This window comes from Pinus tabuliformis, chromosome 7, assembly GCF_031772625.1.
Source record: "Pinus tabuliformis cultivar Carrire ecotype Pingquan chromosome 7, CPIR1, whole genome shotgun sequence".
NCBI lineage: Eukaryota > Viridiplantae > Streptophyta > Pinopsida > Pinales > Pinaceae > Pinus > Pinus tabuliformis.
This window is the reverse complement of record NC_142293.1, coordinates 1,292,866,443-1,293,010,621: the sequence shown is the minus strand read 5'-3', so window position 1 is coordinate 1,293,010,621 and position 144,179 is coordinate 1,292,866,443.

Sequence of the window (144,179 nt, the reverse complement as noted above, 5' to 3'; positions counted from 1 at the left end):
ATAACCAAATACACACATGCATATACCATGCATGCCAAAACTAGCAAGGAAATTATACATGGAACTCAGTACTTGCAATGTAATCCATTGTAGCCACTTGGTCCAACTCTTCCTTTCTTGATCCTTTCTTTATTTTCCCTTCTTTTCCTTCATTTTCCTTCCCTTTTCCAATGTTAGAGTGTTCCAAGAATGCTCTATGTGTGCAAGAGTATGAGAGAGAGAGATCCCAAAACTAACTGAGAAAAGGTTCTGCTGAAAAATGTTGTGAACTAGTCCTCATAAGCCTTTTCATTAATGAGGACTCTATTTTCTCCAATTTTCATTATTTTATTAAATTTCATATTCATATACAACATGTTACCTTTCACCTTCCTTTTCGCCCAATTTCCTTTATTTTCATAAATAAAATGTCAATAAATTCCTCTTTTCCTTTTCAAAGCCTTTTCCATTTCCTTTGCCAATTTCCTTAGCCATAATAAACCAAATGAACACCCCTCTAGAATGTTTTTACCAACAGTCAACTTCAAATCTCTATCCTATGACCTGGGTCTTATTTTTCCTTTATTAACTTTATTACATGTATTTTTAACTAGGGTTGTTATAGAACACTCCCCTTTGGGGGAACACCATCCTCAGTGTTTAGTGACACCTATAACCTGCAAGACCACTAAAAAAACAAAACATACTACCCATGGAGCTTTATAACTTAGATTGATGCAATATTTACAATGAACCATCTCCTGAAAAGTAAACCAGCATAACCAACATGACAACATTACAACCATACCACTTATTAGAGCTTTATAACAAAGCTCAATGCAATATTTACATCAAACATATGCATATACACACATAACCATAACACAACACCAAAACATCTACCAAAAGACATCCACTCAACCAGTGAAGAGAGAAGGATACATAGCCTGCATTTGATCAACGATCTCCCATGTAGCTTCATCAAGGCCAAAGTTCTTCCAATGCACTTTAACTTGCTCGATTTTGGAGTATGAGTTGTTTTCATTGCAAAATCCACAGAGGTTACAGATGGAATTATCCTTATGGATCCACATGCAATATAGAAAAATAAATCACATGATCAACATCTTTTGCATATACTTTAAGCAATGAAACATGGAAAACATCACTGAATTTCACTATCGGAGTTAGTCGAAGTTAGAGGGCCACTTATCCAATCCTCTCAGGGATCTCAAAATTCCCATAATATTTAGGTAAAAAAATCGCACATGACACGATCCTCAAGGGGATTGTTTTGGGCTTGATAGGCAAGTACATCTTTTCCCCAACCTGAAAATCCTTAAATACCCTGCGATATTTGCATAGCTCTTCTACTTGTCCTATGCCACCTTTAAATTCTTCTTTATAACTTGCATTTCATGTTCCATCTCTCCCAACATGTCTGATCCTATCAACACCTTGTTCACTACATCACTTTAACTTATGGGAGTATTACAACTCCGCCCATAAAGTGTCTCAAACAAACTCATCCTCAGTGACTCATAATAACCATTATTGTAAGAAAACTTAACTAGTGGAAGATACTCTTTCCACTTCCACTGTTGATGCATAACATACATTCTAAAAATGTCATCTAAAATCACGTTGACCCTCTCTATCTGTCCATTTTCTAGCAAATGATGAGTTTTTTTGAAGGCCAACTTTGTACCCAAACCTGCAAACAACTCTTTCCATAAACTATAAGTGAACTTAGCATATTTCGCTGACATAAAATTTGTTGGAGTGCCGTGAAACATCATTATCATCGTGATGATGACCTATGCTACGTCACTGGCTAAATGAGTAGACTTTACTGGAATGAAGTGAGCTACCTTAGTAAAGATGTCCAATACAACCATGATAGAATCCTCTTTTCTAGATGTCCTTGGAAAGGCGATGTTGAAATCCATAGAAATGACGTCCCATTTCCACTCTAGAATCAAAATCAGTTGTAGTAACCCACTTAGATGCTTACACTCTGCCTTTACCTATTGACAATGCAAACATCTAACGACAAAATATTCCACCTCTTTCTTCAGATTTAGCCAATAGTAGAACTTCTTCGCTATTGTCAATGTCTTCCAATATACCAGGTGTTATAGGCTATTTTGTCACATTTGGTCAATAGGCCTTTAAATGGGATAAATTCATATCCTTCACAATATTGTCATCATCCCTACTCAAATCCCTATGCATGACTCTGCTAAATTCCTTAGTTTCTGCTCATAATTGCTTAGTTCCTCATCTTTTAAGTCCCAACACACCCTGGCCCTTTAGGGACCAAAGTTGACTACTAGTTTGACTCTCTCTAGAGCAGTGCTAATCACTATTAGGTTGCTCAGTCATGGGGTTGCAATGATTCTAAAAATTTGGGAAAAATAAAAAGAATCTCAAAGCTTCTTCTTCCAAAAGCTTCCTACGGTTGTTTCAACCATTTACCTTGGATGAAAATTCAAATCATATTTGATTCCACCTTGTATAAATCGCCATCCTATCCCTTGAGCTCATCCTCCCATCACTTTTTTATCTCAATCCTATATTGGTAAATGGATAAGAATTCATGAACTACCTCTCACATCTATATATTTAGAGTCATCCATGAGCAAGGGATTGGATTTTGGAGATTGATTCTACCCTCATGCTATTTCTTTGAGAGTCATTATTCCATGCATTAGGGTGACATAAAGGAATGCTTTGTGGAAAGTAAAGGACAAGTAAACTTAGGGAGCTCTTCTATAACATGGAATCGCCTGGCCGAGGCCGGTGCCACCCCAGTGGCCCGACCCACCGCCTGACTGGTGGCAGGGCGATTCAGAGGTCGGCGCCACCCTGGCGGCCCGCCTCGGCCGCCGCACCCCAGTGGCCCGCCCCCCCCGAGGAGGGTGGTCAGGGGGTGAAGGGTAGGGGGAGAGGTGGGGGGGGTAGGTAGGGTGGTGAGGGGGTGGGGTGGGGGGAGGTGAGGGGTGTTTAGGGTGTTGAGGTGAGGGGGGTGAGGTGAGGGGGGGGATAGTGGGTGGATAGGGGGTGGAGGGTAGGGGGAGAGGTGAGGGAGGGCAGGTAGGCTAGTGAGGGTGTGGGGTCAGGTGAGGTGAGGTGAGGGGGAGGGTAGGGGGAGTGGGGAGGGGGAGCGGGGAGGGTGGTGAGGTGAGAGGGGGCGGGTAGGGTAGTGAGGGGGGATGAAGGGGGGCTGGGTAGGGGGAGAGGTGAGGGGGGGCCGGGTAGGAAGGGTAGGGGAGGGTGGTGAGGCGTGAGGGGGAAGGGAGTGGGTTAGGGGGATAGGGTGTGCATGAAGAGGGTGAGGTTTTCAGGAAGGGGGGAATGTGATAGGGGGCGAGTCGGGTTGTGCCACACAGCCCGCCAGCTCGCCCACCCATCACGGGGGTTGGGCGATTCTGAGAATCACCCAACCCCCACAATAGACAAGCGAGCCGTCGAGTCGCCCCAACAGCCCCTACCGCCCTCACACCCCACCCGCTCGGCCGACCTCCCTGCCTACCCTGCAACACCATAGCGGCCCACCCACGACTATTGGGCGATTGAGTTTGATCGGGCGCACCATTCTTACGATGGACGTGATTGTTATTTTGGCTCAGAAAAATTATTAATTTAAAAAAAAATCTTCTTCATTAAAGTAATTTAATATGAAAATTTTTAAGGAAAAAATTTAACTTACCTTTCAATTGCAAGAATTCTTCATTGAATATGTTGTTGGTAGCAATGTAGTTGCTCCACAAATTCACGAGTCTTTCAATGAACTTCAGAAAATGTGGATGTGATGTGAGTAATAGTGATAATGAAATTTAATATATAAGCGAAATTACGGAGATTTTTTATCGTACGGTTAATGTGGGAAAATTTGTTTTAAAATTATATAAAGCGAATATTGTAGAGCGTTTTTACAACAGGTTGAATGTTGGATTAATTTATTTTAGAATATATTATAAAAAAAAATCGATTGTTTACTAAATATTATATACTTTAACTATTAAAATAATTAATGTAGAGGTTGTAGCTTACAGTTTTAATTTTAACGATTTATTTCATAAAAAAATTTAGTCTACATTTTCAATAAATTGTGGAATAAAATAATGAAAGTAAATAAATCCAACAAACTTTTTGGAGGGAAATATTTTCACGAAAATTTTGGAAGGAAATATTTTCGCGAAACTTTTTGGAGGGAAAATTTCATTCTTTAAGCTATATAATATCTTTAGGAGACTCTCCATTTGTATCATTCAACATCTTCTATTTTAAAGGGATGGATTTCTCTGATAGTGAATTTTCGATTTATACATCATCAACATCTTCATCGTGTAACAACTCTATTCATATTGATGAATATAGCAGGAATTCTTCCACTATGAATAGAAAGTCAATTCTTCCACTTAGTCCTAATTCTAAGGACTATGAGAGCAGCACCCATGAAAGAAGGGATGGAGAATTTCAAATAAATAAAGAGTCACAGATTCCACTTAGTCCTAATTCTAAGGACTATGAAAGCATCATTGAGGAAGAGGATGATGGTGAAGTTCAAAATAAAGGAGTGTCATGATGTCCACTTAGTCCCAATTCTGACGACTATGATAGCAGCAGTTTTGAAGAGCATGATGGTGAAGTTTGTTAGAGTCGGTCTGGTCAGTCCTCCATTAGAGATCAAAACTCTTTATGCATTTCATTTTTAGGTGTCCTACTCCATTCACTCAGTTGCATTCCACTAGGGGCATGCCATGATCTGACAGAGAAGGTCATGCTAGTCATCTCCCCTCATGTCTGGCTCTTGTTGGCTTATGTCTTTGTGTCAAATAATAAAAAAAGTCCATAACAATCAAGGTCTGGTCCTTTAATGGGAAAAATTCATTTTTTGTCATTAGGTCTAGCGATTGATCAATTTCATCTTTAAATATGTCCAGTAAAGCCATGCAGTCGAGAGTGATGTTCTTGCAAAGTAATGATCCACAGATTTTCATCATCATATTGATAAACTTCGACTTTTCTTCAAAACTCTATTTTGAATAAAAGTAAAATAGTGCTATTGGTGACAAAATTTTCAAAAGGGGTCTACAGTTGATTTCTTCAGGTGCAGTAATGGTTTCCATGGCCAAATGCTCTGTCATGCAATCCCCGCAAAAAGTGTCGAAAATTTCATCGTTTGAGCCCAAAATTCAGAGAAAAAGTGAAAATCAGTGTTATATTAAAATCAGTGAAAAAGGTGTCAAACAAGACATTAGAAAGTCGGTTTTTTAAAAAAGAAAATTTAAAACATGACCTCCAAGGTTATATACACAAATTCCATCATGAATCCAAGTCATTGTGCAAACAAGTGCTTGGGAGAACATTTCAAACTGTTTGAGTGAGAAATCGCGTGATTTGGAGCAGTTTGAGGAGGTTTCAGGGTGCGCGGTGCACACAGGCAGGGGCGCGCCGCACATAGAGCCGGCCTGTAGTGTTAAATTACAACTAGCACGTCACACACCTGGAGCGCGACGCACTGGGCTTTGCGCGTGGCACACAGAGACAAAGCGCCCAGAAATTGCCAAACTCACCCAAATTTTTTGTGAAGACACTCTAATTGCAATACGCTACCTAAACTCACTTGTGAATCAAATTTCTTAGAGATATGATGGTTTCATGCCCGTGGGCCGTGATTGAATGCAAAAATTTCTCAAAGGAACCACAAAAAGATACCATGAAATCATCTTGCTAGGGTTTTATAACAGTGTTATTGCTGCCAAGCTATTTTCCCTTCCCTAACCCTGTTCCTTATTTCCCTATTGCATTGTTCCTACTATCACTAACCTAACACTACCAAACTCATATTCCCTTACCCCTCCTCCCATTACTCAATACAAACCCTAAAACCCTACCTTGCCAAAAAACCCAAACCCTACCCTATCAAAAATACCCAAACCCCCTACATGTCCCTAAACAAAATTCTCCCTATAACCCCTGTTCCCATTATATTATTCCCCTCCTAATATTCCCTTGTTTCATTGTCCCCTTGGTGGCAGATTATAAACACAACCTAGCTTTCACCATCATCAAAAGGGCAGCCTAAATTCAGTTTATAAACAACAGTCATGGCATCTGAGGTTTCATCAGAGTATGAGGTGGAGACCCATAGTGATACAGCTTTAGGAGAACAGGCCCCTAGGAGACATCACAGGAGTTGCAAACATGTTAGAGATGAGCCAAACACCCTCACTGAGTTGCAGGCGTGCCCTCCTGCTATGTCATGTTTCCAGCACCTAGCATGTTTTGAATTTTTTCAAAGGGTGGCAAATGTCCGAGTTCATTGTGAGTTGGCCCGTCTTTTTTCACTTCACCTACATGGAGGTCAGTCTATCTTGGTTGGGGTCACTTTCACATTGACAACCGAAGCCATATCAGTGGCAATAGGCATACAAAATGTTGGAGAACAGTGGCATAAGAAGAAGAAGGTGGAGAGGCATTATTATGAGCCTTCCATTAAGGCCAGTTGTCTAAGTCAGCTCACGAGAGTTTTCCCATTCATATTTTTGAGAGATGAGTATGCTCCGCTCATGAAATTGATCATGAAGTACTTCAGTTGTGAGGGGAGGTTTTCTAGTCTTTATGCCTATCACATTAGGTTGCTCATGCACTTTACCACGGTGCAGATGATGAATCTCCCATTTTTCACTTGCGAGAACATAGAGAGGATGAAAAATTTCATGCAACATAAGACCCCTTAGCAGCAGCTCAATAGTGTTTATCACTTTGCTCTTATCTGGATTCTGGTGGATCATCAGTTGGGATTGCAGGGTATTTATTGGAAGGACTTCATCTCTCGTGACTTTTTCAACACTCCATAGGTAGTATCAGAGGCAGAGCATGAGATAGGTGGTCCTTCACATCAATATGAGTACCACGAGACTGCTATTATGCCAGTATTCATCACCTATCAGAGAGGCAGTAGACATTTGTTTGCAGCGGCAAAGCGAGTGTTATCTCCACCCGGGGTGGAAGGGGCCTCGCTTACGACATAAACATCATAGGAGCAGGGCAAGGGTAAGTAGCCAGTTCATGAGCAAGGGCCATCAGGTGAACGAGAGACCGAATTAGTTCTCCTCCATGATGATGAGACATATACAAAACCAACAAATGTAGAGCTTACAGAGATCATCAAGGAGCAGCAATCAGAGATTGAGGCCTTATCCCTGGACTTGGAGAGGGCCAAGTGGAACATGAAGTACCTGGAGCAGAGAAACAAATAGCTAGAGGATCGGCAGTTGATTATGGAGCTGCAAAACATTCGTGACCATTGCCAAGCTACTCAAAGGAGCAACTCACATCATTAGAGCAAGAAATCAATGAGGATCGGGAGGCCCAACTCAAGAGATTGAACATGCACTTGGAGAGGCTGCTAGACAAGGCTGATCAGGATCTTGCCTTGTTGAGACACATGGCTCATCATTACAGGACACAAAGCATGAGCGCCAAGGCCTGAATAAAGATTTTGAAGGAAAACTTGAGGAAAGCAACGAGAAAGAAAAAAGAGGAAAAAGAGCAAGATCGGCTTTGAATATTGGCTGAGGCTTCATTGGCCCATCATAGCACCCCATAGAGAACCTCCAGCCCAAATTTCAAGAAATTTGGGGAATTTTTGGTCACATGACAAATTTTTGGGCAAAAGAGAGGGTTTTTCTCCCTGTGGCGCGACACTAAAAATCTAGAGCTCCAAATGAGGAATGGTTTGCATTTTTGGATTCAGCATAGAAAATCACGACTACTGGTGCCCAGACAAGAAATTTGGGCAAGATCTGAGTCTCCGGGAGGTCAAAAACACCCAAAAAATGGCCTCTCTGCCCCTTTTTTGACACACAAGAAGCAGTCTTCGGAGAATGAAGATTTGGAGGGGAAAGTGAGCACCAAATTCAGAAATTCCAGTTGGGTTAGAAATTATATAGGACATGCTTTCCAAAAAGACCACTTGGGAACATTTTTGACACTTGCAAGTGCCCCAAAATAGGACTCAAAGTAGCGCGGCGTACAGAGAAAATGGCGCAGGGCACAGAGGAAAAATTGCCAAATTTGCTTCCGTTTCGCGAAATTTCGATTCGCGACTTCTCAAAGTGGGCCCACTCATCTACACTTTTGTTTTTTGGCACCAAAGGTGGCATTTAAAACATTTTATTTTCAGATGGACTTCTATCCAAGTGGCGAAGGAAGGAAAATGGTCACCTAAGCCAAATGTCATGTTTGTAGCGCTGCACCTGTAGCTGATGGTTGGCTCTTCATCTCCATTTTGTAATGTTTCAACTAACTCCCCAACCCTTGGGCATTCTATCTCTTCATGGAACATTCTATATATTGTATGTAAGCTATTTGCAATGGGTTGGTTAGTTGGTAACTTCTGGGAGACTGTGGGAAAGAAATTATGTTTCTTCACTGTGTATTTTTTACAGAGAATTAATGAAAGGTAGTGGGTTTGTTTCATGAGCTTCTTGTGGTTGTGAGTGTAGCAAATGTGTCTCTTATGTTTTCGTATGTATTTCGCTATGTTTCATAATTCAATTCATGTTCATTTCCAGTGAAATTTTCTGAGTGAGATTAAGTAGAATTCAATTTTATTTCTCTTCCTATGGGAAAATTTCATGTTCAATGTTCTTCTTTTGTTGAAAACAATTCATGTTCCTATGACCTTTTCACACTCCTTAGCAATCTCTCTGTTCCACATTATTCCAAACTAAATTGCTACACTTTCTGCCTGCCTTTCCTCACGAAGTAATCTGTGCCTCTGTATTTAATTCTATGTTCACTGCTAATCGTTGGTCCCATACCATCCCAGAAGCTTAGTCATTCATAAAAATCATTTCTTGTATCCATATTCACTTACTAGCCTAAGATCAATATTTCATTGTAAGTCATCTCAGACCATTTTTTTCTTATCTATTCACTGCGCGTGACTCGGAGAGAGCCCTCTCCTGTTTTGGTAGGGCTAGCTACCAGACTGAGCGTGGTTTGTGGTTACCCTGAATTTTTCCTTCCTTCAGCCTAGGGTAGATTTAGATGCTAACAAAGTTCAGAAGAATGGAGTGTCATAGTGTCCACTTAGTCCTAATTATGAGGACTATGAGAGCAACAATTTTGAAGAGCATGATGGTGAATTTCAAAATAATGGAGTGTCACGGTGTCCACTTAGTCCTAATTCTAAGGACTATGAGAGTAGCAGTGATGAAGAGCATGATAATGAATTTCAAAAGAATGGAGTGTCAAAGTGTCCACTTAGTCCTAATTATAAGGACTATGAGAGCAGTTGTGATGAAGAGCATGATGATGAGTTTCAAAAGTATGGAGTGTCACGGTGTCTAGTTAGTCCTAATTCTAAAGACTATGAGAGCAACAGTGATGAAGAGCGGGATGAATTTCAAAAGATTGGATTGTCACGGTGTCCACTTAGTGCTAATTCTAAGGACTATGAGAGCAACATTCATGAAGAGTGTGATGATGAATTTCAAAAGAATGGAGTGTCACAGTGTCCTCTTAGTCCTAATTCTAAGGACTATGAGATCAGCAATGATCAAGGACAAGATGATGCACTTAGTCCTAATTCTAATGAGTATAAAGGTAGCAGTGACAAAGGACATGATGTAGCATCTTCAATAAGTAAACAATCACATTTTCGACGTAGTCCTAATTATATGGACTATGAGAGTAGCACTGACAATGCACATGAGGAAGAATATCCATTAAACATCGAGTCAAATTTTCCATTCAGTCCGAATTCTAAGGACTGTGATAGTAGCACTCAAGAAGGGGAAGATTAAGAATATCCTCCAAGTCAATATTTGAAAAGCAGAGCTAATCATAGTGTGGATAACATTCCACTTAATGATGATGAAAATCCTTATACAAATGATGGTCCAATGATGGAGATGTTGCCAAGAAATATCGTATCGAGGAGTAGGAGCAGACCTTTTCGGAACAATGCAAGATGTTCTAGTTATAGAAGGGGTGGAGAAAAATATCTGACGAGAAGAAGTTCTATCAGCGCTCTCATTTCAAGTGAATCTTGCCAAAAAAATTGCTTGAAACATATGGATTTCAAATTTGCATTAGAAACAAGGAAGAGATATTTGTCAATAAATAAAAGCATGCAATCTACATTGTTAGGTTATGATTATCATATTAGGACTTTATTTATTTGTAGAAAATCTTTCAAAATGTTTCATTCGACTGGGAATTTTTGTCTCTCGAGAATTCAAGAAAATTTGGAAAAGGATCCCACATTTTATTCAAAAGTACGTCATAAAAGACAGTTTCGGCCATTATCAAATACTGCAATTTCATGGATGAAAGATTTCTTTTCAAAGCATGGAGAGTGTATGCCAAATAGAGAGACAATACGTATTCCAGATAACTTTTCAAGACGAGAAATCTACAATTTGCACAAAGAATATGCAGAAGCTACTGAGGGACATGGTAGGTTTATTACATATCAATATTTTGTGAAAGTATGGAAGAAAGAATTCAACAATGTCTGTATTCCTAAGAAGACAAGGATGGGGATTTGCAGTACATGTGCTTCTCTTAAATAAAAAAGGGACAAATTTGAAGGGTCAGAAAGAGGTAAGCATTCATAACTTTAACTTTTAAAAGTGTAAGTCATCAACTGTAAAAACATATTTCTTAATGATTTTTTTTTATGTTGTGTAGATTTAATTGTCAAAGAACTTCAATCCAAATAAATATTTGGGTTTGATAATTGATGGTATGAACCAGAAGAAAACGCTTTTACCACATTTTGTTCGCACACCTAAAAATTTACAGGAGGAAAATTTTATTCAGTTTCAGTTGGTTGGTTGTATGGTCTTCAATGGGAAAATATTGCCAAGGGTGTACTTCATAGCTATAAATATTCATAATGATGAAAATCTGACCATAACCATAATTCATGATGTGATTTCTCATTGGTATGGTAATCTTCCTGAAGTTCTGTATCTACAATTGGACAACACTTGCTGTGAAAACAAAAATCAGGTTGTTTTTGGATATCTAAACATGCTTGTTGAATTGAGAATTTTTCAAAAGGTAAAGGTTGTTTTCCTTCTTGTTGGGCACACTTATGACCATATTAATTAGATGTTCAGTCGTTTTTCAGTCATATTGAGGAGGAAGCAAGTTGGGAGCTTGCCATCACTAATTGAATGTCTTAAGAAATCATACATGCTAGAGCCTACTTTTGAAGTGTTGGAAGAAATTGTTGACATGCGAAGGTTTATTCTGGGATCATAAGGTGAGGGGAAATGCATTGAACAACTTAATGAAATTATCTTCAAACTTCAATTTCCTATCAAAAAAATTGATGGGAAAACACTAATATGGGGCAAGAAGTATTCAACTACTGTATAATGGGCACCATCATCAGGTTTGCAATTTTTGAAGTTCATTTCCAATATTTGCATCAAAAATATTGTTATTACAATCAGTTGGTGAAGTTCAGAATGCACGCAGACAAAATAGAGATATAAATTATTCTGATTGCCTAGAAGAAATTAAAAAATGTATTAGATATACATATGAGTACTTTGACATCGCTGATTCAGTTTGGTGGGAGTCATTTTTCAATAATCGAAGTGATATAATTTCAACAACAACAAATGAAGATATACCTTTAAAAAATCCATTTATTTGTGCACAAAATGTGTTGAATGAACATGAAGAAATAAACATTGTTGAACAAAAACAAGCTCAAGGTATTATTAATTCTTCACACGCAGAGTAAAGAGAGATGTATATTGGTTCCAGAAGGTCTCATGCACAACGTGAAGCCATGGAAGACCTTTACAGGGGTACAGTACAAGATATTAAGGAGGGTTTCATGATTTCAGTGCTAGCAGATGGAGATCCCAATGGATATCCATTTTGGGTTGCTAAGGTTATAAAGGTCTTTATAGAAAATGAGTATGTTACAAGTGTTGAAGTACATTGGTATGCCACAAATACACACCCATTCAATGGTGTGTATAAGCCAGAGATGGTAGTTGACACAAGAAATGGTGGAAAGAGAAAAAGAAAGAGTACAAACATAAATCGCCGCCGCACAGACATATTAAAATTGTAGGATGTTGAAATACTTGTTTATGACTTCAATTTAACAAAGAGAGCAACACTTCACTTCAAGCTGATAGAGATTCTGAAAAGGTTGTTACCAGAAGGAACAATGTTGAGATGAGAGTCTACTGAAACCAGTCGTAGATCTAGAAGAGCTTTGCAACCTAAAATGTTGGGCATGCATGTGGACTCAGATGAGGCACTAGTTGATGAAAGAGAAGAGTATGGAACATCTTCGTCAGCATCCAGTCCGTCATCTGACAATGTGAATTCTGATGGTGTGCAAGAAAATATGAGTGATTTTGAATAATTGTTTAAGACAGTTTATATAACTGATGTATGCATCGTATCTTGAAATAAAGTTGATGATTTCCATATGGTGTTAAATGAGAAGTTGTGAGGCATTTTTATGTTGTTGGATTATATGTCTTAATTATGGTAATTTTTATTGTTTAAAATATCTACAATGCAATATTAAATTGGAGATACAATGTATGTTTTATTCAATATACAAATAATGACTTTTGAATTCATTTAGTGATGTAATTTGTTCATAATGTCATGGTTTTTTAATTTTATAGTTGAAAAGATTTCAATTTCTTTTCTATCTAGCATGTTATGGTTGAAAACATGTTGAATTTATACTTAGGAAAGAAAAATGATATTCTACCAAAAACATTAATGTGTTTTTTTCTTCATAAACAACTTTGTTTGGCACATAAAAATTTGGTTTTACTATAATTTTTTAAAAAGTTTGAAAATTGACGCTAAAAAAAAAAAATCATTGTTCCACTATTATCATTTTCATTTTGAAGCTATATTTTGCATGAAAATTTCGTAGTAAATTTAGTAGTTACTGCCATTTTTAAAACATGTTCAAAATTGACCCCTAAAAAAAAAATTCATCGTTCCAGTATACACACTTTTCATTTTTAGCATTGTTTTTGATGTTTTTTCGGGGATTTTTGGCCAGAGTTCCCATTTTGAGTTTATAGTTCCCGTTTCAAAGTTTACATAGTTCAATGCACCCTCAACAAGTCTAGCTCCTCTTAAGTTACCAAAGTCTATTCCTTCATTCACTTTATGTGATGTTGTTGGTCATGCCACCAATAATTATCCTAAACTCCCTCATGTCAAGAATGTGGTCTCTGATACCTTCCCTGATTATAACATTCTCAAGGTTCATTCCAGCTTACTAGAGAGCCAAGAAGAATTGATAATTATGCATAGATGACCCGTATCCTTTCTCTGATAATTATGAACATCATTCTCATAATTGTTCCTGTCTCGAATATTTTCGTGATACACTTCAAGTGCTTTGTGAATTATAGGCTTCTCATACTGAGTCCACCTCGCCTCTACCTGTGGATTCTCATCCCACTCATACTCCAGAGCACGAGGTATCTAAAAACCCCATTGCAATCCCTCCCCCTTGTTAGTATCATTGAGTTCTTCCCATCACTAATGATCAAATATGATTTTACCACATTTTCTTAGGTGTATCATAGTCAAATTTTATCATGTCACTAGGTTTTCAAAATAAAATTTGGTCACAGGTTAGTGTGTTTAGGGTTATTTCTACTCTCTCAAGAATTTCACATGCTGCTCACTTTCATCACTCAGCTAAGTGTAACATCATTGAGAGACTATCATCATCATGTCAGTCATCACCATCATGATTTCATTCAGTTCAATGTCTCGATTAGGTCATTAGGGATTCAAGGTGACTAAAATTATCAATTCATGCATAAAATCCGGCAAAGGAGTAGTGGTAATAAGCAAGTTTCTTCAGTAAATTTTGATTTCAATTGTAATTTCATGTTTTTATATGTAATAAGTATTTCAAAATCCCAGAAGGGAATTATAAAAAGAAAGAGACCAGAACCTACTAAACGAGTGTTTGAGTATTGAAGATAGAATTTCTATGGAAATCAATGAAGACAGGGAATATTGGCTAGGCAAAGTCAATGGCCATCTAGAGAAGCTTCTTGACAAGGCTAACATGGACAATAAAATGTTGAGGCACATAGCCCACCACTATCAAAGAAGGAATAAAATTGCACAAATCAAAATCAAGAAATTGAAAACGAGACTGAAAGAGATCTAAGACAGGCAAAGTGTTAGAAAATTATATATTACGGAGCAATGGAACACATAAAATATTGCAGAAATATAAATACAGAAAATGCACAAAAAAAGAGAGACACAGATATACGTGGTTCACCCAGTTTGGGCTACGTCCACCCCGAACAGCCAGTCCTTCCTTTCTATTATCCAGCAAAATGAAGAGACACAACCTATAGCAAATCCGCTGTAATATCCTCTGTTTTCTCTCACAGTCTCACCTCTCTGTTTCACACTCACATAATACACATCTATTTCACAGCCTCAAATACAATACCCTCATACAAAGAGAGGGGTTTCCTTCTAGGAAAAAAAAACCCTAAACTAAACATAAGTTCTACCGTCAGATCATCCGCCTAATGAACGGCCCAGATTGACTAGAAATTACTATACTTTTACAAGGCAACTTTACATTAGTTTTTAGCTTTGGGGGCGCTACCCTCGAGCCCCCGCCGGGGGACCGCTGGCCCCTGGACCCCCCAGCCGGGGGGGATCGTCCCCCCTGGACGCCCGCGGGGGGGACAAGTGCCCCCCGCGTGGAGGGGTGTACAAGACTTCCTCGGGTATACATCCGACTGAAACAAAGACCTTTGAACAATCATGCTCCACACACAACACAAAGGAAGTCAAGAAAAGTGGAAAAAGAATGCAATTGGTGGCTAAAACATCAAAGGATGTTTAGCCTATCATCCATAGCAGCCAAGGAGAAAATTTTTGAAAATTTTGGAGCAATTTGAAATTTTTATGAAATTTTTCAACAAATGGCACCTAGAAGCACCGTGCAGAGGCACGACCCTTTTCCTTGGTCAACCAAATGAAGTTTTTCATACATGGACGGGTGCATAATGATGAGTAAATTCCAAATATAAGGTTATTTTTGCATGAAATCTTCCTATTTTGATTAGAAACTCAAAAAACCTCACCGTTTTCATGCCTCTGCCACTAAATCTATACTAGTGCAGCACTTCTGAGTAAGGTTGGAAAAATCAAGTTTTGGAGGCCTTCCCATGGGTATTTTTGTGAGCTGGATTGCTCATTGGAAAGTAGAAACGTGGGGATACTTGACAAAACTTTCATAATTCAGAATGGACTCCTAAAAGTCTACCAAAATCAGCTCTCAATAGGTGCGACCCTTTTGCTAGCTGGTGCTACCATTCTGGGCTTGGTGCGACCCTTCTCAAGACACAATGGGAGAATGAGTTTTTGGAGGCCTTATTCATTCAAAACCCATTAGGAGAAGATGATTATGTAATTAAATTAGTCATAACCAACTTATCTTGGCTATATTAAATAGGAGAAATATTCTTACATAGAAGTTTGGGAATGAATAATATGAAAATGAGATTGAAAAGAGAATAGAACACTACTGCTACTATTGAAGTCATTTATAATGGAGACTTACATTAACCAGAAATGAAAAGTAGTTAAGGATGAAGAACCAACCAAACTTCTTAGTTGTACATTTGGATTGAACCATACTTTAAGCAATAAGAGTGTACATAACTATCTATAAGATGATGTATGGAATCTCAATCACCACCTATTAAAATAGTTACCAAATATTACATATTTAAATAGGAAGTTATTCCAATTTTTGGTAAATAAAGAGTTTGAATGTATAACATAACATGAAAAGGTGATACAGCACCAACCTTAGCGATAGAATAAGATAGTGAAATGTACATTCATGCAACCCTTTCTCTCTAGAACACGGTTCTCTCAACAGTAAGGATAGGATGTATAGTTGAACAATTGTTGGCTCCTAAAATTATAACTACTCTAAACAAAGCCCTAACAGTGATAAAGAGATCTTTGATATGCAGTAACATATTTCTTAGTATTAGAGAAGAGTGTATATCATACATATGATACAAAATGAGAGCATCAAACTTTTTGTTGAATTTTCTATCCAAACAACATAATGTTTTGGAAACCAATCTCTCTTACCAAGTCAAAGTTCAAGTATATACTATTTTGTGCTAACCTTCTACAAGATCCTTCTAAAAAGCAAAGCAAAAACAAGTGTGACGAATCATCTAACAACATTATAACCAAGACTCCATGAGTAATTCCACCATTTCTTCCATAAATAGGATGTGAACTATCTGAAGAATGAATCCAAGTATTGGTTAGAAAAGTATATATCCCTTACCCTCAAAGATGGAGCATTGAGTTCTTTAACGAAGGCTTTATTCCACCTTTATTTCCAAGGAAAATGATGAAATGTTAGACTGTGAGTTTCCAGTGGATATCTTTGTATTTTGTAAACTTGTTGTGCTAGCTATTATAAGTGGAAGGATTCTATTGCAAAGTTTTGATAACTTCAATGCTTACATTGGAGGGAATATTTTTTTTAATTCTTTTAAAAGTATATCAACAAATGATGTTCAATGGAAATAGAGATAACTTCCAACATCCATGTATCTGGGTTGTATTTTTCTTTGATCTTTGGTATTCTTGGAATAGCCCACAGTTTGTGATGGTTAAAGTAAGAAAATTAACTCACATTTAGACATTGAATTAACAATATTGTGTTCAAATCATTCATTTTCTAACTAAAAGACTCTACTAAGTGATTACCTCAAACTATTCAATAATCTTGTGAGAATTCTAGCCCAACATCCTTAAATAAGTGACTTACTCCTCATTTCATCGAGAATAGTTGAACCCAAATTTATGGTAAGTTAGAAATCAACACCACTCATAAATAAACAATATAAATTAACATATAATATATACATTAGTTTAACTCATCAAAACATTCAAATATGTTTATGTTGGGATGATGATACATATAATTGTACTCTTAGTGTCTATTATATTACAAGTAGTTTGCATAAAATTTGTAGTTACTCTGGCATCCAAACTAGAAGTGGGCTCATCCATGAAAATTATAGGAGTTCTGGCAAGCTCAACACCTATTTTCAGCTTTTTCCTGTAATGCTATATGGGCATACTAGTACATCTCTCAAATTATCTGATTCCACAGGTTCCATGACCTCATCAACAAAATCTTACAAATTGGAATCTTTTGCAAGTGAGTAACATCAAAATTTTGCACTGTGTCTATAAAAAACTTGATTAGTTTTGAAGACTTACAACTTTGGTTCTTTGTCAATGTCCTTCAACAGGTAGAGAAATGATGAATATAAAATGATTCATGGATAATAACGTTGGACAATATATGTCATTTTGCTCACAAAATCTAGAACTGCAAGAAAAGGTTTCTCAGACATTATGAGAAAGGATAAGTTGTATGGATATGAATCCATATGACAGTTGTGTAGAACCCAACAAAAAGAATGGCAAGGAATGATTGCGTAGTAACCATAGTGGTGGAATTTTCACAAATTTTGGTGGTGGAATTTTCACAAATTTTGGTGGAAATAATTGCAGTGACATAGAACCCTATTGAATGAATGATCATTTCATTATATTCCAATGTGAAGATTGTAATCAGATATTAAAAATATGAACCAATCAAATACTCAAAAACTTGTTTTTTAATAAGATTGAAAATGTTTTTTAAAATTAAACATTAATCAAAGCTCAACTAATCATAGTCAAAAATAAAAAAAAATAGTGCCACAGTAATAAGCATCATGATAGAATTACTCAACCACTCATAGTCAAAAATAAAAAAATAGTGCCGCAGTAATAAGCATCATGATAGAATTACTCAACCAGTCATAGTCAAAAATAAAGAAATAGTGCCACAGTAATAAGCATCATAATAGAATTACTCAACAAGTCATAGTCATAAATAAAAAAATAATGACGCAGTAATAAACATCATGATAGAATTACTCAACCAGTCATAGTCAAAAATAAAAAAATAGTGCCACAGTAATAAGCATCATGATAGAATTACTAGATAGATCTTAGTATCCAGCAGCTGAAATAATCGTGATTTGATTCCATATCAATGATAGGTAGGGACTTGAATAAAAAGTTCTTGCAAAATGCACCGCTAATATCATCTTCAGGAGCTCATTCTTTTCCATCAATGTTTGTTAACGTTTCTTTCTACATTGCAAAGATGAGGAAACTAGACTATTTGATTCATAGTGAAATAATCAGTGTCCGGCAGAGGCATTCTTCATTATCATTTACCAATATTTTTTTACTAAATATGAAGATTCTTAATAGTAATAATTATTATTAATAATAATTAAATATAAAATAATTAATATATAAGTTAAATTTAAATGTGTTTATAAAAAACATTTAACAATATTTTAATAATGGAAATTGAACTCCATTTCATTATAGATATTCTTAAATTGTAAATAGATTTTGTTACAATATGATGACTTAACAATATTTTTAATAATAATAATAATAATAATAATAATAATAATATATAAAAATAATTAATATATAAGTTAAATTTAAATGTGTTTATAAAAAACATGTAACAATATTCTTAATAATGAATTCAACCCCATTTCATTATAGATATTCCTAATTTGTAAATAGATTTTGTTACAATATCATGACTTAACAATGTCAAATGCCCCAAACACTGTAATTCATTTTATTACACTTCTTCATATGACTATTTTTTTTAATTAATGAATTTAAATAAATAGGCAAAAACAACATAACTAATTTAAAATAAATGTCAACCTTTTATTTGTATATACTACTAAAAATATTCTAGAATATGCTATAAACATTAAATCCGTACTATGCACTTAATAATTATTGATATAAATTAAAATTAAGTAAGTCCAATACCAAAATAGACATTCCGGTAAAATTACTCTCATTTATAAATGTAAAGGAAAAGAATAATATCAATGTAAATAAATCTAAGTTAATAATATGCATTGATAATATCATTAAGTTTTTTTACGAGATGTATTAAATTATCATTATTTATAAGCATATAGTAAAAGAATAATGTTAATGTAAAATTTGATAATATAAAATTTGACATTTTTCTAGAGAAAATTTCAAGGATGAAAATTTATTTTAAAGTTTATAAATTTTGGCCAATCTCACTAGTATCTAGTATGAAAACTATAAAATGTTTGCTGATATATTTATAGAAATATCCAAATTTCTAATTATTTTATAGTTAGAATCCATATCATTTTGGCAATTTGTAGGGTAAAATTGGCAAATTTTCTTTTGGAAAAATCATGGCAAATTAATCCACCTGGAAAAATCATGGAAAATTAACCCACTTGGAAAATTAGAAGAATTTTCATACTAGTATACACAAATCAATGGTTGAGATTTATTTTCAAAGTAGTTATGCTCTTCTTACCCTTTTAATTCAATTGATTAATTTAAAAAGCTTCATATGAACTAATATTATATTGGTCCATAATGTTGTAACAAAGCCAAGTCAAAGATTAAGACTTTCCATGGTAAAGTGAGATTAAATAAACATGGTTAAAAATCTTGTTCCATACTTTTGTAAATGTATATATATGTTTAATTTATATATTATTTTTTTTATAATTATTATTAATTTAAATTTAAATTAATTTTTTTATATTTGTATATATGTTTAATTTTTATACTAATTATTTTTATAATTATTATTAATTTTTTTTTAGCAATATAAGATGTATGTTGAAGTTTTTTTATACTTATTATGGATTGATGCCTATTGAAGTATTTGGAATAAAGAGGCTTCACAACACAAACTTGTAATTTAATAATTCCAACAAATCCTTGATTGACTGAAAGATTATCCAATAATATAAATATTCAATTTTATTGACAAAGCCTAAGGCAATTGCATGGAAACTGATCATGTAACTTGAATTACATGGAAGCTCATCATGTCACTTGTAAGAATTGAACATGTGTGGAAAGGGTCCCAATCATTCTTCCCAACGAAATCAAATTTCTCAAAATGAGAACCTCTTTTTGAGTGCAAAACTTGAGGACAAGTTCGCTCCTCAAGAGATTTTGATTGCTCCAGGTGCTTGGTAGATTGGAAGTTCACATATATCCATACTAGTTCTAAAAAATAATACTATTTATATCACATATAAATTTCACTTCTCTATATCTAATTTTTTTTTTTTAATTTTAAATTTTAGTATTACCGTAATAATACATATTATTACATATTAATGTGGGAAGTGAGATATTTTGTTTATGTACTACATTTTACACAGTGAAATGTTTTTTTATCATTAATATATTTTAAAATACATGCTAATATTATTTAACTATGTATATTGAAAATTTTCATTTATGTCTCCATTGAAATTTTTTATTATTAATAATAATGATTTAAATCCAATTTTTTTTTTTTTTTTATAGGTGCTTCACCACTAGGTGGCCCGCCAGAAAAGCATGGCCTAACCCCAAGGGTGTTCAAGGAGATTTGACATGGCTAGCTCCCAACTCGAGAGGTACTTAGCAACCGGTTTGAGCTTCCAAAACATTAATTTTATTTCAAAGTTCAAATGATTTAGATATCTCCCTTTTATTCAGAATGTGATTGAACCTTTTTATTTTGAATTACTCTTTTTACATTAAATTATTTCTTTTCTTTATATATTGAAATATTTTATTACAATCAACATTATATATATTTAATATTATATCGTTTTTATAAATATAAAATTAATATTAATATAAATTGAATGGCATTGATATTTAAATAATTTATATAAATGTTTTATTGAAATAATTTTTAAAAATTACAACAATGGTAACTTTTTAATATTGAAAAGAAAAAATATAAAATTAATATTAATATAAATTGAATGGAATTGATATTTAAATAATTTATATAAATTTTTTATTGAAATAATTTTAAAAAATTACAACAATGGTAACTTTTTAATATTGAAAAGAAAAAATATAAGATTTTTATTTTTATTTTTAATTGCTTTATTTTTATATAAATATGTTATAAAATTATATTTCTTGGAAATATTTATTTTGTTTGAAAATAAGAACTAGTAATATCAATTGGCTTAGTAAACAAAGTAAACTAACAAAACATATATGTCCATTATTAATTTGTATTATAGTAATCTTCATATTATTATTTATAAAACATTTTATGTTTACTTTAAAAAGGTGACCACATAAATCACACTTCGGCCTTATAATTGAACAATTATATAATAAGGACATTTTCACTTAAATAAATGTTACATGATGAAATGTGATTATAAAATATTAAAAATTACTAATCAAATAATCAATGTGAAACCTTTCTTATATATATAAACAATATTTTTGATATATATTTTTTTCAACCTATAAAAAATAATAATAAGTAAAATATGTTAAATTAATTATCTACATTGCGTTATTTTATTTTGTTTAAATTGTTTATAAAAATGAGTTAGAGTATCTTTATGAAGATTAATTAATATCGGTGTCAGTTTCCATACATGGAAATCTTAATTTGATTGTCCTCAAATTTTCTTTTGAAGAGGTGGCGGATTCCTGGTTATAACAATCCCAGTCAGCAATCATAAGTAAAGTACCAAAATCAGCACGTTAACGTAATCAAGTAACGCAATTACCATAAACTAAATTAGAACAACATGTGGACGAAACCAGGCCTGGAATTTAGAATACCATAAACTAAATTAGAAAAACATGTAGCGAAGGCATTGGTAGCAAAATGAGAATAGCTTGTAGCGTGCTTCCGAAAATCGGTAACTAGCCTCTTCCTACGCTTCATCGCTGGACTACAGTAACTAGCCGCACGGTAACTAGCCTCTTCCTACGCTTCATCGCTGGACTACAGTGGAAAGCCTGTCCTCAACCTTGGATAACCACACAGCGTCACTTGCCTTGGAATCGTCACTCTCAAACTCGGAATTTCTTGCGTTTATATGCTGTTTCCATATAAAGAATTGAGGAAAGTTACATTCAGTGATACGTGGAGTGTGATGGTGTCCACTTTGTCCTAATTCTAAGGACTATGAGAGCAACAGTGCGATGATGAATTTCAAAATAATGGAGTGTCACGGTGTCCACTTACTCCTAATTCTAAGGACTATGAGAGCAGCAGTGATGAAGAGCATGATAATGAATTTCAAAAGAATGGAGTGTCAAAGTGTCCAGTTATTCCTAATTATAAGGACTATGAGAGGAGTAGTGATGAAGAGCATGATGATGAATTTCAAAAGTATGGAGTGTCATAGTGTCGAGTTAGTCCTAATTCTAAGGACTATGAGAGCAGTAGTGATGAAGAGGGGGATGAATTTCAAAAGATTGGAGTGCGATGGTGTCCACTTAGTCCTAATTCTAAGGACTATGAGAGCAACAGTCATGAAGAGTGTGATGATGAATTTCAAAAGAATGGAGTGTCACAGTGTCCTCTTAGTCCTAATTCTAAGGACTATGAGAGCAGCAATGACGAAGGACAGGATGATGCACTTAGTCGTAATTCTCATGAGTATAAAGGTAGCAGTGACAAAGGACAGGATGTAGCATCTTCAATAAGTAAACAGTCACATTTTCGACATAGTCCTAATTCTATGGACTATGAAAGTAGCATTGACAATGCACATGAAGAAGAATATCCATTAAACATCGAATCAAATTTTCCATTCAGTCTGAATTCTAAGGACTATGAGAGTAGCACTCAAGAAGGGGAAGATGAAGAATATCCTCCAAGTCAATATTTGAAAAGCAGAGTTAATCATAGTGTGGATAACATTCCACTTAAAGATGATGAAAATCCTTATACAAAATGATAATCCAATGATGGATATCTTGCTAAGAAATATTGTATCGAGGAGTAGGAGCAGACCTTTTCGTATCAATGCAAGTTGTTCTAGTTATACAAGGGGTAGAGCAAAATATCTGACGAGAAGAAGTTCTATCAGCGCTCTCATTTCAAGTGAATGTTGCCAAAAAAATTGCTTGAAACATATGGATTTCAAATTTGCATTAGAAAGAAGGAAGAGATATTTGTCAATGAATAAAAGCATGCAAAATTCATATTTAGTTGGGTGCATGCAATATACATTGTTAGGTTATGATTATCATATTAGGACTTTATTTATTTGTAGAAAAGCTTTCAAAATGTTTCATTCGATTGCGAATTTTTGTCTCTCGAGAATTCAAGAAAATTTGGAAAAGGATACCACATTTTATTCAAAAGTACATCATAAAAGACAGTTTGGGCCATTATCAAATACTGCAATGTCATGGATGAAAGATTTCTTTTCAAAGCATGGAGAGTGTATGCCAAATAGAGAGACAATACATATTCCAGATAATTTTTCAAAATGAGAAATCTACAATTTATACAAAGAATATGCAGAAGCTACTGAGGGACATGGCAAGTTTATTACATATCAATATTTTGTGAAAGTATGGAAGAAATAATTCAACAATGTCTGTATTCCTAAGAAGACAAGGATGGAGATTTGCAGTGCATGTGCTTCTGTTAAATAAAAAACGGACAAATTTGAAGGGTCAAAAAGAGGTAAGCATTCATAACTTTAAATTTTAAAATTGTAAGTCATCAACTATAAAAACATATTTCTTAATGAATTTTTTTTATGTTGTGTAGATTTAATTGTCAAAGAACTTCAGGAGCATCGCGAACAACAAACGAACGAAAGGAAGAAGTTGTACAAGCATCGAAATAAGTGTTATGATAATTCAAATAAATATTTGGGTTTGATAATTGATGGTATGGACCAGAAGAACACTTTTACCACATTTTGTTTGCACACCCAAAAATTTACAGGAGGAAAATTTTATTCAGTTTCACTTGGTCGGTTGTATAGTCTTCAATGGGAAAATGTTGCCAAGGGTGTACTTCATAGCTCCAAATATTCATAATGATGAAAATCTGACCATAACCATAATTCATGATGTGATTTCTCATTGGTCTAGTAATATTTCTGAAGTTCTGTATCTACAATTGGACAACACTTACCGTGAAAGCAAAAATCAGGTTGTTTTTGGATATCTAAACATACTTGTTGAATTGAGAATTTTTCGAAAGGTAAAAGTTGGTTTCCTTCTTGTTGGGCACACTCATGACCATATTGATCAAATGTTCAGTCGTTTTTCAGTGATATTGAGAAGGAAGCAAGTTGGAAGCTTGACATCACTAATTGAATGTCTTAAGAAATCGTACATGCTAGAGCTTACTTTTGATCTGTTGGAAGAAACTGTTGACATGCGAAGGTTTATTCTGGGATCCTATGGTGAGGGGAAATGCATTGAACAACTTAATGACATTAGCTTCCAACATCAATTTCGTATAAAAAAAATTGATGGGAAAACACTAATATGGTGCAAGAAGTATTCAACTACTGCAGAATGGGCACCATCATCAGGTTTGAAAATTTTGAAGTTCATTCTAGATCATCCAATATTTGCATCAAAAATATTGTTATTACAATCAGTTGGTGAAGTTCAGAATGCACGCAGACAAAATAGAGATATAAATTATTCTGATTGCCTAGAATAAATTAAAAAATGTACTAGATATACATATGAGTACTTTGACATTGCTGATTCAGTTTGGTGGGAGTCATTTTTCAATAATCAAAGTGATATCATTTCAACAACAACAAATGAAGATATACCTTTGAAAAATCCATTTATTTGGACATAAAATGTGTTGAATGAACATGAGGAAATAAAGATTGTTGAACAACAACAAGATCAAGGTATTAATTCTTCATAGTCAGAGGAAAGAGAGATGTATATTGGTTCCAGAAGACCTTGTACACAACGTGAAGCCATGGAAGACCTTTATAGGGGTTCAGTACAGGATATTAAGGAGGGTTGCATGATTGCAGTGCTAGCAGATGGAGATCCCAATGGCTATCCATTCTGGGTTGCTAAGGGTATAAAGGTCTTTATAGAAAATGAGGATGTTACAAGTGTTGAAGTACATTGGTATGCCACAAATACACATCTATTCAATGGTGTGTATAAGCAAGAGATGGTAGTTGACAAAAAAAATGGTGGAAAGAGAAAAAGAAAGGGTACAAATATAAATCGTCGCCGCATAGACATATTAAAATTAGAGGATGTTGACATACTTGTTTATGATTTCAATTTAACAAAGAGAGGAACTCTTCACTTCAAGACGATAGAGATTCTGAAAAGGTTGTTACGAGAAGGAACAGTGTTGAGATGGGAGTCTGTTGAAACCAATCGTAGATCTAGAAAAATTTTGCAACCTAAAATGTTAGGCATGCATGTGGACTCAGATGAGACACTAGTTGATGAAAGAGAATATGGAACGTCTTCTTCAGCATCCAGTCACTCATCTGAAGATGTGAATTCTGATGGTGTGCAAGAAAATATGAGTGATTTTGAATAATTGTTTAAGACAGTTTATATAACTAATGTATGCATCGTATCTCGAAATAAAATCGATGATTTCCATATGGTGTTAAATGAGAAGTCGTGAGGCATTTTTATGTTGTTGGATTATATGTCTTAATTATGTTAATTTTTATTGTTTAAAATATCTACAATGCAATATTAAATTAGAGATAGAATGTATATTTTATTCAATATACAAATAATGACTTTTGAATTCATTTAGTGATGTGATTTGTTCATAATGTCATGGTTTTTTAATTTTATAGTTGAAAACATTTCAATTTCTTTTGTTTCTAGCATGTTATGGTTGAAAACATGTTGAATTTATACTTAGGAAAGAAAATTGATATTCTACGAAAAACATTAATGTGTTTTTTTCCTCATAAACAACTTTGTTTGGCACATAAAAATTTGGTTTTTCTAGCATTTTTTAAAATGTTTGAAAATTGACCCTAAAAAAAATAAATCATTTTTCCAGTATCATCGATTTCGTTTTGAAGCTATATTTTGCACAAAAATTTCGTAGTTACTGCCATTTTTAAAACATCTTCAAAATTGACCCCTAAAAAATAAAATCATGATTCCAGTATACACACTTTTCATTTTTAGCACTGATTTTGATGTTTTTTCGGGGTTTTTTTGGCCAGAGTTCCTGTTCTGAGTTTATAGTTCCCATTTCAAAGTTTACATAGCTCAATGCACCCTCAACAAATCTAGCTCCTCCTAAGTTGCCAAAGTCTATTCCTCCATTCACTTTATGTGATGTTGTTGGTCATGCCACCAATAATTATCCTAAACTCCCTCATGTCAAGAATGTGGTCTTTGACACCTTCCCTGATTATAACATTCTCGAGGTCCATTCCACCTTACTAGAGAGCCAAGAAGAATTGATAATTATGCACAGATCACCCCTATCCTTTCTGTGATAATTATGAACATCATTCTCATAATTGTTCCCATCTCGAATATTTTCGTGATACACTTGAAGTGCTTTGTGAACTATAGGCTTCTCGTACTGAGTCCACCTCGCCTCTACCTGTGGATTCTCATCCCACTCGTACACCAAAGCACGAGGTCTCTAAAAACCCTATTGCAATCCCTCCCCCTTGTTAGTTTCATTTAGTTCTTCCCGTCACTAATGATCAAATATGCTTTTACCATGTTTTCTTAGGGGTCTCAAAGCCAAATTTTATCATGTCACTAGGTTTTCAAAATAAAATTTGGTCACAGGTTCGTGTGTTTAGGGTTATTTCTACTCTCTCAAGAATTTCACACGCTGCTCACTTTCATCACTCAATTAAGTGTAACATCATTAAGGGACTATCATCATCATTTCAGTCATCACCATCATGATTTCATTCAGTTCAGTGTCTCTATTAGGTCATTAGGGATTCAAGGTCACTAAAATTATCAATTCATGCATAAAATCCGGCAAAGGAGGAGTGGTAATAAGCAAGTTTCGTCAATAAATTTTGATTTCAAATATAATTTTATGTTTTTATATGTAACAAGTATTTCAAAATCCCAAAAGGGAAATTACAAAAAGAAAGAGACCAGAACCTACTGAACGAGTATTTGAGTATTGAAGATAGAATTTCTATGGAAATCAATGAAGATATGGAATATTGGCTAAGGAAAAGTCAATGGCCATCTAGAGAAGCTTCTTGAAAAGCCTAACATGGACAATCAAATGTTGAGGCACATGGACCACCACTATCAAAGAAGGAATAAAATTGCACAAATTGGACCTTTTTGCTAGTTGGTGCTACTATTCTAGGCTTGGTGCGACCCTTCTCGAGACACATTGGGAGAATGAGTTTTTGGAGGCCTTCCCATGGGTAATTTTAAAAAATTCGAGATGTTATGGAAACTAGACAGACAATTATAGTTTACCGTTCTTTCATATTTCACTGTTGACTTCAGAAAGACACCTAAACATGGCCTCAAACTCGGCGCTACACTTTTGCAATTTTTTGAGATTTTAATTAAAATTTTCAATGTGTAATTTTTTAGAGTTTCTAGTTTGAATTTTGTAAAAGTCAAAAGGTGAAAGTGGATGAATGTAAATGTTCAAATGTAAATGTAAATGGGTTAATATATGGGTAAATAGGTGTCTTATCCTCCATTTAATTCTTTGGATAAATATCTTGTGATAGTCAGGTAAAAGGGGAAATGGTTGAGAAACCTCCCTTCTAAGGTAATGCATATTTCAAGTGAGTGTGGCCCCACGCCCATCTTCAAAACGATTTTCGGCCTCCCTTTTCCTGAGTCTTAGCCCCAAATTTCATGGGTCCCATAGTAAACAAAATTATCAAATTTGTGGTAATAAACTCAAGGAAAAATTATGCTAGGAAGGGGCATTACAAAATATGATACGCCAACTAAACTGTTGGCAGAGTGTGGGTTCATGGTGAAAGCATTTCATTTGGTGGCTATGGCTGTAGCATGAAAGTTCTCCTTGAGCATTTTTATATATCTAATTTTTATAGTATTAAAATTTGTAATAATTTAACAATTAATGAAGAATAAAAATAATTATCATTAATTCCTACTAGTGAATTTTAACTTTATTTAAAAAAAAATACCCAAAAAGAAGTTTGTAATTGGTCCATAAAAAATGTACTTTCACTTCTAGACGATGCCTCCAAAACCTTGTGTTCGAAAAAAATTAAACTCTTAACTAATCAGAAGAACTCTTAACAACAAGTTTGACAACTTTAGAAAAAAAATATATATTAAACTAGTTTAACAACTTTAAAAAAAATATATATATTAAAATCTTATTCAAGTAAAATAATATTGGAAATCAAATCAATTCCCATTATAATCATGACTAAAAAAAATCCGTTATCTAAAACCACATAGTACCATATAACTTGTTAACGTGTTGCATAGAAAATATATTCATTATTTTTATTTCAGAAGTCTAACTATATACATTATTTTTAATTGCTACAAATATATTAAAATAAGCCGTATACCCGTCTTATTCAAAAATATATCAAAAATGGCATCGAGTGTCAAGATAGGTCTAAATTGAACGTTATGGTCATTCTGAGATTTGATTTATGTTTAAATAAAATGTATAAATAACAGGGTCCACCAGCTTTATTGTTGGGCAGCAGTTTTCTTCCTGTAATGTTCTTCAGGGTTGTTTTACATGCTATGGCGATGTATTTTGCTTGATGGTTTAGTTACATGTTCGCCATTATGAGGTTTTTATTATATTATAAAGGTTTTATTATTTTGAAGTATTAATGTTTTATATTTTGGGAAAGTTTTTATCTAGATTTTAATTGGAGAAGTTAGCATAAACAATGTAAATGGAAATGCTCTCATAAGTTTCAATGCAGAGGTCATCATAATTTTTTTAAGCAATTTTTCAATTGTTTCCACTTTCAACTTAATTAATCTATAAAAACTATTATGGACTTTCTCCTAAATCATGGCCTCTAATTTAGCTCTATTTTTTTGTTGAGGAACTTTCTAATTTTCATTTCTACTAGCCTAAGGCATTCACCTTTATTCACATTGATCCTAAGTACATATATTTTATGTTTTTTTTTACATTTTCATTTACTTACACTAACAAACCCCTCCCTTCAAATCTAATTGCCTTAAATCAAATCAAGATCTATAATTTGATAGTTATCAATACTACAATCCAAATACCACATAATATATAGACACCACTAAGTACTAAATAAATTAAAATGATCTTTCTCCTTACCAATGACCATCCCATCTAAGAAAAAGAAAATATGTCTCTCCCCACTTGACAATGTCCAACATTATGGAAGCCCATCCTATAGAAAGAAAAAAAAAAAGGTAACAGAAGAAACAAAAACTTCCCACATATCTCATGAATTCTGGTTTAACTCAACTTTTCACATTGTTTGCATATATTTTTAAACACCATGCCCATGCAATCTCATAATTCACCTAGGATATCAATTATTTCTCAAGCATGGTGAAGAAATGCGCACAAGATAAAAGTGATGAGTGATAATGTAATTTACTACTCCTTCTCCCTCTGCAATCATTCTTTCTATTAATTACCACCTAGCAGGCGTCCATTCACCCAATCGGTATCACCCTAAATCACTCTATCTTCGAAATTCACCCTATCACTTTAAATAGGAAAAAAAATGTATTCAAATAATTATTTTTCCATTTAAATTTTATAATTTTAGATTAAAAAGTTTAAAATATTAATATTAAAATATTTATTTTTTATATGTAAATTGTATAGATGTTTTATACATGTTTCTTATTTTGTAGGGTTTATTTTCTTATGTATAAGAAAATAATTTAACAAGGTATAAGAATTAATTGATTTATTGCATAGTTATTTAATTGTTTTTTTGCATAATATTTTCTTGGTAATCACATATTCATTTTCGAATAATAAAACAAAATAAATAGCTTCGTACAATGAGATAAGTTCCATGCAATGGGCTATAATCTTTGCACAATGAGATAAATTCCCCTCAATAGGAAATAGGCTATAATCTCTCCACAATGAGCTAAGTTTCCCACAATAGGCTAAGTTTCCCGCACAAAAGTTATTAGTTGTTTTCTTGGTAATGATGTATTTGTTTTTCAATAATAAAAGTAATGACCTATTCTTTTTCCAATAATAAAATAAAATAATAGCTTTGCGCAATGAGCTAAGTTCCACACAATAGGCTATAAGCTCTGCACAATGAACTAAGTTCTTCACAATCAGATAATACTTCGCATAATGACCTAGGTTCCGCACAATAGGGAGTATAAGCTTCGTAGAATGTTGTAAGTTCCACACAATAGGCCATGTTTCTGGCTTCCGTAAAATAGGCTAAATATCTTGAATAGAAGTTATTAGTTGTTTTCTCAGTAATGATGTATTCAGTTTCCAATAATAAAATAATATAAATAGCTTCGCACAATTATTGATTATATTTCAATTGTAAATAATTAGGCATATGTGCAAAAGAGTCAATGAGTTGTATTGTGAAGAGAAAGATGTGTTTCTGGATATCTTTCTCTGTACAACTAGTCGTTTTCTCGTATAAACGTTACTAAATCCTTATTGGAGAGTGTTTATCACACTTTCATTTTCTCATTACTTTTTCCTTTGTTTTCTTGTATATACGTTATTAAATACTTATTCAAGAATGTAATCCTTATTCGAGAGTGTTTTTCACACTTTCATTTTCTTATTCTTTTTGCCTTCGTTTTCTTGTATATACGTTATTAAATCCTATTCAAGAATGTTTTTCTCACTTGCATTTTCTCGTTATTGTCATTTCCTCACAACTTCTTTCACACAATTAGTAACCATTTTCTCTCGTGTCCAATATTATGATTTGTTTTAGTTAAAATAAATTAAAGTGAAATTATTTATTGTTAAAGGATAACAATGAGGAGAATATGCACTTGTCCTCATAATGAGCCTTACAAAACAAGTTCATGAGGTAAGAAACTATAAAATGCGAATCAGAAATTGACAAAGGTTAATCGTTAATGCAAGATTCACATTTGATTTTAATCATATCTAGTAGTATAACATATACTATAATCTATAGCATATTATGCTACATCATCTACCATTAGTCAACACAGGTGGATTAGTGAATCAACACTGTGAATAGAAGAGGATAACTCTACCATGGATCTTGTGCTTTAGCTATTTGTGTAATGCCTTGGTGTGGCATCAAATACAAACATAACATATTAGCATACATTTATCAATTTGTATATGAGCTTCTTAGTGATGCACAAAAAAAATGATCTTGCAACATCTTATTTTGGATCTGCAAAGCCTTGTCCACACAACTAGTAATCTTGTTGTTTAAGTTCTCAATCTTCCATTATATGAACTTCTACATTCAACCAACTGAATTAAAACCAATATCAAAACACATTATAATTAAAAGGATCGTCTGCATTTTCCTGATCTCGCACAATTCCCGCACATGAATTTTTTCTCTACATAACCTCCACACATGAATAACAATCCCCACACAACTCCTTCCCTATATAATAATTAAAAACCCCATCGTGCAGAAGAAGATTTCAAGCTTTCATTGTATAATTATTATTGTCTCTATTTCTATTTAATTGATTTTGTTTGCATAAATATTTGCAGCCTATGTTGGCATTAAAGGTTTTTTATTGAAATGGATACTTCATGCTTATATTATTGATAATAGTTTAATTGTAAATCATTATTCATATGAGCAGAAGTGAGGATGAGTTGTATTGTGTGGAGGAAACTTTCAATGTGTAGATCGCCTCACTTAGCACAAAAGGCTTATTATTTTTAATAATTTAATCACTATTAAATAAGACATATTTTCTCAATAGCATTGTCTATCCTTAGATTTTTTTTAATTGATTATATCTGATAAGGCAGATCAATGCTACATGGCCTAAGAAAATTAGAACATTGGAACAATAACCTATGGACCACCCCACTCAATGGAAGCTAACAATATGAATCATTCTTCAAAGATACGTAGCTCTAAAATAAAAATCCATACGCAACTGCTCTGCCACACAAACTTTGTAATCCGCGAAGTAAAATATATGTACAACGAAACATGATAATATTCTTCGTTCTCCTGCACATACCCCGTCCTCTGTAAACATTCATACAATATGATATCTTGAAATTTGTAAGAGTATCTCTGCAAAATTACTTCTATAGTCTGTCGTCACCCCCCCCCCCTCTTATCTTATTAATAATATTTTAATTTATATGGAAGCACAAAGAAATTTCATTATGCGGAGGAAGTGTTCAATGTACAATAAATACTGTGTATTTGTTTGTGTATACAAATAATTAAGTGGGATCCACATTTTGCCCACATTTTTGTCTCAACGCATGGATAGAGTATACTAGAACAAGTAGCTTATTTAGTAAACCGTTGACATATACAAAGTTATTGCCAATATTTTGATTGTAAATATTTTGAATATTTGTTTCTTCAAACTTTTGTACGGGCGGATATTTGCACATTGTACTAACTAATAATATTATTGATCATATTTTAGTTATAACTACTTCTATTTAAGAGTATGTACAAAAATAGAATTAATGTTCAATGTGGGTGGGATTGTGAATGCAAATTTTGTCCACATTTATGTGTCAGAATATGTTTGTTCCACTCTTCTTGTTCATCATAATGATGTCTCCAAAGCTTCATCTGCACATGATATATCTTTATGCTTATGTTGGGATCTTTAAATATGTTTCAAATAAGGAATTTGCCTTCAAGTTCATAAGAAGGTTATTGTGTGGAGGAAGATTTAAATGTGCAGAATGATGCACTTCGCACTAAAGGTTTCTATTACTAATATTTTAGTATTAAACAATATATATTTGGTGTTCGGAATAAGACCGAGGAAACTCTTGAAATTATACGATATTGTTGCTAACATTTCAGCAATAAATGATTCATATCCCCATGTATCTACAACTAATTAAACGAGGTTCACATGTCCTCACACTTCACACTATTAGAACAACAATGAAAACCACACTCTATGAAACCCTTTAATAGTCATTAACATTCGATTTTACACACACTACTGATAATAACATTAAAAAGATAATAAATATAATGATGAGATATGATACAACATAGTCCTTACCTCTACCGCTTATTAATTGATTCTCTTGACACAAATATTTCCACACAGTGAGAATTTGTTCTCTACACATACTTCCTTTGAATAGCCACCTATACACATATTTCTCCACACGTGCTTGCTCTGCACAACAGAATATAACATTGGAAACTTGCATGTAAAATAAACCTCGAAAATAATTCCGGAAAGGAGAAGCGCCTAGTTGGCATGTCACAGTTTGTTATTATATTGCTAGATTTTATTGTTTAGTAGAACAAGGCATAACATAATGCAAAATTTTGTTTTAGCGTGCATGTGGTTTTTTTTAGGAAGTTAAATTTAGTTTTTCATTTGAAAATAAGGATTTATATAAATGTCATGCCTCGACTAGGAGATTTTAACGGTTACTCCATCAATTAACATGTCTCCGTCAATTAACATGTAAGTGCTTCATGTCATTCAAGTTTCATTGTGCATAGGTTTACATTATTTGAAGGTGCATAATTCTCTTATCCCATGCTTGCTCTGCCAAATGATGGTTGTATAGCTTCCTTCGAACACGCTATATATGGATGCGCATGTGAAGTTCTCGCTAATATTTTTAAGTGTAAATAATGCTTATTTTTTAATATTTTTTTGTTTAGGCTCTTATGGAAGCTCTTTGTGTGGATTTGTACATTTTCCACTAACCACTAATATTATAGCTAATATTTCAGTTAAAAATAATGCATATCAACACTCAATTTAGTAAAAGGTAGGTCATCAAGTAATTTTAGAACAAAAAAGACACCTTCATATATCTTTGAGCGCATAAACATGATACAGAACATTTTTGTTACTAGTATTATTTCTAATACTTTAGTTATATATAATTCATATCAGTAGTCAATTGAGTAAAAGTTATGCAAAATGCATAAAAAACTATGTACAAAACCACATTTCATTAAACAAAAGCTTTGTTTGTATGGAGGATGTTCATTGTACATAGAAATATTTTTTATATGGAAATCCGCACCTCGCACTAAAATCTTTTATTGCTAATACTATTGGTAATATTCTAAATTTGAAAATTCAATTTTCGCATCATTGGATGCATTCACAATTCACGTTTAAATGATTTAATCAAATCTTAACTCAAATGAATTGCAATTAACAATGATGTTAATTTTTATTTTGATCAGTAACGCAATATGAGATATAAAACAAAGTATCAAAGAATATGGTTGAATACAAATAAAATATCTATCATAAAATTGATATAGTCAAGTGATTTTGAATTCAAAATATTTCTTGCAGTTCAATTTGTAAATAGCAACTAGTTCACAAAATGTTTAGATTCAAGAGATAGGCATTAAAACCAAATTTTCTCAACAATATTAGAACTTATTTAATTTAATTTATATCTATGATTTTTTTGTTTATAGTTTTTTTTTAAGTACGATATTCCTTATGTAAAGCTTTAACTGTGCGGAAGCAAGTTGTTGTGTTGAGTGAAACTTTTCATTGTAGTATTCTATTATTAAGAGATATATGTCTAGAATGTCAAAACATTGCCAAATGTTAAATTTCGTTTAAAGAAACAAAACAACACTAAATGTAATAGGAAAGTTGAAAGCATATTTTTGGAAATTTATAGAAAGCACTATGTCAGAATTAAATGTGAACGAGTGTGGCCATAACTCATATTTATACTAGATAATATTCAAAACATTCTCTTCAAAGACAAAATTTCTATGTAGAATCATAATTGTCGAAAGAAAATTGTAAAGTAAATGGATTTGTCGTAGCAGAAATTGGTTTTATGTTTCCATGAACAATATCTACAGCTATAGGAAAATAATTTGTAAGATGTATTATGAGTCAACAGCTCATTGAAGAAATATGGTGATCATTGTTTTAATGTAGTCCTCATCTAGGGAAACTATGACTTCCATCTTCACGTTTTTGGTGAAAATCTATTTTTCAATTTCTCTAGTTTCTTCCTACATGCTGACAACCAACTTAGTATTCTACTTATTGAAGATGGAAAAGGTAATTAGCCAGGTGCCAGTTTTTTTTATTTAAATATAATGATGTTATTAGACTCTGCTACCATTTTCTATTTTTTCTCCTAAAATTGAGATCATACTTAGAATCATGCAGCATGCCCAGGCCCTTTAAGCCTTTTATAATGTTCATTTCCTTTAAATATGCATCATATCTCGTTTTGGATATATCACTATAATTATATTTGAAATTCTCAAGTGTAGTGACCCTTCCCGCCCATTGAGCTTCCAACTGCTTCACTTGTTCAACATTTGGTAACTGTTGGGTTTGCGTTTCAAAATCAGAGAGTATTGCTAGCCTATGCTTAAAATTATTTAATTCATTGTCAACGAATTGCCTATTTTCTGTAATGTTACTAATAAATTAGTCCATAAATTTCGTTATTTTCTCTTGGAAATGAATTAAATCAAGAACTTCTTGCTAGGCATCTTCAATAATTTCTAATCTTTCACTTATATTCTCAAGGATATATGTGTCCACTACATTACACATATTCATAGCCTTGTGGAATGTTTGTGGTGTTGCAACAACATGACTTGATGATGAGGGTGATCGTATTTCCAGTGGAGTCATTAACTGAGGAGTTGGATTTTCAATGTCTTTTTGTTCTTTTAATTTCTTTTTCAACATATGACTTTCTCCGAGAACATTGGTAACACTTTGAGTAATTACATCATTGGTAAAATGTTGCAATACCATGAGCCCCATCGTATCAATATCAGACAGATCAATATCCACATGTTCTTGAATAATAACCTCTTCATTTTCAAGATTTACCTTTTCAACTCCCAATTTTTTACTCGTCTTGTCATACTTTGCATTTTTCAATCTGATGGGATGTTCATTGAAAATAATTTCCTCTTCTAAAATTTGCTCCATTATCTTTTTATTTTCCACTAAAAAAATAACAATCTAGTTAGGTTGTTCACTACTATCAACTTTTTATGTCTATAGCCTATTCAATGCTTTCTCTATTGATGACACTTTTGGAGTTTAGTGTTTGAATTATAGTTGTTTTTTCTGGAAATAATTTGTGAAAATTATCTTGCTCCTGTTGATTACTCGCTCACTTACCAATAACCAATTTTCTAGAACCAAGTTTTTTTTTTGCTTGAGTCATGGACAACATTGGGTGTGGAAGGGAAAATTGTTGTGCAATATTTTGCATTTTTTGTTTTTGTTTTGTCTCAACAATTATTTGGGTGTCCATTGTCGATATTTAATACTTGGTTTCCTACAAATTTAATAAACCATGTGTTGCGTAAACATATTTTCTTATAGATTATGACATGCAAAAAATGCACTGTTTCTTTCTTCACATGCAATATAAGTTATTAGGGAAAAGAAAGTGCACATACCACAGGAGAAAGAGAAAGCAATAGTGAGTTGATAAGATGAAAAGAGAAAATGTAAACCCCTAAATTATTTATAAACAAATGATAGAGTTCCTATGTTCGTAAAATGCATAATGAGAAAATACAAATCCCCAAAACAATTATGCACAAAAAGAAATGTTTTATAGAGAGAATTGTGAAATAACTTGGGCAATTGAGAAAATGAATTGTTGAATACTGCTAAATCCGTTGAGAACTGATACCAAGAAAATATTTGCTAAAGAAAATGTTGATGTCTTTGTTCCTTCTCATTGTTGGATTCGAATATCACTTCGTTGATTGTACAATTGCAAATAGCTTGATTCATTTAACTGCTACTTATATTCGTTTCCAATATCGCGTAAATTTACAATTTTCTTATGCAATGGAACTTGACAATTGTTGCTATTTTTCATGTGTCAACTACCAAATATGACACCTAATAAATAGCAATTGAAAATATAAAATCCAATATTTATGGGAAACAATAGAAATAAATATCGATATTGCAAAACCATCTCCTCCACTAACTACATATATTTTTGTTGATTTAATATCATCGAAATACATGTCATACAAACATAAATTGCAATACATTATAAGACCATTGTGTACGAATACTACATTCTAAAAGGTTTTCTAATGCATTTTTTGGCTTCAGTTTCCCACAATCTGTCAAGGATTTCTTGATACTCATAAATGTTGTCAAAATGACTAGATGCATATATGCAAAAATAATAGAAAAAAGTCATGAAAATTGTGAAAATTAGATTTGGAACTGCCAACGGTAATTGTTAATAGATAAATGAATATCATGTGTAGACATGTTTCGCTATTTCTATATCATATTAAATTAGTTATTGAGCTACCCCCATTGGTAAATCGTTGAGGATTTGTTTTATTTTGATACTAACAAAGCTAATTGTCTACTGAGGCCACAAATTTTCCCAAAAAATTAGTTTTTGTAGGATTTGGCAAAAATCCTAACAGAATTTCCACAATCTTCTGAGTGATTTTTTCATCTCTAACAAGGGTTTTCTCTTACTAAAACCATTAATCATGATTAATAGTATGATTCGAGAAGTCATCACCGTGATTCTTCCCTAGTCGTTACCAGATTTAGATCTGATTTATTGACACATTTGACACTTTGAATAAATAGCGACTGAAATTTTCAAAGTAAATGTTAGTGGTAGATGGTGAAATAAATCTCGAAATTCAAACATTATATCTCGAATTTGGAAAATTATTTACTTTCTTAATTTGCTAATGATTTTTTATTTACGAGTCAATACATAAATATCATGTTCAAGCACAATGCAAATCAATCACTCAGAAAATGCCAAAAGCTTTTACATTTAATCTAGTAATAAAGTCCTTTAATTAATTGTTTTATTGACAGTAAAGCATGTTGCTAAACATTGACATATAGCTTCCTTTGCATAATCAATATATTTCTTATTTGGTTAAAATTATCGATAAAGCTTTGGGAACAACCAAAGAACATTCTTTTGTTTCTGAATATGCACAACCATTTTAGGATAGCTACTCTATGGATATAGTCAAGCTCAGTGCACTTCTCCAATTTATACTAGAAAATTATTTTCTTCTTTCAAGTAATGGTAGCATGTTGGGTGCATGAAGCATGAAAGAGTTTTGAAATTTGTGTTACCCTTCTTCACAAGCTTTCTATTTTGTTGAGATTTTATTATACTTGAAGAATGCTAATATTTCCTTTATCAATATTCATTCAAGACGGTTCGACATGTTTCTTAACGAGTTGGTTCAAAATCCGACTCTATCTACAATATTAAATGGAAAAATGATTGGATTCACAACTCTTGTTTTCTTATGATGGATCTTGCAGCACAAGAGAGGAAGAAAGGGCAGTATGTTTCCTCGAATGCCATATCCTTAGCCAATAATTGGGAATATTGATTAATTGAGTCTACCTCCTCAGCGTGCTCTCAAAAATTACGTGGACAATTATGGCCCCATCATGTTTCTATTCCTAGGTTCTTTTTGGGCTATAGTCCCTTCATCTTCTGAGATGACTAAGAGCTTTTATAAAACACATGATTTGGTGTTTTCCAATCGGCTACTAGCAATAGCTAGAAAGTACTTATCGTACAATTCAAGGGTGTCATATTGACTCCGTATGGAGTTTATTGGAAACACATGAAAAAAATGTGCCTAATAGAATTGTTGAGTGCCAAAAGAGTTGACTCCTTCAAGGGAGTGTGAGAGGAAGAAGTATTAGTCATGATCCACTCCATTTGGGAGGAGATTCAGAGTGGGCAATTGACGTGAATGTCAGCAAGGCTTTCTTTACACTCACCACCAACATAATTTGGTGAATAATGGCGAGGAAGAAATTTTCTAATGATGATCTGTGTAGAAATGGAAAAGGATTTAGAGATTTGTTGTTAGAAGTGGAAGATGCAGTTGGAGCTTTTAACATTGGAGAATTTATTCGTTATTTGGATTGGATTTTTTTTCAAGGTATGAATTGATGCATGAAGGAGGCCAAAAAAATATTCAATGCATTCGTTGAGAAAGTGATAGACAACCATTGCATGAACACAACCTCGGATGACCAGGTGGAGGGTACAAAAGTAGGAAATAATAGTGAAGGCTTCATTGACATCCTTCTTCAAATTCAAAGTGATAACAGAGATGCAAAAATCATAACGAAAACCATCAAGAAATTTATTTTTGTAAGTCTTTGGGGTCTCATTCCCTCTTTCATTTTTCCAATTCCTAAGATTCAATCAATCCACATAATTTCCTTTTACTGATATGAAAATGAATTGAATTTGTATGAATTTTTCAGGATATGTTCACCATCAGAACTAAGTCAATGGCCACTATGTTAGAATGGGCAATGAGTGAGTTTCTTAGACATCCGCATGTAATGAAGAGATTGCAGGAAGAAATCGAATCAGTCATTGGAAAACAATGCAAAGTGAACTATTTTGATGTGACAAGCTTGAAGTACCTTCACAATGTGGTGAGAGAAATGCTACGATTATACCCAGTAGGGATGTCATCAGTTCCTCATGAATCTATCGAAGTTGTGACAAGATATGACATACCAAAGAAAATAATGCATGATCCAAGTTGAGTGATGCATGAAGAGATAAGGTGAGCTAAGAGCGGTCCAGATTTAGAGTGTGACTTAACTTAGTTAAGTGTGAGTTGGGTAGAGTTGAATTTATATTTGGAGAAGTCCAAATTTAGTGTGTGTGCATGTTAAGTTATTGTGGGCAATTTGCTAATAAAAAAAGTTTAACATCAAGTTTTGTGTGATAAATAAAAGAGTCACAACGTGCATGTATTTTTTGTGTCTTTCCTCCTCTTCCTTTCCATCGAATGGCTCGAACTTTGACCTCGAGTTGGGGTTCTCCTCCCGACCAGCCTTAGTTCAAGCGAAATACCTTGTGGTGGTAGCCTATTGTCATTTTAATTGTGTATGTTTATATCATAAACGAGATAGAGATAAAAGATTTGGATTAAATAAAAGAATATGGAAGAGGTGTCCCATCGTTTGGGGAAGGTAGATTTAAGCATAGGTGTGTTGACTTAGAGGTGATGGTACAAGAGGTTTTCACTTAAATCAAATTCATGTAGTGGAAGAAGGATCTTGGGAAAAATAAGCAGGCCACAGGAGGGGCTTTCGTCACTCTCATTTGTAAATGAACATATCTATTCCTACATGGTTTAAACATTAAATATTTTCCTAAGAGTGTTGGGAATTTGATTAATAAGAGTTTTTATTCATATCTACTTAAACATCAAATATTTACCTAAGAGCATTAGAAATTTGATTAATAAGAGTGCTTGATTTATGCTTATAAGTGTTTAATGAATTGCCTCATACGGTTAGGGCTTTGGATCTTAAGGGAGTTTTCTTTGCATTAAAAAAACCATTTTTCAGCTACTTTTCAACTTTTACAATATTTAACTATTTTATAAAGAGTTGGGATTTTATCATATTACTAATTTGTATAGTGCATTTATTTATCTATCTTTTTGTTTCATTTTTCACGTAATCTAAATTATTTAGAATTTCAAACCTTCTTTAAAAAATGACATTCAACACTCCTTCAAACTCATTTAAATTCTAAATATAAATGAAACACTTAATTGAATATTTTCTATTCCTATAAATTATAAACATCCTCTTGAAAAAATTGCATACAACACCCCTTCAAACTAGTCTATTACACTTAGTTGTAAATATCCTCAACGCCCCCTTCATACTAGTCTACAAAATTCTACTTATAAACAAAACACTTAGTTGTAAATATCTTCATAAAAACAAATTATATTAAAGACCATGAAAAAAAGCCAAACACATCACTTCTTTTAAATTCTAACAACCCATGACTTCAAATTTATATAAAATTGTAACTTGCACATTTATAACGGTGGTAAAAACAATGCATATGACGCATTGACTCAAATGGTACTATATTTTTAAAATTGTGTAATTAAAATCCAAATGTGTTATATAATTTCGAAAGGATTCAATTTTTATAGCTAGTGAGTAAAACCTCATTTGGAAATAATGGATTCCACAATTTCACCAGATATGGCTCTTATTGACTCTAAAAGTTAATAGATCTGATTTGCAATTTCCATCTCATCAAGCTGGGGAATTTTTGGTACGCCGACTTGATACAACTAGATTTCAAAAAAATTCAAAAATATTGTAGCTCTTATTGACTATTTACAATAATAGATCTCATTTGTAATTAGCTCAAGCTCCAGTTTAATCTAAAACTTGTCAATTTACACCAACAATCTGCATTAGTAGTCCAAACAATTTTTTTTAAAGATTAATTATGAGATCATATTCAAAGAAAGGAGGTGTGAAGCTTATGGCTTGACCTAGTTGGTTCTTGTGCGTTGGTAAGGATGACCATGGACTCTTTGAAAAAATCCAAACGAAATCGTCATAGAAACAGTGCATTGCGAATGGATGCTTTAGTGATGACGTCACCTAACACAGACAAATGACCTGCAAGGAAGTTTTGATGAGGAACCGTGGATATCATATACCAAAGAAATCAATGTTAACGGTGAATGTGTGGGTGATAGGGAGGGACCCTATTGCTTGGGCGATGGAAATTTAGCAACTAGATTTCGTGATTGTCTGCCAACTTCATTGTTGGCTAGCATCAATTTTTTTTCTTTTATTAATGGTGTGTTGTGGAAATGTTTGTGTTGGCTGGTTATGTTAAACATTATGGTCATTCTGAGATTTTCATTATGTTTAAATAAATTGTATAAATTACAAGGTTCACCAACTTTACTGTTGGGCAGTAGTTTTCTTCCTGTGATGTTCTTCAGGGTTATTTTACATGTTACGGCTATGTATTTTGCTTCATGATTTTGTTACATGTTCGCCATTATAAGATTTGCGTTATGTTTAAATATTTTTGAATTCCTTTTCACTAAGCGAGAATCTACACTCTACAGCCACAATGTTTCAATATGTAATTACGTTTGTAATTAAGGTATCAATATTGTATTTTTTTTACCTGTCCATGTAAATTGTCTGGAATATATGTGAGGGATAACTTTGCATTCAATTGGAAAGTAAATTACTGTGAAATTTGATATTACTTTCCATATATATTATGATGAAATATATATGGTGGACCATTAGAAACAAGTGCAATAACCATGGTGGACCATTAGTTAGAAATGATGATTACTTAGAGGGAGGAGGAATTTTAGGAATTTTCCCTAAGGAGAATTTGTTGTAGGAGAATTAATAATCATCAATACTTCATGTTGTATCCGAGTCAGATAGCATGTTGTATCCGATGTCGTCAAGGTTGTAACATATCTCGTTAAAAATCCATGTAATAAAGTTACTAAAGGAAAAGTAAGACCAAGTTCATGGAACACATATTCCAAGCTAAATGTTGGGAAAAACATCCTAGAGGGTCATTCATTTGGTTTATTATAGCTAAGGAAATTGAAAAAATAAATGGAAAAGGATTTGAAAATGCAAAGAGACATTTTTTGGCATTTTATTAATGAAAATAATGGAAATTGGAAGAAACGGAAGGTGAAAGGTCACAGGTTACACGTGAGGATGAAATAATAGGAAAATAATGGAAATTGAAGAAAATATAGGCATGATTAATAAAAAGGATTTTGAGGATCAATTCACAACTTTTTTTAGTACAACCATTTATCAATTATGTTTTGCAGCTCTCTCTCTATTCTCTCTCTCTCTCATATTCTTGCACACTTAGAGCATTCTTGAGCACTCTAGAATTTGAGAAAGAAAGGAAAAGGAAGGATAAGAAAGGAAAGGAAAACAAAGATGAAGCAACTACAATGGAATTACTTTGTAGGTATTGAGTTGCATGTATGATTTCCTTTCCAGTTTTTGCATGCATGGTATATGCATGTGTTTATTTGGTTCTCTTGTTGTCATTGACATGGGATTTTCTAGGTCTGAAAGTGGTTTTCATCCTTGCCTTGCGATTTTCGAATAGTTATGGTGTGATGGGGTCCTTTCATTTGGTTGAATTGGATTGAAGAATGGTTTTGGAACTGGGTAAAGTGGTCTCAGGAAAATTCCAAAGGGCCTAGAAATTGTTTGACCAGTAATGACGAGATACATGTAAATCCTAAGGGTGGAGACTGGAAAATTTCTCCAAGTATTAGTAAAGAAATCAGGAGGAATCTATGCTTGTTTAGGTGCTAGTGACTCCTTGAACAATAATGACAGGATTGTGGTAAACCCTGGAAGTGGATGCTTATTGTTTGGCCTAAGAATCCCTTGACTAGTAATTATGTGAATTCAGTAAAGCCTAGTTGTAAAGATGAGGGTTTTGGACCTAGGAATCCCTTGACCGGTAATGGTGGGATACATGGTAAAGCCTGAGGAAGCCCTGGTTGTTTTCTTATGAGTCCCACATTCACACTTGGAATATGGCCCAAGGGTGATTGACTGAAAGAAATATTTGGTTCAGCCCAATCTTTGGTCGGGTGGCATGTGGAAGTCCCTGAATTGGTTGGTATTTGCATATGTTAATAAGAGCTCTTTTTCTGTTGTATTTCATGAGTATTTATACTTTTTTTATGTGGATTTTCTGGCTATTCTTTCATTGTTATTATTTTGGTTATATGTTGGTTATAAAGATTAATTTATAGAAGACTTTAGTTATGGCTCTCATCTTGTTTGGATTAGTAAATGAATGGTTAATGAATGTATGACCTAATATATTACAATGCAACTATTGTGAGAAGGCATCAACCGTTCTTGATGATTCTCAGATAATTGTGAGATTCCTATGTCCATATATGTAATTATGACCTTTGGATTACATGTCCATGATTTGTTTGATGGAATGATTGTCATAGCTAGGCCTACTTAGAGAAATTTCTTGTCGAATTTTTGTATGGAAGGCCTTGTCCCTATGTCATTTATCATTTCTGAGAGTTTCATTAAGTTATGGGAAGTTGTCTGGAGACTAGCGCTGAAAAAGTCGCTCAAATATTACAATAACAGGATTATAACTAGGTGAAAAATACTGCAATCGCCCCCTTGCAAGCTTATGCATGTGGCTGGAGGGTTACATTCGAATTTCTGCAGTGTTGTGTCAGTGTCTAGGAGTCTAGGATAGTGAAAAAGAAGCTCAACTCAAGGTTTGGCACTTGGAAGGGTGGTTTAGCAATTGGGGGTCCTATAGAACTTGAGGGAAGTCAATAAGTTTTTGATTTTGTCGGTTCCACTTCCTTAAGGTAATCTAGGAGGTTGATTCATGTCATAGTAACTCTTCCTCACATATTTACCCTTGTGGACAGGTGAACTTGGGTAAGTGTGGGAGGAGGGAGTTTCATATTGGTATCAGAGCATGGTTCAACACTTCAACTAGATGGGAAAAATGTGTATGTCATGCATGCATGAATGTTGTATATTTTCCTGTTATGTATGCATGGTTGTGGTCATTTTTATGGTTGTGTTGTCTTGTAGAAGTTGATGATGTTGTTGTTGGGATGAGTTGTTAGGAATGCATGTCGGTTACATATGTATTTTTTATGTATGCCAGTGTATATATGTTTATGATCCATGTATTCTTATGGCTATGGTTGTCATGCATGAGATCATGGTATGCAGTTGACATTGTGATACATGGTAACTGGATAATGACTGAGATGATGTGGATATATGGTTATGATTATGATTATACATATATCATACCAATCTGGACTAATTTTTCATATGAGATAGCCTCCCTTGAACTTCACTGTGGTATGTTGATTATGTTTATATTTTTGTTTAGCTGACATATTATATTTGCATGAAGTAAATGATCAAAGATGACTAGCAAAGTGGTGGATTACAGTTCATGAGAATGTCCCTATAGATCAAATGAGAAACATGGTGATGATCACTCGCCTCACATAGAAAACACTTTGAGAAGTTTGGAGGCATAAATAAGAAGTTTCAAATAGATAATGACATAATCGTTTAGTCATAGGAGATACTTTCCAAGGTACAATAGAAACAAGCAGAGTTCAATGAAGTTATCCTTCAGAGTTTTTCAGACTTGCAGACACATGGATAACCACAAATCAGTTATGGACAAGAGGATAGGACACATGGGGCATTGTGAATTAGGTCTCATGGTGGGAATAGGTCAGATAGAGATGACGCTGTTAGAGATGACAAGTTTTTGTATACACCTGAGAAAAGAGCTGATGGACATGCATTCTACTCTAGTTTTTTTTTCGATAGGTATCGTGGTCATGATCACTATCATCCTTACAAAATGAATTACAAAGAATATTTACCAGATTAGTTCAAGAGATCTAAGCCACCTACATTTGATGCAAAGTTGAATAAGGTGGAAGATGCAGAGGCATGGTTACTTGGGAAGAATAATTTCTTTGGGTTGCATGACTATACATAGAAAATGAATGTCATTATAGCTATTTTCAACCTCAAATTGGAGGCATACATCCTGGTGGGAAGATGTGAAGTAGGTCACAGACATCAAGAGAAAGGAGTTGAGTTCACATGAATTCAAGAGAGTTTTCAGGAAGAATTAATTGTTGGATTGGTACTATAACAGAAAATCCAAGGATTTATATGAGATGAAAATGGGATTGATGATAGATGTGGAGTACATGACTATTTTCTTAGAGATATTGTGGTATGCACCCTATCATAAGGGTGGTAAGGACAAATTTTAGAGATTTGTCAGTGGATTACCATTATCATTTGAATATCGGATTGGGTATGATGAGTCTTGGTCACTTGAAGAAGTCATTGGAAAGTTGAAGCATGAATATACATACCCAGTTGAGGTGTGATACAATTGCATCACGATGTCTAAGAATGCGATCTAATAAATTGTTATATTGAGTAGTTGGGTCATTGTCTCTTACCATAAAAATCGTTGCATGTTGTTATGAGATATCGAAGTGTATGACAGAGTCTCAATAAGGTTGGAAAGGGAAAGACAAAGCTAAAGGTAAATGGTGAAAAAAGTGAATAAGACCTCAGGATTCAATTGAAAAACAAAATTTTGTTCCTTATTAGAATTTTAATGCAGTTGGAATGGGACTTTGGGCTCAACCTCGAGGGCAGAAGAATAAAGGTGAGGGAAAGGGACAGTTGCAGTGTTGGATATTTGGTAAGGAACATCTCAAGATGGATTTCCCATCGTATGAAGATGGTAAGGCCTCAAATCTACAATGCACAGGAAGCGAAAATAGTTAGGGATGTTGGACAAAGCATTCCTCAGATCTCTGCAGCATTGGATAATAGGAAAGGAGATCACGAGGCATCTATTATCGAGATGGATGGTAATGTTTCTGATAAAGTTATTTCTATTTTTATTGAATTTGGATCTAATTATAGTTATGTTAAACCTGACCCAGTGGATAAGTGTGGTTTAAATAAATCAGTACATGCATAATCTTGGTTAGTGGAGTTGGACACATGTACAAAGAAAAGAGATCATCACTGGGTAAGCGCTCTTGCATTTGAGTTGAATGGTATGTCTACATCAATGCATTTGAATGTACTTCAATTGGGATCATACAATATGCTTATGGGTATGTATTGGTTGTATCTTCATATGACTGAGGTGGAATTTTGTGAGAAGGTTATTGAGTGCTTGGATGACAATGGAGGATAAAGAATCCTACAGGGTAAGAAGAAGGCTAAATCAGTTAAAATGGTTATTATAGCTATCCAGGCAAAACAAAGTCATAAGAAAGGGTATGTATTATTTACAATGCATATCTCTAGTGATGAACGTAAGGATGTTAAGCATGCAGAAGTATTGAAGAGATATATGATTTTGCAGTAGTTTTAGGATGTATTCCCTAGAGATATTTCAGAGTTACCAGCTCACAGGAAAGTGGAATTTTCTAGTGAGTTGGTAACAAGGGCAACATTAGCATCAAAGGCACCTTACAAGATGAGCACACCAAAGTTAGTGGAATTGAACTTGCAGTTGAAGGAAATGATTGAAAAGGGATACACCAGGACAAACATATCTTCTTGAGGTGCACCGGTCTTATTTGTGGAGAAGAAGGATGAAACTTCCAGTTTATGCATTGAATATAGGTAGTTGAGTAAGGTGATGATTAAGAATAAGCATCCATTGTCAAGGATTGATGACTTGTTTGATCATTTAAAGGGAGAAACAATGTTTTCGAAGATTGATATGAGATCATGATATCACCAGGTACAAATCAAAGAAGAGGACATCTACAAGACATCTTTCCAAAACAGGTATGGGAATTATGAGGTTGTTTTGGTTCCTTTTTGTTTGACTAATGCTCCAACTACTTTTGTGTGCTTGATAAATAGTGTGTTTCTTCCCTATTTGGACAAGTTTGTTTTTGTATTCATTGATGATATATTGATATATTCTAAGAATGAGGAAAAGAATTTCAAACACTTAGCAATAGTATTGAGATTGCTAAGAGAGCATTAGTTGTATGCCAAGCTTAACAAATGCATTTTCTTTCAGATAAAGGTGCATTACTTAGGGAGTTTTTTTTCTAAGGAAGGCATAGCAGTAGATATAGAAAAGAGCAAAGCTATCATGGAAAGGGAAGCTCATAGCAATGTGGATCCAGTCAGATCATTCATGGGTTTATCATCTTATTATAGGATGGTCATTAAGAAATTCCTACGAATTACCTATCCTATTACATCATTGTAGATGGAAGGAAATAAATTAGAATGAACAGAGGAATGTGCAATGAGTTTTGAGTAGTTGAAGTAGTTGCTTAGACAAACTACAGTTCTAAAGATTATAGAATCACATGACGATTTTGTGGTGTGTATAGATGCTTGCAAGAAAGGACTTCATGGTGTCCTGATGCAAGAGGGACAAGTGGTATGTTACGAGTCAAGGAAATCGAATGAGAATGAGCATAACTATATGACACATGATCTTGAGTTGGCTTCATGCATTGATTATGTTGAGGCACTATCTTCTTGGTAGTGAATTGATCTTGATGAGTGATCCTAGTGGATTGAGATACAAGAGGATAGGAAAAATGGTGCATATGAAAGTAGGTCTCATGGTGAGAATAGGTCAGATACAGATGACATAGTTAGAGATGACAAGTTTTTTGATACACTTGACGAAAGAGGTGATGGAAATGGCTTCTAGTCTTGTTTTGTTTCAGACAGGTATCATGGTCATGATTGCTATCATCCTTACAGAAGGAATTACAAAGGATATTTACTAGATGAGTTTAAGAAATCCAAGGCACCTACATTTGATGGAAAGTTGAAGAAGCTGGAAGATGCAGAGGCATGGTTACTTGGGATGAATAAGTTCTTTGGGTTGCATGACCATACAAAGAACATGAATACTAGTATAGCTATTTTCAACCTCAAAAGGAAAGCATACATCTGGTGGGAAGATGTGAAGTGGGTCAGAAACATGAGGACAAAGGAGTTGAGTTAGCATTAATTCAAGAGCCTTTTCGGGAAGAAGTAATTGTCAGAGAGGTACTATAACAAAAAATCAAAGGAGTTATATTAGATGAAGATGGGATCGATGAAATATGTCGAGTACACAACTAATTTCTTAGAGTTATTGAGGTATGTGTCGTATCATAAAGGGGAGAAGGCCAAATTTCAGAGATTTTTTAGTGGAATAGCATTATCATTTGAATATCGGATTGGGTATGATTAGTCTTGGTCACTTGAAGAAGTCATTGGAAAGTTGAAGCATTGTTATGAGCAATCGAAGTGTATGATAGAGTCTCAATAAGGTTGGAAAGGGAAAGACAAAGATAAAGGTAAATGGTGACCAAAGCAAACAAGACCTCAGGATGTAATTGAATAAGAAAATTTTGTTCCTTATAAGAAGTTTAATGCAGTTGGAAAGGGACATGGGTCACAACCTTGAGGGCAGAAGAATAAAGGTGAGGGAAAGGGACAATTGCAGTGTTGGATATGTGGCAAGGAACATCTCAAGAGGGTTTTCCCATTGTATCAGGATGGTAGGCCTCAAATCTAAAATGCCCAGGAAGCGCAGATAGTTAGGGATGTTGGACAAAGCATTCCTTAGATCTGTGTAGCATTTGATAACATGAAAGCAAATCACCAGGCATCTATTCTCGAAATGGATGGTAAGCTTTCTGATAAAGTTGTTTCTATTTTGATTGAAACTAGATCTAATTATAGTTATGTTAATACTAACAGAATGGATAAGTGTGGTTTAAATACAGAAGTGCATGCATAATCTTGGTTAGTGGAGTTGGCTACATGTACAAAGAAAGGAGATCATCATTGGGTAAAAGTTCGTGCATTTGAGTTGAATGATATCTCTACATCAACACATTTGAATGTACTTCAATTGGGATCATACAGTATGCTTCTGGGTATGGATTGGTTGTATCTTCATATGACTAAGCTGGGTTTTTATTTGAAGGCTATTGAGTGGATGATAATGGAGGATAAAGAATATTATAGGGTAAGAAGAAGGCTACATCAGTTAAAATGGTTATAGCTATCCAGGAAAAACCATGTCACAAGAAAGGGTATGTATTATTTACAATGCATATTTCTAGTGATAAATGTAAGGATGTTGAGGATGCGAAAGTATTGAAGAGATATATGATTTTGCAGTAGTTTTAAGATGTATTCCCTAGAGATATTTCAGAGTTATCGGCTCACAGGCAAGTGTAATTTTATATTGAGTTGGTACTAGGGGCAACACGAGCATCAAAGGCACCTTAGAGGATGAGCACACCAGAGTTAGTGGAATTGAAGTTGCAGTTGAAGGAAATGCTCGACAAGGGATACATCAGGCCAAATGTATCTCCTTGAGGTGCACCAATATCGTTTGTAGAGAAGAAGGATGAAACTTCTAGCTTATGCATTGAATACATGAAATTGAACAAGGTGATGATTAAGAACAAGCATCCATTGTCAAGGATTGATGACTTGTTTGATCATTTGAAGCAAGCAACAATGTTTTCGAAGATTCATATGAGATTAGGATATTAACTGGTACACATCAAAGAAGAGGACCTCTACAAGACTGCTTTCTAGAATAGGTATGGGAATTACAAGGTTGTTTTGGTTCCTTTTTGTTTAACTAATGCTCTGGAACTACTTTTATGTGCTTGATAAATGGTGTGTTCTGTCCTTATCTGGACAATTTTATTATTGTATTCATTGATGATATATTGATATATTATAAGAATGAGGATGATCATTTCAAACACTTAGCAATAGTATTGATATTCCTAAGAGGGAATTAGTTGTATTCCAAGCTTAGGAAATGTAGTTTCTTTCAAACAAAGGTGCATTACTTAGGGAATGTTGTTTCAAAGGAAGGCATAACAGTAAATCCATAAAAGATCAAAGTTATCATGGAAAGGGAGCTCCTAGGAATGTGGATCACGTCAGATCATTCATGGGTTTAGCATCATATTATAGGAGGGTTGTAAGGAAATTCTTATGGATTACCTATGCTATTACATCATTGGAGAGGGAAGGAAATAACTTGGAATGAACAAAGGAATGTGCAGTGAGTTTTTAGTAGTTGAAGCCGTTTCTTACAAAATCTCCAGTTCTAAAGATTATAGATTCAGAAAAGGAGTTTGTGGTGTGTAGAGATGCTTGCAAGAAAGGACTTCGTGGAGTCTTGATGCAGGAGGGGAAAGTGGTAAGTTACGAGTCAAGGAAATAGAATAAGAATGAGCATAATTATATGACCCATGATCTTGAGTTGGCAGCGATCATGCATTCATTGAAGATGTTGAGGCACTATCTTCTTGGTAGGAAATTCATCTTGATGAGTGATCACAATGGATTGAGACACTTATTTGACCAACCTAATCTGAATTCTAGGTAAGCTAGGTTGTTGGCTATGATTAGTGAGTTTGAATTCGAGATTTGGTACATTAAGGGAAAGGATAACGGGGTTGCATATGATCTTAGTAGAAGATTAAATGTAAATCACATAACAAGTATGAGTTCATATGGTATAGATTTATAGGATCAAATCTTATAGGGAGGACAATAGGATGATAGGTACATGGAGCTTAGGCACAAGTTACAATAGTAAGGTACATGTGAATAAGAAGTGGATTATCGTCTCATGGTAGATGATCTGGTGAGATATAGGGACAAGATCTATGTGTCAGACAATAGTGAAATCAAGAAGCTTATCTTGAGGGAATTTCATGTCAATTCATATTCATGTCACAGAGTGTTATACATAATCTATGACTTCAAAGAAAAGTGTCTTCTCTAGACCCAATAGATTGACCTAGAACAACAGAAAGCAAAAGGGTACAATGTATTTCTTATAATATTTGAATGATGGCATGAAGCCTACCTGGAATCTATTGCAAGCTTCACTCCATCCTCATCTTTTATGCTCCAATCCTAGCTCTGATTGCTATAATTAGAACCTGGGTAATCAAACAAGACAAGCTAAAGATCTACGACATCTATGTAGCATAATCCAATCACTTCGTAAAATAGATCAACATGGTATTCAAATACATGAAATAATAACATCATATTAAGGAGAATAGTCTACCCTTTGTATTAATAGAAATGGAGAGAGTTACAACCAAAAATAGGAGTTGATCTTGTAGAAGAGCTCCCCAAGTTGACTTGTCCTCTCCTTGCCACAAAGTATGCATTTATGTCTCCCTAATGCATGGAGTAATGAATATCAAAGCAAAGACATAAGGGTATAATCAGTCTCCAAAAGTCAACCCCTTGACCATGGAAGGTTGTAAATATATAGATGTGAGAGGAAGTTCATGAATTCTTATCCATTTACCAATCAAAGCTTGAGATCCAAAAGTGATGGGTAGATGAGCTCAAGGGACATGATGGTAATTTCTCCATGGTGGAATTAGATAGGATTCATATGTTTATCCAAGGTGAATGGTTGAAAGAACCTTAGGAATATTCAGGATTGTTTTTATTTTTCCCAAATTTCTAGAATCAGCACACCCGAAGACTAAGAAACCTATTGTGTTGGGCCTTAGAAGCTTGGGAACTTAGCACTTGATCTTGTAGAAGAGCTCCCCAAGTTGAATTGTCCTTTCCTTGCCACAAAGTATGCCTTTATGTCATCCTAACGCATGGATTAATGAAATTATATTAAAGCAATGACATAAGGGTATAATCAATCTCCAAAAGTCAACCCCTTGCCCATGGAAGGTTGTAAATATATAGATGTGAGAGGAAGTTCATTAATTCTTATCCATTTACCAATCAAAGCTTGAGATCCAAAAGTGATGGGTGGATGAGTTCAAGGGACATGATGGTAATTTCTCCATGGTGGAATTAGATAGGATTCAGATGTTTATCCAAGGTAAATGGTTGAAAGAACCTCAGGAAGCTTCAAGATTCTTTTTATTTTACCCAAATTTGTAGAATGAGCCCACCCCGAAGACTGAGAAACCTATTGTGTTGGACCTTAAAAGCTTGGGAACTTAGCAGTTAAGTGAAGAAGCTTAGGGATTTAGCAGAGTCATCCTTAGGGATTTGTGTAGGGATGATGACAATATCTTGAAGGATATGAATTAATCCTGCTTAAAGGCCTATTGATTAGATGCGACAAAATGGCATATTATAGATTGCCTCCTAAAGCGTAAAGTAAAAAATGACAATTAATGACAGATGTGATTTACCTTGTGACAAGTTAGGATCAAGAACAATCGACGAGATCATCATTTGTTACAATACATTTACATAATGATATATTTATTAGGGGATGCTTACCCATACTCAACACATAAGCTAACATTACATGTGCAATGATTAAAAGACATGTCCAAAATTGAATGATGGTGGAACCATGAGTGGATGACTCTCTTTATGATCATAGCCATCATACATTTTTGATCTTGTATTAATCCTGAAATCATAGCCCGTATGGATGAAACTAGATTTGGGGTCTTCCATCTCATTCACACAACAAACGAATGTAGGACTCTAGCCATGTGAATCAATGAGCTAAAGTCGAACATGGTAGAAACCATCTAATTTCCAACCAATTTTGTAAGTCTTTAATAGAAATGAGAGAAACCACCAATGATGTTAATGGCTGTTAAGGTACTCTAGTGCAATCCATATGGTGTGAATGAATGAGTTGATGAGGAACACCACAAATAATAGTTTGATCAAAGGAAAATTATGTAAACATGTTGCCGAGAGTGAGGAAACTTGCCATTGATGTATGCAAGAACCAAGGTACCAAAGGGGTGTTCCTAACTTAACTTCCTGGATAATGAGATGATGTTGACAGGAGGCGACCCATCGCAACATGGCCTTGATGTATCCCCCATCAATGACACAAAACAGGTATGATTATTTGAGACAAAATGATCAAAATGATGTTGATAAAGAAGTAGATTAGGAAAGACATAGATGGAATGAAGGCTTAAGAGTATTGTAGCAGGTATTGACTGAATGAATTCTGTTGAACACAATGACAAAATTGAAATGGAGTTGGAAGCATTAATTGAAAACCAAAATGGAGGCTTTGAAAAGATATGATAAAACAGAAGAAAATAAGAATTACCAACCTAAAAGCCACAGATATGAAGTGGGAGAGTGTCATGTTAAAGTGTGACTCGCTGCCATTAAAAAATGGAGTATCTCATTTTCCCATTTTCCCCAACAATTATTGGTCAATACCTCTTTATTTTTTACAAGCTTGAGGAGGATAACATATGTTTTATTTGTAAGTTCATCCTTCAAACGAATCCAACTGAGTATATTTAGAAAACCCAGAGAAGGAGTGGTTCAGTCACATCATGATCAACGAGTCCATTAGTGTTTGATGTTTTAATGAGTCCTATGAAGGTGAAAACTCAACATCTTTCTCATGTTTAGAATGTTTGCAAAAGAGGCAAAAAATGAAACTCCAAAGGTTCATTTTCATACAATAATAGTCCTTTGAGTCCAAAAAGGTAGACAATAATACTTAGGAGAACCCCTTAGCCATGTTCGATTAAGGTATTCATTTTTCTTAAGTAGTCTATCTCAGTTTGGAAAAGGGTTAAACTTATATTGAGTATATGTGTTTTCATTTACTTTAACAAAATCGAAAAGGCAAGTGATCAAAAATATTTTCATATTTCAGGAGTCTTAAAAAAGCTGAAAGAGGACTCTAGGGGGGTTCTTTATTTTGTAATTTTGCAGTTCCTAAGAAATTGATAAAGGTTTACTCTTAGTCAAAATGATCTAATTCTATTCAAAACATGACACAATCTATTAAACAAATGCCAACATACTCAAAACACCATCAAATGGATTAAAATCCCTGTTTCATGACAAAATTGAATTGTCACTAGGTCAAAACATTAAATACAAATAAAATAATGGATAAATGACCATAAATATCTAAAATGACAATTTATGTTTACCATTTCACATTCACCATTTGACTTTTGAGTTCTGAGTGCTCTTTACCCTTGATCTTCTGCAGTTGATTGTGACCAGTCTATAGGACAATTTTAGGTGTCATCCCTTCCAGGTAGGAGCTAAGACCTTTCTCTTTATTTTTATGGTACCATTTTTGTATTTCATGCGCATTTTTTAGGTTTTAGGAGGCTCTAGGGCACAAATATAGTGCCCCTCGATCAACGCATCCCCAGAAGGTCAAAAGGTGCGTTGATACTAGAGACTTAACACTGAGGGGGTAGACGAACACACTTTCCTCCCTTGGGGGGTGTGCTGGGTGAAAAACAAAAATTTGTACCACTAGTTCTAAAAAATTTCCAAGTTTTTGCATGAAAGTAATCCTAATGAGTCTCTTTGTGATGTTTCAGGACTTGATTGCTACAAAATGTCTCTGATATGGTGGTAAAGTGAACATGAAGACAAATATATGAATGCATCAAATGGTACTTCAACCATCCAATCACAAAGAGATTATGTATTGCTAAAATTCTTTTGGCTCCCTTGAATGAGGAAACATATGGAATTACTTGAATATATTTCATGTGCATGGGATGCTCAAGTGCATGTATTCAGGATAGGAGCACATATTCTTGAGATAAAGGTAGAAGACATATATTTCTTGATAGTTTTATCTATATGAGGTGCCCCCACATATTTCATAGGAATGAGAAGAGAAGGATAAATGGTCAAGGATTATGTGTCCACTCATTACAGACCTTAAGCCCAATCGACCAAGGATGGGAAAATTATCATAAAAGATGTGGTCTGACCGCCTCTATGAACGATCCTATTGATTTGTTTTAGATTGGAAGGTAAATATACACTACATGTGGCCAATAGATCACACATGTAGTATGCTATAGAATTTGTAGAGCCAACCATCTTCAACTGGAGCAAGCGAGTGTTGGTAAACATGAAGGAAAAAATGACTAAAGAAAAAGATGGGAGACTAAAGAATTTTGGCTATGGAGCAATCTTAGTCTCCTTTTCTCTAGAGAGGATTCCATTACTACAACCTCAACATATCTCCTCGAGCCCATTGTTGTGAGAGTTCCGGGGATGAGGGGTGGAAAGATCTCATATTCCACCATGCAAGTCCATCATCCATGAACTTCACACCAGTTTTATTCAGATAGTTGCACATACAATTTATCATGGTTCATGATTATCCATATGTGGCGGTGGATTTTTGCGGAGGCCCTGAGTTCGCACTTCTTGAGGGGGACAAATGGGGTGTTATAGGTAAGATATTTTGCCAAATTTTTTATTTTAATATTTACAATTTATTTTTATTTTTTATGTTTCTGAGACTAAAACATTTATTTGTACATGCAGATATTGGACTCGTTTGACCTATAGGTATGTCATATATCCAACGAGTAGGAGACCCACAATTGGCACTAACACCAGTAAACGTTATTGTAGTAGGATGGGAAGTCCTACAAGATCTCAACATATCAAATACCCTCGCAGAGGTAGAACATCATATGGAGGGATTGACACATGGTATAGATGAAACCTTGGTCGAACAACTTCTTATGTGATTACACTGACATACTATTGGACTGCTAGGGTGTGTCGATCAACTACGACGCAAGATAGCTCATGCAGTGGCATGTTATCCTGAGCACTATGATTAGTCTACTAGGAGGTATACTTCCATATTTGCATGTATAATTTTAGATACGGTAGGTCATGTGGCCATATTTGTTTCAGGCAGAAATTTTGTAAAATCAAACATTATATATAAACATGTATCTATCTTTAGTGTTTCCTACATTCCTATTATTATTTTGTATTGATGTGATGTGTATTGAAATTATTTTCATGTGTCAGAAATGTCTATTTGAAACATGATTAGCTAATGCATTTGCCAATGTATTTAGATTTATAGAAATGTGTTGATAATGGATGTAATCAATGTGTATTTCTAGAAGGTGAACCCTTAAGAACATGCAAAGCATAGTTGGACTCCTAATTGAGTAGACATTATTCAAATGTAGTACTACAATTTGTGAGCTTAATCAGATGACTGTATGACATATACCATGTGAAATATCATTAGGTAGTAGTTTAATCACCACACTATACTCAACAATGTTATTGGTAGAGTGACTGAGAAAAATACCCTGTATACTCACTAACTCATCGTGTGGAGTGAATATGGTCCACGCTGTGAAAGATAGGTTCTGAGTACTATGAGTAGCATCCTCAGCATAACTAACAAATGGCTCCAAGGATGCTGAAATATGAAAACCAAATGTAAACGGGATTAAAAGAAGCCAAAGGAAATTCTGAAGGGAAACACTATAAACACACTCAACACACCTATATTTATCATTTACACAGTGTACTATGAAAAATAAATCATAGTATTTTGTAAGGTACAACCCATTTCTAGGCTATGCCAGTGGAACTCCATAAAAAATATTATCTCATGGGCCCGTTTCGCAAGAATACATTTGAAACTATATGGGCCTATCCACATTGGCTCGAAATTTTCTGAACCTAATTTATCATACTCTTGTTCATAAAGCAAAACAAGGTCTCCCTCTAAGAAGATGTGAGGCTTGACACTCTTGTCATATTGCGCCTTGATACGTATCTTATGAGCTTCATTAGCTAAAGTGACATCATGCCATCTCTCATCTAAGTGCATGAGGTGTAAAAGAAATTCCTCTTCTAGAGAAGTGGCAGGAAGAAGTTGTATACCTGGTTTCAATGACATAACCTCACATTATATCATAAGGATAGCTTCCAAACCATAAACGAACTAAAACATTGTAAATCTAGTAGTAGTCCTAACGTAGGTTTGATATGCCCACAAGGCAAAAAAAATAAGCAAATTTGAGTCTGATTCATGGACCCCTATCATGCATTGAATCATAGTTTTAAGAACCTTATTAATAGCCTCAACTTTTCCATCTGCTTGTGGATAGTAGGGAGTCGAACCTTCATGGGAAAGTCCCATATTAGAAGTCAGTTTGGTCATCATATGATTCCTAAAATTATTTCGATGATCCATAATTATGGCTTGTGTAACACCAAACCATGTGATGACATGGTTGAGAAAGAAATATGCAAATGTTTTGTTGGTATTGTCAAATGTAGGCATCGACTCAACCCATTTGGTAAAGTAATCAATTGCTACAATGATATAGCCATACCCCGCAGTCGAGTGAGGGTTACATGTCATGAAATCAATACCCCATTTTGAAAAATGACCTAAAACAATAACATTATGCATAGGTAGGGGCATGATCTAGGTGGATATTGGTGGCCACCCTCCAATTCCACGTGGACCCCCACCATTGTTTCTTTTAGTTTTTCAGTTCCTTTAATTGTAGCATAGTTTACTATTTTTAGCAGTTTTTCGGGTCCTAAACTTCTGGGGCTATCTTGAGGTGCTAAACAGCATTTTGTTTTTGCAATATACTACCAATGTCTTTTAATTAATCATTTTTTCACCTTATTCCTCGAAGGGATCGTTCCAATGGGGTATCATGAGCGTCAAATGGAGATAATATGACCAAGTTACGACCCTGGGAAGTTGGTTGCCCAGCTAACCCCAACGGGGCCCATAAAATCTTGGTGTTATAACTCCTCGGATTAGGGTTTTGGCTATTTAGGATTTTCTCTTATTGTTCAATAATAAAAAGGCCCTTGAGCCTTATTGTGACACAGATTAGAGCCATGTAGCCACCACATCTATTCTCAGAGATAAGCTACCATCGTCGAGCTAGTATCATTTCCATACTATTTATAAGCATATTTCATTATTGGATATTAATTAAAGGAAGTTTATTTCTTCTACATCTCTATATTTATGGTTGTATCTGTCATTTCTTGCATTCCTAGTTAAATTAGGGTGGAGTATGGGTCTTGCCTTAAAAAATCTGGCATGAATGAAACTTTTGGACAATGAGATTACAATTGTGAAAGTGGTAGGCCAAAAGTAACCATCACATAGGATCTCCTGTATGGTAGCATAGCCAAATAAATTACCACCAAATTCCCCTGAGTGGCATTCATTAAGGACCTTCTTGGCCTCCTCATGGGTTAGGAACCTTCAGAAAACTGTATTGATACCATTATGATAGAGGGTGTTTCCAATGATTATATAATGTTTGTCTTGATATTGAATATGTCGATGCTCAGAGTAAGAGGTATTAGACCAGAAATTCTGGCTCTAGAGGTACACAAGGATATATCTATAGCAAGGGTTAGATGATGAAATAGAAAAAAATGACTCCTCTGGGATTGAATTTTCGGACATGGATTCAGAGCAACCAGTCGGAAGGTCACAAATCATCTCAGCGAAAACTAATGATCTCTTTGACTTGGATTTGATTGTTTCCAAGTCAAACACTTCTAGGATGATGATACATTTGGAGTACTTCACCATAGAAATTTACATGAAAAAATGTATGTCATAGGGTTGCAACCAAAAATGACCATATTTTTTTTGAGCAATATATAATGGTAGAATCTTTGAGAAAATTGAACATCCTCGAAAGCTAACTTCTCAACATGAGTGTAATTAATTTTGATATCATTAATATTCTGAATCAAGTAGTAAATGGGATGTTCAGTCCTTATATCATCCTCTTGGACCAATACCATGATGATGGTTGTAACTACAATGGCGAAATATAGGAAATAATTGTGCTGGTCATCCAGGAGATATAAGAGAGATGCTCGAATCAGTACATATTTCAAGGCATCAAATGTCGTTTGATCATCATCATCCCAATCGAAGGGAACCCCTTTCTTTAACAGGCAAGTGAATCATTTGTTCAACTCAGCATAGTTAGGGACAAACCTCCTTAGAATGTTAGCCTTCCCTTGGAGTCCTTCGAGCTGAAGGAGGGAATAAGACTTAGGAAGATATATGATCGCCTAAAATTTCAAAGGATTGATATTTATTTCAAGTTTTGAAAGAAAAAATCTAAGAGCTCAATGAGAGATAACATAAAATACACATTTGTGACAATTTCATCGAATATTGTAATTTATACATCATAATAAAATGGCTCTAAGATGCTTCGGGTGATCAGCCTAATGTTTTGAGTGACCACAAAGATCGTCTAGATAAGGTTGCATGATATATTTGATATCATGGAAGGTTCATTCCATCACCCTCTAAAATGTGGCCCCAACATTCTTCAACCCAAAAGACAGTTTCTGGTATGAAAATGTGCCCCTAGGACAAATAAATGTAGTGTTATGTTGATCCGTTGGGAGAATTTTTATCTGATTATAGCTAGAAAATCCAACCATGAATGAATAGATTTCAAAACTAGCACAGTCATCAACAATATTGCTAATGAATGGGTTGGGATAGTTATCCTTCAGACAAGCATGATTTATGTCTCGATAATCGACACATACGCGAATTTTTCCCTATTTATTCATGACAAGAACAATATTCGACACCCAATTAGTCAAAGGAACTAGATAAATGAAAGAAACACATAGAATTTTTTCAATCTTAGATTTAATAGCAATAGCCTTCTTAGGATAGATTAGACGAAGGCACTATCAGAATGGTTTAGCAGCGGGATACATTTTAATTTTGTGAACCTCAATTTTTGGATCGATCCCTGACATTTCCTCGTAAGACTAGGAAAATACATCTTGAAACTCTTGAAATAGACCTTTGTAAGTCTTAATCTCATCCGGGGAGAAAGACACATCTATATGTAAATTCTTGACTATGCCAATTTTAATTGAGATGTCAAGAGGGATGGTCTCTTCAATATTCGATAGGTTCTTCTCTAAATTAACTTCTTGAATGGAAGCATAATTTGTAGTGAGCTCAACGATATTAGGTTGATAAAAATCATAAGGATTATCCTTTATGGGATCTAACAAGGAGGAACAATGGTGATGATCATCCCATGATGCATCGTCTGGCATCATGATCTCCATGACGCTCTCATTTGTAGGGAATTCATGAGAGAAAGAATTAGAAGACGTGCCATAATCCAATGAGCAATTGACCTAATTGATTAAAGACACTAAATGAGAATGAGTCATACAGACTAAATGAATGGCTTCATAATCAAGCTCGATGCGGCTAAGAGGCATACAGTCACCAAAATTATTGATGTTAGTTTCATCTGGTACTATTCAAGGATCAGTTGGAATAGTAGAAGAGGATATCATATTCATATATGCAACCAAAGAGGAGCTATCGAGAAGTAGAGAAGGTGAAAGAGAAAAGGTTCCCATGAGAGAGGAATCCTTAAGAAATACAAACCCGACATGCTAATATGGGAATAGAGTTTACCCTACTAGAGGGACACTTCCAGTAATAGGAGAATTGGAGGCAAAAAAATCAGTTGATCGATGGCTACTATGTCACCTTTATGAGGAAAGACAATCATCCATAAATAATTTGAAATGATAGTAGCCATGGCGTAAACCTAGGTGCAACCCACTAGAAGATTATAATCTGGTGGTCCATCAATAACTAAAAATTCTATGGATAGAGATTTATGTTCCAATTCTACTTTAAGGAATTCAAAATCCCACAAGGTTTATACATTCTTCCATCAAAATCTTTCAAGGTGGCGGCCGATTGTCTCAATTGAGGAGAACTAATTTCATTCTAGCAAGACAAAGATATGATGTAAGTAGAGGCTCCATCATCCATAATAGAATGATGAATGTTCTTACCGTGGATGACAACCTACATCATAAATGCTAATTGAGCTATAAGTATAGGCGTATAGTTCTCATGATTGAAAATGACTAGGTTGGAATTCGAAGGATTGATGCAACTAATCGTGGAAAGAAAATCCTTTTTTCTGGGTGGGGCAATTTTGCAACACCTCAAGAGTAGACATTGATGATGGGGACTAAGCCAATTCCTCAACTACGCTATAATTCTAAGCAAATCTCGTGCGAGGGTTGAAAGAATATTTATGAATAACACTGTTCAAAAACTTAATAGTCAATTATGTAGGGATCATAAGAGGATCAGGATCCGAAGGATTTGTAGCCAAATTAGTTGGTTCATCAGTAGCCTAACCGTTTGAGGGATTCAAATCACCATAGTCTTTATTATGGGTAGCCAACATAACATCAGTTTTTGATTTAGTAGAAGAAAGCATCGAAATTGAGTTAGAGGACGTAGGTTCTCGAGCAACCCAATGAGTTTCCTGATTTGGAAATGAATCTGTCAACATGTCAAGTGAAGTAGAAGACTTCAGAAATTGGTTCATTCTACTTGGTGAGGACAATCACGAGTGAAGTGTTCCTCATTATAAATCAGGAATGCGTAATGAGGTTTCTATTTCTCATTAGAAGATTGGTTTTTTTGTTTATCTTGTGGAGGAGAATCTTTCTTCTTGTTACCTTTTCCTTTCTTCTTACTTCCTAGTTGTTGTTGAGATTTACCTTTATTAGAATGAATGACATTGATCTCAGAAGAAGAAGTTGTAGGAGTACTGGACGAAGGGATTTGGGTAGTTTCGGCAGGAGCAGTACCAGATGGTTTACTCACTGATTACAAACTAGTAGAACCAATCATGCCATAAAAAAAATGAGATTATTTGCTAGGAGCTCGAGGAATAATATTCAAAGGTCACAGAGAGTTTGGTATCTTATCATAAATCATGCCAGATTAGGTATAAACAAGATCCAGGTACTAGTACAAGCAATTACTTTCTCTTCGATTAAAACTCCACCCTTACCTATGTCTCCTGTTATAGGAGCCAACAAAGACTTAGTAAACAATTACGCTAGCAATTTATTTGGAACGTGTGTCTTAACCAACCGACAGTGACATCTCCACTCATGAATATGATCAGAGATGTTAGTGGAATCAAATTGTTTGAAGTTGGTCATAATTTTTTCTCCACTTTTGTATCTGATGGAAAATTGGAAATGTGTGAGGAAGGTGCTAGCCAAGACACTAAAATTATTAAACGAAGCTCTTGGTAATTCATTATACCATTTAACTATTGTACTGGTAAGAGTACGTTGGAAAATATGTAACTTTATCAAATCATCATTAAGGGAGTTTGATGAACACCACATATGATAAGTCGTGACATGCATCGATGGGTCTTCTCTAGGATTCCCATTGAATTTTGGGATATCAAAAGGAAATTTCGTAGGAGTAATCGGCCACCAACGTGAATGAACAATAGGATCATTGGTGAGATGAGTCAAATAAGGAAATTCGAGAGTCGCCACAACTGGTAATTTCCTGTTAAAATCTGCTGGACGATAACCTGAATAAGATGGAATAACCTTATCAATAGGTATCTACGCTCCATGAGTGGGAGGGTTGTGATAAAGAGGAACCTAGGCACAATAATAAGGAGGATTATAATAACCAACATACATATAACCTTGTTCTCCAACTCCAATATGATGCTGAAAATGCTGGAGAGGATGGGTTTGGACATGCTAGCCTTGATAGGGAACTTGAAGAATACCCTGATAAGGTTGATACTATTGCCCCATGGGATTTACATCATCTTAACATAAGGTGGATTCGGTGGTGGTTGTGCCATACTATAAGTAAACTGTCCTACCAGAATTTGAGGAACACCTTGTCAAATTGATTGAGACTTTAAGATACCTTGTAAAGGCTGGGTAAGTGGAACCTGGAGGGTACCAGATACCAAGAAAATAAGTTGATTCATGGTTACAACTTGTAAAGGTTTTCTTACATGAATTCTAGCTTATAGAGGTATGCATTGATAAGTAATAATTTGATATATGGACAACACAGGTTGATAATTCAAAATGGATCCACAATCAAACTAGGTTGTAAGGTAAAAGTGGGTTTTTAAAAATTTGCAGCCATTCTAGGATAAGGAGGATTTAGATAAGTTTGAGCAACTATTTGAGGTATATGAATAATAGGTTGCCCCCTACTAAAGGAGGAGGGGATTATAGAGGAAACTGCCCCTCTTGCGGAGTGTACCCAGCATTAGGAGAGTTAGGCTTTAGAAGGTAAGCAATCCCACTAACATAAGGGCCAACCTGTTGTTCAACTGTACGTGTAGTTGGAGGAGAAGGAGTAGGTTGTGTACTAGGAGTTGATATTATAGAAGAGCTCCCTAAGTTTACTTGTCCTTTCCTTGCCACAAAGCATGCCTTTATGTCACCCTAATGTATGGAATAATGACTCTCAAAGCAATAGCATGAGATTAGAATCAATCTCCAAAAAGCAATCCCTTGCTCATGGATGACTCTAAATACATAGATGTGAGAGGTAGTTCATGAATTCTTATCCATTTACCAATCTAGGATTGAGATAAAAAAGTGATGGGAGGATGAGCTCAAGGGATAGGATGGCGATTTATACAAGGTGGAATCAAATATGATCTGAATTTTTATCCAAGGTAAATGGTTGAAACAACCTTAGGAAGCTTTGAGATTCTTTTTATTTTTCCAAAATTTTTAGAATCAGTGCAACCCCAAGACTGAGCAACCTACTGGTGATCAGCATTGCTATAGAGAGATTCAAACTAGTAGTCAACATATGTCCCTAAAGGGCCAAGGTGCGTTGGGACTTAAAAGACGAGGAACTAAGTAGTTATGAGAAAAAACCTAAGGGATTTAGCAGAGTCATGCATAGGGATTTGAGTAGGGATGATGACAATATTGTGAAGGATATGAATTAATCCCATTTAAAGGCTTATTGACTAGATGTGACAAAATGGCCTATAACACCTGGTATATTGGAAGACATTGACAGTAGCGAAGAAGTTCTAATATTGGTTGAATTTGAAGAAAGAGGTGGAATATTTTGTCATTAGATGTTTGGATTGTCAATAGGTAAAGGTAGAGTGTAAACATCTAAGTGGGTTACTACAACCGATTTTGATTATAGATTGGAAATGGGAGGTCATTTCTATGGATTTCAACATAGCTTTTCCGACGACATCTAGAAAAGATGATTCTATCATGGTTGTATTGGACATCTTTACTAACGTAGCTCACTTCATTCCAGTAAAGTCTACTCATTTAGCCAGTGAGGTAGCATAGGTCATCATCATGGTGATAATTATGTTTCATGTTATTCTGACAAAGTTTATGTCAGGGAAATATGCTAAGTTCAGTTATAGGTTATGGAAAGAGTTGTTTGCAGGTTTGGGTACAAAGTTGGCCTTCAAAAAAACTCATCATTTGCTAGAAAATGGACAGATAGGGAAGGTCAATGTGATTTTAGATGACATGTTTAGAATGTATGTTATGCATCAGCAGCGGAAGTGGAAATAGTATCTTCCACTGGTTAAGTTTTCTTACCATAATGGGTATTAGGAGGCCCTCAGGATCAGTTTGTTTGAGACAATTTATGGGCGGAGTTGTAATACTCCCATAAGTTAAAGTGATGTAGTGAACAAGGTGTTGATAAGATCAGACATGTTGGTAGAGATAGAACATGAAATGCAAGTTATAAGGAATAATTTAAAGGTGGCATATGGAAAGTAGAAGAGCTATGCAGATCATCGCAGGGTATTTAAGGATTTTTAGGTTGGGGAAAAGATGTACTTGCGTATCAAACCCAAAATAATCACCTTGAGGATTGGGTCATGTGCGATTTTTTTACCTAAATATTATGGGCATTTTGAGATCCCTTAGAGGATTAGACAAGTGGCCTACTAACTTGGACTAACTCCGATAGTGAAAGTTAGTGATGTTTTCCATGTTTCATTGCTTAAAATATATGTGAGAGATGTTGATCATGTGATTTATCTTTCTATATTGCATGTGGATCCATAAGGATAATTCCAGTTGTAACCTCTGTGGATTTTGCAATGAAAACAACTCATGCTCCAAAATCGAGCAAGTTAAAGTGCATTAGAAGCACTTTGGCCCTGATGAAGCTACATGGGAGATGGCTGATCAAATGCCGGCTATGTATCCTTCTCTATTCACTGGTTGGGTGGATATCTTTTGGTAGATGTTTTGGTGTTGTGTTTTGGTTATGTGTATATATGCATATGTTTGATTTAAATATTGTGTCGAGTTTTGTTATAAAGTTCTAATACGTGGTATGGTTGTAATGTTGTCATGTTGGTTATGCTAGTTTGCTTTTCAAGAGATGGTTCATTGTAAATATTGCATCAATCTAAATTATAAATCTCCATGGGTGGTATGTTTTGGTTTTTCAGTGGTCTTGCAGGTTATTGGTGTCATTGAACACTGAGGATGGTGTTCCCCCAAAGGGGATGGTTCTATAACAACCCTAGTGAAGAATCCATGTAATAAAGTTAATAAAGGAAAAATAAGACCAAGGTCATGGGACAAAGATTTGAAGTTGAATGTTGGTAAAAACATTCTAGAGGGGTGTTCATTTGGTTTATTATGGCAAAGGAAATTGGCAAAGGAAATGGAAAAGGTTTTGAAAAGGAAAAGAGGAATTTATTGACATTTTATTTATGAAAATAAAGGAAATTGGGAAAAAAGGAAGGTGAAAGGTAGCATGTTGTATATGAATATGAAATCTAAGAAAATAATGAAAATTGAAGAAAATAGAGTCCTCATTAATGAAAATTCTTATGAGGACTAGTTCACAACATTTTTCAGCACAACCTTTTCTTAGTTAGTTTCGGGATCTCTCTCTCTCATACTCTTGCACACTTAGAGCATTCTTGTAACACTCTAACATTGGAAAAAGGAAAGCAAATGAAGGATAAGAAGGCAAAATAAAGAAAGGATGAACAAAGGAAGAGTTGGATCAAGTGGCTACAATGGGATTACTTTGCAGGTATTGAGTTCCATGTATGAGTTCCTTGCTAGTTTTGGCATGCATGGTATATGCATGTGTGTATTTGGTTATCATGTTTTCATTGACATGGGTTTATCTAGGTGTGACAATAGTTTTTAACCTTTCCTTTCAATTTCCTAATACCCATAGTGTGATGGGGTTCTTTCATTTGATTGAGCTAGATTTTCGGATGGTTTTGGAACTGGGTGAGGTGGTCTCAGGAAAATTCCCAACAGCCTAAGAATCCCTTCACCGATAATGTTGGGATACACAATAAAGCATGAGGGTCAAGACATGACAATTTCTCAAGGTATTGGTGAATAAATATGGATACACTCATGCTTTTTTAGGTTCTAGTGATTCGTTGACCAGTAATGGAAGGATTTCCGTAAATCTTGGTAGTGTATGTTTATTGTTTGCACTAGGAATCCCTTGACCAATAATGGAGGGATTGTGGTAAATCTTAGTTGCATAGATAAGGATTTCATGCCTACAAATCCCTTGTCTAGTAATGGAGGGATAAATGGTAGAGTCTGAATTCTCGGAATCACCCGGCCACCAGTCGGGCGGGGGGTCGTGCCACCGGGGTGGCGCCAGCCGAGAGCCGCGCCACCCCGGCGGCCTGCCCCCCCGCCCGATTGGTGGCTGGGCTATTCTGAGAATCGCCCAGTCACCAGTCGGGTGGGGGGGGTAGGTTGCTGGGGTGGGGAAGGCCCATGGGCGGGGGCCGGGTGGGCAGCGAAGGGGAGGGCGCCGGGTGGGGAGTTGGCACGGGCGCGGGCACCCATTGCGGGGGGTGTCGGCGCCGGGTGGGGGCAGGCGTGGATGGGGAATGAAGGGGAGGGTGCTGGGTGGGGAGCGGGTGCGGGTGCGGGCACGGGCGCCGGGTGGGGAGCGGGTGCAGCCGCGAGTGCCGGGTGGGTGCGGGAAATGGGTGGGGAGCGGAGGGGAGGGCGTTGAGTGGGGAGCGCGTCTGGGCATAGGTGCCGGGTGGGGGACAAGCACGGCCATGGGTGCCGGGTGGGGGAGTCCCATGGGAAGATGCCAGGTGGGGAGGCCCGTGGGTGGGCATGGGAACGAGGTGGGGGATGCCCGTGGGTGGGTGCAGGTAGGGGATGAGGGGGGGTTAGGGTAGGGCAGGTAGTGGTGAGGGGGAGGGTAGAGGGGAGGCGTGGGGGGGGTTAGGGGAGGGCGAAGGGGGGGGTTAGGGTAGGGTTATGGGGGTGGGGGTAAGGGGGGGGGGGGGGGGTGGGGGTGGGGGGGGGGGGGGGGGGGGGGGGGTAGGCACGGGCATGGGCGCAGGTTGGGGGAGGCCCGTGGGTGGGTGGGAGGGTCGGGTGGGGAGGCCCATGGGCAAGTGCCGAGTGGGGAGGGGGGTGGGTGGGCAGGGAATCGGGTGGGGGGGGCCCGTGGGTGGGCGCAGGTGGGGGATGAGGGGGGGGTTAGGGTAGGGGGTGGGGAGGGTAGAGGGGAGGGGGGGTTAGGGTAGGGAGGTAGGGGTGAGGCAGAGGGTAGAGTGGAGGCGTGAGGGAGGGGAGTTAGGGGAGGGCGAAGGGGAGTGGTAGGGTAGGGTTATTGGGGTAAGGGGAGGGGAGGGTTAGGGGGAGGGGGAGGAGGAGGGAGGGTTAGGGTAGGCTGAGGGTAGAGGGTTAGGGAGAGGGGTAGGGTAGGGTTAGGGTAGGCCGAGGGTAGAGGGTTAGTGGGGTTAAGGGGAGGGGAGGGTTAGGCGGTTAGGGGAGGGGAGGGGAGGGTTGGGGAGGGGGGTTAGGGAAGGGTTATGGGGGTAAGGGGAGGGGAGGGTTAGGGGGATTAGTTTGAGGGGGGAGGGGGAGTGTGGGAGACGGGTAGTTGAGGGAGGGGAGTGTGGGTTAGGGGGAGCGGGAGGCGGAGGGGTTGAGGAAGGTGGAGAAGGGCATGGGGAGGGTGATTGAGGGTGTGAGTGACGATGGGGAGGTTGGGGGCCGCCCCCCCGCACGCTCACCTCCACCCACCGCCCACCCATCCACACACGTGCACCCCTCTCACCCACACCCACCCGGCCCGCCCATCGACCCTGCCCGCCCTCACCTGCGTGGCTGGCCACCCCACCCCAGCATCCCTCACCCGACCTCCCATCCGCCCACCGACCTGCCCACCCGCTCGTTAGGGGTAGCTGGGCAATTCTGATTATACAAACAAGAAATTTATGATTTTTTTTTGTTGTTAATTTAAGTTAATATGTTTTTGTTATTTACTAATTTATGTGTTTCTATTTTTCAGGAAAATGACATCAAAGAAAATTTTTGTGAATCTTTCTGGACCAAAGACTCTTAAAGGTGCATCTTCAAGAAACATTGGTTAACGATATCCACCTAAACTCGTGACTACAAATCTTTCAAGTGCCTCAAGTGATAAGAAGATAATTTTATACTAGAAGAATTCAAAAGAGGTGAAATTTCCATCAAGAATCTGGTATGTGAAAGAAAAAGAAAGCACAAATGTGAATATATATCTATATATGGATATACCGAATGACAATGGAATTTTTGAGGTGATGGGAAGAGTGATAGATATGTATTCGGTACCGGACACTGAAGTTGTTTACATACTTACAAAAGCTCCCAAGTCACATGAAAGGATTTAATACTGACTGTCAGATTCTGTGTATGACACGAGAGAGGTATCTACAAGGTTGTGTAAACAAATCATAAATGATATAACACAAAACATCGTAAGTATTGTTATTTATATTTGTATTTTGCGTTCATGAAAGTGTCTCGCTATATTTTTTTTAGCTTTGTTTTTATTGACATATGATATTTTGTTTGGCAGAATTTTGTTGAAAGTTGTTCAATTAGGTTGGGAGGCATTAATTTCATAGAGCATGATATCATGAAAGTTGTTAGGTATTTTTACTTAGTGTCAGAAGAAGATATGGAAAACAAGCAAATTGTAGTAATTTATGATGCTACAAACCTACATCCAAAGAATCAGAAAAAAAGGCCTCTGGTGGATAAATCTAGCAAGGGTAAACAAGTTACTTTTGGGGACAATGAAGTTGAAACTAACAGTGAAGCATATGTTGCCATTACTGAAGATGACATTAGAACTAAGAAGAGTTGTAAAGGACCAAAAGTAAAAATTCCCAAGAATAAATTTGTTTAGAATGTTATGACGAAGAAAAGTAAAGTTGAAGATTTTGATGTAGTCATTACCAGTAGTCAAGAACCTAGTGAAACTTCGAAATAAAGCAGAGAAATCATTACACCAGGAGCTGATTTAGATGATAGCATTATCAAAACAAAACATAATTCCATTCGAGGGAATTTGACAAAGAGAAATTTAATTGATTTTGGTTGTACATTTTAGCTTAATGTCAGACAAACCTATAAGGCAAGTGAAGGACAATGTCAATATCAAGTCAGAATGCCACATCGTCTGCATGTTCACAACTTGAAGACATTGATGAGGTACAATCCATATGCTCATGTTGTTAGTTATGTGCTTCTTGTTGATCCACTTCAAGTTCCCAACAAATAAGCATTTGATAAGTCAAAATGTTTTGAATAAAATTATTATGTGCTTCGGGGGAACATTCTGTAGAAGCTCAAAGACAGTTGATGGAGGAATATCCTAATAACCCACATTTTGAAATAATGAAACGCGTCATTTATGTTGGTTTATCAGATACAGAAGCAAAGTTAGTGTCATGGGATCATAATTCAGATAATGAATATAGGATGTCTATGACTTTCATCCAAAGGGTTAGATTTATTCATAGTGAATTTCAAGAAAAATGTAGTGGGGATAGGATAAATGTTATTGCAGATTTGCGAAAGGAATGTTGTATGGAAATAGGCTATCAAATTGAAGAGAAAACCAATTCAAAAGGTGGAAAAGGCAACAAAAATAGTGATTTATTCAGAGGTGTTGATAAAATTTTCCAATTGGCATTTAGAACTGGAGATGTTTGGAAGTTGATTGATGAGATTTTTAGCATGTGGGAAGACATTGCCATTAAAAACCAGAGGGTTAAAAAGTCTAATCCATTGATATGTAGCAACAATAAATCAGCTCCTGAAATGAAGCAACTTCCAGACGATATGACTATCACACCTTGGAGTGCGATGCAAGGAGTGGAAGATGAAAAAATTGTCAAAACAATATTATCTCATGTGAAGTCAGGGGAATTATCATTGGAGGAAATGTCTGAAGAATTTCAAAAGTAAGTTTGTTGAATTATTTTTATTTATTTCTAGATTATATTTATCTTTTAATAAAACATGTTGTTCTTAGTAGTATTTTTTATACAAATCATTATATTAACTTTTTGTTACTTTATCTATGCAGTCACAAAGTCTACAGGAAAATTCAAGAACAAATGGTTAGATTGTTGAATGAAGATAGTTGGGATGATGTTGTATGGAACTATCCAGATTCAAGTTCTAGATCATCATTAAAAGATTTTTATCTTGCATTTAAAAAGGTACCTTGATTTATACATTCATTTTTGTTCATTTGTGTACTATTTTTAATTTATAACTTACACATATATTTGTTTATTTTATAAAAGATGAGGAAGGATGATAATGGAATGTCAAATAGTTTCAAAACCTTTATTGAAAAAATAAAGATCGAAAGACTAAGGAAGCAACGTATTAAGAATGTTGAACTTGATCCAACTCTTAATAGTTTCATTTGGAATGGGCTAGACACGATTCAATATCAAGTAATACAAGGCGACTGTGAAGACATTGCTAAACTCATACCTGAAAGGGATTATGCCCTAGTCATTGCAGATATTCCCCATTGTTTCAGTATTCCAAACATTGACTATGATAGTGACCCTTATACTTATCAAGCTCTTAGTAAAGTGGTTGCGGGATTTGTAGAAGTCACGTCATCACCATTATGGAGATTTGTGACATTTCATTTAGACACACAATTGGCAATGATATTGTCAAGCTTCAAGGGGAAAACAAATTCAAGGATGTAGCTTACATGGTAAGACGTTTAAAATGTATATTTGATTAATGTTGAAAAATTAATTTATGTACAAGTTAATTGAACTTTTACTGTTTCATGTTATAGGAAAAAGTCAAATATTCTTAACAATGAAGATCAACAATTCATAAATGATTGTGAGTTCATTCATATTGATAGTTGGGCAAAAGATGATAGCCATATGTCTATGATTTTTAATCGGGTAGACGGAAAGAGTCATAGCCAAATACTGACTTATGATGCTATTGTGAGAAAACTAAAATATGAAGATAAAGAAGCAAAAGGAGAGATAGTTAACATTTATAAAAAACCACAATTATTGATTAACTATCTTATAGACATATGTTCAAATGAAGGAGATTAGGTTCTGGATTTATTTTCTGGATCAGGTAAGTTTTATTATATGAAATTGAATTTCAATATGTTAATTTTCAATTAATATGTCATTTTACTAATTTAGTTCAATATTTCTTTTGTGCTTGATAATTAGGTACAACACTAGAATGTTGCCCTAAAAAAGGAATAAATTGCATTGCAATTGAAAAAGATCCAGTACAGTGCAATTTCATTCAGCAAATAATTAATGCTCTTAAATTTCTTCGATATGCAATGCAAGAAATTGGGTTGAAGAAAGGGGACTTCAGTGAATCACGTGTGGCAAAAAATGCAAAGGAACCCCAACCACCATTACATGGAATGTCTGGAAAGACATACATTAGGAGATTCACAGACATCAAAGATCCATTAGAAGAGGAAGATGAGAAAAAGGAAGCAGAAAATATTGTGGAAGAAGACAATGATGAAACTCTAGAGGACGAAGAGTTTGGATTACATGACATTGTTGATTAAATTGATGGTATGCTTGGAAATCAAGCTTTGCAATGTTTTGACTTTGAAATTTTATGGGAAGAATAAACACTCAATTAGGGTTGTTATGTGTTCAATATTTGTAATATGTGATTTCCGAATTGATTTTTAATTTAATTATTAATTTTTGAAAAAAAAGTGATTATTATTTTTGACAAGAAATTAATAAAAAAAACTATTACCTAACCATTTTTAGTTAAAATTTTCCAATAAAAATTGTGCTTTTGACATGTCAATTATAGCAAAAAGTTATCAAAATGTTTAATCCTTTTGTTATATTTATGTTAAAAATGGTTATTTTTATATCCATTGTTAAAAAATATTGTTTTTTAGAAACAATTATTTCATGTGGATTGAAAAATTAATTAAGGATGTATAAATATGTAGAATATTGAAAATTCAAAATATCGACCTTCTAATTTAAAAATACAAAACAATAAAAACTTCACTACAAAAAAAATAAAAAATAAAATAAAAAACAAGAAAATATGAAAGAAACGACCACTTCGAAAATGATCAAATTTACAAAATAATTATTTACATTTTATACATTAGAAAATCTAAAGCCAAAAAACAGGTCTTTTAAAAAAAGGGTCTGATGCAGAATACACACTTTTTCAAATCAGGATGAAAATCACTACCATTCTAAAACGTAATGTACATAAAAAAAAATTGAAGTGTCAAAAACTATGCTCTAACAAAAACATGTGTGTTCTGCATCACCCCTTTTCAAAATCAGGTCACTTTTTTGCTATCTCTACGAAACGGGTAACAGTATCAGTTCTCATTTCAAAGTTTACATTGATATTGTCTTTGGTTCCATTTTTCTCTACTTTGTCCCCCTTGCTTAGTGCTTTCGCAACAAGAGTAGGTTCTAGTTAAGGTTGGTGTGGAACTGAAGCAAAGGAAGGGGTAGTAACAATAGTTTGGATCGTCATCAAAGTAGTGTAAGGTTTGAGTTGATTTGGGGGAGTGTTTGTTGGAGGATCAATGTACCAAAATGGGATCCCCAAGGTAATGTTAGGCAAACTTAACGTGGCCATGACAGGTCTAGAATAAACTCCAAGGGGGAATAAGAACAATATCTGACTAGAAGGATAATGTCTTAGAGTTGGTTAAGGCTTGGGGGAATGGTTCCAAGGGGGGAGGGGGAGGATTAGGAGAGATACTAGTAGAAGGAAATGATCCTCGAGGGGTAGTACTAGAAGGTTGGGTTGATTTAGGAACAATAGGTTGTGGAGGTGTTGGTCACTATGAAGGAATACCAGACCATTTATGGGCAGACTATGATGATTGGAGCATGAAAAAACTGGATGAGATAGGCTCAAAAGGAGTAGTTTTGGACCATGATAAGCACCAAGAAAAGTGGAATCTGTGTAGACTCCAGGATAGACATTAGTGAGGGATGAGATAGTCTTATTATCTATCACAGAAGAGATGTTGGACTAAGGTGATGTCTGGGCTTTGGGATCATAATACGTCAACTCATCAACGATGACAATATTTCCATTATGGGGAAATGACATCTTATGGTGAACCAGAGATGTTATCTCTAACATAGAATAGGTATAAGTATGAACCAAAAGAATGTTATAATATAAGGGAGCATTGATGACTTCAATGTCAATAGAGATGGTCTTTCCAACAACTGTGATTGGACTATTGTGATATAAGCCAAGGGGTTGTGAAGGATGATTGTCCCAAGCACGCAGAGTGATGGTGGATGTCGAAAGGTCTAGGGAAGCCAAGTTTCTTCCAAACACTAGCAGCCATCACAAAGGTGGAGGCACCTTCATCTATGATACACTATTGAATAGTGGCATTTTCAATGGAGATTGGTATTTGAAAAGCAATAGATGAAGGTAGTGTAGAATTTCCAACTTGTCAACATGAAAGACAATCATATAATCGTCTTGGGGATCCATGACACCCAAAGTAGAGAGTGAAGATCTCCGTTGGGATGGGCACGTCTTGAGAACCTCTAGTGTTGATATTGCAAGAATAGACTGTGCCAAGTCATCTACTATCCTATAGGTATGGGAACCTTTAGTAGAAGAAGCATTTCGACATAATGGACCTTTGGGGATCTTGGGAATAATGTCAAATTTATGTTGAGGGATCTATAAGGTACCAGTGGATGATGATAGAGGATTAGTGTAAACTTTGGGTTGGAACATAGTTGCTTACTTTGCAGATGGCTTATTGTATAGGCACGATCGAGTCTGAAGGTTTACTTGCTCAGTATTAACCTCATCATAATTCATCATAATTATCTAATAATCATGGTTACCAGGTGGTGGATTGGGTTGAGATACCACCAGGTGGTGGAGTGGGTTGAGATACCCAACTTGGCATAGGTTGGGAAACAATGTATCCTTGGTGAGGAAAAGTATTGGTAAGCACTACCCATTGAAATGAAGCAGGAGGGGGAGGAGGAGCGATGGGATGTGGTCCTTGAAAAGTAGCTGGTTGACCTTCCCATAGTTGAAACATCTGAGGTAAAATGGGACACTCATGAGTATAATGGCCATATACATCGCAACAAGAACAAGGTTTATCCATACGAAGGCCCTTGTTTTTCTTGGGTGTTTTCCCTATTGCTGAGTTGTAGGATTGGGCTAAGGACCTTGAGGTGCATTGGGTGGAGGACCTTGGCTACCTTGATTACTTGAGATTGTTGGTTTCTATTACCCTTCCCCTTGTTCTTTTCTTGGGGTTAGGGGGATTGGGTCTACTCTAACGAGCATATGCTTAAACTTGCGGAGGCATTTTTGGTTGTGGAAGAGGGGGAGCATGCATGGGGGGATGCGGCGCTTGTGCTTGAGGGACTGGAGCACTAGATGGTGCATACAAATAATAAGGATATGGGGAACATTGGGATAAATAGGTGATACAACAATTGGCCCTAGTCTTTATTGATGTGGATGGGGATATGCATATGGCATGTGGGGACCTGGATAAGAGTTTCCATGTGGAGGATTGGGGGAGGGATAAATGTAAGAGGAACTCATCCCTCCTTGATATGGAGCATAACTGATCAGAGATGGAGCATATGGTTGAGGGTGTGAAATGGTTCCAACTATGTCATCCATGGAAAGAGATGCTCTCAGTGCATCAACAACACCAGGGCGAGGCAAATCAAGGATGATAATAAAACCATAATTTGTTTGGGTATATATCACATCAAATTTTAAGTCTACTTGGATCACATCTTGTAGAAAACCTATGATAGGTTAACTTGATAATGCAATATAAATCAAAGAAGAATACCATAACCTACTTTTACTATCAATTTGCAGAACCTTTAAGACTGAGTTGAACAATATAACTAGAAGAAGAAGAATCAATGGCACAATACACATGAAGGTACTTTGGGGAAAGTCTCAGATAAAATCCCACATTATTGTATTATCATACATGGTGGAAATACATATGAATTATACAAAGCCTTAGCTCTCACAACTAGCCAGCTCTCATTACAATCCTCACAGATGCTCATAGGTAAACTTGGCTTCTCTCTAGCCTTCCTCTCCGCCCTCCAAGATCCTATTTCCTTGCGTTGTTCCTTGTGGATGATTAGCCTATTACCAAGTGGAAACACAAGCCTTCAAAACTGTGCAATCCTCAAGGATGAATCCTTGACTGCATGCATGAGTTTTCTCCATGACAAAACATGTGCAACTGATAGTACAATGTCCTTGAACATTAATCTCAACTAGGTCTTTCTCACAATAGACATGCATGAGTTTCTGATGAGTGAATATTCAGTTAACTCGAGTAGCACTAGTTGAGAGCATTAATGCATCAACTGAATATTAACTCACTATTAGTACCTCAAACAGTTTGGAACTAATTTAACTAGACTTAACCTATTAAACTGATTTAACTAATTACAACTCAAATATAACTCAATCTTATCTCCTTAATTTAAGGGATAACTCTTTCATGACTTCAGAAATACCTCTAACTTGAATTTCTCCAACTAATTAATTTAAAATAAATTAATTAATTATTTCCAAGTAGTTGTTAAGACTAAATTCGATTTTAATTCACAATTTAATTCAAGGAAAAATTAAATTGGAGTATTCTTGTTTCCATATTTCAACACTCCCTCTCAACAAGAAAGGGATTATCTGCCACCCCACTCTTGTCTCTATCGAACTTGAATTTACACTTTGACAATTCCTTTGTCAAAATGTCAACATATTACTCGTCTGTCGAAATATGTTGTATCAACATGATCCTCCTTGCTACATAGTTGTTGAGATGATGATACTCGATTTCGATGTGCTTGGCCCTATCATGAAATACTAGTTTCTCAAAGAGTTTTATAAAACTCTAATTATCACAATATATCACAGTTGGATCCATCCTCTAAACAACCAAACCAACTAGGATTTTCCACCTCCAAATGGCCTCACATGTTGCCTCACTTGCATCCATTTATTCTGCCTCTGCCGAGCTGAGTGCAACCCTGATGTGCTCTTTTGATCCGATGGACTCCATGCCCAACCTACATCAGTGAATCCCTCCTGATGTGCTCTTCTGATCCGATGGACTCCATGCCCAACCTACATCAGTGAATCCCTGTAGCTTCACTCCCTTTGTCCGTCTGTACCTTTTTCCATACTGAGATGTGCCTTTGAGGTATCTCAATACATGGTTTGCTACCTTCCAAAACATCTTGGTAGGTTGAACCATCAATTGACTCATTGTTTCACTACAGAGCATAAATCTGGTCGTGTGTTCAATAAGTACATCAGTGAACCCACAAGTTGCCTATACATAGTAGCCTCTATGACTTACCTTGAAGTAGCAACCTCCTTCCTGTAGTTACCTACTAGAGGGGTCTACATGGGCTTGCACTTCTCCATGTGGAATCTCCTAACTATCTCGTTGGCATACTTGCCCTGAGACACAAACAACTCCCCATCCTTCTTCCACACTTCCATGCCAAGGAGGTAATGCATGAGACCCATGTCTTTCATCTCGAATTCTCTTGCAAGGTCCTCCTTACAAGACACGATCAATTGATCATCACCAGTCAATATGAGATCATCAACATAAGGTACAATGATCAACATCTTACCTTTCACCACGATGTGGTACAGGTTTGCATCCACTTCACTCTTTGTGAAGCCCAACCTGGTGAAGTAGTTGTCTATCCTGGTGTACCAAAGACAAGGTGCTTGATTCAGCCCATATAATGCTCTCTTGAGTAGGCACACATGCGACTCACGATCGAAGGTCTCAAAACCTTCTGGCTGCTCTATGTACACCTCTTCTTCAATTTGGCCATTGAGGAATGCAGTCTTCACATCCATCTGATGGATATTCCAACCCATTTGTGGTGATAGTGCCAACATAGATATGATAGATGAGTACCTTGTGACAGGAGAAAAGGTCTTATCATAGGCAATCCCATCGACTTGTGAAAAGCCAAAGCTAACAAATCTTGCCTTATGCTTCTCCACACTACCATCAACAGCTTTCTTTACCTTTTAAAGCCAATGGGAACTCACAACTGACTTGTTCTCTGGTCTCAAAACGATGTCCCAAACACTGTTACAAACTATGGAGTCATACGCCTCCATCATAGCATCAACCCATATCAGTGGTTGCACTGCTTCCTCAAAGGAAGATGGCTCAGTCTCAACACATTCCCTAGAAAGGGCCATGTATCCATTGTACTTCTCAGGTGACCTCCTATGTCTGCGCTGAGAAGATGGTTCTCCCACATTCTCTCTCGCATCCTCCAACAATCTGTCAGCTTCTCTTGTGCACTTCCATCCAACTCTGGAAGACCCTACTTGAGTAGATGTCTCCACTCCTGGAACCTCTGCATGTAGCTGCTATGCATCAGTCTGAGGCTCCTCCTCCTTAGGAACCAATAGTTCCTCCACAACCTGTAGTTGGAGATCCATCTCAAGGGAATCTCACATGGCCTTCTACTCATCAAACTTGAGATCTATGTGAACCACTATCCTCTGACAGGTAGGCAAGTACACCCGATAGTTGTGAGGTTTATCACTGTACCCCATAAACATCCCCAACTCTGTTGTTGTCTCAAGCTTCTTCCGTGCATCCTTTGTCACATGGAAATATACCGATGAGCCAAAGATCTTGAAGTGACCCACATTTGGTCTCTTACTGGAGAAAGCTTCCTCTAGTTTCTCCATCCCAAGTATGCTATGTGGGCTTCTATTTGGCAAATAGACCATTGTGTTGCATGCCTCAGTCCACAAGTGAAGTGGTAGGCCTTGGTCATGCAACATTGCCTATGCTGCCCCTACAATAGTTCTATTCTTCCTCTTGCCCACGCCTTTCTGTTGTGGGTTATGAGGTGTCATCAACTCTCTTTTAATTCCTTCCACTGCACATAAGTCCTTAAACTCTTGAGAGACATATTCTCCACCATTTTCACTTCTCAAGGCCTTGATCTTCTTCCCTTACTCTTTCTTGACCAAAGCTTTGAACTCACAAAACTTTGTGAAAGTTTGGTCCTCCTTCTACATGAAATAAATCCAACATTTATGAGAATAGTCATCAATGAAACTAACATAATACCTTTGCTTCACTGTGGATGTCGTCGAGAATGGTCCACACAAATTAGTATGAACTCGCTCTAACATAGCCTCTACTTGACTGTCTCGATCATGAAAGGAATACTTGGTGTACTTTCCTAAGGTACAACCTTTGCATGTGTCAACTTGCTGAATTTTATCCTTGGAATGTCCTGTAGATATCTGTTTCATTATCTTCAAATCCCCATGATGCAAATGCCCCAACCGCCTGTGCCACAACTCGCCAAGGTCTTAGCTTTGCACCAATTCTTCACCTGCATCCCTATCCTCTTGGTATGAATCGTGGCTATGTGTCTTAGGAATTCCTTTCCTTTATTGAAGACAACATCGTAGCCTTTCTCCTCCAACATCGCAACTGATACCAAATTCTTCTTCAGTCCAAGCACATACATCACATTTGTCAAGGTGAGAGGGGCTCCATGCTCCATCTGAAAAGAAACTGTGCCCACTCTTGAAACACTATACCTTCTGCCGTCGCCCATCTCTATGGACATCTTGAGGTCTTTCTCCTCTAAGGCACTGAATAATTTTTTTATCACCGATCATGTGGAATGAGGCTCCACTGCCAAGATACCAGACACAACCCATCATCGATGACACCATGCATGCGATGAGGGTAAAGTCCATTTCAAACTGAGAGGCTAATTCCTCACCTTCCGATCCTGGCGAGGATCCCTTCTTGGACTTCTTCGATGGGCAATTAGTCATATAATGTCCCATCTTGTGACAATTAAAGCATGTTATTTTAGACATGTCACCCTTCTTCCCTCCATGAGAAGAATTAAATTTGAAATGGGAAGCCTTCCCCTTCCCTTTCCTTGCCTTACTTGCTAAGGCCAAATTTTCTTCATCATCATACTTGGATGAAGAACCATCTCCTGTGCTCCTCCTGATCTCCTCCTGCATAAGATCTGACCACTGCCGTTCCCAATATGCCAGTTTCTCCCTTCCATTCACAGAGTCCTGGTAGCTATTCCAACTCTTTGGAAGGCCAAGGAGAGCGAGGCTCACCATATCATCGTCAGCAGTAGTTATTCCTAGACTACCAAGCTCATCTCTATAGGTGGTGAGCTTGTTCAGATATGTGGAAATAGTATCGCCCTTCTCCATATTGATTCTTCGAAGCTTATCATTGAGTGCCAATTTCCTCTGGTCACTATTGTTTTGGTAGAGGTTCTTCAATGTCTCCCACATACAAAATGGTGTATCCTTCCCATGGACACTCGAGACAATATGGTTTTTGACTCCCTGAAGGATGATCTGTCTCACTTTCGCCACACACTTCTTCCACTCAACCAACTATTGTGCATTAGTTGAAGCTGGCTTTGGGATTTCCTGATCAATGAATTCGTTCAAGACATTTTCTTCTAATACAGCCTCCATTCTACCTTTCCATGCTATGTAATTCAAACTACCTTCCAAGAAATACTTGACTCTCAAGCCACAGAATGCCATTGGCCAACCTTGAAGTATGATATGAATTCGATTTGCACCTACAACCCCAAACTTCAAACTTCGAATTATCTTCTCAGTATACTATTCACAGCTTTGATACCATGTAGAAAATCTATGATAGGTTAACCCGATAATGCAATATAAATCAAAGCATATTACTATAACCTACTTCTACTATGAATTTGCGGAAGCTTAAAGATCGAGCTAAACAATATAACTAGAAGAATAAGAATCAATGGCACAATACACATGAAAATACTTTGGGGAAACTCTCAAATAAAACCCCACAATATTGTACTATCATACATGGTGGAAATACATAGGAATTATACAAAGCCTTAGCTCTCACAGCTAGCAAGCTCTCAGTACAGTCCTCACAGATGCTCATAGGCAATCTTGACTTCTCTCCAGCCTTCCTCTCTACCCTCCAAGCTCTTATTTCCTCGCGTTGTTCCTTGTGGATGATTGGCCTATTAACAAGTGGAAAAACAAGCCTCCAAAATAGTGCAGTCCTCAAGGATGAATCCTTAAATGCATGCATGAGTTTTCACCATGAGAAAACACATGCAACTGATAGTACACTATCCTTAAACATTAATATCAACTAAGTCTTTCTCAGAATAGACATGGATGAGTTTATGATGGGGGAATCTTCAATTAACTGGAGTAGCACTAGTTTAGTGCATTAATGCATCAACTGACTATTAACTCACTATTAGTTCCTCAAACAGTTTGAAACTAATTTAACTGGAATTAACTCAATAAACTGAGTTAACTTATTACAACTCAAATATAACTCAATCTTATCTCCTTAATTTAAGGGATAACTCTTGCATGACTTCAAAAAGACTTCTAACTTGAATTTCTCCAACTAATTAATTTAAAATAGATTAATTAATTAATTCCAAGTAGCCCTTAAGACTAAATTCGATTTTAATTCACAATTTAATTCAAGGACAAATTAAATTGGAATATTCTTGTTGCCACATTTCAACACTTCTTCCTCAGACTAGGGGAAGTGTGACTTGATATCTTTAGAAATGGGGGCTAAAAGTGATCTAAGGAACTAATTCATATAGACACTGTCTTCGAATGTAGGAGCTCTACAAATGCTTCTCCTTCTACACCATTCTTGAGAATGGTGGCATAGGTGAATGGCAGAAGTTTGAAGGAAAGAAGTCAAAAATTTGGTACCAGTGTAATAATATAGGGGTGACTGGAAATAGGAAAGAAAATATTTGGCAATAGTTGCAAAATTGGAATGAGTCGCTCTGGATTGATCAACATACCACTTAGCAGCTCCTCTAGTAAGCATGCGCTGGAAAAAATGAAGACGGATGGACATGTGGAATGAGAGAACCTAATTAATGGGATATTCTCTATGATTACATACAAAATTAGAGATGTAATAAGGAAGTTTAGTAAGAATAATTTTCCAAGTGGGATCATAGAGAAGGGGATCGCTAATGAGCTGGCTGAAATCAGGGAGACTCAAACTAGTCGTAAAATGAAGCATTGGAGTAGGAGTGACCACATTGGTGGGGGTTCCGCTCGTGGGGTTACCTTGGTTGGTACATAGGTTACCCCCTGGATTCCCACACCCATGTTGGTGCCTAACATGGTGGTCGTACGAGGTTGATAATATGCGAAATTAAAGGAGGAATTGGACGAATTAGTAGAATCGACATCACAATCATTAAACAATGAAGGACTATGAGGATGTGCTTTAACTCAATGAGGAGGAGTAATATGTCATAATGAGAACTGAGGGTGAAGACATCAAAGTCACCTTGACAAATGCCTAGGGAGCATAATGATGTCAAGACAATTATGGATCTAAGGACTAAAGGGTGATTATAGGAATAAAAGAGCAACAAAAAACAATCAAACTCCTAGTGCAGTGGTTCCAAGTATAAACTAACTATATTAATGATGTTACTCTAATACAAGAAAATGCTTCCTATCAAATAAAAATACCTCTAGCCTATAGGTGGTTTAAATCCTCAAACAATCCAAAGTTTATTGTTTTAAATGACCTTCCAAAGAACTTCTTACTTGACAGAATCTCATCCTCATTAGCAGGGTTGTCTAAAGAAAGGTAAGGTAGAGAACTAACTGCTTCCCATAACGAGTCCTATAAGGTATTTTCCTAAGATTGGTCACTACGGTTACCTTTGTTCCATAAGGGTGGTCGATTCTTGAGATTCTTCGTAGTCAAGCAACGCATGGGATTCCGTACTAAAGGTTGGGTAGTCTAGAGGAGAATTGCTCACACAATGACCTAGCCTAACCCACTCTAAATCGGGTTTCTGATGAACTATGGCTTTGGACCATGGGATGGTGACTAATTTTGAGCTCCCTAATATCCTAACATCTATGTCTCAATGTAAGAGATCGATGGGTGTTGTTGGAAACCTATCCCACCAATCCTACATGTACACTAGAAAGATTGTTTTTCCCTGGTGTCCAAGTGGGCTTAATCTATTTGTGTTGAGTTTCAAATCCAGACTTGGCAGTGTTAACCAATCTCACATTCACTTAGGGTGTGAGTATGTGAAAATAATGTGTCAATTGTATGAGTTAATTGAGAAAGTTTTATGATGCCATGTGTTGCTGAAATACTATAAATAAATCTGAAAATGACAAAAAATAAACAACCAATCAAGAACACAAAACCTGACACACAAAGTCCATCAAGTAGATAAGAAAGAGAGGGAAACAATCTACTCAAAGACACATTAAAAGGCCTAAAATATTTAATATCAAGGGACTAAGATCTAGAGGCACTAATATGTTGTAAATGGTGTAGACAAACAACAAAAATTAGAGGTGAAAAATGTTGCAAAGGATAGGTGTGAAACTCTTAAAACCTAGGATGCTCAAGGGGATCCTAAGGGGGAAAGTAAAAAACAAAATTCTAAAGGGATAAAAGGTGAAATAAACCTATCCAAAAGTTTTGAAAAGTAATGGATCAGACTCTAAAAAGGAGTGGTTGAAAATGTTGAAACCCTAGACTCCTCACTCAGGCAATATCTTCCTAACAATGTGGAGGTGTAGTCTAAACCCTAAGCGGATTTTTCCTTCCTCAAAGAGAAAAAATGAGTGTATCTAGGCCTAGGGGAGACTAAAAATAGAGGTGAAGTACCCTTCCCAGTTTACAGACAACACTCTCAGCAAATTTGAAAAAAATTCTAAAAAATTAGCAGAAAAATACCAAAATGCAAGTACTCACCTGAGACACTATAAAACAAAGCTCTTGGGCCAAATAGTGTGCTCTAGAATGTAGATCAGGGGCTGAAAAATGTGTTTTTCTCCCTAGTCCCTCGGTCAGTAGATCTCACATAAATTTTTCCATCTATTGCTTGATTGGTACATGTGACCTGTGGAAAGAAACTTAAACCACCAAAATCCAAAAATTTGACAAAAAGGGAAATAATACTATAAATAGAAATTGAGAGGCTAAAAATAGTTATAGAGAACCCTGAAATTCACTGAAACTTCAATCACCTGAAAACATTATTATTACATCACTGAAGTCGCCATTTTTTAGTGTGAAGTTTCTTGGAAGGTATACCAAAAACACTTCACTTAAGTCACTAGCTTACAAATGACCCTAACAAAAATTTGTCGCTTCTTATGATTCAAATCTGCAATAAGAAGTGTAAAACCTACAAAAAAAACATCTATGATCCACAATATCAAAAAGTAGTCAATATTTATCCAATGTAATAACCCAAATAGAAAGACTTCTAATTGAATATATCTTTATTGATAACACCTCGTGAAAGATATCTACAAAAAGGGTCTGCAAATCCCCCTTCGTGGGATGGGTCCTTTGATGTCCTTGATGCTTCAGTAATCAAAATTCCCTCTCAATGTGTGAAAAACCCAAGACAATGTGGAGAACTCAAATGGGAGCTTAAAAGGAAAGAGACGATAATGATGACAACAATAATGATCATGGTGAAGAATGAATGGAAAACCCTCCTATTTATAACAAAGTATTGAATTAATCTAAAAAAGGGAGAATAATAAAAAAATGTTGACCAAATCAAGATCTAACCATTACTAATACTTTATTGTATTTTTTGGAGAGGGTAAAGATATTTAAAATTGTCAAATATCTTTATTTGGAAATAATTAACAAATAAAATAATTTATTAATTATTTCGCGAGGATTAAGAATGGTGTGAAATTGAAACACTTATTAAATAGTGATTTAACAATTATTCCAATGATAGAAATAATGAATAATAAATAAATAGTGATTTATTTAACTATTCCTAGGGGATTTCGTCAAATGTGACAAGGAATAATTATTTAAACGATGATTTAATAATTATTCTTAGAGAAAATTAAATAAATAAGGATTTCTCTAGTCATTCTCATGGATTTTTTTTTTCATCTAAAAATAATTTAGTAAAAGCGGTCTAGTAATTTATTTTTCACACTGGAAGTGATTTTACTATGGTAAAATTAATTCTACATGGTGTATTTCGATCCACCTAGTTAGAAATGGCTAGGTGATCATTTTTTGGTGATAACATCTTGTACTATTATTGTGCTAAGGAATTGTATTTTTACATGTTCCCTTTTTTATATATTTTACATATTGGATGTATGAAAACAATAAAAAAATTTAGAAGTCTAAATATAATAACCCTCATAGCATAGATTTCAAATTTTTAAGTATAATTTTCTCGGATCTATTGTGATGAACTATCTAGTGAAATATCTATGGAAATTTATGGATCAAGGTCACATTGAAAAATGGTTTAGACCTTAAAACATATTAGGAAAAAAAAATCATTGATTCATCTGCAATAAATTTAAGACCTTCATTTCTTTCAAGCACTTAAATTTACAAAATCAAATAGTTTAAGATAATATGTCTTTCTATTTCTTACCATTGTACTTCTACTAATGTATAATTTAGGAAGAGTGCTTGGAATTGACATAGATATTTACTACAAAATTGTATTCTTCACAAGTTGATTTCAACATGAAGCAATAATTTTAATTTCTATTATAATAAGAGTGCATGAGGTCATGGTTTCTAAAACTTGAGTTCAAGTAGAAGTGGAGCCAAGAATATATCAATACATTTGTATTCAAATCCATTTCAATTATTTGCATGGTTTCTCTGCGTAATTTTCTTGTAATACATTTCTAAATTTTTTGATATCATACTTTTTAATAAATACTAGTATTTTAGTGCTCATTTACTACTATGCCATGTAACCTCAACAAAATAGTTTTAGTCTCTATCTCATGCACTTGGCAACAAAAATCCTTTTCTCCAATAATGATTCCTCACCCTTCTATATCAATTGTAGAGGGAAAAACAAAACTTAATCATAAGATCACCATTTACATAAAAAGATAACCTTCAATATTAATAAATCTAAAAATTAAATTTTAAGATCAATATGGAATTAGAATAAATTACTATAAAACCTTTATTTTTCTATGCCTTGTTGAATGTTTTATTTAATGATTCTTAGGGGATTTCGTCAAATGTGACAAGGAATAATGATTTAAGCAATGGTTTAATAATTATTCTTAGAGAAAAAATAAAAAATAAGGATTTATCTAATCATTCTCATGGTTTTTTTTTCAAACCAAAAATAATTTAATAAAAGTGGTCTACTAATTTATTTTTCACAGTAGAAGTGATTTTACTATGGTAAAATTAATCCTACATGTTGTATTTCGATCAACCTAGTTAGAAATGGTTAGGTGATCATTTTTTGGTGATAACATCTTGTGCTGTTATGGTGCTAAGGGATTGTATTTTTACATGTTCCCTATTTTATATATTTTACATATTGGATGTATGAAAACAATAAATAAATTTAGAAGTCTAAATAAAATGACCTTCATAGTATAGATTTCAGATTTTTAAGTATAATTTTATTGGATCTATTGTGATGAACTATCTAGTGAAATATCTATGGAAATTTATGAATCAAGGTCACTTTGAAAAATGGTTTAGACCTTAAAACATATTAGAAAAAAATTCATTGATACATCTGCAATAAAATCAAGGCCCTCGTTTCTTTCAAGCACTTGAAATTAGAAAATTAAATAGTTTAAGGTAATATGTCTTTGTATTTCTTACCATTGTACCTCTACTAATGTATAATTTAGGAAGAGTGATTTGCAATTGAAATAGATATTTACTACAAAATTGTATTCTTCACAAGTCGATTTCAACATCAGGCAATAAGTTTAATTTCTATTTTAATAAGAATGCATGGGGTCATGGTTTATAAAACTTGAGTTCAGGTAGCAGTGGAGCCAAGAATATATCAATACATTTGTATTTAACTCCATTTTAATTATTTGCATGGTTTTTTTGTGCAATTTTCTTGTAATACATTTCTAAGATTTTTAGATATTATACCTTTTAATAAATACTAGTATTTTAGTGCTCATTTACTACTATGCCATGTAACCTCAAAAAAATAGTTTTAGTCTCTATCTCATGCACTAGGCAACAAAAAACCTTTGCTTCAATAATGATTCCTCACCCTTCTATATCAATTGTAGAGAGAAAAACAAAACTTAATCATAAGATCACCATTTACATAAAAAGATAACCTTCAATATTAATAAATCTAAACATTAAATTTTAAGATAATTATGGAATTAGAATAAATTACTATAAAACCTTTATTTTTCTATGCCTTATTGAATTTTTTTGTAAAAATCCAAAAGAATATAGATTTTAAAACCCCTTAAAAATTATACAAATTTTAAAAAACTCTCTAAACTTATATAAATTTATTTCTATACCTTAGACAATATTAAGCATATGGTGCCTTATTGAATGTTTTATAAAAATCCAAAAGAATATAGATTTTAAAACCCCTTAAAAATTATACAAATTAAAAAAAAAACCTTTAAACTTATATAAATTTATTTCTATACCTTAGACAATGTTAAGCATATGGAGTGGTGTAAGGAAATCGTTTATTACTCATTCATGACTTTTGTATAAAATCTTATCTCATACTTCTTTCTATCAATTTAATAATATTTATTTATTTCAATGGTTTGTGTATTATTTAAACAATGTAAATATATATTTAATTATTCTATTTTTTTATTATATATTGAATTGTATTATTACTAATTGAGTTATTTAGAGTATTTAGAAAGAATTATTATTATATTTATTTGTTATACATTCTTGAACCTTAAGGAATATTTTACTTTTTCTTACAAGCCTAAGTAGGATGGTTTTATGGTTTGTTACATGAAAAGAATAGGACTACTTTGTTTCATCAAAAAATTGGAACTATCACATAATTTTGAATGTTCACCATCACACAAAAAGTTCCTTAACAAGACATCCATTTACCAATTATTTTCGACTGCAGAAACTTTTTACACATTAAAAATAAATTTCACTCTTATTTTTTTATACTAATCTAAACTTTTTCAAAATCATGACATTTTAAATCTTTTTGCTTGACAATAATATTAAACTTAATTCTTAAGTTATGATTTGGAATTAAATTTAAATTACACTTTTACCTACTCCACTTAATGTCAACAATTATTTTGAACAAAATCATACATATAAAGTAAAAAAAATATCTTAAAGTACAAATAAATACACTACAATCTAATATAATATTGATAAATGTAAAATAAATCTAATTGTCATATCTACTTAAAAATTAAAATTTTAGCTTTTTAATTCTATGTTCCCATTCATATTATATTGAAATGTTCCCATTCATATTATATTGAAAGTGATTGAAATTGAAAAGATCTTTAATAATTTTAGTTGTTTTAAAAATACTTACAAACTAAATCAATTTGCAAAAACTATTATTAATTAACTTTTCAATAATATTCCTTCTTTTTTTAATCTTTCTTTTTTCATTTCTTTTTTTTCTTTTTTCTTTTCTCTTTATTCTCTTAACCTTTCTTTAATTTTATTCTTCTTTATCCTCTCTTTTTGATCCCCTTTCCCTTTATCTTTGACTATTGTATATCTCCTTTTTATTTTTTTATTACTTATTATTTTCACTCTCACTATTTTTAATTCTTTATCAGCTTATTACCCTTTAATTGATTAAATCTAAACTATTTTATATCTCCTTATTTTTTTATTACTTATTATTTTCACTTTTACTACTTTTAATTATTTATCCTTATTATTCTTTAATTTCTTAATTTTAGATTTAAGTAAACTTCCTGTCATTAATTATCTTTCTTTGACTTTTCACTCTATATTTGAGGTGAGATGTTCGAATTATTATTTTGTTTTTATATCTTATATTATATATATATATATATATATATATATATATATATATATATATATATTCAAATTTCCAAACCATATTATTCAAATTATTTCACTCTTTTTTTTTTTTTCTATAAACCCCACACACATATAAAAAATATTCTTCTTTTTTTCACTCTTCTTGGCCATTTACCTTTTAATTTCAGTCGTCTTTGAGCGAAGTGCATACTTAAAATGTTTGATGTGTCTTTTTCTTGCACAGTTTGTATCAAGAAATAGCACAACCAATAATGACAGGGTATTAATTCCAAATTTGATTGCTTAAATTGATTTTCATTTAGCATATCCTTTTATATGAGAAAATAAAACTTAGAAAATCGTCATCCATGGTTCTGATATAAGTTACTCTGCATGAATCAAATCAAATATATTAAAATATATAATTGCTCATACAGTAAATCGATTATGAGCTTGATTGATCGGTCATAACAACTTTTATCTCGAATAAATAAATTAGGAAAAATATAATATGAAAAAGAAATTATAAAAAATATATAAAAAATATTCATATATGTAATGACTATGAACTTATCTAAATAATATGTTGATAACAACTTGTTTTCAGGGGCAGATTGATAAATCTGAGAAAGTTAATTTCTTACCAAATAATTTATAAAAATGGAAACAAGTCATGGAACAAAATGGAAATGATATTCTATTTAGAAATTGAATAAGTATCTCACTCAGAAAATGAAAATTATATACCATACTGATAAATAAAACTATTACCCATGAATTGTTAATCACATTTTGTCCCTAGTTAAGTATGAGCTTAAACCTAGAAGTAAATTACCATGACTTTGTCACTAAATCCTTCCATCACCATAATTAATCAGGCAAAAGGTCATCCACCAAAGTGAACTAGTCATGTCATTGTTTACACCATTGAGCAAAGGAGAGAATAGAATACACACAAGACATGAGTGAGCAACGGAGAGAACAGAAAGCACCTAAAAGATGCCCATCAGAAAATCCTTCTGTTATTCTCTTAACCTGCAAGATGACACCAGAATACCAAATATGCGAAGAAATATGCCCAGAACATAGAACAATGAGAAATAGCAGCAAGTATTTTATTATTCAGAAAGCAATGTTCACTTGCCTTTTCGAGGGGGCAACCTCTAAAAGAGCTGAGCTCAATGACAAAATAAGACACGATTCTCCTCGAGGGGAGTCTCTATCCTTTACATATGATTCATACATGCAATACCATGGGGCAATACCATGGTTATTATTAATACCATCTCTATAATACCATGGCCCATTTGCAACTAACTGTGGTCTCTTCATTAAATGCGGGTTAGCCACTTACAATTATTAATATGGGCTTTATTGACTCTTTACTTAACTATAACTATGACTCGATCTTATTACAATAAATAAGGGGGTTAGGGTTGGACCCTAGCATGCCCTCCCCCATAAGAATAGCCTTGTCCTCAAGGTTGAAGCTGCGGAAACTGTTGAAGGATAGTGGCTGGTTCCCAAGTTGCATCTTCCAAAGAGGTGTCCTTCCACTTGATGAAGAATTCCTTGATCGTGTGGCCACGTAGGTGTCATTCTTGTGTGTCAAGAACCTATTTAGGTTGGAGCTAGATTGACCCTTCTTCATCCACTTCAAGGAGACTGGTTTGAATTCTGCGATTGTTCCCAATCACTTTCTTGAGGCACGAGACATGGAAGACTGGATGGATTTTTACAGTGGGTGGCAAAGCTAGCCTGTAGGTGACTTCTCCAATGCACTGAAGTAGTTGATATGGTCCATAGAATTTTGGAGATAATTTTTGACAAATGTTGTCTTTGAGTGATGTTTGCTATATGGTTCGGCCTAAACAATACCTTATCCCCTTCTTGAAATTGGCGTTCTGAGTGATGTTGAACTACTTGTTGCTTCATGCGGTTTTGGGCTTGATGAAGATTCTCTCTAAGGTGGGCCAGCATGGTTGTGCAGTTCTATAGGAGTTGATCCACTGCTTGTACCTTCGAGCATCCCTTGATACAAGAAGTAGGGGAAGGAGGGAGTTGACCATAAACTGATTCATATGGAGTCATTTTGGTGGTGGCATGATAGTCGGTGTTATACAACCATTCGGCTAGAGGTAACCACTGTACCTAGAGATGTTGCTTTTCTGAGGTGAAACACCTAAGATAGGTCTCCAGACATTTGCTGGCTGCTTTAGTTTGACCACCAGTTTGTGGATAATAGAAAGTACTAAGTTGTAGTTGGGTACCTTGTAGCTGGAAGATTTCATGCCAAAAGTTATTGGTGAAGATCAGGTCACAATCAGACACAATGGAAGTGGGAATTGCATGCAATTTGAAGATCTAATCCATGAAGGATTGAGAAACCAAAGTTAGTGTAAAAGGGTGGGGTAGGGCACAAAAATGACCATACTTAGAAAGTCTGTCCACAACCACCATGATGACTGACTTGTTTCTTGACTTTGGAAGACCTGTAATGAAATCCATAGAAACCTTCGTCCATATTAAGGTCGGAATGGGAAATGGCTGTAAGGTGGCTAGGGATTTGATTGTTTCTCCTTTATAGTGCTGACAGACGTCGCATTCAGCTAAAATGGTAAGAATGTCCTTTCTCATTCCTATCCAAAAAAATGATCTTCGAGTGCGAGCATATGTCTTCTGAAAGCCTGAACTTCCTGCAGTGGGAGATGAGTGCAACTCCACCAAAATGCGGCTTTTGAGGGTGGATGTTGGTGATATTACGACTCTGTCATTGTAGCAAAGAATCTCATCCTTCCACGAGCAGCCCTCTATGGAATTTGGATCCCCCTGCAATGATTAATGAGTTGGGAGAGCCGGGGATGTGAAAACCATTCCTTGCGAGCCTCTTCAATCCATTCTGGAATGGGAAGGGAAATTGCGAGTAGGGTACTTTCCTCCTCAAATTGGTGGGATAACGCATCTGCTACAATATTTTCACGCCTTTTCTTGTAAATTATCTCATAATCATATCCTAGCATTTTGGCGAGCCATTTATCTTGTTGTGGTGAGGATGGGTGTTCCTCCAAAAAATATTTAAGGTTTTGATGGTCTATGCAGATTTAGAAACGTCGCCCCAATAAGTATGGTCGCCAGGTATCTATTGCATGTAATATGGCCATCATCTCCTTCTCATTGGTAGATTGTCCTAGATTCTTCCCACTTAGTTGTTGGCTTGTGAAGGCCAAGGGTCGACCTTCCTACATTAAGACCACCCCAATACCCATACCAGAAGCCTCACATTCAATCACAAAAGATTTGGTGAAGTCGGGTAGTGCTAAGACTAGAGTGGAACAAATGGCATGTTTGAGAGCTATAAAGGCTCGTTGTGCTTCATCATTCTAGAGGAATGAATTTTCTTGAGGAGTTGAGTGAGGGACCTAGCAATGCGACCATAATTGCCACAAATTTTTGATAGTAGCCTGTGAGACCCAAAAATCCTCTCAAGCTCTTCAAGGTCTTTGGTTGAGGCCAATCATGCATTTCTTGGATCTTTTTGGGGTCCACCCTGACACCTTCACGCCCCACAATGTGGCCCAAATACTCAACTTCTTCCATGCCAATAGAGCACTTGGACATCTTGACCAATAATTTATGCTGGAAGAGTAGTTGCAAGAGTAGATCTACATGCTGAAGATGCGTAGCCCAGGTGCGACTGTAGATGAGGATGTGATCAAAGAAAACAAGGAAAAACTTTTTGAGATATGGTTTGAGCAGGTGGTTCATAAGGCTCTGAAAAGTGGATGGGGCATTACAAAGACAAAATGGCATGACCAGGAACTCATAATGGCCTTCATGAGTTTGGAAAGAAGTCTTTGGAATGTCTACTTATTTCATACAAATTTGGTGGTAGCGTCAGCGAAGGTCAAGCTTAGGAATGAATTGAGCCCCATTTAGTTCATCCAGCAAATCATCGACAACCGAGATGGAAAATTTATCTTTGACCGTCAACTTATTGAGGGTCTTGAAGTCTGGACACATACACCATTCCCCATCTTTTTTGAGCACCATTACCACCGGTGATGAATAAGGACTAATGCTGGGATGAATGATGCCTGCTTCCAAGAGTTCCTTGATTATTTTTCCAATTTCATTCTTTTGGGCAAACAAATATTTATATGGGCACACATTTGGTGGTTGGGCCCCTGGGACCAAAGTAATGCTATGATCATGTTCCCCTCTCGAGGGTGGAAGCTCATGAGGATTGTCAAAGACTGGCAGATGGTTGTTTAAGATCTGTTGCATCTCAGGATGAATATGAAGAGAATTGGGCTCGAAGGCTTGGATGGCATTAAGTTGGGCTATAACTTGATGGTGGCCATCTTTTAACAAATTTTCCATCCGATTGGAGCTGATGATAGAGGGAGATCCCGCCTGGAGTCCGCGGAGGGTATGTGTGTGGTTGTTCTGCTTAAAGCTCATATAGAACTCCTAGAAATCCATTGTGATTGGGCCAAGTGTGCGAAGCCATTCAGCACCTAGGACGATGTTGCACCTTCTGATGTGTATGGAAAAAATGTGGGAATTTAACTGATAATCCCCCATTTTAAGTTTGACATTTTCACAACGGCCTTCACATTTCATTGTCCCCCCATTAGCAATTTGGACCTGGAAGTTAGAAACTGCTTAGAAAAAACAATGCACTGCTTCTGCAACTCTTTGATGGATACAATTATTTGTACTGCCACTACTACTGGGCGATGCTTAATAAAACCTTTGATTTTGAGACTTTGGGGAGAAGAAATCCTTGCCAAAGCGTGCAGCGAGATAACTGGTTCATCAGGTACATTGTCCTGTTGGTTGTCCTATTCTTCCTCCTCTAGTTCTTCAAGTGGTGGGGCTTCCTCCGATGAACTATGATCAGTAGCATCAATTTGAAAGAATTTGGGCTCCTTACACTTATGCCTGGGGGAGTATTTCTCATCATAGTACTAACACAAACCTTGCTTTCTTCTTTCCGCCATTTCTACTGGTGACACCTTTTGAACCTTGAGAGTTTGGGTAGTGCTTTGAGCTTGTGTGGGGCGACCCTTCGCGATGAAATTTGGGCGATTGGACTGGGCCACTAATGCACGTTCTACTTCACGAGCTATCCTACAAGCATGCAGCCATGAGCTAGGGTGGTGCAGTTGGACGTGGGTTTGTATGGCTTCTTTGAGACCACTGACAAAATATTCCATGTAGAGCTCATCGTGTATACCTCTGGTGCAAAAAGATAAAGCTTCAAAGGCTTCAATATATTCATTCACTGTTCTTGTCTAGCCTTCCATAGCAATGTTGATGCCATTGCCACCATTGGCATCTTTCATTGTCCAAGTACATGATACTCACACTAAGCTGAGTCGCATCATCCATGATGTAATTCAGTGTGAAATGTTGCTCCATTTGTGCTATCCATGCGGACAGGTGAGAGCCATCAAATTTATACATGTCCAGATTGGGTGGTCGCGGATGGGAGTGTTGGTGGGTGCCAAAGAGGTGAAGAGACTAGCTAGACTCGCCATCAATGTTTGCATTGCCAACAACTGCCTCCATGCATTCCTCCACCTTACCCTTAGAAGTGTTTCATTTAAGGTCTTCAGCTGGAAGATGACATCTTGGAATTGTGATTCAAGGTTGTTAATCCTCTCATTGGTCATAGCTTGAGCTCTAGTTTGTACCATGCACCGATCCGATGTGCTTGAAATTTGGGACCGCCCAAAATTTTTAGCACTTGTTGAATGGTACCTCCTTGCTCAGCTCGTCAACCTGATTCTTATGGGCTAAGTCACAAATGAGCACCCTAGGGGGTATCAGACTCGTTATTGTTTTTTTTTACTCTGAACGGAGTTTTACTCCTTGCTTAGGAATATTGTAGTAGCCGAATCCTAGAAATGTAAATGCTACCCAAAGTCCTGCGAAAATCACGCCTAGGTATAGGAACCCACACAATTAGTCAGATCTGAATGGTAGATCTGATGGATCTAAGAGATCTGAATGGCTGATTTGATAGATTTGGATGGTGGAACTGATTACTACCGCAGATCTGATGGATCTAATAGATCTGAATAGCTAATCTAATAGATCTTAATGGCAGAACTGATTGCTGATGCTGCGACAAAACCCCACTTTAAAGATATGTTCTGGTAAAGATTATGCGTGATACAGAGATAGAGAAGGGAACTATGGTCTCCAGGAGTGTCAGGTGCTACAGATCACAATATACATACGGGTCTGACAGTAGTACTCGGCCCAATTTTTGAGGGCACTAACCAAGGAAGATCAACCATACCCTTAGCCATACAACCCGACTACCCTATCATACGCGCGAGCAATCTATCCGAGTGTTGTTCTCAGCGTACTGTAATAGTAAGACGGCCGACAGTTTATCTATGGTGAGGTTTCGAGGGAGCTAGGGGGCTTTCGATATACACAGAAGCTACTTGGAAGACAGTCAGTGTGCAGTTATGTCTAATGTGCTACTACTCGAACGGGTACCCACAGGGGTTACAAGGGAGTCCAACAAGCGTGACCACCTCTTGTATTTCATGCATGCATGCCTCCCCAAATCTGCAGGTTTATGCGTTCAACGACTGATCCTATGGTATAAAGACGTTGGAACACGTCTCTTGCCAAAAAAAAAAATTGCTAAAAATTGGAGATCCCACCTACCCTAGAAAGCACTCTGATACCACTTTTTTATTCTATTAACATACAAGACGATATCAGAATACCAAATATGCAAAGAAATATACCCAGAACATAGAACAATGAGAAACAACAACAAGTATTTTATTATTCAGAAAGTAATGTTCACTTTCCTCTTCGAGGGGGAAAACTCTAATAGAGCTGAGCCTAATGACAAAATAAGACATGATGCTCCTCGAGGGGAGTCTCTATCCTTTATATATGATTTATACATGCAATGCCATGGGGCATTACCATGGCTCTTATTAATACCAGATATCTAATACCATGGCCCATTTACAACTAACTGTTGTCCCTTCATTAAATGCGGGTTAACCAGTTACAATTATTAATATGGGTTTTATTGACTCTTTAGTTAACTATAACTATGAATTTATCCTATTACAATAAATAAGGGGGTTAGGGTTGGACCCTAACACCTTCCATGTTATCAACCAGTGCTGAGTAACACCATCCCCAAATTCCTTCACATTCATCCATAAATATATTACAGAGCTCATAATCACTTCTAGCCTGCAAATTCAAAAATGAGTGACAAATGTTGAAAGTTTATTAAAATTCAAAAAGTGAGCACTAAATATTGCAAGCTTTTTCAAATTCATACATTATCCCTGAAGGGGTAAAGAGGATTGGGGTCAAGCATTAAATATTTCTTTAACTTATGTCTCTTCGGATGTAAATATCAATTTTCGTGCAACTGCAGGTGTCAAAGTGGTAAATTTGTAAGGAGCTGCCATTGTCGAAGTTAAGTCATGAACCTAATAGGGAATATAATGGAGATGTATGGATGTGAATGTTAATCGTCCCATGCACTAAGCCAATGATTGTGTTAGTGCATGGTTGTTAAGAATTTCCAGACGATAATGGCCACTACACCGATGGTTAGAATCCCAAAGCATTGCATAGAAAACATGACAATTCTTAACAACCATGCACTAAGCCAATCATTCTATTAGTGCATGGCATGATTAACATCCACATCCATACATCTCCATTGTATTCCTGGCTAGGTTCATAGATCAACTTTGGTAGCGGAAGCTCCTTGCAAATTTACTGCTCTCACACTCGCAGTTGCACGACAACCATTATTTACAAGTGAAGAGACATAAAGAAATATTTAATGCCCTATCCAAACCCTCTTTACTCTTCCAGTAAATTTTTTTGACAATTATATACCATACCGATCGATAAACCTCCTACCTATGAATTATTAATCACATTTTATCCTTATTTAGTATGAGCTTAAACCTAGCGGTAAATTATCATGACCTTGTCACTGAATCGTTCCATCACCAAAAAAAAACATGCCAAATATCATCCATCAGAGTGAGATAGTTATGTCATTGTTTACACCATTGTGCAATGGAGAGAACATAATACACATAACACACGGCTGAGAAACATAGAGAAAAAAAAATACCTAAAACACACCCATTAGAAAATCCTTCCATGTTATCAACCAATGATGAGTAACACCATCCCCAAATTCCCTCGCATTCATCCATAAAGATATTACAGACCTCATAATAAATGTTGGCCTACAAATTCAAAAATTATTTATGAAGGTTGAAAGTTTATGCAAATTCAAAAAATGAGCGTGAAATATTGCAAGCTTTTTTAAATTCAAAAGCTATCATTGGAGGAGTAAAGAGGGTTTGGATACGACATTAAATATTTCTTTAACTTACGTCTCCTTCGCTATAAATATTGGTTTTCATGCAAGTGTCAGAGAGGTAAAGTTGAAAGGAGGTACCATTGCCAGAGTCGAGCCATGAACCCAAATGGGAATATAATGGGGATGTATGATGTGGATGTTAATCGTGAAAGGGTTAGTGACACTGGGAATGAGAGCCATGTTATCCACGTGTCACAGCTTAGTCCTTGCATGGAAAATTTGTTGTTCATAGACTTGGGATCACCTACCTTGATCTCATCGGTTTAAATGCGCATAGGTGGTCACATATATTGTTGAGTAAGATATTGTTTTCTCCATGTGGGTTCATCCCTTAGAAGTTGCAATGGCTAGGCTTTCTTATGGTAGATTGGTTGTGCGTGCATGAGTTCCTAACACACAATTTAAAAATCTCATTCACGAGCCTATGATTTTTGGGTACCTTGTGCTTGTTAAATAGTGTGTATGGCCATACACCTATCCCTCCATGGATCTCAAATACTCTGGTTTTATCACTCAATGGATTCGTCCAATCATGTCCATGCCTAATTACAAATGCATGGGAAACTTCTTAGGGTGGAAGCATTGCGACGCTCTCTGTATTCTTGAGGAGGGCTTCAAACTGTCACGTTGTTCCTAGATGCATGGGCTAGTCTTTTCAGACATAGTGGGAGGTTCATTTCCTCGGAATTCTCTTTCTTATTGTCACTCTCGATCATTGTCTAAGTACTTACTTGTCTGGTACCTTCTCAATAGTTCCTTATGATTACACAAGGGTCAATTTTTTCGTGCTCTTTCTCCATAATACAGAGTCTTCTCCATAGTTATGTGAGATTACATAGGGGCCAATGTTTTTCATGCTCTTTCTACATAAGATGAGTTATGGTCCTTCTTTCAAACTGGTGGTTGTGTTACCCACCTCATCACCTCAACTCTCTGATTCTGCTGGAATGCATTTAAATTTTCTAGTTTTGGTTTCTAGAATTTTTTAACTAGGTAACTTTTCCATTTGTTTTTGATATTTTTCATTGTTTGTTTACTTTCAAAGTAGCCTCAAGGTATCTATGATCCCTTTGTCTCCGTCTTTCAAAAATTTTGGTTTACTGGGAGTTTTGTATTTTTGTTCAAATATGGTGCCATCTCTTTATATCCCTTCCCTCAACTGAATATGCTATCCTTTTTACTTCACGTGGTGGATGATGATCTCTCTATTCAAGATTTTTCTTCACACTTAATATGACATATCCCTAACTGCTTACCTTTGACCTCAATCTATCTCGTGCATTACCCTATTTCCTATTTAATCATGGCCCCTTGGCAAATATTGCCCAGTCAGCATGGTGGTGCACTTGGTTAATCTTCCTGTCATTGTTGGTGTTTGTTTGGATTGGAGTTAGTGGCGAACCAATTTGACTAAATTCCTATGGAAGTGAGGAGTGAAATTCTCCATCTAGAGGCAAAGGAATTTGAGGATCACGTATATTTTTATGATTTTGAGATTGATGGAAACAACCTCAAGTTAGTTCCTGATCTAGGGAAATTTCGGAAGCATAGACTTCACTTCCTTCATTCCATCTCTCTAAATTGAAAAATGGAAACACTACTAAGTATGCTTATCCATGACAAGTGGGTTGATAACTACACATTTTTTGTAGTTCAGGAGGATATCAAGTGAATTCTTCTAGATATTCGTTACAACCTATGTAAGACCCTCCTCCCACACTTACCCAAGTTCACTGGTCCACTAGGGTAAATATGTGATGAAGGTTTTCTATGACAAGAATAAACCTACTATATCGCCTTAAGGAAGTGGAATCGACAAAACGAAAACCTGACTGACTTCCATCAGGTGCTACATGACCCCCAAGGGCTAAACCACCCTCCTAGGTGCCCAAACCTTGATTTAATCCTCTTTTTCAATGTATTAGACTCCCAAATGTTGGCAGAGCATTGCAGAAATTTGATTGTATCCCTAAAATAAAATGCATAAGACTAGAAGGGAGATACTTCTGTCTTTTTCATCTAATTCTATGCTTGCAACCGCAGGATTTGTGCCATGTTTTCACCACTAGCCTCTAGACCACTGCCCAAAACATAATGAAACTCTAAGAAATGTGAAGTGACACAGGGAAAATGATTTCCATAAAAAACTTAGACTAGAAGCTTCCCTAATCATCCCTAACCATGAGATTCATTCGGTCATACACATCACGAACATGTAATCTACAGGTCATAATTACATATATGAACATAGGGATCTCATTATTATCTAAGAATCATCAAGAATGTCTGATACCTTCTCACAACAGTCGCATTATCATCTACTAGGTCATACATTCATTTACTAATCCAAACATGATGAGATTCATAAATAAATCCTGCCATAAAGTTGTGCTTACAACCAACATATAACCAGAATAATAACAGTTATATAACAACAATCAAAGACACATAATAACAAGTATAAATATTCATTAAATACAATAGGAAAATAGCTTTTATTAACATATGAAAAGTTCGACCAAGGAAAGGACTTCCACATACCACCTGACCATAGATTGTGCTAAACCAAATATTTCTTTCAGCTAATCACACGTGTGTTATATTCTAAGCGTGAATATGGGACTCACAATAGAAAAACCAGGGCTTCCTCAGGCTTTACCATTTATCCCTCCATTACCTGACAAGGGATTCCTAGGCATGAAATCCTCATCTATACAACTAAGATTTACCACAACCCCTCCATTATTGGTCAAGGGATTCCTAGTGCAAACAATAGATATACACTACCAAGATTTACCACAATCCCACCATTATCGGTCAAGGGATCAATAAGACCTAAAAAATCATGAACGTATCCATATTTATTTACCAATACCTTGAGGAATTGTCCTATCTTGACCCTCATGCTTTATTGTGTATCCCAACATTATCGGTCAAGGGATTCTTAGGCTGTTGGGAATTTTCCTGAGACCACCTCACCGAGTTCCAAAACCATTCAGAAATCTAGCTCAACCAAATGAAAGAACACCATCACACTATGGATATTAGGAAATGGAAAGCCAAGGTTAAAAACTATTGTCACACCTAGATAAACCCATGTCAATGAAAACAAGATAACCAAATACACACATGCATATACCATGCATGCCAAAACTAGCAAGGAAATCATACATGGAACTCAATACGTGCAAAGTAATCCATTGTAGCCACTTGATCCAACTCTTCCTTTCTTGATCCTTTCTTTATTTTTCCTTCTTTTCCTTCATTTGTCTTCCTTTGTCCAATGTTAGAGTGTTCCAAGAATGCTCTATGTGTGCAACAGTATGAGAGAGAGAGATCCCAAAACTAACTAAGAAAAGGTTGTGCTGAAAAATGTTGTGAACTAGTCCTCTTAAGCCTTTTCATTAATGAGGACTCTATTTTCTTCAATTTTCATTATTTTCTTAAATTTCATATTCATATACAACATGTTATCTTTCACCTTCCTTTTCACCCAATTCCCTTTATTTTCATAAATAAAATGTCAATAAATTCCTATTTTCCTTTTCAAAGCCTTTTCCATTTCCTTTGCCAATTTCCTTAGCCATAATAAACCAAATGAACACCCCTCTAGAATGTTTTTACCAACATTCAACTTCAAATATCTATCCCATGACCTTGGTCTTATTTTTCCTTTATTAACTTTATTACATGGATTTTTAACTAGGGTTGTTATAGAACCCTCCCCTTTGGGGGAACACCATCCTCAGTGTTCAGTGACACCTATAACCTGCAAGACCACTAAAAAACCAAAACATACTACCCATGGAGATTTATAACTTAGATTGATGCAATATTTACAATGAACCATCTCCTGAAAAGCAAACCAGCATAACCAACATGACAACATTACAACCATACCACTTATTAGAGCTTTATAACAAAGCTCAATGCAATATTTACATCAAACATATGCATATATACACATAACCAGAACGCAACACCAAAACATCTACCAAAATACATCCACTCAACCAGTGAAGAGAGAAGGATACATAGACTGCATTTGACCAACCATCTCCCATGTAGCTTCATCAAGGCCAAAGTGCTTCCAATGCACTTTAACTTGCTCGATTTTGGAGTATGAGTTGTTTTCATTGCAAAATCCACAGAGGTTACCGATGGAATTATCCTTATGGATCCACATGCAATATAGAAAAATAAATCACATGATCAACATCTTTCACATATATTTTAAGCAATGAAACATGGAAAACATCACTGAATTTCACTATCGGAGTTAGTCCAAGTTAGAGGGCCACTTGTCCAATCCTCTCAGGGATCTCAAAATTCCCATAATATTTAGGTAAAAAAATCGCACATGACCCGATCCTCAAGGGGATTGTTTTGGGCTTGATACACAAGTAGATCTTTTCCCCAACCTGAAAATCCTTAAATACCCTATGATATCTACATAGCCCTTCTACTTGTCCTATGCCACCTTTAAATTCTTCTTTATAACTTGCATTTCATGTTCCATCTCTACCAACATGTCTGATCCTATCAACACCTTGTTCACTACATCACTTTAACTTATGGGAGTATTACAACTCCGCCCATAAAGTGTCTCAAACAAACTCGTCCTTAGTGACTCATAATACCCATTATTGTAAGAAAACTTAACCAGTGGAAGATACTCTTTCCACTTCCACTGTTGATGCATAACATACATTCTAAACATGTCATCTAAAATCACGTTGACCCTCTCTATTTGTCCATTTTCTAGCAAATGATGAGTTTTTCTGAAGGCCAACTTTGTACCCAAACCTGCAAACAACTCTTTCCATAAACTATAAGTGAACTTAGCATATTTCGCTGATATAAAATTTGTTGGAGTACCGTGAAACATCATTATCATCTTGATGATGACCTACGCTACGTCACTGCCTAAATGAGTAGACTTTACTGGAATGAAGTGAGCTACCTTAATAAAGATGTCCAATACAACCATGATAGAATCCTCTTTTCTAGATGTCCTTGGAAATGTTGAAATCCATAGGAATGACGTCCCATTTCCACTCTAGAATTAAAAATCAGTTGTAGTAACCCACTTAGATGCTTACACTCTGCCTTTACCTATTGACAATCCAAACATCTAACGACAAAATATATTCCACCTCTTTCTTCAGATTTAGCCAATAGTAGAACTTCTTCGCTATTGTCAATGTCTTCCAATATACCAGGTGTTATAGGCTATTTTGTCACATCTGGTCAATAGGCCTTTAAATGGGATTAATTCATATCCTTCACAATATTGTCATCATCCCTACTCAAATCCCTATGCATGACTCTCCTAAATTCCTTAGTTTCTACTCATAACTGCTTAGTTCCTCATCTTTTAAGTCCCAACACACCCTTGCCCTTTAGGGACCAAAGTTGACTACTAGCTTGACTCTCTCTACAACAGTGCTAATCAATAGTAGGTTGCTCAGTCTTGGTGTTGCACTGATTCTAAAAGAAATAAAAGGAATCTCAAAGCTTCCTCTTCTAGAAGCTTCCTAAGGTTGTTTCAACCATTTACATTGTATAAAAATTGAAATCATATTTGATTCCACCTTGTATAAATCGCCATCATATCCCTTGAGCTCATCATCCCATTACTTTTTTAATCTCAATCCTAGATTGGTAAATGGATAAGAATTCATGAACTACCTCTCACATCTACATATTTAGAGTCATCCATGAGCAAGGGATAGCCTTTTGGAGATTGATTCTACCCTCATGCTATTTCTTTGAGAGTCATTATTCCATGCATTAGGGTGACATAAATAAATGCTTTGTGGCAAGGAAAGGACAAGTAAACTTAGGGAGCTCTTCTATAATAGGGAATCGCCTGGCCGAGGCCAGTGCCACCCAAGTGGCCTGACCCCTCGCCTCACTGGTGGCCGAGTGATTATGAGTTCGGGGCCACCCTACCGGCCCGCCTTGCCCGCAGCACCCCGGCGGCCCGCCGCCCCGCCCGACTGGTGGCCGGAAAATTTCGAGGCCGGCACCACCCGAACGGCCCACCCCCCACCCAACTGGTGGCTGGGCGATTCCCGAGGCTGGCGCCACCCCGGCGGCCCGCCCCCCCGCCCAACTGGTTGCCGGGTGATTCCTGCAATCAGTCGGCCACTAGTCAGGTAGGGGGGAGGGCCGTCGGGGTGGCACCGGTCTCGGCCACGCCACCCTGGTGGCTCGCCTGCCGCTCGACCGCGGGGAGGCAGGCCATGGATTGTGGCAAAGGCAGAGGCCATGGGCGGGGGCGGTGGGGGAGGCCCGTGGGTGGGGGCCAGGTGGGGAGCGGAGAGGAGGGTGTCGGGTTAGGAGCGGGTGTGGGCGCCAAGTGGGGGGTGGGCGCAGGTGGGGAGCAGACGGGAGGGCTCTGGGTGGGGAGCGAGCGTAGGTGCAGGTGCCGGCGCCGGGTGGGGGGCGGGCATGGGCGCTGGGTGTGGAGCAGAGGGGCTAGCGCCGAGTGGGCACGAGCACTGGGTGTGGAGCAGAGGGGCTAGCGTCGGGTGGTGGGTGGGCGCGGGCGCAAGTGTTGGGTGGGGGAGGCCCATGGGCGGGCGCCAGGTGGGGAGGCCCGTGTCCAGGCGCAAGCGCTGAGTGGCAGAGGCCTGTGGGTGGGCGCCAGGTGGGAGAGGCCCATGGGCAGGCACAGGCGCCAGGTGGGGGAGGCACGTGGGCAGGCACAGGTGCTAGGTGGGGGATTCCCGTGGGTAGGTGCTGGGTGGGGGGAGAGGTGGGGGGGGCATGGGTAGGGGTAGAGGTGAGGGTGCACGGGTAGGGACAAGGGTGAGGTGAGGGGGCGTGAGTAGGGTGAGAGGTGAGGGGGGGAAGGTACGAGGGAGGGTAAGGTGAGGGGCATGGGTAGGGGGAGAGATGAGGCGGGGCAGGTAGGGGGTGGAGTGAGGGGGGGTGGTGAGGTAAGGTGAGGCCGGGGGGGGAGGTTCGTGAGGGGGTGAAGGGTAGGGGGAGAGGTGGGGGGGTAGGTAGGGTGGTGAGAGGGTGGGTTGGGGGGAGGTGAGGGGTGGGTAGGGGTGGGTAGGGTGTTGAGGTGAGGGGGCTGAGGTGAGAGTGCGGATAGGGGGGTGGAGGGTAGGAGGAGAGGTGAGGGAGGGTGGGTAGGCTAGTGAGGGTGTGGGGTCAGGAGAGGTGATGTGAGGGGGGTTAGGATGGTGAGGGGGCGGGGAGGGTGGTGAGGTGAGAGGGGGCGGGTAGGGTAGTGAGGGGGGGGTGAAGGGGGGTTGGGTAGGGGGAGAGGTGAGGTGGGGTGGGTAGGAAGGGTAGGGGAGGGTGGTGAGGCGTGAGGGGGAAGGGAGTGGGTTAGGGGGGTAGGGTGTGGGTGAAGAGGGTGAGGTTGTTGGGAAGGGGGGAAGGTGATAGGGGTGAGTCGGGTTGCACCGCCCAGCTCGACAGCTCACCCACCCCACGACAGACAGGCGAGCCGTCGAGCTGCCCCCACAGCTCCTACCGCCCTCACACCCCACCTGCTCGCCCGACCTCCCTGCCTACCCTGCAACACCACAGCGGCCCACCCACGACTATTGGGCGATTGAGTTTGATCGGGCCGACCATTCTTACGATGGACGTGATTGTTATTTTGGCTCAGAAAAATTGTTAATTTAAAAAATATCTTCTTCATTAAAGTAGTTTAATATGAAAATTTTCAAGAAAAAAAATTAACTTACCTTTCAATTGCGAGAATTCTTCATTGAATTTGTTGTTGATAGCAATCTAGCTGCTCCACAAATTCATGAGTCTTTCAACGAACTTCAAAAAATGTGGATGTGATGTGAGTAATAGTGATAATGAAATTTAATATATAAGTGAAATTACGGAGATGTTTTATCGTACAGTTAATGTGGGATAATTTGTTTTAAAATTATATAAAGTGAATATTGTAGAACTTTTTTACAATGGGTTGAATCTTGGATTAATTTATTTTAGAATATATTATAAAAATTAAAAAAATAAATCAATCTTTTACTAAATATTATATACTTTAACTATTAAAATAATTATGTAGAAGTTGTAGTTTATAGCTTTAATTTTAATGATTTATTTCATAAAAAAATTTAGTTTACATTTTTCAATAAATTGTGGAATAAAATAATGAAAGTAAATAAATCCAACAAACTTTTTGCACGGAAATATTTTCACGAAAATTTTTGGAAGGAAATATTTTCGCGAAACTTTTTGGAGAGAAAATTTCATTCTTTAAGCTATATAATATCTTTAGGAGACCCTCCATTTGTATCATTCAACATCTTCTATTTGAAAGGGATGGGTTTCTCTAATAGTGAAGTTTTGATTTATACACCATCACATCTTCATCGCGTAACAACTCTATTCATATTGATGAATATAGCAGGAATTCTTCCACTATGAATAGAAAGTCAATTATTCCACTTAGTCCTAATTCTAAGGACTATGAGAGCAGCACTGATGAAAGAAGGGATGGAGAATTTCAAATAAATAAAGAGTCACATATTCCACTTAGTCCTAATTCTAAGGACTATGAAAGCAGCAATGATGAAGAGGAATATGGTGAAGTTCAAAAGAATGGAGTTTCACGATGTCCACTTAGTCCCAATTCTGACGACTATGACAACAACAGTTTTGAAGAGCATGATGGTGAAGTTTGTTAGAGTCGGTCTGGTCATTCCTCCGTTAGAGATCAAAACTCTTTATGCATTTCATTTTTAGGTGTGCTGCTCCATTCACTCAGCTGCATTCCACTAGGGGCATGCCATGATCTGACGGAGAAGGTCATGCTAGTCATCTCCCCTCATGTGTGGCTCCTGTTGGCTTATGTCTTTGTGTCAAATAATAGAAAAAGTCCATAACAGTCAAGGTCTGGTCCTTTAATGGAAGAAAGTCATTTTTGGTCATTAGGTCTAGGGATTGATCAATTTGATCTTTAAATATGTCCAGTAAAGCCATGCAGGCCAGAGTGATGTTCTTGCAAAGTAATGATCTGCAGAGTTTCATCATCATATTGATAAACTTTGAATTTTCTTCAAAACTCTATTTTGAAGAAAAGTCAAACAGTGCTATTGGTGACAAAATTTTCAAAAGGGGTCTACAGTTGATTTCTTTAGGTGCAGTCACAGTTTCCGTGGCCAAATGCTCTGTCATGCAATCCCCACAAAAAGTGTCGAAAATTTCATCGTTTGAGCCCAAAATTCAGAGAAAAAGTGAAAATCAGTGTTATAGTAAAATCAGTGAAAAAGGTGCCAAAAAGGACATTCGAAAGTGGATTTTTTAAAAAAGCAAATTTAAAACATGACCTCCAAGCCTTTATACAAAAATTCCATCACGAATCCAAGTCATTTTGCAAACAAGTGCTTGGGAGAACATTTCAAACTGTTTGAGCGAGAAATCGTGCGATTTGGAGCAGTTTGAGAAGGTTTCAGGGTGCGCGGTGCACACAAAGCCTGCCTGCAGTGTTAAATTACAACTAGCACGGCACACACCCAGAGCGCGGCGCACTGGGCTTTGCGCATGGCGCATAGAGACAAAGCGCCCAAAAATTGCCAAACTCACCCAAATTTTTTGTGAAGACACTCTAATTGCAAGGTAGGCTACCTAAACTCACTTGTGAATCAAATTTGGTAAAGATATGATGGTTTCATGCCCGTGATTGAATGCAAAAATTTCTCAAATAAACCACAAAAGGAAATCATCTTGCTAGGGTTGTATAACAGTGTTATTGCTACCAAGGTATTTTCCCTTCCCTACCCCTGTTCCTTATTCCCCTATTGCATTCTTCCTACTATCACTACCCTAACACTACCAAACTCATATTCCATTACCCCTCCTCCCATTACTCAATGCAAACCCTAAAACCCTACCTTGCTAAAAAACCCAAACCCTACCCTATAAAAAATACCCAAACCCCCTACATGTTCCTAAACAAAATTCTCCCTATAACCCCTGTTCCCATTATATTATTCCCCTCCTAATATTCCCTTGTTTCATTGTCCCCTTGGTGGCAAATTATCAAAACAACCTAGCTTTCACCATCATCAAAAGGACAGCCTAAATTCAGTTTATAAACAACAGTCATGGCATTTGAGGTTTCATCAGAGTATGAGGTGGAGACCCACAGTGTTACAGGGGAAAGTGTCTATTTAGAACTGCTCTATCCCACTAAGGTGTGACAGCTGCCTTAGAAAAAAATAGAGAAAAGCTACTTTTGTTTTTCCTTTATGAATTATAGATAGAGAGGAATAGAAAGACCAACCTCTGTCTTGCGCTAATCTCTTGATTTGATCCCTTTCTTCTTTAATATTCCACAACTACTTGCTCCCTTGCACACCCAGCTTCACAAAGTACCTGTAAGATCACAGAAGCATAGCACTATACAAAGACATGGATCTATAATCATAAATAATCTAGGATCAGATGTAAATTGACCATACAAATGTAACAAGAACCAATGATACAAAAGCATGGAGGAAAACTCAAATAGCTTTTATTAATAAACAAGAAAAGAGCTAGGAGGAGTTACAACCAGTTGTTCCAACCCAACATCAACCTCCCAGCAAAGAGGCCCCTCTTCACCTTAAACAAAGCTTAGATCACCCAACAATCTGATGTTTGTCTCAAGAAACCAACAGCAATTCCTTACAATATGCAAAATTCCAGCCTCTGGATCTCTGGGATGAGGGATCCATATATGGATATCTATAAGGGGGATGAGTCAGCTTGTGATTTGATTAGTGTCTTCTCTCTGATAGTTCTTGCTTCCACTTGGATAGTGATGGCCTCTTACTCATGCTTGGTCGAATTTAGTGAGGCAAGTGTCACAGGAGAAGATTCTGGAAGCTTCCATTGCCTCTCCACCTCGTGGAATGACACTGCCATTTGTCGTTTCTCGCCCATCGCACCCCACAGAAGGGACTTTTGAAATGCAGCGCACCCTCACAGTGTATTTGGGTGAGATGCAACACACTTAGCCAGAGAAGCAGCTGCAATGATCCTATTTTGACCAATTTTGAGCAGTTTCTCATGGAGAACTTCTAGGAGAAGCTGTAATCTGTTGACCTTGTTCCTTTAGGGGTTAGAACAACACATTTAGGGACTTAGGATCCCTTGATTTATGGACATTTCATGCTTGGGGTTGTAGGGCCCAAAAATGTCTATAACAGTTGCTCCCTAAAGTATGAGGCCATTAATCTTTTGCTGTCAGGTGAAATGCTTTATTATTAGGATCCAAAGTTCTTTCAATGCTGGGAGGAGACTTGTAATAAGATACAATGCAATACATTATCTTCATACTATTTTCATGATCTAGCTGAGGCGAGCATTCCCATGCTCAGCTTTATAAATTCATTTTCATGTACATAGGACAAACAATCGTCTGAGTGTAGACTGATGATTCTGATAGAGCCATCATCCTTTTGGGTGGATGATTATCTGTGCAGCAATGATGTACATTTAATGTCTTTATTTCCCTGAATATATATCGCAGCCCGGACGGATGAAACTAGATCCGGGGTCTTCAATCTCGTCCGATCTTCACTCGCAGTACAAGTCGATCCATGTGAGAAATGTTCTGAAGTCGAACATGGAAAGACATCGCTTGATTACCAGTCAATGATGTAAACTATTAATAAGCGCGAGCGGAATCACCGATAATGATAATGACCCTCAAGGCACTACAGTAAAGGACTTGGCATCGAACACCACGCAAAATCTTTCGGTCGAAGGCCATTGATGTAAACCTGTCGCCGAAAGTGAGAAACTTGCCATTGAGGGATGCAAGCTTCAAAGTATTGAATGGGGTGTTCCTAGATCAACTTCTTGGATAATGAGTTGATGTCGACAAGAAGTGATCCGTCACAGGAGGGCCTTAATGAATCCCGCATCAATGACATGGAACATAGCAAATGATTTTAATGGAGGTGAAAACGATCTGGTGATATAAGGTTCAGGCTGGCGGTCATGAAAGAATGGAGTATAATGTATGGTAGTGGGTGAGACACAGGTGAATTCTCTGAATGACTTCTCTTGAACATATCGGCGACACTGATGTGAAGGATTGGTAGCATTAACCCCAAATGTGGATGGTATGGTGTGACCATGGTGATGTGACCGGTGAATGAAACAACCCAACCCGACTCGGACACGGAGTGGAAGTGCCATGTTCAAGAGCGACTTGCTACCAACAAAGTTTCTTTAAGTTTTCTTCCCAATTTTTCCCCAGTCATTGCTGACCAGTACCTCTTTATTTTTGTCAAGCTTGAGGAGGATAACATATGCTTGTTCTATAATTTGCCCTTCAGGAAAACCCATCGCTATGTTTTAACGAGCCTAGCGATAGTGAAACTCGTTCTCGTCTATAGACAAGTTTGTCGCTATTAATCTTTTTAATGAGTTTAACGACAAAGATAACTCGGTCCTTTTGAATTTTAAAGAGTTTGAAAAGGAACGTAAAGGTAACTCCAAAATTCCTTTTTCTTCATCTAATCCCTTAAGTGCGAAAAAGTATAAAACAGTACAGAAGGGATGAATTTTCGATACTTTTAACAAGCTGAACAAAACAAGCACTCGATCTTTTCGTGTAATAATCCCTCAGGTCCAAAAAGATTAAAATCTAGAGGAGGGATAGCACTTCATGTCCCTTTAACGAGCTAGAGAGGCCAATGGCTCGGAAATCTTTTCATATTTTATGAGTCAGTTGAAAAGAGCTTAAAGGAGACTCGTCTTTTGAGGAACAAGTGATAAAACGGGTAACAACTGATTCCAGGTAAGGTTTGGAATTTTTCAATCACGACAGTGTCACAAGGATGGCTAGTGAAATCACTCTTCGCAGCTGTTCCTCAAAATGGGTAAACAATCAAATGGAGGTGAATGATCGGCCAATGAAAAAGTGGAGGTGACGGTGCAAACATGACCAAGGCTTTAATGGTTGAAGTACTACATTCACGATGGTTATTTACCGGGGAATAGTTCATTTTTTAACGAGCTTAAACGTGGGGGGAAACATTTGCTCATGTCTTATGTTTATTTTTTAACGAGCTTGAACTATGTGCTAAAACTGCTCGATTAATCCAATCGTGTGATAAGAATGTCTCATATAAAACAACAACTTATAGAGTTTTGCCCCACATCCTTTCTTTATGCAAGTTAGGAAACGATCAATCCTATGAGTTTAAAGGGTTAGAGGTCCTACAAATTTAAAAAAATAAATAGTCGCCCTTCGCTTGCACGCCAAAAGGCTTGCATGCCCCCAGGTATAAAACAGAGTTTCAAGGTCACCTTCTATTTGAGCTGACAAAACATTTGTTTTATCAGGAAAGGTATACCTCTTTCAGGCTACCCAAAGATTGCTCTATTCACAGTGCAAAAAAACACTTCTTCGGCGATGTCTATCGAAATAGCCAAAGGTGAGTGGAGAAAGTTACTCTACTCACATAACTTTGACAAGAGAATCTTGTTCTAGAATAACTCCCTCTTCCAATCATGGACAGGAGTACAAACTAGTCACATTTTCTCGCGAAAACCAACCCTATACCCGAAGTTTTCTTGCTGGAGCAGACCAGGGTGCATGACCCCTAGGTTTCAGTCATGTCCCCCTGAATCACTCACGCTCATCGAGTGGACGGACTGGAGATTGAGACAGTTCTTGCGTGACAAGACCATTTAGGGATGGTATATGACTATTTGCTATGCGTGATCCGGGAAATGAAAGCTGGTCTACGAGCTTGACCACTCTTCCTTCGTGCGGAGAACACATCACTCTAAAGAGTGATGAAATAATGGCTCTCATGCAATAAATATAGTCTCGTCCAAGGAGTAGATTGTAATCCAGGGATCCTTGAACTACCATCACGTTCATGTGAACGGTTTTCCCTCTCAATGTTATGGGTACATTGGGAAGGATCCCTAACGGTCGACTGGTTCATTTATCAAAGGCTGTCAGATTTATCATCTCAGACAAAAGCAATGGCGAACCAAGCTCTTTCCAAGCAGTTGAGGAAAAACAATGTAAACTTTGAAACAGGAACTATCAACTCAAAATGGGAACTCTGGCCAAAAATCCCTAAAAGAACATCAAAAACAGTGCTGAAAATGAAAAGTGTTGATGCTGGAATAACACTTTTCTTTTTCTTGGGTAAATTTTCAACATGTTTTAAAAATGGCGGTGAAAACCAATTTTTTGCACAAAAATTATCCAAAAACCACCCTCAAAACGAATAGTGTTAATTCTGGAAGAACACTTTTTTTCTCGAAAGTAAAATTTCAACATTTCGAAATAATGGCGTAAAATATTTTACCATGACCCCGAAAAACATTAAATTTTAATAAAATAATGAAAACATAAAATTAAAGAAAAAAAAAATTAAATCATTGAAAAAACACAAATAAAAAAAAAAGTTTAAAAAATTAACAAGACATAAATTAAGATATATAATAAAAACAAAACACAAAATAAAAACATAAAACTGAAAAAAAATATATATAAAAAAAAAAATATTAACCATAAAATGTAAAAAAAAAGATTAATGGTAAAAATTAAAGAACTGAAAAAAATATTAAATTATAAACAAATAAATAGTGAAAATAAAAAATAAAAAAAATAAAAATTAAGAAAAACAAAAAAAAAATAAAAACAAACTAGATTTAAAAAAAAAATAGAAAATTAACAAAAATAAAAAATAAAAAAAGTTAAAAAAAAATTATCTCACAAATCAAAAAAGAATTTGGAAAAAAAAATAAATTTAAATATATATATATATATATATATATATATATATATATATATATATATATAAAAAAATTAAGTAAGTAAAAACAGAGAAATTAAAAAAAAAACATTAGCAAAACCGGGGAAAAAAAGAAAAAGAAATTAAAAACAAACTAGTTTAAAAAAAAAAATAGAAAATTAACGGAAAAAAAATTAAAATACTAGTGAAATTAATATTAAAAAAATAAATAAATTAAAATTAAAAAAAAAAAAAACAAAACAAAAAAAATGCATATTTTTTATTAAAAACAAAAAAAATCTAATTATTTTTTATTAAACCTGCAATTTTTATTTAAAAAAAAAAAGAAAAAAAAATTAAATTTAAATTTTATTTTAAACAATATTTTTCTTTAAACATTTTTTTTTAAATTTAAAAATACACATAATTAAAGAAAAAATTAATTTTTTAATTTCAAATTGAAAAAATCATTACAAAAAAAAATTAAAATTTAAAATAAAATTTTAACACATTTGTTTGTTTTTTGTTAAAAAAAAAGAATATATATATATATATATATATATATATATATATATATATATATATATATATATATTAATAAAACACAAAAAAAAATGTGTTAAATCTTTTTTTTTAGTTTTAAATTTCTTTTTTTAATAATTTTTTTAATTTGAAATTAAAAAATTAATTTTTTTTGAAAAAAAATTATTATTTTTTAATTATTTGTAGTTTTAAATTTAAAAAAAAAAATTGTTAAAAAAATTATATAATTTTTTAATAAAAGAAAAGTTTGTTTAAAAAAAATAATTTTAATTTTAATTTTTTTAAAATAAAAATGTTACGTTTAATAAAAATAATTATTATTAACTTAAAAAAAAAAATCAAAAATATGCGTTTTTTGGGTTTTTCTTTTTTTTTTCTTTATAATTTTAATTTTTTTTTGGTTTTTTTCTGATAATTTGAATTTAAAAGAAAAAATATCAAAAATAGGTTTTTTTTTTTTTTTAAATTGTAAATGTTTTTTTATTTTTTTATTTATTTTTTCATTTGAAAAGACATATATTTTCTGCCATTTTCATATTTTTTTGGTTTTTTTTTTTTTTTATAATTTGATTTTATTTTTGTTTTTTTTATTATTAATTTTACTAGTTTTTAAATTTTTTTTGTTAATTTTCTATTTATTTTTTTAAACTAGTTTGTTTTTTATTTTTTTATTTTTTTCCAAGTTTTTGCTAATGTTTTTTCTTACTTAAATTTTTATATATATATATTTTTTTAATTTTTGTTTTTTTCCAAATTCTTTTAGGGTTTATGAGATAATTTTTTTTTAACATTTTTTATTTTTTATTTTTGTCTTTTTTATATATTTTTTTATATTTGTTTTTTAGAGACAATTATTTCATTTGGATTGAAAATTTAATTAACAATGTATAAATATGTAGAATATCGAAAATGATAAATATCGACTTCTTCTTTAAATATGCAAAACAATAAAAACCTCACTACAAAAAAAAATTAAAAAAAAAATAAAAACAAGATAATATGAAGAAGATGACCACTTCCAAAATTATTAAATTTAAAAAATAATTATTTACATTTCATACAATAAGAAAATTTAAAGTCAAAAAATAGGTCTTTTAAAAAAAGGGTGTGATGCAGAATAACCACTTTTTAAAATCAGCATGAAAATCACTACCATTCACTACCATTCTAAAACGTAAAGTACATAAAAAAAATTAAAGTGCCAAAAACTATGCTCTAAAAAAAACATGTGTGTTCTGCATCACCCCTTTCCAAAATCAGGTCACTTTTTTGCTATCTTTACAAAACGGGTAACAGTATCAGTTCTCGTTTCAAAGTTTACATTGTTGAAAGAATACTCACAGAAGCCCCCTCATCTATGATGGTACCAGCCATAATCATTCTATATATTTGAACCATAATTCGGAATGGTATACTAGCTGGTAAATGGGGTCTGCCTAGTTGATTCCAGTCGAAGGAGACAACTAGGTTGCTTGGAGGTGGGACTGAATAGACGGCCGGGTACGACTCTGACGAACTTCCTTCCTGCGATAAAGGAACAGGTAAATTGCCCCCATGTTCATTGGAGTCTGTGCTTATGAAAAGAATTTGGACGGTGTCATCCTTGTTCTCTTTAGTGACTGTATCATCTGAAGATGGAACCTCTAAAGGGAAGACCGGGTCAACTGCCACCTCGACCTTTTGACTTTCATCTGGTATGGATTCAGATGGTTTATCTTTAATGATAGATGGTTCGGCAGACCACCTGAGCGGGCCAGCCGAATTTTCAACTAGTGACAGACTTGGCAAGAGTTTTTTATATCCAGGAGGAAGTCGTAACGGTGAAACTAGACGATCATCCAAAACTCTTTTAGCTTCGTCTAAGAAGTGACAACGGTGGATGGCATGATCGCCTTCACACAATTTACAAGGAAATCTATATTTTCCTTTTTGTCCTCGGGCTTAACTTTCACTAGTTGATGGTGTGTTTTCAACATGATCATTAGAGGCTGATGACACCAGGTTGTGCAAACGAGGAGACTAGTCCTTTAAGATCCAAGGGATGCAAGGACAATCTCTGTGATAGTGGTCTCCTTTGCAAATGACACATGGCGATTTAGGCCTGGTCGGTGCAGTGTGTGGATTTTCGCTAGACAACACTCGTTTGCGCCCATTCGCTTTTGGATCAAGCGAAGAGGAAGGAGGAGAGGAAGAATTAGAACTGCTCTATCCCACTAAGGTGTGACAGCTGCCTTAGAAAAAAATAGAGAAAAGCTACTTTTGTTTTTCCTTTATGAATTATAGATAGAGAGGAACAGAAAGACCAACCTCTGTCTTGCGCTAATCTCTTGATTTGATCCCTCTCTTCTTTGATAGTCCACAGCTACCTGCTCGCTTGCACGCCCAGCTTCACAAAGTACCTGTAAGATCACAGAAGCATAGCACTATACAAAGACATGGATCTATAATCATAAACAATCTAGGATGAGATGTAAATTGACCATACAAATGAAACAAGCATCAATGATACAAAAGCATGGAGGAAAACTCAAATATCTTTTATTGATAAACAAGAAAAGAGCCAGGAGGAGTTACAACTAGTTGTTCCGACCCAGCATCAACCTCCCAGCAAAGAAGCCCCTCCTCACCTCAAACAAAGCTTAGATCACCCAACAATTTGATGTTTGTCTCAAGAAACCAACAAAAATTCCTTACAATATGCAAAATTTCAGCCTCTAGATCTCTCGGATGAGGGATCAATATATAGATATCTGTAAGGGGGATGACTCAGCTTGTGATTTGATTAGTGTCTTCTCTCTGATAGTTCTTGCTTCCACTTGGAGACTGATGGCCTCTTACTCATCCTTGGTCGAATTCAGTGAGGCAAGTGTCACAGGAGAAGATTCTGTAAGCTTCCATTGCCTCTCCACCTCGCGGAATGACACTGCCATTTGTCATTTCTCACCCATCGCACCCCACAGAAGGGAGTTTTGAAATGCAAAGCACCCTCACAGTGTATTTGGGTGGGATGCAATGCACTTAGCCAGTGGAGCAGATGCAATGATCCTGTTTTGACCAATTCTGAGCAGTTTCTCATGGAGAACTTTTGGGAGAAGCTGTAATCTGTTGACCTTATTCCTTTAGGGGTTAGAACAACACTTTTAGGGACTTAGGAGCCCTTATTTCATGGACATTTCATGCTTGGGAGTGTAGGGCCCAAAAATGTCTATAACACACAGTGATACAACTTCAGGAGAACAGGCCCCCAGGAGACATCACAGGAGTGGAAAACATGTTAGAGATGAGCCAAACACCCTCACTGAGTTGCAGGTATTTCCTCTTGCTATGTCGTGTTTCCTGCACCTAGCATGTTTTGAATTTTTTCAAAGGGTGGCAAATGTCAGAGTTCATCATGAGTTGGCCCGTCTTTTTTCACTTCACCTACATGGGGGTCAGTCTATCTTGGCTGGGGTCACTTTCACATTGACACGCGAAGCCATATCAGTGGCAACAGGCATACCAAATGTTGGAGAATAGTGGCATAATAAGAAGAAGGTGGAGAGGCATCATTATGAGCCTTCCATTAAGGCCAGTTGTTTGAGTCAGCTCACGAGAGTTTTCCCATTCAGATTTTTGAGAGATGAGTATGCTCCACTCATGAAATTGATCATGAAGTACTTCAGTTGTGAGGGGAGGTTTTCTTGTCTTTATGCCTATCACATTAGGTTTCTCATGCACTTTACCAAGGTGCGGATGATGAACCTCCCATTTTTCATTTGCGGGAACATAGAGAGGATGAAAAATTTCATACAACATAAGACCCCTCAGCAGCAGCTCAACAGTGTTTATCACTTTTCTCTTATCTGGATTTTGGTGGATCATCAGTTGGGATTGCAGGGTATTTATTGGGAGGACTTCATCTCCCGTGACTTCTTCAACACTCCACAAGTAGTATCAGACGCAGAGCATGAGATAGGTGGTCCTTCACATCAGTATGAGCACCACGAGACTGCTACTATGCCAGTATTCATCACCTATTAGAGAGGCAGTAGACATTTGTTTGCAGCTGCAAAGTGAGTGTTATCTCCACTAGGGGTGGAAGGGGCCTCGCTTCCGACATCAACATCACAGGAGAAGGGCAAGGGTAAGTAGCCAGTGTAGGAAGAAGGGCCATCAGGTGAACGAGAGACCGAATTCATTCTCCTCCATGGTGATGAGACAGATACAGAACCAACAAATGCAGAGCTTACAGAGATCATCCAGGAGCAATAATCAGAGATTGAGGCCTTATCCCTTGACTTGGAGAGGACCAAGTGGAACATGAAGTACCTGGAGTAGAGAAACAAATAGCTAGAGGATCGATAGGCGATTATGGAGCTGCAAAACATTCGTGAGCATCGCCAAGCTTCTCAAAGGAGAAGAGTTGAGCTCACATCATTAGAGAAAGAAATCAATGAGGATCGGGAGGCCCATCTCGAGAGAGTGAACATGCACTTGGAGAGGCTGCTGGACAAGGCTGATCAGGACCTTGCCTTGTTGAGACACATGTCTCATCATTACAGGATATGAAACATGAGTGCCAAGGCCCGAATAAACAGTTTGAAGGCGAAATTGAGGAAAGCAACAAGAAAGGAAAAAGAGAAAAAGAGAAAGATCAGCTTCAAATCTTGGTTGAGGCTTCCTTGGCCCATCATAACATCCCATAGAGAACCTCCAGCCCAAATTACAAGAAATTTGGGGAATTTTTGGTCACATGACAAATTTTTGGGCAAAACACAGGGTTTTTCTCCCTGTGGCGTGACGCTAAAAATCTAGAGCTCCAAATGAGGAATGGTTTGTATTTTTGGATTCAGCATAGAAAATCACGACTACTAGAGCCAAGACAAAAAATTTGGGCAAGATCCGAGTCTCCAGGAGGTCAAAAAACCCAAAAAATGGGCTCTCTACCCCTTTTTTGACACAGGAAGCAATCTTGGGAGAATGAAGATTTGGAGGGGAAAATGAGCACCAAATTCAAAAATTCTAGTTTGGTTAGAGAGTATATAGGACATGAATTCCAACAAGCCCACTTGGGCACATTTTTGACGCTTGCAAGTGCCCCAAAATAGGACCCAAACTAGCGCAGCGTACAGAGAAAAAGGCGCAGGGCACAGAGGAAAAATTGCCAAATTTGCTTCCGTTTCGCGAAATTTCGATTCGCGACTTCTCCAAGTGGGTCCACTTATCTACAATTCGGTTTTTTGGCACCAAAGGTGGCATTTAAAGCATTTTTTTTTCAGATGGACTTCTATCCAAGTGGCGAAGGAAGGAAAACGGTCACCTAAGCCAAATGTCATGTTTGTAGCGTTGCACCTGTAGCTGATGGTTGGCTCTTCATCTCCATTTTGTAATGATTCGAGTAACTCCCCAATCCTTGGGCATTCTATCTCTTCATGGCGCATTCTATATATTGTATGTAAGCTATTTTCAAAGGGTTGGTTAGTTGGTAACTTCTGGGAGACTGTGGGAAAGAAACTTTGTTTCTTCACTGTGTATTTTTGACAGAGAATTAATGAAAGGCAGCGGCTCTGTTTCATGAGCTTCTTGTGGTTGTGAGTCTATAAAATGTGTCTCTTATGTTTTCATATGTATTTCATTATGTTTCATAATTCAATTAATGTTCATTTCCAGTGAAATTTTCTGAGTGAGATTAGGTAGAATTCAATTTTATTGCTCTGTCCGTGGGAAAATTTCATGTTCAATGTTCTTCTTCTGTTGAAAATTATTCATGTTCCTATGACCCTTTCACACTCCTCAACAATCTCTCCGTTCCACATTATTCCAAACTAAATTGCTACACTTTCCGCCTACCTTGACTCAAGAATTAATCTGTGCCTTTGTATTAAATTCTATGTTCATTGCTAACCGTTGGTCCCATACCATCTGAGAAGCTCAGTCATTCATAAAAATCGTTTCTTGTATCCATATTCACTTACGAGCCTAAGATCAATATCTCATTGTATGTCATCTCAGACCGTTTTTCTTATCTATTCACTAAGCGTGACTCGGAGAGAGCCCTCTCTTGTTCTGGTAGGGCTAGCTACCAGACTGAGCATGGTTTGTGGTTACCCTGAATTTTTCCTTCCTTGATCCTAGGTTATATTTAGATGCTAACAAAGTTCAAAAGGATGGAGTGTCACAGTGTCCACTTAGTCCTAATTATGAGGACTATGAGAGTAGCAATTTTGAAGAGCTTGATGGCGAATTTCAAAATAATGGAGTGTCACGTTGTCCAATTAGTCCTAATTCTAAGGACTATGAGAGCAGCAGTGATGAAGAGCGTGATAATGAATTTCAAAAGAATGGAGTGTCAAAGTGTCCATTTAGTCCTAATTATAAGGACTATGAGAGCAGTAGTGATGAAGAGCACGATGATGAGTTTCAAAAGTATGGAGTGTCACGGTGTCCAGTTAGTCCTAATTCTAAGGACTATGAGAGCAACAATGATGAAGAGCGGGATGAATTTCAAAAGATTGGAGTGTCACGTGTCCACTTAGTCCTAATTATAAGGACTATGAGAGCAACATTTATGAAGAGTGTGATGATGAATTTCAAAAGAATGGAGTGTCACAGTGTCCTCTTTGTCCTAATTCTAAGGACTATGAGAGCAACACTGATAAAGGTGTTGATGCCCCGAAAATCGTTGTATCAAAGTTGGGGGATAACCACCCGGTCCGGACCTTAATACAGCTCCTTTTCTGTTTGGAATGGTGGCTCCGACTAGGAATAATGGGGCCAGTTTCCCAGCAATGGATAAATGGGATGAATGAATGATTGGTTGATTAATCTAATGATAGGAGAATAACATAATTTATCAGCGAAATAAAAGAACTACTACTAATCCAGCGAACTATTGTACTTTAAAGTGTAGCGCTTAATGATCTATGTTTATAAACAGGCATGTAGATGACTCTATTTAATAAATATGGACTTTTATTCATTCAAGGATTACTTTGCTTAAATCGTTAAACAAAGGGATTAGCACAATATTTTTACACTTATATATCATTGATACATATACGATCAAAAGAAAAGCATCCCATAAACATCCAATAGTGGAGGGAATAAAGAAATGCTATTAAAACACATACATATATCCGATAATAGCAAAGGTAATCAAATAACAATTCATATGAAAAGAACGAATTCAGACATAGATAATAGTACCATATGAGCTGCTAGTCACTCCGAACATTAATCGCTATTTGAGATTCTTCTTCCAACGTGGAAATACTTTCAAACAAAGACAATAGTGGACATTTGCATAAAAGCTTTCTTGTCAAAATTAGAATAACCGGGTCCAGTTTTATAAAAGAATATGGCTGAAGTACAGTAGTGTAACTTCATTCTTTAAGTCAAGTACAAAACTTTACGACCCTTTCTAAAAACATGAAAGGGTCTATAAATACTTAATTAAGCTAACTATCTATGAAACTGAAGTCCTACTTAATTGATATCAATTGATTTTGATCATATTCTTCTCAGCAACCTGGCAGTCGGCGGCATGAATCATCAAGTAGGTTGTTTGCCTTTGAACCTGTGCTGACTTATCGCAAGCATTGGCTCCACTTCGGGCGGTCTGTTGAGGCGAGAGCTAAGCTAGGTGGCATAGGTGGCATCCTGAATATCGATGATAATATACCCGATTGCATCTGTAAGGAATTTGAGGGCGACTCTTTGAGTGTGTGGTTTTACCAAGAAGAACCAATAGGTGTCCCATGTTAAACTGTTAATTCCAGAAATTAATCTCCCCTTTTCCTCTAGATCTGGATAACATGACTGCTCCAATGTTTTCATCGCTGTCAATTTTCCTAGAGTGCATTGAGAAATCATGTTTGACAAGTAGAGAGTATTATTAACCAATTCAACCAAATTGCTTGTAGTTGATTTGCACCTTGAAATTGCCCTCTCTGCTTTCATTAACTGGGACTGCCATTCTGTAAACAATATATCTTTATGTGACTCTAAAATTCTTGGTAAATTTGCCGTTTGTCCCTGATCAGTATCTTGCCAGTCAAGAAATGCAGCTATCGTTTCTTCAGCTTGATCCAATTCCGCTCTAGCCTTTTCTGTTTTTTCACTTATTGATGCCGTCAATTGGCATAGTGGTTCCGCCTGGGCGATTTCTTGACATAGAAGCTTGATTTGGGCTATTAATTCCGTATTTATCTGTAGTGCTTCTACTCTGAATTCAGTTATTTGTGGAATGCCCTTTGTCTTCTCAAGCTGTGCTGATAGTTGAGCAATCTGCTCATCTTTTGTTTTCAGCATTTGCTCATTTGTTGCCTTCAGTTGTGCCAAGGCTTCAGACAACTCTTTCTGCTTCTGGATTGCGCTGTGGTCAATCCTTTGTTTCTCTGCCTGCAATTCTTGAGTTAATTGATTATTTACTTGCTGTTGTGTCAACAATTGCTGTTCTGCCTGCTCCGCTTTCTGCTGTGCTTCAGTTAGCTGTGCCTGTAATAAAAAGGTTTCCTGGTCTTTTGTTTTCAATAAAAAACTCACCTCTGATGCTTTGTCTATTTTTGCTGCCGAATAGGCTCCAGCATATTGTGATAGTTTTGTTAAGTCATCATAGGGGTCAAATTCCTCCTTCCAAACCACATTGCCCGTGAGCATCTGTTCTGGGAAAAGGGAAGGTTGATCAGTCCTTCTTCTCTTCCTCTGTCATTTTACTACATCTTTATGCCTTGGGCTATAGAAGACATCCAAGGGAGGAATCTCTTCTACCTGCAAAATGATTTGATCGGAGGGGTCCTTTGGTATTATTTCTACTTCCTTTGAACTGGGTGGGCCGCTGGTTCCACTTGGAACCTGTTGTGAAGTGGTTTCCTGTGTGTTTGCTGCTTTCGAAGTTTCGGTGTCCTTTTAACATTCTACACTGCTGATAATAGAATCAAATTGTTGCCATTCCTGGAGCAGTTTTGGATCAATATGAGTATCCACATTTACTTCTATGTTGCTCTGCTTCTGCTCTTTAGTCTGGGTCTCCTCCCGCACTTTCCCTTGCTCTTTAGTCTGAGTTTCCTCCTGTGCCTTCTCTTGTTCTTTTGTTGTAACCGGAGGTTCCTTTGAATGTTGCCGTTCAGGCTCGCTTGATGATGTTGTTGGGTTTGTTTCTAACAGATCTAGAGGCAGAGTTTGCAACCTTTGTTCTCTAAGTCTGTTGAATTCAACCAACCCTTCATCCTGATATTTCATTCTGTCTAGTGCCTTAACCTGCAATATTGACTCAGCTGAGGAGAACAGGTCATCGAACATATCTTCTTTATGATCAAACTTTTTCAATTTGTCCTGTTCAAGTGCATTATAGGCGACTTTGTTGGGATCAAATAACCTATTAGGGAGAGTTGCTAGAGTTAATTATTTTATCTTTGTAGCTTCTTTCTCTGCATGTTTAAAATCATGCAACGTGTAGACACCACATCTCAAAGGAAAAGAGGGCCAAACCTTCTTCTTATTTTTCTTGAGAGTCTCTGTAACACCCTCGGCAATGATCTGATAAGCTATTTCCCTCGCCAGCAGTTTATCAGGTATGTACAAAGGAAGGACATGAGGTTCGGCTTGGCTACCGAAAACTCTTATATAAGTGAACTTTTCCTCCCCGAACCATCTTCCTACTGATGTTAAGTCAATCCGAGCTTGGTAGGAAATCTTGGCAGCAGGTTTATCAAAAATAGAGTAATGAATGGGTAAAATAAAGCCATCGCAGACTCGGTATAAATGGTGCTTATACGAAGCTTTCCACAATTTCTGATGATATATGTGAATAGGCATGGGGTCTTGTGATTTCCACCTCCAACCGAGCACAGGAAATTCAGAATTAAAACACAGGGTATCTAGAATATAGGAACTATAGTAGAATGGGGGAATTAACCTTTCAGTAACGCGGGTCTTATTCCTAAAATCAAGAACAGGTGTTTCTAGTTTATCTGACAGTATAGTTGCCCAACCCATTATTTCACTGTTACACGCTGCTTCCATCAAGGGAACCATTTCTATAGTGAAATTAGCGGAATCGTGCAACCCCCACAATCTACACATCATTATCCAAGCATAAAAATAAGTAGAGCATAGGGAATCAACAAAGTACTTACCAGAAGATTCATGCTTGTGTTTTGCCGGATTTTGTCTCCAATCCCGGATGGGTTCGGATTCAATTTCGTTCTCTTTTCAGAATTTCTCCAAAAATGCCTTGTTGTACTTCTTCTCTGGCTCAGGAAAATGATACATTTGCCTTAAATCATCAACCTTAAATGAACCGAAGATTCTCCCATCTTTGGTGCAGAAAGTTCTGTCTGTGATTGGGATTTCCTCAATCGCCCACCTCACTACATCCGTATATGGGAGAATTTGTTCCCGAGCTGCTATCTGATGAAGGAAGGAGTCGGCTAAGTCCTTTAAAGTACCATCAGATTTCCGAGTTGAATCTGTAGTGGCTTGTATTGTTGTCACTTCAGGTTCTTCGGCCTCACTCAAATTATAGGTACTCTGCCAAGTAGTTTTGCCGAGATCAGAACATGTAGTATCAGATATCAATCCTTTCTTTTTATTTGTTGGATCAGCGACGGCTTGTCCTGTGACTGGCACAGCGGATGCGACTGTGGTTTTCTTAGACTTCTTCCCCATTCTGCTTGAGTTTTATGCTTCGGAAGAATTCTGCACAGGAGTGAAAATAAGCATAAAACAGAGAATTGGTAGTGAAAACCAAATATGAGCGAGATATATTGATCAATGCATGATGAGGGATTAACTTTAAAGTGGCCGCGGATACAATCTATGAGAAGATTTTAGGACTTACTATTACATTAAATGGCCGTTAAAACCTACCAATCCTTTAAATTCCCATCATATCATTAATCGGCCGAATGATTTGTTTAAGTGTGCCTTGGATGTTTTGACGGTTGAGCGCAGGTAAATCACTGTTCGATAGATAAGGCTTTTAATATGAATTAATCGTAATATCCCTATATTTTAATGGCTTTTTTGAAGTTTGCGCTTCTAGCTTTATCGCAATCGGGCGTCCAGGAAAACTTAAATCCTTATATTGGAACCTTTTGAAATCCCCGATCGCTGATAGCGATATCGCATCGCATCGGGAGTATGGGCACTTTAAGAAAGCATGGATAGTGTATCGCCGATCGCCGATAGCGATATCGCATCGCATCGGAGCGAAAGGAACTTTTATCGCATCGGATCAAACCAATGGGCCTTTAAAGTATGCCTCCTATGTCATTGCGATATGCGATCTTGTGATCACTTTATTGCAATGATAAAATATTGATTATTTATATTATAAGACCAAAATTGGTTTGTCCAAAAGGTTTTTTATAATGTCTTCATTTTGTTTTCGGACCCTTTTGAATAATACAATGTTGATACCAATTGAAACTAGAAGGGACCCATTTCATATGATAGTTTTTTTTTATGTGAATAACCATGATATGAAATGGGGGGTTGTTGTAGAGCATAACATAAGGACAGGATGATGCACTTAGTCCTAATTCTAATGAGTATAAAGGTAACAGTGACAAAGGACATGATGTAGCATCTTCAATAAGTAAACAGTCACATTTTCGACATAGTCCTAATTCTATGGACTATGAGAGTAGCACTGATAATGCACATGAGGAAGAATATCCATTAAACATCGAGTCAAATTTTCCATTCAATCCGATTCTAAGGACTATGACAGTAGCACTCAAGAAGGGGAAGATGAAGAATATCCTCCAAGTCAATATTTGAAAAGCAGAGTTGATCATAGTGTGAATAACATTCCACTTAATGATGTTGAAAATCCTTATACAAATGATGATCCAATGATGGAGATGTTGCCAAGAAATGTTGTATCGATGAGTAGGAGCAGACCTTTTCATATCAATGCAAGATGTTCTAGTTATACAAGGGGTAGATAAAAATATATGATGAAAATAAGTTCTATCAGCGTTCTCATTTCAAGTGAATGTTGCCAAAAAAATTGCCTGAAACATATGGATTTCAAATTTGCATTAGAAGGAAGGAAGAGATATTTGTCAATGAATAAAAGCATGAAAAATTCATATTTAGTTGGGTGCATGCAATCTACATTATTAGGTTATGATTATCATATTAGGACTTTATTTATCTGTAGAAAAGCTTTCAAAATGTTTCATTCGATTGTGAATTTTTTTCTCTCGAGAATTCAAGAAAATTTGGAAAAGGATCCCACATTTTATTCAAAAGTGCGTCATAAAAGACAGTTTGGGCCATTATCAAATACTGCAATGTCATGGATGAAAGATTTATTTTCAAATCCTGGAGAGTGTATGCCAAATAGAGAGACAATACATATTCTAGATAACTTTTCAAGACGAGAAATCTACAATTTACACAAAGAATATGCAGAAGCTACTGAGGGACATGGCAGGTTTATTACATATCAATATTTTGTGAAAGTATGGAAGAAAGAATTCAACAATGTCCATATTCCGAAGAAGATAAGGATGGGGATTTGCAGTACATGTGCTTCTCTTAAATAAAAAAGGACAAATTTGAAGGGTCAGAAAGAGGTAAGCATTCATAATTTTAACTTTTAAAATTGTAAGTCATCAACTATAAAAACATATTTCTTAATGATTTTTTTTTATTTTTATGTTGTGTAGATTTAAGCAGAGAACTTTAGCAGCATCGCGAACAACAAACAAACGAAGGAAGAAGTTGTACAAGAATCGAAAGAAGTGTTATGATAATCCAAATAAATATTTGGGTTTGATAATTGATGGTATGGACGAGAAGAAAACACTTTTACCAAATTTTGTTTGCACACCCAAAAATTTACAGGAGGAAAATTTTATTCAGTTTCACTTGGTTGGTTGTATGGTATTCAATGGGAAAATGTTGCCAAGGGTGTACTTCATAGCTCCAAATATTCATAATGATGCAAATCTGACCATAACCATAATTCATGATGTGATTTCTCATTGGTATGGTAATCTTCCTGAAGTTTTGTATCTACAATTGGACAACACTTGCCGTGAAAACAAAAATCAGGTTGTTTTTGGATATCTAAACATGCTTGTTGAATTGAGAAATTTTCAAAAGGTAAAGGTTGGTTTCCTTCTTGTTGGGAACACTTATGACCATATTGATCAGATGTTTAGTCGTTTTTCAATCATATTGAGGAGGAAGCAAGTTGGGAGCTTGCCATCACTAATTGAATGTATTAAGAAATCATACATGCTAGAGCCTACTTTTGAAGTGTTGGAAGAAATTGTTGACATGCGAAGGTTTATTCTGGGATCATATGGTGAGGGGAATGCATTGAACAACTTAATGACATTAGTTTCAAACATCAATTTCGTATCAAAAAAATTGATGGGAAAACACTAATATGGGGCAAGAAGTATTCAACTACTGCAGAATGGGCACCATCATTAGGTTTGCAATTTTTGAAGTTCATTCCCGATCATCCAATATTTGCATCAAAAATATTGTTATTACAATCAGTTGGTGAAGTTCAGAATGCACGCAGAAAAAATAGAGATATAAATTATTTTGATTGCCTAGAAGAAATTAAAAAATGTATTAGATATACATATGAGTGCTTTGACATCACTGATTCAGTTTGGTGGGAGTCATTTTTCAATAATCGAAGTGATATCATTTCAACAACAACAAATGAAGATATACCTTTAAAAAATCCATTTATTTGGGCACAAAATATGTTGAATGAACATGAGGAAATAAACATTGTTGAACAACAACAAGCTCAAGGTATTATTAATTCTTCATAGGCAGAGGAAAGAGAGATGTATATTGGTTCAAGAAGATCTCGTGCACAATGTGAAGCCATGGAAAACCTTTACAGGGGTTCAGTACAAGATATTAAGGAGGGTTGCATGATTGTAGTGCTAGCAGATGGAGATCCCAATGGCTATCCATTTTGGGTTGCTAAGGTTATAAAGGTCTTTATAGAAAATGAGGATGTTACAAGTGTTGAAGTACAGTGATATGCCACAAATACACAGCCATTCAATGGTGTGTATAATCCAGAGATGTTATTTGACACAAAAAAATGGAGGAAAGAGAAAAATAAAGGGTACAAATATAAATCACCGCCGCACAGACATATTAAAATTGGAGGATGTTGGCATACTTGTTTATGACTTCAATTTAACAAAGAGTGGAACGCTTCACTTCAAGACGATAGAGATTCTGAAAAGGTTGTTACCAAAAGCAACACTGTTGAGATGGGAGTCTGCTGAAACCAGTCGTAGATCTAGAAGAATTTGCCAACTTGAAATGTTGGGCATGCATGTGGACTCAGATGAGGCACTAGTTGATGAAAGAGAAGAGTATGGAACATCTTCGTCAGCATCCAGTCACTCATCTGACAATGTGAATTCTGATGGTGTGCAAGAAAATATGAGTGATTTTGAATAATTGTTTAAGACAGTTTATATAACTGATGTATGCATCATATCTTGAAATAAAATTGATGATTTCCATATGGTGTTAAATGAGAAGTTGTGAGGCATTTTTATGTTGTTGGATTATATGTTTTAATTATCATAATTTTTATTATTTAAAATATCTACAATGAAATATTAAATTGGATACATAATGTATGTTTTATTCAATATACAAATAATAACTTTTGAATTCATTTAGTGATGTAATTTGTTCATAATGTCATGGTTTTTTAGTTTTATAGTTGAAAAGATTTCAATTTTTTTTCTATCTAGCATGTTATGGTTGAAAACATGTTGAATTTATACTTAGGAAAGAAAAATGATATTCTACCAGAAACATTAATGTGTTTTTCCCCTCATAAACAACTTTGTTTGGCACATAAAAAATTTGTTTTACTAGAATTTTTTAAAATGTTTGAAAATTGACCCTAAAAAAAAATCATTGTTCCACTATTATCACTTTCACTTTGAAGCTATATTTTGCATGAAAATTTCGTAGTAAATTTCGTAGTTACTGCCATTTTTAAAACATGTTGAAAATTGACCCCTAAAAAATAAAATCATCGTTCCAGTATACACACTTTTCATTTTTAGCACTGTTTTTGATGTTTTTTCGGGGATTTTTGGCTAGAGTTCCCATTTTGAGTTTATAGTTCCTGTTTCAAAGTTTACATAGTTCAATGCACCCTCAAAAAGACTATCTCCTCCTAAGTTGCCAAAGTCTCTTCCTCCATTCACTTTATCTGATGTTGTTGGTCATGCCACCAATAATTATCCTAAACTCCCTCATGTCTAGAATGTGGTCTCTGATACCTTCCCTAATTATAACATTCTCAAAGTCCATTCCATCTTACTAGAGAGCCAAGAAGAATTGATAATTATGCACAGATCACCCCTATCCTTTCTGTGATAATTATGAACATCATTCTCATAATTGTTACCGTCTCGAATATTTTCGTGATACACATCAAGTGCTTTGCGAACTATAGGCTTCTCATACTGAGTCCACCTTGCCTCTACCTGTGGATTCTCATCCCACTCATACACCAGAGCACGAGGTATCTAAAAACCCCATTGCAATCCCTCCCCCTTGTTAGTGTCATTGAGTTCTTCCTGTCACTAATGATCAAATATGCTTTTACCACATTTTCTTAGGGGTCTCAAAGTCAAATTTTATCATGTCACTAGGTTTTCAAAATAAAATTTGGCCACAGGTTAGTGTCTTTAGGGTTATTTCTACTCTCTCAAGAATTTCACATGCTGCTCACTTTCATCACTCAGCTAAGTGTAACATCATTAAGAGACTATCATCATCATGTCAGTCATCACCATCATGATTTCATTCAGTTCAATGTCTTTATTAGGTCATTAGGGATTCAAGGTCACTAAAATTATCAATTCATGCATAAAATCCGGCAAAGGAGGAGTGATAATAAGCAAGTTTCTTCAATAAATTTTGATTTCAAATATAATTTTACGTTTTTATATCTAATAAGTATTTCAAAATCCAAAAAGGGAATTACAAAAAGAAAGAGACCAGAACCTACTAAACGAGTATTTGAGTATTGAAGATAGAATTTCTATGGAAATCAATGAAGACAGGGAATATTGGCTAGGCAAAGTCAATGGCCATCTAGAGAAGCTTCTTGAAAAGACTAACATGTACAATCAAATGTTGAGGCACATGGCCCACCACTACCAAACAAGGAATAAAATTGCACAAATTGGACCCTTTTGCTAGCTGGTGCTACCATTCTGGGCTTGGTGCGACCCTTCTCGAGACACATCGGGAGAATGAGTTTTTGGAGGCCTTCCCATGGGTCATTTTAAAAAATTCAAGATGTTATGGAAACTAGACAGACAGTTATAGTTTACCATTCTTTCATATTTTAGTATTGACTTCAAAAAGGCACCTAAACATGGCCTCAAACTCGGCGCTACACTTTTTCAATTTTTTGAGATTTTAATTAAAATTTTCACTGTGTAATTTTTTAGAGTTTCTAGTTTGAATTTTGTAAAAGTCAAAAGGTGAAAGTGGATGAATGTAAATGTTTAAATGTAAATGTAAATGGGTTAATATATGGGTAAATAGGTGTCTTATCCTCCATTTAATTCTTTGGATAAATATGTTGTGATAGTCACGTAAAAGGGGAAGTGGTTGAGAAACCTCCCTTCTAAGGTAATGCATATTTCAAGTGAGTGTGGCCCCCATGCCCATCGTCAAAAAAAATTTTGGCCTCCCTTTTTTTGAGTCTTAGCCCAAAATTTCATGGGTCCCATAGTAAACAAAATTATCAAATTTGTGATAATAAACTCAAGGAAAAAATATGCAAGGAAGGGGCATTACACAATATGATATGCCAACTAAACTGTTGGCGGAGTGTGGGTTCATGGTGAAAGCATTTCAGTTGGTGGCTACGGTTGTAGCATGAAAGTTCTCCTTGAGCATTTTTATATATCTAATTTATATAGTACTAAAAATAGCAGGCGTCCATTCACCCAATCTGTATCACCCTAAATCACTCTATCTTCGAAATTCACCCTATCACTTTAAATAGGAAAAAAAATGTATTCAAATAATTATTTTTCCATTTAAATTTTATAATTTTATATTAAAAAATTTAAAATATTAATATTACAATATTTATTTTTTTATATGTAAATTGTATAGATGTTTTATACGTGTTTCTTATTTTCTAGGGTTTATTTTCTTATGTATAAGAAAATAATTTAACAAGGTATAAGATTTAATTGATTTATTGCATAGTCCCTGCCTCTACTATTATTTAATTGTTTTTTTGCATAATATTTTCTTGGTAATCACATATTCATTTTCCAATAATAAAACAAAAAAAATAGCTCCGTACAGTGAGATAAGTTCCATGCAATGGGCTATAATCTTTGCGCAATGAGATAAGTTCCCCTCAATAGGAAATAGGCTATAATCTCTGCACAATGAGCTAAGTTTCCCACAATAGGCTTTGTTTCTCACACAAAAGTTAATAGTTGTTTTCTTGGTAATCATGTATTCCTTTTTCAATAATAAAAGTAATGACCTATTCTTTTTCCAATAATAAAATAAAATAATAGCTTTGCACAATGAGCTAAGTTCCACACAATAGGCTATAAGCTCTGCACAATGAACTAGGTTCTACACAATAGGATGATACTTCGCACAATGACCTAGGTTCCACACAATAGGGAGTATAAGCTTCGTAGAATGATCTAAGTTCCACAGAATAGGCCAAGTTTCTCACTTCTGCAAAATAGGCTAAATATCTCTCATAGAAGTTATTAGTTGTTTTCTCGGTAATGATGTATTCATTTTCCAATAATAAAATAATATAAATAGCTTCGCACAATTATTGATTATATTTCAATTGTAAATAATTAGGCATATGTGCAAAAGAGTCGATGAGTTGCATTGTGCAGAGGAAGATGTGTTTATGGATAGCTTTCTTCGTACAACTAGTCGTTTTCTCATATAACTGCTACTAAATCCTTATTCGAGAGTGTTTATCGTACTTTCATTTTCTCATTATTTTTTCCTTTGTTTTCTTGTATACACGTTATTAAATCCTTATTCAAGAATGTAACCCTTATTCGAGAGTGTTTTTCACACTTTCATTTTCTTATTCTTTTTGCCTTTGTTTTCTTGTATATACGTTATTAAATCCTTATTCAAGAATATTTTTCTCACTTGCATTTTCTCGTTATTATCATTTCCACACAACTTCTTTCACACAATTAGTAACCATTTTCTCTCATGTCCAATATTATTATTTGTTTTAGTTAAAATAAATTAAAGTGAAATTATTTATTGTTAAAGGATAATAATGAGGAGAATATGCACTTGTCCTCATAATGAGCCTTACAAAACAAGTTCATGAGGTAAGAAACTAGAAAATGCGAATCAGAAATTGACAAAGGTTAATCGTTAATGCAAGATTCACATTTGATTTTAATCATATCTAGCAGTATAACATTTACTATAATCTATAGCATATTATGCTACATCATCTACCATTAGTCAACACATGTGGATTAATGAATCAACATTGTGAATAGAAGAGGATAACTCTACCATGGATCTTGTGCTTAAGCTATTTGTGTAATGCTTTGGTGTGACATCAAATGCAAACATAACATATTAGCATACATTTATTAATTTGTATATGAGCTTCTTAGTGATGGACAACAAAAATGACCTTGCAACATCTCATTTTGGATCTGCAAAGCTTTGTCCACACAACTAGTCATTTTGTTGTTTAAGTTCTCAATCTTCCATTACATGCACTTCTACATTCAACCAATTGAATTAAAACCAATATCAAAACACATTATAATTAAAAGGATCGTCTGCATTTTCCTGATCTCGCACAATTCCCGCACATGAATTTTTTCTCTACATAACCTCCACACATGAATAATGATCCCCACACAACTCCTTCCCTATATAATAATTAAAAACCCCATCATGCAGAAGAAGCTTTCAAGCTTTCATTGTATAATAATTATTGTCTCTATTTCTATTTAATTGATTTTGTTTGCATAAATATTTTCAGCCTATGTTCGCATTAAAGGTTTTTTATTCAAATGGATACTTGATGCTTATATTATTGATAATAGTTTAATTGTAAATCATTATTCATATGAGCGGAAGTGAGGATGAGTTGTATTGTGTGGAGGAGACTTTCAATGTGTAGATCGCCTCACTTAGCACAAAAGGCTTATTATTTTTAATAATTTAATCACTACTAAATAAGACATATTTTCTCAATAGCATTGTCTATCCTTAGATCTTTATTTAATTGATTATATCTGATAAGGCAGATCAACGCTTCATGGCCTAAGAAAATTATAACATTGGAAAAATAAACTATGGACCACCCCACACAATGGAAACTAACAATATCAATCATTCTTCAAAGATAGATAGCTCTAAAATCAAAAGCAATACGCAATTGTTCTTCCACACAAACTTCGTAATCCGCACAGTAAAATATCTATACAATGAAACATGATAATATTCTTAGTTCTCCTGCACATACCTCGTCCTCTGTAAACATTCATACAATATGAGATCTGGAAATTTGTAAGAGTATCTCTGCAAAATGACTTCTGTAGTCTGTTGTCCCCCCCCCCCTCCCCCCCTCCCCACTTATCTTATTAATAATATTTTAATTTATATGGAAGCACAAAGAAATTTCATTATGCAGAGGAAGTGTTAAATGTACAATAAATAATGTGTATTTGTTTGTGTATACAAATAATTAAGTGGGATCCACATTTTGCCCACATTTTTGTCTCAGCGCATGGATAGAGTATACTAGAACAAGTAGCTATTTTAGTAAACCATTGACATATACAAAGTTATTGCCAATATTTTGATTGTAAATATTTTGAATATTTGTTTCTTCAAACTTTTGTACGGACGGATATTTGCACATTGTACTAACTAATAATATTATTGCTCATATTTCAGTTATAACTACTTATATTTAAGAGTATGTACAAAAATAGAATTAATGTTGAATGTGGGTGGGATTGCGAACGCATATTTTGTCCACATTTATGTGTCAAAATATGTTTGTTCCACTCTTCTTGTTCATCATAATAATGTCTCCAAAGCTTCATCTACACATGATATAACTTTATGCTTATGTTGGGATCTTTAAAAATGTTTCAAATAAGGAATTTTCCTTGAAGTTCATAAGAAGGCTATTGTGTGGAGGAAGATTTAAATGTGCAGAATGATGCACTTCGCACTAAAGGTTTCTATTACTAATATTTTAGTATTAAACAATATATATTTGGTGTTCGGAATAAGACCGAGGAAGCTCTTGAACTTATATGATATTGTTGCTAACATTTTAGTAATAAATGATTCATATCCCCATATCTCTACAACTAATTAAACGGGGTTCGCATGTCCTCACACTTCACACTATTAGAACAACAATGAAAACCACACTCTATGAAACCCTTTAATAGTCATTAACATTTGATTTTACACACGCTACTGATAATAACATTAACAAGATAAGAAATATAATGATGAGATATGATACAACATAGTCCTTACCTCTATCACTTATTAATTGATTCTCTTGACACAAGTATTTCCACAGAGTGAGAATTTGTTCTCTGCACACACTTCCTTTGAATATCCACCTCTACACAATTTTCTCCACACGTGCTTCCTCTGCACAACATAATATAACTTTGGAAACTTGCATGTAAAATAAACCTCGAAAATAACGCCAGAAAGGACAAGCGCCTAGTTGGCATGTCACATTTTGTTATTATATTGCTAGATTTTATTGTTTAGTAGAACAAGGCATAACATAATGCAAAATTCTGTTTTAGCATGCATGTGGTATTTTTTAGGAAGTTGAATTTAGTTTTTCTTTTGAAAATAAGGATTTATATAAATGTCATGCCTCGACTAGGAGATTTTAACAGTTACTCCATCAATTAACATGTCTCTGTCAATTAACATGTAAGTGCTTCATGTCTTTCAAGTTTCATTGTGCATAGGTTTACATTATTTGAAGGTGCACAATTCTCTTATCCCATGCTTGCTCCACCAAACGATGGTTGTATAGTTTCCTTCGAACACGCTATATATGGATGCGCATGTGAAGTTCTCGATAATATTTTTAAGTGTAAATAATGCTTATTTTTGAATATTTTTTTTGTTTAGGCTCTATGGAAGCTCTTTGTGCGGATTTGTACATTTTTCACTAACCACTAATATTATAGCTAATATTTGAGTTAAAAATAATGCATATCAACACTCAATTTAGTAAAACGTAGGTCATCAAGTAATTTTAGAACAAAAAAGACACCTTCATATATCTTTGAGCGCATAAACATCATACAAAACATTTTTGTTACTAGTATTATTTCTAATACTTTAGCTATATATAATGCATATTAGTAGTCAATTGAGTAAAAGTTATGCAAAATGCATAAAAAACTATGTACAAAACAACATTTCATTAAACAAAAGCTTTGTTTGTACGGAGGAAGTTCATTGTACATAGAAATATTTTTTATGTGGAAATCCACACCTCGCACTAAAGTCTTTTATTGCTAATACTATTGGTAATATTCTAAATTGGAAAATTCAATTTTCGCATCATTGGATGCATTCACAATTCACGCTTGAATGATTTAATCAAATCATAAGTCAAATGAATTGCAGTTAACAATGATGTTAATTTTTATTTTGATCAATAACGCAATATGAGATATAAAACAAAGTATCAAAGCATATGGTTGAATACAAATAAAATCTTTATCATTAAATCAATATAGTCAAGTGGTTTTGAATTCAAAATATTTCTTGCAGTTCAATTTGTAAATAGCAACTAGTTCACAAAATTTTTAGATTCAAGAGAAAGGCATTAAAAACAAATTTTCTCAACAATATTAGAACTTATTTAATTTAATTTATATCTATGATTTTTTTGTTTATAGTTTTTATTTAAGTACCATATTCCTTATGTAAAGATTTAACTGTGTGGAAGCAAGTTGTTGTGTTGAGTGAAACTTTTCATTGTAGTATTCTATTATTAAGAGATATATGTCTAGAATGTCAAATCATTGCCAAATGTTAAATTTCGTTTAAAGCAACAACACAACACTAAATGTAATAGAAAAGCTGAAAGCATATTTTGGGGAAATTTATCGAAAGCACTATGTCAGAATAAAATGTCAACGAGTGTGGACATAACTCATATTTATACTAGAGAATATTCAAAACATGCTCTTCAAAGACAAAATTGCTATGTAGAATCATAATTGTCGAAAGAAAATTGTAAAGTAAATGGATTTGTCGTAGCAGAAATTGGTTTTATGTTTCCTTGAACAATATCTATAGCTACAGGAAAATAATTTGTAAGATGTATTATGAGTCAACAACTCATTGAAGAAATATGGTGATCAATGTTTTAATGTAGTCCTCATCTAGGGAAACTATGACTTCCATCTTCACATTTTTGGTGAAAATCTATTTTTAAATTTCTCTAGTTTCTTCCTACATGTTGACAACCAACTTAGTATTCTAGTTATTGAAGATGGAAAAGGTAATTAGCCAGGTGCCAATTTTTTTAACTTAAATAAATGATGTTATTAGACTCTGCTACCATTTTCTGTTTTTTCTCCTAAAATTGAAATCATACTTAGAATCATGCAGCATGCCCAGGGCCTTTAAGCCTTTTGATAATGTTCATTTGCTTTAAATATGCATCATATCTCCTTTTGGATATATCACTACAATTATATTTGAAATTGTCAAGTGTAGTGACCCTTCCCGCCCATTGAGCTTCCAACTGCTTCACTTGTTCAACATTTGGTAACTGTTGGTTTTGCCTTTCAAAATCAGAGAGTATTGCTAGCCTATGCTTAAAATTATTTAATTCGTTGTCAACGAATTGCCTATTTTCTGTAATATTACTATTAAATTAGTCCATAAATTTCGTTATTTTCTCTTGAAAATGCATTAAATCGAGAACTTCTTGCTAGGCATCTTCGATAATTTCTAATCTTTCAATTATATTCTGAAGGATATATGTGTCCACTGCATTACACATATTCGTAGCCTTGTGGAATGTTTGTGGTGTTGCAACAACATGACTTGATGATGAGGGTGATCGTATTTCTAGTGGAGTCATTAACTGAGGAGTTGGATTTTCAATGTCTTTTTGTTCTCTTAATTTATTTCTCAACATATGACTTTCTCCAAGAACATTGGTAACACTTTGACTAATTACATCATTGGTAAAATGTTGCAATACCATGAGCCCCATCATATCAATGTCAAACAGATCAATATCCAGATGTTCTTGAATAATAACCTTTTCATTTTCAAGATTTACCTTTTCAACTCTCAATTTTTTACTCGTCTTGTCATACTTTGCATTTTTCAATGTGATGAGATGTTCATTGAAAATAATTTCCTCTTCTAAAATTTGCTCCATTACCTTTTTATTTTCCACTAAAAAAATAACAATCTAGTTAGGTTGTTCACTACTATCAACTTTTTACGTCTATAGCCTATTCAATGCTTTCTCTATTGATGACACTTTTGTTGTTTAGTATTTGAACTATACTTGTTTTTTCTGGAAATAATTTGTGAAAATTATCTTTCTCCTGTTGATTACTTGCTCACTTTCCAATAACCAATTTTCTAGAACCAAGTTTTTTTTTTTGCTTGAGTCATGGACAACATTGGGTGTGGAAGGTCAAAATTATTGTGCAATATTTTGCGTTTTTTGTTTTTGTTTTTTCTCAACAATTATTTGGGCATCCGTTGTCGATATTTAATACTTGGTTTCCTACAAATTTAATAAACCATGCGTTGTGTAAACATATTTTCTTATAGATTATGACATGAAAAAAATGCAATAGTTCTTTCTTCACATGCAATTTAAGTTATTAGGGAAAAGAAAATGCACATACCAGAGGAGAAAGAGAAAGCAATAGTGAATTGATAAGATGAAAAGAGAAAATGCAAACCCCTAAATAATTTATAAACAAATGATAGAGTTCCTATGTTCGTAAAATGCATAATGAGAAAGTACAAATCCCCAAAACAATTATGCACAAAAAGAAATGTTTTATAGAGAGAATTGTGAAATATCCTGGGCAATTGAGAAAATGAATTGTTGAATACTGCTAAATCCATTGAGAACTGAGACCAAGAAAATATTTGCTAAAGAAAATGCTGATGTCTTTGTTCCTTCTCATTGTCGTATTTGAATATCACTTCGTTGATTGTACAATTGCAAATAGCTTGATTCATTTAACTTCTACTTATATTCGTTTCTAATATCACGTAAATTTACAATTTTCTTATGCAATGGAACTTGACAGTTGTTGCTATTTTTCATGTGTCAACTACCAAATATGACACCTAATAAATAGCAATTGAAAATATCAAATCCAATATTTATGGGAAACAATAGAAATAAATATCGATATTGCAAAACCATCTCCTCCACTAACTACATATATTTTTGTTGATTTAATATCATCGAAATACATGTCATACAAACATAAATTGCAATACAATATAAGACCATTGTGTACGAATACTACATTCTAAAAGGTTTTCTAATGCATTTCTTGGCTTCAATTTCCCACAATCTGTCAACGATTTCTTGATACTCATAAATGTTGTCAAAATGGCTAGATGCATATATGCAATAATAATAGAAAAAAGTCATGACAATTGTGACAATTAACTTTGGAACTGCCAACGGTAATTGTTAATAGATAAATGAATATCATGTGTAGACATGTTTCACTATTTCTATATCATATTAAATTAGTTATTGAGCTACCCCCATTGGTAAATCATTGAGGATTTGTTTTATTTTGATACTAACAAAGCTAATTGTCTATTGAGGCCACAAAGTTTCCCAAAAAAATAGTTTTTGTAGGATTTGGCAAAAATCCTAACAGAATTTCCACAATCTTCTGAGCGAGGTTTTCATCTCTAACAAGTGTTTTCTCTTACTAAAACCATTAATCATGATTAATAGTATGATTCCAGAAGTCATCACCGTCATTCTTCCCTAGTCGTTACCGGATTTAGATCTGATTTATTGACACATTTGACACTTTGAATAAATAGCAACTGAAATTTTCAAAGTAAATGTTAGTGGTAGATGGTGAAATAAATCTCGAAATTCAAACATTATTTCTCGAATTCGGAAAATTATTTACTTTCTTAATTTGCTAATGATTTTTTATTTACGAGTCAATACATAAATATCATGTTTAGGCACAATGCAAATCAATCACTCAGAAAATGCCAAAACCTTTTACATTCAATCTAGTAATAAAGTCCTTTAATTAATTGTTTAATTGACAGTAAAGCATGTTGCTAAACATTGACATATAGCTTCCTTTGCATAATCAATATATTTCTTATTTGGATAAATTATCGATAAAGCTTTGGGAACAACCAAAGAACATGCTTTTGTTTCCGAATATGCACAACCATTTCAGGATAGCTACTCTGTGGATATAGTCAAGCTCAATGCACTTCTCCAATTTATACTAGAAAATTATTTTCTTCCTTCAAGTGATGGTGTAGGTCATCTCAGTCGTTTTTTATTTGTGAAAGTACCGTGTTGGGTGCATGAAGCATGAAAGAGTTTTGAAATTTGTGTTACCCTTCATCACGAGCTTTCTGTTTTATTGAGATTTTATTATATTTGAAGAATGCTAATATTTCCTTATATCAATATTCATTCCAGACGGTTCGACATGTTTCTTAACGAGTTGGTTCAAAATCCAACTCTATCTACAATATTAAATGGAAAAATGATTGGATTCACAACTCTTGTTTTCTTCTGATGGATCTTGCAGCACAAGAGAGGAAGAAGGGGTAGTAAGTTACCTCCAATGCCCTATCCTTAGCCAATAATTGGGAATATTGATTAATTGAGTGTACCTCCTCAGCGTGCTCTAAAAAATTACGTGGACAATTATGGCCCCATCATGTTTCTCTTCATAGGTTCTTTCTGGGCCGTAGTCCCTTCATGTTCTGAGATGACAAAGAAATTTTATAAAACACATGATTTGGTCTTTGTCAGTCGGCTACTAGCAATAGCTAGAAAATACTTATCGTACAATTCATGGGTGTCATATTGACTCCGTTTGGAGATTATTGGAAACACATGAAAAAAATGTGCCTAATAGAATTGTTGAGTGCCAAAAGAGTTGACTCCTTCAAGGGAGTGTGAGAGGAAGAAGTATTAGTCATGATCCATTCCAATTGGGAGGAGGTTCAGAGCGGCACAATTGGCGTGAATGTTAGCAAGTCTTTCGTTACACTCACCACCAACATAATTTGGTAAATAATGGCAAGGAAGAAATTTTCTAATGATGATCTGGGTAGAAATGGAAAAGGATTTAGAGATTTGTTGTTAGAAGTGGAAGATGCAGTTGGAGCTTTTAACATTGGAGAATTTATTCGTTATTTGGATTGGATTGATTTTCAAGGTATGAATTGATGCATCAAGGAGGCCAAAAAAATATTCAATGCATTCGCTGAGAAAGTGATAGACAACCATTGCATGGACTCGACCTCGGATAACCAGGTAGAGGGTACAAAAGCAGGAAATAATAGTGAAGGCTTTGTTGACATCCTTCTTCAAGTTCAAAGTGATAACATAGATGCAAAAGTCATAAGGGAAACCATCAAGAAATTTATTTTTGTAAGTCTTTGGGGTCTCATTCCCTCTTTCATTTTTCCAATTCCTAAGATTCAATCAATCCACATAATTTCCTTTTACTGATATGAAAATGAATTGAATTTGTATGAATTTGTTAGGATATGTTCACCACCAGAACTAAGTCAATCGCCACTATGTTAGAATGGGCAATGAGCAAGTTTCTTAGACACCCGCATGTAATGAAGAGATTGCAGGAAGAACTCGAATCGGTCATTGGAAAACAATGCAAAGTGAACTATTCTGATGTGACAAGCTTGAATTACCTTCACAATGTGGTGAGAGAGATGCTACAATTATACACAGTAGGGATGTCATCAGTTCCTCATGAATCTATCGAAGTTGTGACAAGATATGACATACCAAAGAAAATAATGCATGATCCAAGTTGAGTGATGCATGAAGAGATAAGGTGAGTTAAGATCGGTCCAGATTTAGAATGTGACTTAACTTAGTTAAGTGTGAGTTGGGTAGAGTTCAGGTTATATTTCGAGAAATCCAAATTTAGTGTGTGTGCATGTTAAGTTATTTTGGGCAAGTTTCTAATCGAAAAAGTTTAACATCAAGTTTTGTGTGATAAATAAAAGAGTCACAATGTGCGTGTGTTTTTGTGTCTTTCCTCCTCTTCCTTTCCATCAAATGGTTCAACCTTTGTCCTCGAGTTGGGGTTCGCCTCCCGACCAGCCTTAGTTCAAGCGAAATCCCTTGTGGCGGTAGCCTATTGTCATTTTAATTGTGTATGTTTATATCATAAACAAGATAGAGATAAAAGATTTGGATTAAATAAAAGAATATGGAAGAGGTGTCCCATCGTCTGGGGAAGGTAGATTTAAGCATAGGTGTGTTGACTTAGAGGTGATGGTACAAGAGGTTTTCACTTAAATCAAATTCATGTAGTGGAAGAAGGATCTTGGGAAAAATAAGCAGGCCACAGGAGGGGATTTTGTCACTCTCATTTGTAAATGACCATATCTATTCCTACATGGTTTAAACATTTAATATTTTCCTAAGATTGTTGGGAATTTGATTAAAAAGATTTTTTTATTCATATCTACTTAAACATCAAATATTTACCTAAGAGCATTAGGAATTTGATTAATAAGAGTGCTTGATTTATGCTTATAAGTGTTTAATGAATTGCCTCATAAGGTTAGGGTTTTGGATCTTAAGAGATTTTTCTTTGCATTAAAAAAACCATTTTTCAGCTTCTTTTCAACTTTTATAATATTTAACTATTTAAAAAATGGTTGGGATTTTATCATATTACTAATTTGTATACTGCATTTCTTTATCTATCTTTTTGTTTCATTTTTCACGTAATCTAAATTATTTAGAATTTCAAACCTTCTTTAAAAAATTACATTCAACACTCCTTCAAACTCATTTAAATTCGAAATATAAATGAAACACTTAATTGAATATTTTATATTCCTATAAATTATAAACATCCTCTTGAAAAAATTGCATACAACATCCCTTCGAACTAGTCTATTACACTTAGTTGTAAATATCTTCAACACCACCCTCACACTAGTCTATAAAATTCTACCTATAAACAAAACACTTAGTTGTAAATATCTTCATAAAAACAAATGATATTAAAGACAATGAAAAAAATCCAAACACATCACTTCTTTTAAATTCTAACAACCCATGACTTTAAATTTATATAAAATTGTAACTTGCACATTAATAATGGTGGTAACAACAGTGCATATGAAACATTGACTCAAATGGTACTATATTTTTAAAATTGTGTAATTAAGATTAAAATGTGTTATATAATTTCGAAATGAATCAATTTTTATAGCTGGTGAGTAAAACCTCATTTGGAAACAGTGGATTCCACAGTTTCACCAGATATAGCTCTTATTGACTCTAAACGTTAATAGATCTTATTTGCAATTTACATCTCATCAAGCTGGGGAATTTTTGGTACGCCGACTTGATACAACTGGATTTCAAAAAAATTCAAAAATACTCTAGCTCTTATTGACTATTTACAATAATAGATCTCATTTGTAATTAGCTCAAGCTCCAATTTAATCTAAAACATTTGGATTTACACCAACAATCTGCACTAGTAGTCCAAACATTTTTTTTAAAAGATTAATTATGAGATCATATTCAAAGAAAGGAGGTGTGAACCCTATGGCTTGACCTAGTTGGTTCTCGTGTGTTGGTAAGGATGGCCATGGACTCTTTGAAAAAATCCAAACGGAATCGTCATAGAAATAGTGCATTGTGAATGGATGCTTTAGTGATGACGTCACCTGACACAAACAAACGGCCTGCAAGGAACTTTTGATGAGGAACCATGGATATCATATACCAAAGAAATCAATGTTAACAGTGAATGTGTGGGTGATAGGGAGGGACCATATTGCTTGGGCGATAGAAATTTAGCAACTAGATTTCGTGATTGTCTGCCAACTTCATTGTTGTCTAGCATCAATTTTTTTTCTTTTCTTAATGGTGTGTTGTGGAAATGTTTGTGTTGGCTGGTTATGCTAAACATTATGGTCATTCTAAGATTTTCATTATGTTTAAATAAATTTTATAAATTACAAGGTTCACTAACTTTACTGTTGGGCAGTAGTTTTCTTCCTGTGATGTTCTTCAGGGTTGTTTTACATGTTACAGCTATGTATTTTTCTTCATGATTTTGTTACATGTTCACCATTATAAGATTTGCGTTATGTTTAAATATTTTTTAATTCCTTATCACTAAGTGAGAATCCACACTCTATAGCCACAATGTTTCGATATGTAATCACGTTTGTAATTAAGGTATCAATATTGTATTTTCTTTTACCTTTTCATGTAAATTGTTTGGAATATATGTGAGGGATAACTTTGCACTCAATTGGAAAGAAAAATTACTGTGAATTTTAATATTACTTTCCATATATATTATGATGAAATATATATGGTGGACCATTAGTTAGAAATGATGACTACGTAGAGGGAGGAGGAATTTTAGGAATTTTCCCTAAGGAGAATTCGTTGTAGGAGAATTAATAATCATCAATACTTCATGTTGTATCCGAGTCAGATAGCACAAACCACTCCACCCATGTTAGTCTAGCCACGATGTCATCAATGTTGTAACATCTCTTGTTAAAAATCCATGTAATAAAGTTACTAAAGGAAAAGTAAGACCAAGTTCATGGGACACATATTCCAAGCTAAATGTTGGGAAAAACATCCTAGAGGGTTGTTCATTTGGTTTATTATGGCTAAGGGAATTGAAAAAAGAAATGGAAAAGGATTTGAAAATGCAAAGAGACATTTGTTGGCATTTTATTTATGAAAATAAAGGAAATTGGGAGAAAAGGAAGGTGAAAGGTCACAGGTTACACGTGAGGAGGAAATAATAGGAAAATAATGGAAATTGAAGAAAATATAGGCATCATTAATAAAAAGGATTTTGAGGATCAATTCATAAATTTTGTCAGTACAACCATTTATCAATTACGTTTTGCAGCTCTCTCTCTATTCTCTCTCTCTCATATTATTGACACTTAGTGCATTATTGAGCACTCTAGAATTCGAGAAAGAAAGGAAAAGGAAGGATAATAAAGGAGAGGAAAACAAAGATCAAGCAACTAAAATGGCATTACTTTGTAGGTATTGAGTTGCATGTATGATTTCCTTTCTAGTTTTTGCATGCATGGTATATGCATGTGTGTATTGGGTTCTCTTGTTGTCATTGACATGGGATTTTGTAGATCTGACAGTGGTTTTCATCCTTGCCTTGTGATTTTTGGATAGTCATGGTGTGATGGGGTTCTTTCATTTGGTTGAGTTGGATTGACGAATGGTTTTGGAACTGGGTAAAGTGGTCTCAGGAAAATTCCAAAGGGCCTATAAATTGTTTGACCATTAATGACGAGATACATGTAAATCCTAAGGGTGGAGACTCGAAAATTTCTCCAAGTATTAGTGAAGAAATCAGGAGGTATCTATGCTTGTTTAGGCATTAGTGACTCCTTGAACAATACTGACAGGATTGTGGTAAACCTTGGTAGTGGATGCTTATTTTTTGGCCTAAGAATCCCTTGACTAGTAATTATGGGAGTTTGGTAAAGACTAGTTGTATAGATGATGGTTTTGGACCTAGGAATACCTTGACCGGTAATGGTGGGATACATGGTAAAGCCTAACGAAGCCCTGGTTGTTTTCTTATGAGTCCCACATTCATATTTGGAATATGTCACAAGGGTGATTGACTGAAAGAAATATTTGGTTCAGCCCAATCTTTGGTCGGGTGGTATGTGTAAGTCCCTGAATTGGTTGGTATTTGCATATGTTAATAAGAGCTCTTTTTCTGTTGTATTTCATGAGTATTTATACTTTTTTTTATGTGGATTTTATGGCTATTCTTTCATTGCTATTATTTTGGTTATATGTTGGCTATAAAGATGAATTTATAGAAGACTATAGTTATGGCTCTCATTTTGTTTGGATTAGTAAATGAATGGTTAATGAATGTATGACCTAATATATTACAATGCAACTATTGTGAGAAGGCATCAACCCTTCTTCATGATTCTTAGATAATTGTGAGATCCCTATGTCCATATATGTAATTATGACCTTTAGATTACATGTTCATGATTTGTTTGACGAAATGACTGTCATAGCTAGGCCTACTTAGAGAAATTTCTTGTCAAAATTTTGTATGGAAGGCCTTGTCCCTATGTCATTTATTATTTCTGAGAGTTTCATTAAGTTATGGGAAGTGGTCTGGAGACTAGCGCTGAAAAGGTGGCTCAAATATTACAATAACATGATTATAACTAGGTGAAAAATACTGCAATCGCTCCCTTGCAAGCTTATGCATGTGGATGGAGGGTTACATTCGAATTTCTGCAGTGTTGTGCCAGTGTCTAGGACAGTGAAAAAGAAGCTCAACTCAAGGTTTTAGCACTTGGAAGGGTAGTTTAGCAATTTGGGGTCCTGTAGAACTTGAGGGAAGTCAGTAAGTTTTTTATTTTGTCGATTCCACTTCCTTAAGGTAATCTAGGAGGTTGATTGATGCCATAGTAACTCTTCGTCACATATTTACCCTTGTGGACATGTGAACTTGGGTAAGTGTGGGAGGAGGGAGTTTCATATTAGTACCACAGCATGGTTCAACACTTCAACTAGATGGGAAAAATGTGTATGTCATGCATACATGAATGTTGTATATTTTCTTGTTATGTATGCATGGTTGTGGTCATTTTTATGGTTATGTTGTCTTGTAGAAGTTGATGATGTTGTTGTTGGGATGAGTTGTTAGGAATGTGTGTCGGTTACATATGTATTTTTTATGTATGCCAGTGTCTATATGTTTATGATGCATGTATTGTTATGGCTATGGTTGTCATG